General features: G+C 37.2%; 7 protein-coding genes, 1 long non-coding RNA gene and 1 other non-coding gene across 10 annotated transcripts; 2 read left to right on the top strand and 7 right to left on the bottom strand.

Annotated features, from left to right (window-relative positions):
• Positions 1 to 33602: 33602 nt before the first annotated feature.
• On the bottom strand, positions 33603 to 34934 carry LOC110777552 (uncharacterized). Its single transcript, XM_021982155.2, has one exon. The coding sequence runs from the start codon at positions 34784 to 34786 to the stop codon at positions 33863 to 33865; it is 924 nt and encodes a 307-aa protein (XP_021837847.2). The 5' UTR covers positions 34787 to 34934; the 3' UTR covers positions 33603 to 33862.
• A 7125-nt stretch (positions 34935 to 42059) lies between these two features.
• On the bottom strand, positions 42060 to 42132 carry TRNAK-CUU (transfer RNA lysine (anticodon CUU)). The gene has a single exon. It is a non-coding gene; the product is annotated as a tRNA-Lys (tRNA).
• A 1460-nt stretch (positions 42133 to 43592) lies between these two features.
• Positions 43593 to 53311, bottom strand: LOC110777554 (protein ROS1A). Of its 2 annotated transcripts, XM_056833945.1 has the most exons (21): positions 52736 to 53311; positions 52079 to 52132; positions 50393 to 51209; positions 49945 to 50304; positions 49552 to 49827; positions 48644 to 48734; positions 48010 to 48469; positions 47833 to 47912; positions 47658 to 47742; positions 47059 to 47150; positions 46904 to 46972; positions 46774 to 46810; positions 46443 to 46525; positions 45231 to 45737; positions 45082 to 45118; positions 44887 to 44941; positions 44544 to 44629; positions 44389 to 44454; positions 44149 to 44263; positions 44019 to 44057; positions 43593 to 43926 (listed from the first exon to the last, which is right to left on the bottom strand). In XM_056833945.1, the coding sequence occupies exons 3-21, from the start codon at positions 51180 to 51182 to the stop codon at positions 43811 to 43813; spliced, it is 3444 nt and encodes a 1147-aa protein (XP_056689923.1). In that variant the 5' UTR covers positions 51183 to 51209; positions 52079 to 52132; positions 52736 to 53311; the 3' UTR covers positions 43593 to 43810. The 2 variants fall into 2 exon arrangements, with proteins under 2 accessions (XP_056689923.1, XP_021837848.2); XM_021982156.2 differs by lacking the exon at positions 52079 to 52132 and having other exon boundaries at positions 52736 to 53267.
• Positions 53312 to 53764: 453 nt separating this feature from the next.
• Positions 53765 to 59529, bottom strand: LOC110777555 (EH domain-containing protein 1). The gene is made up of 16 exons (XM_021982159.2): positions 59193 to 59529; positions 59009 to 59088; positions 58104 to 58172; positions 57933 to 57990; positions 57009 to 57061; positions 56881 to 56926; positions 56738 to 56796; positions 55925 to 56038; positions 55696 to 55798; positions 55550 to 55599; positions 55301 to 55429; positions 54954 to 55205; positions 54767 to 54846; positions 54547 to 54673; positions 54316 to 54459; positions 53765 to 54223 (listed from the first exon to the last, which is right to left on the bottom strand). Exons 1-16 carry the CDS (start codon positions 59275 to 59277, stop codon positions 54038 to 54040), a joined length of 1635 nt encoding a protein of 544 aa, XP_021837851.1. The 5' UTR covers positions 59278 to 59529; the 3' UTR covers positions 53765 to 54037.
• A 484-nt stretch (positions 59530 to 60013) lies between these two features.
• On the bottom strand, positions 60014 to 73995 carry LOC110777553 (uncharacterized). The gene is made up of 2 exons (XR_002530471.2): positions 73711 to 73995; positions 60014 to 60649 (listed from the first exon to the last, which is right to left on the bottom strand). It is a non-coding gene; the product is annotated as an uncharacterized lncRNA (long non-coding RNA).
• Positions 73996 to 74487: 492 nt separating this feature from the next.
• On the bottom strand, positions 74488 to 78806 carry LOC110777558 (mitochondrial pyruvate carrier 1). Its single transcript, XM_021982162.2, has 5 exons — positions 78625 to 78806; positions 76655 to 76757; positions 76508 to 76562; positions 76277 to 76412; positions 74488 to 74786 (listed from the first exon to the last, which is right to left on the bottom strand). Exons 2-5 carry the CDS (start codon positions 76748 to 76750, stop codon positions 74744 to 74746), a joined length of 330 nt encoding a protein of 109 aa, XP_021837854.1. The 5' UTR covers positions 76751 to 76757; positions 78625 to 78806; the 3' UTR covers positions 74488 to 74743.
• A 1859-nt stretch (positions 78807 to 80665) lies between these two features.
• LOC110779582 (uncharacterized) lies at positions 80666 to 84108 on the bottom strand. The gene is made up of 4 exons (XM_021984071.2): positions 83581 to 84108; positions 81914 to 82363; positions 81117 to 81432; positions 80666 to 81014 (listed from the first exon to the last, which is right to left on the bottom strand). The coding sequence occupies exons 1-4, from the start codon at positions 84016 to 84018 to the stop codon at positions 80878 to 80880; spliced, it is 1341 nt and encodes a 446-aa protein (XP_021839763.1). The 5' UTR covers positions 84019 to 84108; the 3' UTR covers positions 80666 to 80877.
• Positions 84109 to 87979: 3871 nt separating this feature from the next.
• LOC110779581 (protein FAR1-RELATED SEQUENCE 5-like) lies at positions 87980 to 89394 on the top strand. Its single transcript, XM_021984070.2, has 2 exons — positions 87980 to 88103; positions 88547 to 89394. Exons 1-2 carry the CDS (start codon positions 87980 to 87982, stop codon positions 89392 to 89394), a joined length of 972 nt encoding a protein of 323 aa, XP_021839762.2.
• Positions 89395 to 118500: 29106 nt separating this feature from the next.
• On the top strand, positions 118501 to 120507 carry LOC130462509 (protein FAR1-RELATED SEQUENCE 5-like). The gene is made up of 6 exons (XM_056830896.1): positions 118501 to 118730; positions 118820 to 119747; positions 119930 to 120013; positions 120092 to 120133; positions 120219 to 120281; positions 120370 to 120507. The coding sequence occupies exons 1-6, from the start codon at positions 118501 to 118503 to the stop codon at positions 120505 to 120507; spliced, it is 1485 nt and encodes a 494-aa protein (XP_056686874.1).
• Positions 120508 to 144179: the final 23672 nt, after the last annotated feature.

The raw sequence follows: 144179 nt of genomic DNA, 5'->3' as shown, positions 1-144179 counted from the left end.
AAATTTAAGATGTTAAATTAAATATTTGCGATTCTTGTTGATAAATCTTGAATTTTTGATTGACCTACTGTATATGTTTAACAAGTTTGAATGCCTAGCCTTGTTAATTATGCAATCTAATTTGTAATTATGATTAATTTGTTGAAAATTGGAATAATTTAGAATTAATTTGATTTTCATAATTAATTAATAATTTAATTAGATACCTATGATTAAAAACCACCATAAAAATTGTAAATTTGTGTTAAGTTTTAAATTTTTATGACCTAGACTTGAATCCATGTTAATCGGAAATCAATTAATTAATAAATTTTCGATTTTTCGCCCTAAAATTATGAAATTAAAATGATTTATTAATTTGTCATTAATTTTGAAAATAAAATTTTTAATTTTTTTGCAATTCGCTCATAAAACTTGCACGCACAAAGCAATGGACGCTACGTGTTACCCTTAAGGGGTGTTGTATAGTGCAGGCATGCAACGACGAGCAAGGGAGCTCGTCGCCCATGCGGTACGAATGCAGCGAGCAAGGCGAGTAGCACGCGAGCACAAGGCAGCAGCCCTGCCTTGCGTCGAGTGCTGCGATGATGCATGGGCGGATGGGCGAAGAAGCAAGGCGAGCGAGAAGGCAGGCGCGCGCGCGGGCAGCGAGCAGTGCCTCGCAACACGAGGGCTGCCTCGCCCAGCCTCGCCAAGCAGCTGCTGCGCTACGAAGCAACGAGCGATGCTGCGCGCAAGTGTGGCTCGGCTTGCTGCGTTTGCGCGTGGCAGCTGCTCGAGCCTTGCCGTGCGATCACTCGTGGGGCGATGCTGCCTCGAGGACTCGACGGGTCATGGACGCAAGCCCATGTCCTCGTCTTGGCTCGATTGATGCGCTTTGAATTTAATTTTAATTTTCAGTTCGGAAACGATTTTAATTAATTTTAAAATTCGTAATTTAAATTGTTTTCTTGGATTTTAATTTTGAATATTATAATTATTATAAATTTTATTTATACTAATTATTTTACTAAAATTAAATCTTGAATTAATTTAAATTCGTTTAATTAAACTGAAATAAATTAAATTAATGGATTCGATTATAAATTTATATGAGCTTTAAATTTTAATTAAATTTGTATTTTTCCGGTTAGACTAGAAATACATTTTTATGTTTAAAATTAGTAAAGCATATGAATTTATTGGTTTAAGTGGGAGAATTTTTAGTCATAAACTCTTGATTAGGTCTACAAATCCTTTAAGGTTAAACAACTTGATTAGAATTAATAAGGACTGAATAATTGGTAGATTATTGGTGCCCTTAATTAATTGCTGCAAATATTTATGTGATGCATAACGTGTTTTACTAACCAGCTATGTGGGCCATTCATGATAATGAATGGATGAATGGTATATATTGTATATGTACTATTTTGCAGGTTATGAAGTGACTAGTATGGCCCAAATAGGATAGAAAATATGGTATGCGTATCATTAATTTGAATGTAATTGGTCTAAAGTACCAAAACTGTTTTTCAATTCAAATATGGTCTGCGTACCATCAAATAGTTGTAATTAGTTTAATTATAGCTTATCCGATTTGAAGAAAATGGCGCCTCCCACGGAGATTTTCAAGACGGACTTTAAAGTTGAAGCTTCAAGTTGAAATCGGGCCATACTAGATCACATTTATCTTATGCATGTTTTAAGTTATTTATTACTTTTAAATATGTCTTAAATATGCATGAGATCAAAGCTTGCTTATGTTGCATGATTAAGGATTTTAGTTCACTTAAAATCTAACCAACATAGTAAGAGCCTTAAGTTCCAAACTTAAAAATTGAGTTAAAAGGTGCCATGCCAAAATAACACTTACTTGGATATCCTTTACATCGATCTTAGTAATAGTTTTCCGCCATAGCGAGGTGTTACTTATCGATACTAAAGGGGTAAGGTACACAAATAATTGAGTACATGTTAGTTTTGGTGAAACTCAACGATATAAGTAAGGAGTCCTTTTATGTCGTGGCAAAATCGATAGGTTTACCTAATAAGTTCTTAGACGTACCTATCAACCAAGAGTAGTTTCTAGACTATTAGCAAAAGGCTTTTGCTTACCTAGAATATTTTAGAATTGAGTCAAAATACATAATGTGCTTAATTCTTCAATGATTTTAGGGTCTTGGAATCATTTTATTCACACCTGCCGGAACAATAAATTCGAATAAAATGCCAATAACTTGTTAAAATTGCATGATTGCTTTAATTTTCAAGTTATTACTCATGATAAATGTTTAGACTTTGCATGCTTCAATGTATGTTTTAATTATTTAAATATCTTGCACTGCAGTAAATCCTTTTAGAAAGGTAACAGTAAATTTCCTCGATTGGTAGTGAATCCAAGAACGATTCACGGAAAAGAGAGAAAGTGAGCAATTTAAAATGCACGTTTCTTATATCGACTTTTATGGTTTTTTCGAATATCAAAATCGAATGGCGAACCGATTGGTGCTTGTGGATTCAAAATACAATGTAGTTTTGAGATCATAAAGCATTGATTTTAAACGCTCAGCTTTACCAATGGTTAACAACCTAATATCTTTGTCCATTTCATTCTCGAATGAGTCTAGTACTTAGACATTCGAATAGATCGATGCTTAGAGAACTTTAGAAGCTTCTGGTAAGATCATCTAGTTGAAACAGAATATTCAACATAAATGGTAAGAACTTTGTTGGGGTGACATTGGACATGTCTAAACAAAGTATAAAAGTCAACACTAGGAATTCAATTCTTAAGACTATAAGAAAGGGTACAAGAAATAGGAAAACAAAGGAACAAATGAAAGAAATTTTACGATTTCGTTTCTACCTATAAGTTTATGTTTAAAGAATAGTGTCCTAGCAATCATACTTCCTTGGTATCATATACCGCTTGTGGTTCTTACTTCGGTAATAACTCAAACAATGGAAACTAGGCTACAATAATGACCTACAAGTGGGAAATGAAGCATGGAAATGCTACATTAGTTGTAGGATCATTTGGTTGCTTTTAAGTCCTTTTAGAGGCTGGAACTTAATGGCTATTTTGTTACATAATCAACATACCTAAATTTCTGCTTCGAACACAGAAAGACTCACATTCAAGAAAAACAAAAACAATGTTTGTTTGTTTATTTGAATGAAATGGTCAATTACGGGTTGAGTCAATATGCTTGATTAAAACAAAAAAATCTTTAACAATAAGAACTTTACTAGGTTCAAATCAACCCCTTGATTTGAGTTCCACTAATCTTTGGCATTGTTGCTTAGACCATATCAACAAGTTAACATTCAAAAGCTCTATTTTGATGGACTTTTGAAAGTTGATTGATTTCTAGATCAATTCAAGACAAGCTAGTCTTACTTGTTAAAAGTAACAAAAGATATGAACTATTGTTAGAACGCCTAGACATAGAGTTCAAAGCTAAAGAAAGGTTTTATGACTTTATTATTTCACATAGATTTGAGTGAATATAGGTTTATTTACTCAAATGTGATATAAGTTTGAATCTGTTTGGCTAGTTCAAAGATTCAGAAGTATAAAATCCACTTGGCAAGAAATCATAAAGATCTAAGTTAGATCATGTCGATGATTACTTTAAGACCAAATATGATCATCAATGATTGTGTGTTGTAATTTCACGATCTAGCTCCATAAGATATGGCATATCTAAGTTGGAATGATCGAAGTCAATTAGTACTTGATTCGATCAATGATGAATCATAAAGAACTTTCCTATAATTTCTAAAAACAAAATGCTCAACTACCACCAAACTAAACCAAATTCGTCAAAGCTATTGAAAAGTAATTTCAGTATATATTTTCATAATATATCTAAAGAGTTCTTAAACTCAGTGGGAGCTTAGTGTTTGTTATTCAACAAACTAAGTCCCAAGTATAGTATATGTTTCATTGTGATGAGACACAAGGGTATTGTTTCTACCACAAATTTTTGAGAACATAATGTTTGTTTGCTCGAAATAATGTCCTTTTGGGGATTTGTTTCCAAAATGACAAGTGGGAGAAAATAGACCTCGAAAGTTTTCGAGGCGAACAACAAACATAAACGGACATTCCGGAGGCTTTTCGAAGTGCTTCAGAAAATCCGAACTTATTCTTTAAGGACTTTAGAAGTGGCTTTAAAGAATAGACATCTCTTAGAAGACTTTACAAGTGCTTCAAGGAGAACAGAATATTCAAAGGACTTTCAAGTGGCTATTGATATTCTATTGTTTGATGTTCTATACCCAAGTAGGCATAGAGTTCAAATCACTGAAACTATGAGATTCTTCTATTAGATAGTGAAGAAACATGGAGTTCAGGTCACTGAAACTATGCAATTCTTCTATTAGATAGTGAAGAAACCTACAACTTGCAGTCAAACTATTATTATGTAGATTAATGAGTTTGTGACCTGTAAGAAAGCTATGACGAAACCCAGATTCCCTAAAATGGTTAGAGGCCATATATAGACTCAAATGTTTTAAATGGTTAGAGGCCATAAAACATACTCAGTGTTTTGATGACAAAATTGAAATTTTGTTGATTTGCAAGAATAGTTTCACACCTATTGGTTGCAAGTTTGTTTTAAGGATAAAAACCATGAAACATGAAATTGTGTTCACACACAAAGCTAGATTAGTTGCTAAAGGTTACAAGCAAATTCACGGCGTGGATTGTGTTGAAACCTCATGCATAATCGTAATGCTCAAGTCTATAAATCAAGCAATGATTGCATATTGGTACATATGGCAATTGGATGACAAAATAATTCCTCAATAAAATGTTGGAATAAACTATGTACATGGTATGTCATAGGATTTGTGGATCCAAATAAATGCTTGAAAAGGAAAGCTGGCTTATAAAATCTAAGTACAGATTTAAGCAAGCAATTGGGAATTAGAAATGTATTTTAGTGAAGCTAATAAGTACTTTAGTTTCATAAAATGTACATGATTCTTATAGATATATAAGAAGTTTAGTGGGAGTACATAAAACTTAATTGGTCCTATGTGTATCACACACATATCTCTCTATTGTGAAATAACATTCAAATGCTAATGACTTAGATTTGAAATTATTCATCAATGATGGACCAAGGCGAAACTTAGTACATACTGGGTATTAAGATCTATTTACAAAGTGTTAGGTTATGATTCATATGACAGTTCATAAATCATGCGGAAAAACCATAAAGCCAGGAAACATATTATTTACACATAATCATTTAGCATAGTTTAGATGCATACTCTTTGTTGCGTGCCTTCCCTAGCTGCGCCCGAACCGAACAAGAACAAGTCTTTAGGACTCCAAGTGTCGTCCCTCCGTAGATAGTCCACAGCACGTCCGGATCCGCCTTAAGATTGACCAACTAGAATCGCCCTTAAGGTTCTAATATTTTCGGTTAGGTAGGCAAGAATATTGGCTGATTTTTCTGCTTAAAAATCTTAGTTTTGAATACTTAAAACTTGTGTATAAATAATGACCCCTAGGCCTTTATTTATAGAGTTATGGAAAAGGAATCGTAATCCTAGTAGGATACGAATTAATTGAAATTAGAATCCTACATGAATTCTATTTAATTAATTTATCCAATTAGGAATAGGAATTTAATCATACACTAACTCTTGTAGATTTAGGAATCACGCATGAGCACAAACTCACACACACACGGCAACCACAAGGGCTGCCCATGCGCGTGCGAGCAGCAGCCCACGCAGCGCGGCCCACGCATCCGTGGCCTTGGCGCGCGCTGGGCCTGCCTTGCGGTAGGCCTGGGCGCTGCCTTGGCTGGGCTTGTGGCGCGCGTGCTTGCTGGGCGATGGCCCGGCTTCGTGCTGGGCCTTCGTCCGGCAGGCCTCGTCCGATGCTAATTCGTACGATACGCTTCCTATTAAATTCCCGGTTCCGGAATTCATTTCCGATACGAACAATATTTAATATTTCCGATTCCGGAATCAATTTCCGTTTCGAACAAATATTTAATATTTCCGTTTCCGGAATTATTTTCCGATTCCGATAATATTTCCGATTCTGACAATATTTCCGTTTCCGGCAATATTTCCGATTCTGGTAATATTTCCATTTCCGATAATATTTTCCGATACGTACCATGTTTCCGTTTCCGGCAACATCTACGACTTGGATAATATTCATATTTCCGATACGATCCATATTTCCGTTTCCGGCAATATCATCGTTTCCGGAGTATTCATTTCTTGCCTGTGACGATCTTAGCTCCCACTGAAACCAAGATCCGTCGGTTCCGAATATTCATAGATGGAGTATTTAATGCCATTAAATACTTGATCCGTTTACGTACTATTTGTGTGACCCTACGGGTTCAGTCAAGAGTAAGCTGTGGATTAATATCATTAATTCCACTTGAACTGAAGCGGCCTCTAGCTAGGCATTCAGCTCACTTGATCTCACTGAATTATTAACTTGTTAATTAATACTGAACCGCATTTATTAGACTTAACATAGAATGCATACTTGGACCAAGGGCATTATTTCCTTCAGTCTCCCACTTGTCCTTAGGGACAAGTGTGCATTTCCTAATTCCTTTGTCGCTCGATGCTTGCTCTTGAACATAAGGTAAGAGTTGTCATCCTTATTATGTCCAGAGGCGTTCCTCGGTTTCAGAGTTCAACTGATCAAATAAACAGATAATCATAGCCTATGATTCATCCGAGCACGGCCATGCATTTCACAGTTTCTAGCTCTCCGAGTGGCCTTGTACAACTTTTAAGCATCTCATCCCGATTTATGGGAGGACAATCCCAATCTTGCGATCTTGAGATTAGACTTCGTTTGATAGGTGATTACCTGAGCGTTGCCTTTACAGCCTCCTTTTACGGTGCGACGGTTGGTCAACGTCAAAGCAACCAGTTCTCAAACAAGTAATCTCAAATCACTCAGGTATTGAGGATTTAGTGTCTAATAATTTAATGAAATTTACTTATGACAGACTTTCATCTCTTACAGTAAAGTTTCATAGGTCTTGTCCGATACTAGTCTTCCCAAAGTAAGTATCTATGCAAATGATTATGACATTGCCATGTCCACATAGTTCAAGAAACAGAACTACTAGTCATCTTGCATTCTAATCGTCTAACGTTTTCTATGCGTCCAATTTTATAGAAAACTCCGATTAGGGACCATTTTCAACCTTTGACATTCAAGTTCACTTGATAGACATTTCTTAGTCACAGGACTGGTCCTGACAGTCTATCTTGAATATATCGTCAAGTTGAAGGGACTCATCATTTAATAAACCACAAATTAAATGGAAAAATGAATTCCTTTCATTTATTGTGAATGATTAACCAATAATGTTTTACAAAGATTTAAACTCTAAAACTTTAAAACATTAAACAGAGACATCAAAGCCATTCTCCAATATGCTTGATTCCCATAGCTGCAGTGTGCGAGTTGTGCTTCGCTTGCGGCAGAGGTTTAGTTAATGGATCTGATATGTTGTCATCAGTTCCAATTTTGCTTATCTCGACTTCTTTTCTTTCAACGAACTCTCGTAGAAGGTGAAATCTACGAAGTACATGCTTGACTCTCTGGTGGTGTCTAGGCTCTTTTGCCTGTGCAATAGCTCCGTTATTATCACAATACAGGGATATTGGTCCTTTAATGGAGGGGACTACACCTAGTTCTCCTATGAACTTCCTTAGCCATATAGCTTCCTTTGCTGCTTCATGTGCAGCAATGTACTCCGCTTCAGTTGTAGAATCCGCAATGGTGCTTTGCTTAGCACTTTTCCAGCTTACTGCTCCTCCGTTGAGGCAGAAGACAAACCCAGACTGTGATCTGAAATCATCTTTGTCGGTTTGGAAACTTGCGTCCGTATAGCCTTTAACAATTAATTCATCATCTCCACCATAGACCAGGAAGTCATCTTTGTGCCTTTTCAGGTACTTCAGAATGTTCTTGGCAGCAGTCCAATGCGCCTCTCCTGGGTCTGACTGGTATCTGCTCGTAGCACTGAGTGCGTACGCAACATCCGGGCGTGTACATATCATAGCATACATTATTGAACCAATCAATGATGCATATGGAATCCCATTCATTCGTCTACGATCATCAAGTGTTTTTGGGCACTGAGTCTTGCTTAGAGTCATTCCATGAGACATGGGTAGGTAGCCTCGCTTGGAGTCCGCCATCTTGAACCTATCAAGCACCTTATTGATATAAGTGCTTTGACTAAGTCCAATCATCTTTTTAGATCTATCTCTGTAAATCTTGATGCCCAATATGTACTGTGCTTCTCCTAGATCCTTCATCGAAAAACATTTCCCAAGCCAAATCTTGACAGAGTTCAACATAGGAATGTCATTTCCGATAAGCAATATGTCGTCGACATATAATACTAGGAAAGCAATTTTGCTCCCACTGACCTTCTTGTATACACAAGATTCGTCCGCGTTCTTGATGAAACCAAAGTCACTGACTGCTTCATCAAAACGTATATTCCAGCTCCTGGATGCCTGCTTCAATCCGTAGATTGACTTCTTTAGCTTGCATACCTTTTTAGCATTCTTTGGATCCTCAAAACCTTCAGGCTGTGTCATAAACACAGTTTCTGTTAAAACGCCGTTTAAGAAAGCAGTTTTGACATCCATCTGCCATATTTCGTAATCGTAATATGCAGCGATTGCTATCATTATTCGAATAGACTTTAGCATTGCAACTGGTGAAAAGGTTTCATCGTAATCCACACCGTGGACTTGCCTGTAACCTTTTGCAACCAATCTAGCTTTGAAAACTTCAAGTTTCCCATCCTTGTCCTTTTTCAGTTTGAAAACCCATTTGCTTCCAATGGCTTGGTAGCCATCTGGCAAATCGACCAAATCCCATACTTGGTTTTCAGACATGGAGTCTAATTCAGATTGCATGGCTTCTTGCCATTCCTTGGAGCTAGGGCTCGTCATAGCTTGCTTGTAAGTCGCAGGTTCATCACTTTCAAGTAATAGAACGTCATAGCTCTCGTTCGTCAAAATACCCAAGTACCTTTCCGGTTGAGATCTATATCTTTGCGATCTACGCGGGGTAACATTTCTAGATTGACCATGATTCTCACCAGATTCTTCTAAAGATCTCTGAGTTTCATCTTGAATGTCATCTTGAGCATTCTCTAGAGTTTGTTGTTCGACTCGAATTTCTTCGAGGTCTACTTTTCTCCCACTTGTCATTTTGGAAATGTGATCCTTCTCCAAAAAGACACCATCTCGAGCAACAAGCACTTTGTTCTCAGATGTATTGTAGAAGTAATACCCCTTTGTTTCCTTTGGATAGCCCACAAGGATACATTTGTCAGATTTTGGATGAAGTTTGTCTGAAATTAATCGTTTGACGTATACTTCACATCCCCAAATCTTAAGAAAAGACACATTTGGAGGCTTTCCAAACCATAATTCGTATGGAGTCTTTTCGACAGCTTTAGACGGAGCTCTATTTATAGTGAGTGCAGCTGTATTTAGTGCATGTCCCCAAAATTCTAATGGAAGTTCGGCCTGACCCATCATTGACCTGACCATGTCTAGCAAGGTTCTGTTCCTCCGTTCTGACACACCGTTCCATTGTGGTGTTCCAGGAGGAGTCAATTCTGATAGAATTCCACATTCTTTCAGATGGTCATCAAATTCATAGCTCAGATATTCACCGCCTCTATCAGACCGCAGTGCCTTGATCTTCTTGCCTAATTGATTCTCTACTTCACTCTGAAATTCCTTGAATTTGTCAAAGGATTCAGACTTATGCTTCATTAGGTAGACATAACCATACCTACTGAAGTCATCAGTGAAAGTGATAAAGTAGCTGAAACCACCTCTAGCATTTGTACTCATTGGTCCACATACATCTGTATGGATTAAACCCAATAGTTCATTTGCTCTTTCTCCAACTTTAGAGAAAGGTTGCTTTGTCATTTTGCCAAGTAAACATGATTCGCATTTACCATAATCCTCTAAGTCAAATGGTTCTAGAATTCCTTCCCTTTGAAGTCTTTCTAAGCGTTTCAAGTTTATATGGCCTAATCGACAATGCCACAGATAGGTGAGATCTGAATCATCCTTTTTGGCCTTTTTGGTATTTATGTTATATACTTGTTTGTCGTGATCTAATAAATAAAGTCCATTGACTAATCTAGCAGATCCATAAAACATCTCTTTAAAATAAAACGAACAACTATTGTCTTTTATTATAAAGGAAAATCCCTTAGCATCTAAGCAAGAAACTGAAATGATGTTTTTAGTAAGACTTGGAACATGGAAACATTCTTCCAGTTCCAAAACTAGCCCGGAGGGCAACGACAAATAGTAAGTTCCTACAGCTAATGCAGCAATCCGTGCTCCATTTCCCACTCGTAGGTCGACTTCACCCTTGCTTAACTTTCTACTTCTTCTTAGTCCCTGTGGATTGGAACATAAGTGTGAGCCACAACCTGTATCTAATACCCAAGAAGTTGAATTAGCAAGTATACAGTCTATAACGAAAATACCTGAAGATGGAACGACTGTTCCGTTCTTCTGATCTTCCTTTAGCTTTGGACATTCTCTTTTGTAATGGCCTATTCCATCACAATAAAGACAGCTTGATGTGGACTTGTCCTGCTTTGATTTAGCATTGCCCTTGGACTTTCCACCTTTCTTGAATGGTCTCTTTCTAGCCTTGAGTAAATCTTTGGCTTCACAGTCCAGTACTATTTCAGCCTTTCTGACAAGGTGAATAAATTCTGCAACTGTTTCTTCTCTTGGTTCACTTAGGTATAGTTGCTTGAAGCGACCAAACCCACTGTGTTGTGAATTGAGCAAGACAGAGACTGCCATCCTTTCGCTTATTGGTGTTCCTAGTAGACTTAGGCGATCAAAATATGAACACATAAGATCCACATGGAACCTCAGTGGGACGCCTACCCTCTGTTTAGTGCGAAGGAGCTGAACATGTGTTTCTTGGACCTCCATCCTATAACACCTGTTGGGAGAACTAACCTTTAGACCAGACATTGATTCAATCAACTCATGGACGTTCAGGTCCCTGTCCTCCGTACTTCCACGACAGATATCCCTCAGATTCTTGATGAGCGTAAAAGGTTCATAGGCTACAAACCTTCTAGCCCAATCATCAGGGATATTGTTCAGCATGAGACTCATAACCTTTTTGAGATCCGCATCCCAGGCGTAAAATCTCTCAGGGGTCATGTCTCTGGCATAGTAGCTTGGCATGGGATGTGACAGTACATACTCAAGTCCATTGAGTTTGACTATTTCAACTAGCTTAGCTTCCCATTCAAGAAAATTTGTCAGGTTCAGCTTGACCATAAGCTCAGAACCCATGATGATGTTTTGATTGTTGTTTGCCATATTAAAAACTACAATTGAAAAGAATAAACAAATAAATAACTATTCACAGTTTCTCTTAATAAACTTAAATTCTAGCATACATGCATAATTCAGTGTTTATTAAGCATTTTATTCAAATTATGTGTTCCGGCAGGTGTGAATAAAATGATTCCAAGATCCTAAAATCATTGAAGAACTAAGCACAGTTTGTCGACTTAATCCTAGAACATCTTAGGTAAGCAAAAGCCTTTTGCTAATAGTCTAGAAACTATTCTTGGTTGATAGGTACGTCTAAGAACTTATTAGGTAAACCTATCGAATTTGCCACGACATAAAAGGACTCCTTACTTATATCGTTGAGTTTCACCAAAACTAACATGTACTCACAATTATTTGTGTACCTTGCCCCTTTAGGACCAATAAGTAACACCTCGCTGAGCGAAAACTATTACTAGATTGATGTAAAGGATATCCAAGCAAGTGTATATTTTGGCATGGCACCTTTTAACTCAATTTTTAAGTTTGGAACTTAAGGCTCTTACTATGTTGGTTAGATTTTAAGTGAACTAAAATCCTTAATCATGCAACATAATCAAGCTTTTGATCTCATGCATTTTAAGACATATTTAAAACAATAAATAACTTAAAACATGCATAAGATATTTGTGATCTAGTATGGCCCGACTTCATCTTGAAGCTTTGACTTCAAAGTCCGTCTTGAAAATCTCCGTGGGAGGCACCATTTTCTTCAAATAGGATAAGCTATAACTAATTACAACTATTTGATGGTTCGCAGACCATATTTGAATTGAAAAATAACTTTGGTACTTTAGACCAATTACATTCAAATTAATGGTACGCAGACCATATTTTCTATCCTATTTGGGCCATACTAGTCACTTCATAACCTGCAAAACAGTACATATACAATATATACCATTCACCCATTCATTATCATGAATGGCCCACGTAGCTGGTTAGTAAAACACATTATGCATCACGTAAACATTTGCAGCAATTAATCAAGGGCACCAATAATCTACCAATTATTCAGTCCTTATTAATTCTAATCAAGTTGTTTTAACCTTAAGGATTTGTAGACCTAATCAAGAGTTTATGACTAAAAAGCGCTCCCACTTAAACCAATAAATTCATATGCTTTACCAATTTTAAACATAAAAATGTATTTCTAGTCTAACCGGAAACATACAAATTTAATTAAAATTTAAAGCTCATATCAATTTATAATTGAATCCAAAAATTTAATTTAATTTCAGTCGTATTTAAATTAATTCATGATTTTAATTTTAGTAAAATAATTAGAATAAATAACATTTATTATAATTATAATATTCAAAATTAAAATCCAAGAAAATAATTCAAATTATTAATTTTAAAATTAATTAAAATTACGTGAACTGAAATTTTCAAATTAAACATTCAAAACGATCTAATCGTAACGCAAACACCCTACGCGTTGCACGCCCATGGACCGTACGCACACAGCCATTGCTGGCCATGTGCGCGCAGCCCATGCGCTCGTCGCATAGCGGCCGCTTCCCTATCGCAAGCCTCCGCACGCATTGGTGCTCGCTGCGCGCGCCAGCGCTCATCGCACGCGAGCTATCGCTCGCAGTGCGCGCGCGCGACATCGCTCGCTGGGCGCGCGACATCGCTCGCTTGGCGCGCGAGCCATCGCTCGCTGGGCGCGCGACATCGCTCGCTGGGCGCGCGACATCGCTCGCTGTGCGCGCGAGCCATCGCTCGCTGGGGCGCGAAATCGCTCGCTGGGCGGGCGACATCGCGCGCTGTGCGCGCGAGTAATGCTGGGCGCAGCGCTCGTGGCACGCGAGCTTGCGCTCGCTGCGCGCGAGGCTGCGCGCTCTTGTGCGAGGCAGCGCGCGTTGTGGCGCAGCTCGCTTGCTGCCCACACGCGACTGCCTTGGCTCGCCCTTCGCCCATGCCCATTCGTTCATTGCTCGTGGCACACGACACAAGGCAGGGCTGCTGCCTTGTGCTCGTGCACTACGCCCTTGCTCATTGCATTCGTGCCGCACGGGCGACGAGCTCCCTTGCTCGTCGTCGCATGCCCGCATTATACAACACCCCTTAAGGGTAACACGAAGCGTCCATTGCTTCGTGCGTGCAAGTTTTATGAACGAATCGCATAAAATTTAAAATTTATATTTAAAATTAATGACAAATTAATAAATAATATTAATTTCATAATTTTAGGGCGAAAAAATCGAAAATTTATTATCCAATTGATTTCCGATTGATATGGATTCAAGTTTAGGTCATAAAAATTTAAAATTTATCGTAAATTTACAATTTTTATGGTGGTTTTTAATCATAGGTTTCTAATTAAATTACAATTAATTATGAAAATCAAATTAATTCTAAATTATTCTAATTTTCAACAAATTAATCATAATTAATAATTAGATTGCATAATTAACAAGACTAGGCATTCAAACTTGTTAAACATATGCAGTAGGTCAATCAAAAATTCAAGATTTATCAACAAGAATCGCAAATATTTAATTTAACATCTTAAATTTACGAAATTTTGCATTCGAAAAACTAAAACCTTCGAAAAGTCATAGTTAGGCTTCGAATTTGAGAATTCTGGGTTCGGCAAAAAAATACTTTTTTTGTCAAAATTTTAGAATGCCTTTTACATGCGGAATTGACACAAAAATCACTCGATTTGGATGAGTAACGAAGAAACTGCCGAAAAACTGCGTACGTATAATTAAATAAACGCAATTTGCAATTAATTAACAATTACGAAAATTAATCACCCCTTTTAATTCTTGCAAATTTGTAATATTTAACCATGTTCATGCAATTAAGATTATGAAAATAATAAGGGGCTCGTGATACCACTGTTAGGTTATGATTCATATGACAGTTCATAAATCATGCGGAAAAACCATAAAGCCAGGAAACATATTATTTACACATAATCATTTAGCATAGTTTAGATGCATACTCTTTGTTGCGTGCCTTCCCTAGCTGCGCCCGAACCGAACAAGAACAAGTCTTTAGGACTCCAAGTGTCGTCCCTCCGTAGATAGTCCACAGCACGTCCGGATCCGCCTTAAGATTGACCAACTAGAATCGCCCTTAAGGTTCTAATATTTTCGGTTAGGTAGGCAAGAATATTGGCTGATTTTTCTGCTTAAAAATCTTAGTTTTGAATACTTAAAACTTGTGTATAAATAATGACCCCTAGGCCTTTATTTATAGAGTTATGGAAAAGGAATCGTAATCCTAGTAGGATACGAATTAATTGAAATTAGAATCCTACATGAATTCTATTTAATTAATTTATCCAATTAGGAATAGGAATTTAATCATACACTAACTCTTGTAGATTTAGGAATCACGCATGAGCACAAACTCACACACACACGGCAGCCACAAGGGCTGCCCATGCGCGTGCGAGCAGCAGCCCACGCAGCGCGGCCCACGCATCCGTGGCCTTGGCGCGCGCTGGGCCTGCCTTGCGGTAGGCCTGGGCGCTGCCTTGGCTGGGCTTGTGGCGCGCGTGCTTGCTGGGCGATGGCCCGGCTTCGTGCTGGGCCTTCGTCCGGCAGGCCTCGTCCGATGCTAATTCGTACGATACGCTTCCGATTAAATTCCCGGTTCCGGAATTCATTTCCGATACGAACAATATTTAATATTTCCGATTCCGGAATCAATTTCCGTTTCGAACAAATATTTAATATTTCCGTTTCCGGAATTATTTTCCGATTCCGATAATATTTCCGATTCTGACAATATTTCCGTTTCCGGCAATATTTCCGATTCTGGTAATATTTCCATTTCCGATAATATTTTCCGATACGTACCATGTTTCCGTTTCCGGCAACATCTACGACTTGGATAATATTCATATTTCCGATACGATCCATATTTCCGTTTCCGGCAATATCATCGTTTCCGGAGTATTCATTTCTTGCCTGTGACGATCTTAGCTCCCACTGAAACCAAGATCCGTCGGTTCCGAATATTCATAGATGGAGTATTTAATGCCATTAAATACTTGATCCGTTTACGTACTATTTGTGTGACCCTACGGGTTCAGTCAAGAGTAAGCTGTGGATTAATATCATTAATTCCACTTGAACTGAAGCGGCCTCTAGCTAGGCATTCAGCTCACTTGATCTCACTGAATTATTAACTTGTTAATTAATACTGAACCGCATTTATTAGACTTAACATAGAATGCATACTTGGACCAAGGGCATTATTTCCTTCACAAAGATCTTATGATATTGTTTTGGATTAAGTAATGGCATTTACTAAATCAAACACGAAAGTCTCCATTGGAGACATTTGACCCATATGAATAAATCTAAGTAAAGGATGTTTGAACTATGTATAAGCATTTACTAAGTTAAACATCAAAAGATCTAAATAAGATTCTTAACCTATATTATATGTCAAAGAATTTAGCTGGATTTAGTATCTACTGAAACTAGATGAGCTAAAATTACATGAATAGAATTCAATTGGGAATTATTCTGCAAAAGAATTTATCATGTATGATATAATATGAGGATCGCCAAAAACGTATCGTATGGCTTTAGGCATGACGAACATATACCAGTCTCTATTGATCTAAGTGAAGATCAACTAGATTGAGATCAAGAAAAACCTATGGTACTTGAAAAGGTACATAGGAACAGTTCTTGATTCAAGGAAATAAAGATATGCTATATATTGATGCTACACGCATAAACACTGGCAAAGGATCAATCAAGATTCCCTTGGAGTTAACCATTGGCAAGGACGAGCTATAGAGCATCGTATTTTGAAAATGGCAACATGGATTGGAGACCATGAGTTGTTGCGTGGGAAATTAAAATAATAATTTCTATGTTCTAAGATACAGATGGAAAGTCTTCCACATATCTATGGACTGCTTGGATAAGCAAATCCAAACAAAGCATCACTAGCAACCTATACAGTTGAAGTAAAATTACTTATTGCCTAAGAAGCAATAAAACAGAGTTGTTTATATTAATGAGTTCTTCATTGAACTTGGGAAGATCACATGTCTGTTGACTTAATGGTTCTTCATTGCAAAATGCGTAGAACCACTAATGTAGCAAAAAAGACTAGATCACAAAATAAACATACTCAAAAGATCTTATCATCTATCTCGAAGAACATTCGATGAAAAGGATATTAAGATTGGCAAAGCATGATAACTAAACATATGCGACAAGTGAGAAACAACACTCACATTGTGGCACTGGAAATCAAAGCATAGTTTTGAATTCCACTAGTTGTTTTAAAGATGGGTTCGAGGCCCATGGTTGTAAAACATTAGGGGTTGAACATTTATCATATATGAAATGTATTTTCATATTCCATTTAATCTTGGTTTATTATTAAATGATGAGTCCCTTCAATTTGACGATATATTCAAGATAGACTGTCAAGACCAGTCATGTGACTAAGAAATGTCTATCAAGTGAACTTGAATGTCAAAAGTTGAAAATGGTCCCTGGTCGGAGTTTTCTATAAAGATGGACGTATAGAAAACGTTAGACGACTGAAATGCAAGATGACTAGTAGTTCTGTTTCTTGAACTATGTGGACATGGCAATGTCATAATCATTTGAATAGATACTTACTTTGGGAAGACTAGTATTGGACAGACCTATGAAACTTTAGTGTAAGAGATGAAAATATGTCATAAGTAAATTTCATTAAAATTATTAAACACTAAGTCCTCAATACCTGAGTGATTTGAGATTACTTGTTTGAGAACTGGTTGCTTTGACGTTGACCAACCGCCGCACCGTAAAAGGAGACAATAAAGGCAACGCTCAGGTAATCACCTATCAAACGAAGTCTAATCTCAAGATCGCAAGATTGGGATTGTCCTCCCATAAATCGGGATGAGATGCTAAAAGTTGTACAAGGCCACTCGGAGAGCTAGAAACTGTAAAATGCATGGCCGTGCTCAGATGAATCATAGGCTATGATTATCTGATTATTTGATCAGTTGAACTCTGAAACCGAGAAACACCTCTGGACATAATAAGGATGACAACTCTTACCTTATGTTCAAGAGCAAGCATCGAGCGACAAAGGAATTAGGTAATGCACACTTGTCCCTAAGGACAAGTGGGAGACTGAAGGAAATAATGCCCTTGGTCCAAATATGCATTCAATGATAAGTCTAATAAATGCGGTTCAGTATTAATTAACAAGTTAATAATTCAGTGAGATCAGGTGAGCTGAATGCCTAGCTAGAGGCCGCTTCAGTTCAAGTGGAATTAATGATATTAATCCACAGCTTACTCTTGACTGAACCCGTAGGGTCACACAAATAGTACGTAAACGGATCAAGTATTTAATGGCATTAAATACTCTATCTATGGATATTCGGAATCGACGGATCTTGGTTTCAGTGGGAGCTGAGATCGTCACAAGCAAGTGAATACTCCGGAAACGATGATATTGCCGGAAACGGAAATATGGATCGCATCGGAAATATAAATATTATCCAAGTCGTAGATGTTGCCGGAAACGGAAACATGGTACGTATCGAAAAATATTATCGGAAATGAAAATATTGCCGGAATCGGAAATATTGCCGGAAACGGAAATATTGTCAGAATCGGAAATATTATCGGAATCGGAAAATAATTCCGGAAACGGAAATATTAAATATTTGTTCGAAACGGAAATTAATTCCGGAATCGGAAATATTAAATATTGTTCGTATCGGAAATGAATTCCGGAACCGGGAATTTAATCGGAAGCGTATCGTACGAATTAGCATCGGACGAGGCCTGCCGGACGAAGGCCCAGCACGAAGCCAGGCCATCGCCCAGCAAGCAAGACGCACGCCAACACGCACAGCCCATGGCAGCGCCAGGCCCACCGCAAGGCAGGCCCAGCGCGCCAAGGCGTGGCTGCGTAGCGTGGGCTGCGTAGCGTGGGCCAAGCGCACGCACGCGTGGGCGCCCTCGTGGCTTCGTGCGTGTGTGTGTTTGTGTCCATGCACAATTCCTAAATCTATTAGGATTTGGTGTATGATTAAATTCCTATTCCTAAAAGGATTATTTAATTAATTAGAGTCCTTGTAGGATTCTAAGTTTAATTAAATCGTATCCTACTAGGATTCCAATTCCCTTTCCAAACCTCTATAAATAAGGGCCTAGGGTCATAATTTATGGACATGGGATTGAAGTATTCTAAGGGTAAGTTTTGAAAGAAAAATAAGCCAAACACTTGCAAACACTTAACCGAATTTCCTAGTAACCTTAAGGGCGATTCTAGTTGGTCTAACTTGAGGCGGATCCGGACGTACTGTGGACTATCTACGGAGGGACGACATTTGGAGTCCTAAAGGCTTGTTCTTGTTCGGTTCGGGCGCAGCTAGGGAGGGCACGCTACAAAGTGTATGCTCCTAAATTATGCTAAATGATTATGTGTAAATAATATGTTTCCTGGCATTAAGGTTTTTCCGCATGATTTATGTTTTGTCATATGTATCATAACCTATCAGATGTAATGTTAGTTATGTGTAGCGAAATATATGATTGTGTGCGACAAACTATCCTAGAAAAACCAACGACCTTAAAAATCGCCCAAACATTCATAAACCAATTTGCCAAAGAGTTATACCGAAATACGTGTTCCGCAAACCCGAACGATCGCCACAAAAATAAGCGACGCTAGGGATGGCCTGTAACGAATCCCACAAACGCTGCACAACGCGTAAAGGACGTTATTGGGCAAGAACGCAAAATCGAAGTCGCATAAACAAAAGTAGACGCAAACAGAAAACGAGAACCAGCCAGGGACGCATTTTCAACGCCCCTGGCTGGGCGCCAGAATTTCTCACGCCCTACGATGGGCGCTGAAGTTGCTGCTTGGCCTTCTGGTCAGGCGCAGCAGCCTCTGTGCCCGCGAAAAAGAAAACACGTAGCAAAAAAACCGTTCGTAAAAAAAATTGCCGCGAGGGCGTAAGAAAAGCACTCGATTCTAAAAGCGACTCATAAAAAGAATAACTCTTTGCGTCGTTGTTAGGCCTCCTACGACGACAATTCTCGGCACCAAAGCCGAACATGCTAATAATTATGAATGTCACACGGGCAAGTGTTTCGAAAATCCAAAGAATGACCAAAAGAAAGAACTAAAAGTGTACCAACAAAAGAAAGAGTGAAAAACCAATAGAGAGAGTCGAAGTCTAGAATAAGTAATACTCGAAACTTTGGGGCCTAAACTTTAGCTTATCTTATGCATAGGACTGGTCCTGCCACTTGGTGCCGATCAGGAAATCAACGGTTAGTGCGTCTTGAAGATACATCGCCAACACCAGGTTTAGTGACTCCAAGCTCCGTCCGTCATCCCTCGTTTCAAGGATCTCCGCTTCCCCAACCTCGATTTGCACCCTCAAACATGTCCATCGAAGAATTGCGAGACCAGATGGCTCAAATGACCCAACTCATGGGCCAACTGAAAATGGAAAACGAAGCCTTAGCGGCTGCACAAGCCAAAAATCACCTCGATAACGAGAAGAGGATTGAAAAAATGGTCCTACAGCAAACCATGGGGAGAAAGTACTTCTCCCTCGATCCTGAACCTTTTCCTGGCAAACTACCAGAAAAGTTTATTTCATCTGACTTACCAAAGTTTAAAGCCACGGACAATCCCCGTGATCATCTATTGAGCTTTGTGAATGCCATGAACTTGAAAGGCGTGGACAAGTCCATGTATTTAACTACCTTTCCTTTGTCCTTGGAACCTGTGCCGCTCAAATGGTACTATCACCAGGACCCTAAGCTCTTCCCCACTTGGGAAGACTTTGTCAATGTCTTCATCAAGCAATACTCGTCGAACATGGATTTTCAAGTCACCATGCGCGAGCTGGAAGTTCTCTTCCAAAAGAAAAATGAGGGTTTCACAACCTACTTTGCTAGATGGAGGGATCAGGCGGCCCAACTAATCAATAGGCCTCCCGAAACAGAATTGGTCCAAAAATTCATTGACAACCTGGACCCGGCTTACAGACAACACCTTAGGTACCTGGGACTTGACACTTTCAAAAGAGTTTATGATGTGGGAATAAAGATCGAGGAAGATCTCGCAAAAACAATACAAAGTAAACCCGCATACAAAAGCAACACCTACAAAAGGGGCAACACATCCCAAGCCCAAGAAGTCCATGCCGTAGAGGAGACTCCCGCCCAAAGAAGCCCTGGAAGATGGGTCCGAGACCGAAAGTTTGCCCCACTCGGGTCGACTTTGGTACAAGCCTTCGAAAGACTAACCAATCAAGGAAAGTTGAGACCTATAGGCCCCACCCGTGACCCTCCTGTCAAGAGAAAATATTGGGTCGAAGGTACTTATTGCAAATTCCATCAAGGAAATGGACATGACACTGAAAACTGCTGGAACCTAAAAAATACAATCCAGGACATGATAGAGGATGAAGTGATACCTCTCCCTAACGTTGGCAAACCCAACAACAACAAGAGCCCACTCGTCTCTTGTCACATCTCTCTCGACCAACCAGAAAATGAGAACTTTGACCCTACGGTGTACATTACACCACAAGGTGCACCACTCGCTGTGGTCCATGTGGATCGAATCGAGAGAGAAGTGTGCGGTGTGTGGGATGATGAGGCTGAAGATATTTACCTATCTCATGTGTCGGGCCAGGACCTCTTTACTGAAACTTGGCCCGGGTATGCTCTTATTGACACCACCCCTCAGGAGCCCGAGGTCGACAACCTCACCCAATCCGGAAGAATATACCAATCGGATATTCGCCCACCTCCTATGGACGATATCCCAGTTAGGCAAACTCCTGAGAATGGACGGCACACCACCGTCGCGGAAGTCATTGAAAATCCTCTCTTGAAACAACTAAAAAGAACCAAAGCCGAAATTACCATCTGGGATCTCATGTGTACTTCAAAGGAACATCGCGAAAAGCTTATTCGCTCACTCGACCTCATCTCAGTACCTACAGATATCACACCTGACTCGTTGGTTAGCCATGTCACGAGAGATGCCGGAGAAAAGGCAATAGTTTTCACTGACAAAGACTTGCCCAAAGAGGGGGGTGCTCACAATAAAGCCCTCTATCTAAGTAGTTGGATGCAAAGGACAAAACATCCCCCTAGCGCTCGTAGATAACGGTTCGGCGGTTAATGTTTGCCCATTGCGAACCGCCCATTGCTTGGGGCTAGGAAACGATGACTTCCAAACCTCCACGCAAGGGGTACGAGCTTATGATAACTCCCGAAGGCCTGTGTTGGGAAAAATCAATCTTACCATACAAACCGGGCCTGTGGCACGCACCACGGAGTTTCAAATAATCGACATCAAGCCTACTTTCAACCTCCTCTTGGGGCGACCTTGGCTCCATGACTTAGGAGGTGTGGCTTCTACCTTGCACCAAATGGTTAAACTTAACCATAACGGGGTAATACTAGAAATCCGCGCCCCTCCTCTCGACGTCAGTTGTACTATGGTTGGAACGGCCGAAACTGCAGACGACCTTTACGGGTTTCAAATGGAAGAAGCAATCCAGTTCATCGAAAACTATGATCCAGCATTCCTAGACCTGCACGCATCCCGAGACATCCCTAGAATGATGTTAGCTCAAGGTTATTTCCCTGGAACCCCATTGGGCATAAGGAAGAAGGAATGCACATTCCATCCTTTACCCAACAAATCTACTCCCTTTGGCTTAGGCTATGAACCAACGGAGGAAGATATTGCTGACCGCCTGTCTAGGCTACGCCTTAACAAGGCCAAACAAACCACCCTCCTTCCCCTGTATCAAAGAACCCTTAACGGAATGTTCGTTCGGGAAGGAGAAGGACACCCATGCTGTGATTTCCCTGAACCCTTCGTTCAGGATGGCTTGCTAAAACCAGGATTTGGTATCTTCCATGACTGCCACACCTTGGATGAGGCACCCCACCTCACCAAGACTAAAACAGCTGAAATATTGGACGACCAGGCTCTATGGACATTGTTTAACGAATCGAGGCCTATGGAGGACGAGACTGTGATGACTAACCTAGCTTTACAAGATGAAGGTTTCGATCCAACCCGGTTAATTTCTCCTGCATCAACACTAGAAGAGATCGAGAACGGATGGGTGAAGACATATCAGTGGGTCAATGCAAAAGGAATAGAATTCAAGATGAGTACCGGTGAAGGACCAAAGTTTTACGAGACTAGACCCAAGGCTTAAGCCACATAGAGCACCGTAGTAAGAAGCGCCTAGTAGTTCTTTAGATTGGTAAAAAAAAAATAAAAAAAAAGACTTTAGATGGTCCTAAGACCCCTTAGAATATAGGTCAATTTGATCTCAGTGTGTTTTCCTTACTTTCCAAATTAATAAAGGCGTAATATTTCTCCTAAAAATTTTATTCTAACACTAAGTAAGCACCAAATGTACTTGCAAAATACAAAAATAAAGAGGCGGCCCACTCTAGGCCCAACAAACAAGGCCCACTCGGTCTTGAAATAGTGCCATGGGAACCAATTCCCGAAACCCACAAAATAAACCGCACCATCCCCTTCATATCCCCAAAACATAAAGGTCAACCAGTGTCATCATAAAAGTCAATCCATGCAACCCAAAGAAATCGAAGGAAATCAAAATCTAAAACAAATGCAAATGTTGCTTAAAAAGGGAATTAATAAAATGTAACCCCACCATACCCTTCAAAAACGACACGCACCTCAACCCACCTCAAAAGCCTACACAAAGATCTTCATAACTCCCGCACCCTAACCCCATTTTCAAAATCGTTTCGAGTCACGAATAGAAAAAATTAATCCGGACAAAAATGCGTCTCACGCTAACAGTCAAAAAGCCTCCGAAATAGCCTTAAAATCAATTTTTATACAAGTAAAAAGTAAAGCACTAAAACGAAGAAAAGGAAATAAATGCAAGAACACGTGAAGCAAAGCGTCAAAAACGACCGCCAGAAATCATTTTCAGCGCCCAGGGCTGGGCGCCGAAATCTTTGACGCCCCAGCCTGGGCGTTGAAACTCTCTGCCTGCCTAAATTTTTTTAGAAGTGCTCGTCATTTTATCCGCACATAACGGAAAAATAACGAACACTTGGGGGGTACAACACGTATCCAAATAGGCTCACCAAAAATTAGTAGTCGAATTTCATTTTTTATGCGACTCACAGCAAAAAAACGGCAGACGAAAATAATGATAATACTTCACTTATTTGACCGGTTAAGTAATATGCTTCCACCTCAGGGCATATCTATTAAAATCCGGCATCATAGAATTTATTCTAGCTAGAACTACGCGCGACCTGATTCTGACAAGATACGTAGGCAATCTTTACCAAGGATTCGGTCCAATAAAAAAAAACATATATAAATTGTGCAAAAAGTGTTAGACATATGAAAATATAAAAAAGAGGAGAAACAAAAAATGAAAATGAAAAATAAAATACGCCTTTATTGAAAAATAATAAGAAGGAAAACAAAGTGCTAAGAAATGAAAAAACAAACACAACTGAAATAAATAAAGGGCACCTACACCCTAGCAAGAACTACACTGCTCTAGTTCTTCCAGATCATCAAATAAAGTCTTGTAGAGGGCAATTTCGCAGGATCCACCCCCACAGTCTTCTGCGCCGCCCCTATATCAATTACCATAAGAACCGGCTCCTGGACACTAACTTCCAAAGATGCCAAGGCTTCAGAAACATTCTCGGTTATAGCCCGCTCAGCCTCAAGGGCACAGACAATGGTGGGAGAAGAATTATTATCATCAACTAGACTAGCCACTGTTTCTACAGGCGGCTGAGCCTTCCTAACCCATACATTGTTCCGGCGACGATCTCCGCGAGAGCCTGCACTTCTTTTAACAACAGCAGGCCCCTTCATGTTAGGCACCTTTTTAGGCCTAGAACTGGAACAGGGAGGAACTTCCTTCCGTTTTCGATCAGGACGAGCTTTCACAGTCTTAATACCATGGGTGCGAGGATTGGCAGAATCACGGCCCTCATATCTGACCCAAATGCGAGGTATCAAAAGCTCAGCCGGCTCCCCATTTCGAGCCTCGGTCCTCACAGCCTTATCATCGGAGCTCATCCACAACTTGTAGTTTTCAGAAAGACCCACAAAGACATTTGTAGCTACGGCCCAATGCGGGAGACCATCATAATACTTAGCCCACGCTTGAACCCGTGCTTGTGAAAAGGCCGCTACTTTAGGTGGTACCGTATCAGAAAAGGGGATAGTCTGCCTTAAACCGTATTGACGCATGACTCGGTAAGGGAAAATATAAGTGGGCCGAGATAGCCCCAACAAGGAAACATAAACCGATACATCAGAACCCCCCGTCATAGTAGTCAAACCCCACCACGGTACCACCCACTTAATAGAACAGATACCATGAGTAAAAAAGGAGGCCCACTCGGCCTCGTCCTGGCCTCGGTGCAAATATTTTCGGTTACCCAAGGCTATAGGGCGATAATGTTTAGGATCGGCAGGAGTTTCCAAGAGCCTAAGCCGTTCCACGAGCCAAATCTTCAAAAAACGGGTACGATAAAAAATAAAAAAATAAAACGGTTCCTGGGGCGCAGTTTCAACGCCCAGGACCAGGCGCCGATAATTCTAGCGCCCAGCCCTAGGCGCTGAAACTCAGCCCCAAGGCAGGACGAATAAAAAATATATATGCAAAAAAAAAACGTATACGTGCGCAAAGAAAAAAAATCGATTACCTGCAGTAATAGGGGGCTTCCCTTAAAATATTCAGATTTGGCGTCCTTCTTCAGCTCATCCGCACTCAGCAAAGTCTCGGCAACAACCAACGGCATAATAGAATAGCAGCTTTCCATCTGGCTAATCAAGGGGATCAACCTTATGTCACCGAACTCACCATTGTTATTCGACAGCAAATAATGATTCAACAAGCAAAATACAAGGGCTCGAATATTCAATTTCTGTTCGGTCATATTCTTACTAGGCCTAAAGTGGTGTTTTACAAGTTTTGCCAAATTAACCTCATCACCTACGACAATTTCAGCAAGCATGTTAGCATCTAGTCCTAGGAAAGCCCCTATGGTTGTTTTACTCTCTTCAATAGTGCCAGGAGTGGCAGGGGTAGCATTAGTAGGATAACCAAGGATCGCAGCAAATTCATCTGGCAAAGGACATATTTCGTTGCCCCGAAAGACAAAAACATGATGATCGGAATCCCAAAAGCTTAGGGCTGCGTGCAGAAAATTATACTCAATGTTAATTTGTTGTAAGCCTAAAAGTGCCTCTAAGTGGTATTCTTTCAACAAAGCCTTTTCTGTAGGAGTAAGGGCCCGTAGCCAACGCCTAACAGCCCGTTGGAGTGAGAAAGTGGGAATCGACATGACGAAAGCAAGGAGTAACTAAAACGCGGCAAAGAAAAAGGAAATTGAGAGTGATGGAAAATAGGGACGTATCTAGCCCCTATATATAGCTAAACGCATCAAGTGACACCCTGATCCCATTCGGAAACGCGTTAAGAAATCCGAAAGTCAAAATTCGCCAGGAAAGGACTTTTAGCGCCCGAAGCTGGGCGCTGAAATAATTAACGCCCAGTCTTGGGCGCCGAAAATGCAGCCCAAGGCCCAGATTTCACAAAACGCGGAACAGGAAAAGACTTAAAACCGTGTTGCTAGACACGAGGCCCTATTGCAATTAAGATCAAGCCCAAAAGCACCTTTAAGCTCCCAAATAGCAATGGTAAAACTTGGTCGAAACTTAGACTTGTCTCAAGGAACATATATGTACACTTTTCAAAACAAATATGAAATATCAAGGTCATTCTTCGAAACACCAAAAAATGTTGTTAAGTCGTTGGTTTCTCAAATAAAAATGTTTGTCTGTCAAAAGATTAATCCAGGCCAGGCTAAACCGGATGATATTAAACCTTGTCGCCCCAAGACTGAAGTCGCACCCCATGACTTCGCCAAAATAACACACCACTATGAAAGGTCGCTCGCACATACGAGCACGACCCCAAACATGATAAAAAGACGTTATGAAGTATGCGAAAAATGACCAACAAAAGCCCAAGTGCTTAAGGGCTCGCGAAAAGTATACTCCAACAAAGAGTGCGCAATCGAAATCACATTCCCGGACTACGCTATACGCCGTCCCATGTTTGGATGATCTCAAAAGAACAGGTTCGACCTCAGAAAAGGGTCGTCATTGACACTTGTACATGGTCCTCTGATCAAAGACCAAGTGGTGGCAAAAATCGAGCCATAAAGACTAGCTCAAAACCACGAAAGCAGACGGTCGCAAGACAAAGGTCCGTCTAAACTCATTGTCAACCCACGTTCAGGTTACAACTAAATTCGAGCATCCCTCGAAAGAATTCGCTCTTGCAAGAATGAACAAAAGAAATACTCAAAAAAAAAGAAATCACGATGAAAAAATAGGAAACTTGCCCATCTCAATTGGTAAGATCACGTCACGAACCACGCGAGTTCCAAAACGAAAAACGAATTCAGGGACGTCCACCCTCAGCGGACAGGGTTCGCCCACCCTCAGCGGGCGGGGTCTGCGTCACTAGCCGCGCAGATCCTCAGTTTTCCAAAAATAAAATTTTCAAAATTCAAAATGAAACAGGCTCGCCATCTTCAGCCGGCGGGGTCTACGGCGCAAACCACGTAGGTCCTCATTTTCAAAAAATAAACACAAAACAAATTTCAAAATAGATTCATCCACTTCTATCGGACGGGGTGTCCACCCTTAGCGGACAGGTTCGCCATCTTTAGCCGGCGGGGTCTACGTCACAAAACCGCGTAGGTCCTTATTTTCAAATTTCAAAAACAGATTCGTCCACTTCTATCGGACGGGGTGTCCACCCTTAGCGGACAGGCTCGCCATCTTTAGCCGGCGGGGTCTGCGTCACTAACCGCGCAGGTCCTTAATCACTGCAGCGATAACTTTTTCTGGTTTTCCGTTTTTTCCAAAAAAGAACGATGTGAGTAGCTTCCCCTTTTTCCAAAGATTGGTTTTCCGTTTTTTCCAAAAAAAGAACGATGTGAGTAGCTTCCCTTTTTTTCCAAAGATTGGTTTTCCGTTTTTCCTAAAAAAGAACGATGTGAGTAGCTTCCCCTTTTTCCAAAGATTGGTTTTCCGTTTTTCCAAAAAAGAACGATGTGAGTAGCTTTCCCTTTTTTCCAAAATTTAAAAGAATGGTTTTCCGTTTTTTCCAAAAAAGAACGATGTGAGTAGCTTTCCCTTTTTTCCAAAATTTAAAAGAATGGTTTTCCGTTTTTTCCAAAAAGAACGATGTGCTGGATTTTCCTTCGTTTTACGTCCCATAAAAACAAGGGGGTTTTCTCGTTTAGCTAACCCTGAAAATGAGAATCTTTAAAAACATTTTTACCTCGTGATTGGGCTTGGCCAGGCCCAATTACACTATATAGCTTTGATTTCGAAAACATCTGTAGCTACTCCCAATGACAAAGTGAGGGAGTTTCTACGCTGAAGGAAATAATGCCCTTGGTCCAAGTATGCATTCTATGTTAAGTCTAATAAATGCGGTTCAGTATTAATTAACAAGTTAATAATTCAGTGAGATCAAGTGAGCTGAATGCCTAGCTAGAGGCCGCTTCAGTTCAAGTGGAATTAATGATATTAATCCACAGCTTACTCTTAACTGAACCCGTAGGGTCACACAAATAGTACGTAAACGGATCAAGTATTTAATGGCATTAAATACTCCATCTATGGATATTCGGAATCGACGGATCTTGGTTTCAGTGGGAGCTGAGATCGTCACAGGCAAGAAATGAATACTCCGGAAACGATGATATTGCCGGAAACAGAAATATGGATCGTATCGGAAATATAAACATTATCCAAGTCGTAGATGTTGCCGGAAACGGAAACATGGTACGTATCGGAAAATATTATCGGAAATGGAAATATTGCCAGAATCGGAAATATTGCCGGAAACGGAAATATTGTCAGAATCGGAAATATTATCGGAATCGGAAAATAATTCCGGAAACGGAAATATTAAATATTTGTTCGAAACGGAAATTGATTCCGGAATCGGAAATATTAAATATTGTTCGTATCGGAAATGAATTCCGGAATCGGGAATTTAATCGGAAGCGTATCGTACGAATTAGCATCGGACGAGGCCCGCTAGACGAAGGCCCAGCACGAAGCCAGACCGTCACCCAGCGAGCCAACGCGCACCATCGCACGCCAAGCCTCGACCAGGCCCAGCGCAAGGCCAGGCCCAGCCAAGGCCTTGGGCGCGCGCGCAAGGGCACAACAATGGGCCGAGCGCTGTGCGCCTAGTGAAGGAAATAATGCCCTTGGTCCAAGTATGCATTCTATGATAAGTCTAATAAATGCGGTTCAGTATTAATTAACAAGTTAATAATTCAGTGAGATCAAGTGAGCTGAATGCCTAGCTAGAGGCCGCTTCAGTTCAAGTGGAATTAATGATATTAATCCACAGCTTACTCTTGACTGAACCCGTAGGGTCACACAAATAGTACGTAAACGGATCAATTATTTAATGGCATTAAATACTCTATCTATGGATATTCGGAATCGACGGATCTTGGTTTCAGTGGGAGCTGAGATCGTCACAGGCAAGAAATGAATACTCCGGAAACGATGATATTACCGGAAACGGAAATATGGATCGTATCGGAAATATAAATATTATCCAAGTCGTAGATGTTGCCGGAAACGGAAACATGGTACGTATCGGAAAATATTATCGGAAATGGAAATATTACCAGAATCGGAAATATTGCCGGAAACGAAAATATTGTCAGAATCGGAAATATTACCGGAATCGGAAAATAATTCCGGAAACGGAAATATTAAATATTTGTTCGAAACGGAAATTAATTCCGGAATCGGAAATGTTAAATATTGTTCGTATCGGAAATGAATTCCGGAATCGGAAATTTAATCGGAAGCGCATCGTACGAATAAGCATCAGACGAGGCCTGCCGGACGTGGGCCCAGCACGAAGCCAGGCCATCGCCCAGCAAGCCAAGCGCGCCACACAAACAGCCACGCCAGGCCCAGCGCAAGGCCAGGCCCAGCAGGCCGTGGCAGCGCGCACAGCGCGCGCAGCGCGCGCGGGTGCTTGCGTGGGCTTGTGGCTCGCGCAGGCCTCGCTGCGTGGGCTGCTGCTTGCACGCACGCATGGGCGGCCCATCGTGGCTGCCGTGTGTGTGTGCGTAAGTGTTTGTGTTCGTGCACGTTTCCTAAAACGTGCAGAGTTCGGTTAATGATTAAATTCCTAATTCTATTTGATAAATTAATTAAATTAGAGTTCTTGTAGGATTCTAGGTTTAACTAATTTGTATCTAAATAGGATTCCAATTCCCTTTCCATAACCCTATAAATATGTGGCCTGGGTTCACAATTTATAACGAGTTTCAAAGTATTCAAAGTGAGTTTTTGAGAGAAAAATTCAGTCACACATCTTGCTCAAAAGTGCCGAAAATTCTAGTACCTTAAGGGAGATTCTAGTTGGTCAATCTTAAGGCGGATCCGGACGTGCTGTGGACTATCTACGGAGGGACGACACTTGGAGTCCTAAAGACTTGTTCTTGTTCGGTTCGGGCGCAGCTAGGGAGGGCACGCAACAAAGAGTATGCATCTAAATTATGCTATATGATTATGTGTAAATAATATGTATTCCTGGGTTAATGGTTGTTTCCGCATGATTTATGTAATATCATATGTATCATAACCTAACACCTAGCGTGGGCCGCAAGGCTTGCGCGGGTGTACGGTGCTCGTACAATGCTTGTGCGGGAATCCTGAAGCAATCGGGATTCGAAGTGTGATTAAATCCTAAAACTATTAGATAATGATTATTTAATTAGAGTCCTAGTAGGGTTATAATTAAATAAATTAGTATCCTAATAGGATTCCAAAACCCTTTCCATAACTCTATAAATAGGTGCCTAGGGTCACATATTTTCATAGATTATTCAAGTATTCAAAGTGAGTTTTTGAGAGAAAATTCAGACACATTCCTTGCCTAAAAGTGCCGAAAATCTTTAGTACCTTAAGGGCGATTCTAGTTGGTCAATCTTAAGGCGGATCCGGACGTGCTGTGGACTATCTACGGAGGGACGACACTTGGAGTCCTAAAGACTTGTTCTTGTTCGGTTCGGGCGCAGCTAGGGAAGGCACGCAACAAAGAGTATGCATCTAAATTATGCTATATGATTATGTGTAAATAATATGTATTCCTGGCTTAATGGTTTTTTCCGCATGATTTATGAATTGTCATATGTATCATAACCTAACATACGCCTCTTTAGATACTTCCAATGACAAAGTGAGGGAGTTTCTATACTATCCGTTGACAAATCCCAATGACACGTGAGGGATATGTCGACACTTCAAGTGATGACCCTTAAGTCAAATGTTATCACTCGGGGGCTCGTGAGACCCTCGCAAAAGCAGGTCACCATGACTTGTGTGGTGCACTCCGTCTAATACTTTGACCATCGTCTTACTCCAAGACTCAGTCAAAGTGGGGGCTAACTGTAGACACCTACTTTTGTCCCCATTCCCGAAAGGGAAGGTTCGATGATGAAAGCATAAATCTCCACTTGACAACGCATCTCCTATAAAATAACGAATCTCAATTCCCCTTTTCATTTCACCCGAAACCTGCTATTTATGGAAACATGCTAAAAATAGTAACTGTCGTAATGGGTAGTTGTTAAAAGTGGCAAGTCATAAAAGACAGAAACCTGTCAGAATTAGGTGTTGCACTCCAACATAAATCCTAAATGAGATAGAGATTATGAGAGAATCCTATTCCTAATATGATTCGAAAATAAGAGTCACGTATTAATTAAAATCCTAACGAGCCTAGAGTTCGTAACGGGCCCAGACGCATTCCGTCACAAGGTTAATAAGCACTAAAAGAGTCGATTAAGTCTCAAAAACTCCGGATTCTAGGAATCCGAATCTGGCTGAGAAAACAGCCCAGATCCTATTTTCAACGCCTGGCTCTGGGCGCCGAAATCTTCGGCGCCCAAGCCTGGGCGCTGAAATTACCTGGGACGTATTCTTTCCTAATTCCTCGTGGATTAGAGTTCTACAATTCTATCTTTCCACGAACTCTTTTCTATAAATAGGGCCTTAAGTTCGACGTGAAAGGAGAACACACAATTATTATTCTGAGTATTGACTCTAAACCCCTAAGCCTAAGGCTCACGCTGCAAAAACTGATCGCGCGTTCTGTCGCAATCGATCCATAAATCGAACAGAACGTATTCTGTCCCATAACTTGAGATTCGTTAAATAAAAGGAGAAATAGCAAAGTCAAAGTGGTTAGTTTTCTGAGAACCGTGACGCACCTCTCCAGGGTGCGTCGTAATGTGTCCCTTTTCCATGGTTTAATTGCTTTCCTCGCCCTTTCATGAACTGTTAAACTAATTAAATCTGATTGTTCTATCACGCCTAATAAATATGATATTTTTGGAAAATTGGATTATCATGCTAGGTCCCTTATTACAATCTAAATCAGATAATCGCGCTCGATCTAGTACTATATGTTGCATATTGTTAAAATCAACTCAGATTAGTTTAATAGTTAACACATGTCCCTTCAATTATTTATGCTGAGCTAGTAAGGATATCCTGCCTCTGGAGTTATCGAAGAGCGAGTACTCCTCTCGGTAGTTACAGTCCCCCGAACCCTCAATCTCTACCTTGCGGGTGTATGTTGAGAGATCCCCACACCAGGGATCACAAGGGAACCTACGGCCGTCGTGGTCAAACATAATTGCACTCCCTTTATGTCACGTTAACCGGGTTTTGACAGTTTTTCTCATTGTCGTTAAAAACTGAATGGCGACTCCTATATTACTAGTCAATTGGGTGTAAACTCACAGGAAATCCAATTACACTTGATTTGACAAAAAGAAACGTCACACCCACGAGGGACAAGGTCACGCATTAGCCTCGTGCTTTTTCAACCCCTCACAAATAGCCAAACCATTTCGGAGTTGTGTCCACAAGGACCACATCACCAACTACAAGTCTACAACCATGAATGCTACGAGTAGTAAATTTAAATTTTCATTTTTTGTGTCATTATGTACATGCAAGGTTAATTAGTTTTAGTCCACAAATATAATTTTAACAATATACTAAAGCTAAACCGACGCAAAGGACCAAAGGTATGTTTTTCATTCTCCTTATTAATGCTATGTTTGGATCTCATATTTTGTGGACCCTCATTAATTATTAGTGAAGAAAAATGATCATCGATAATTCGATAAGTGACCCATATATGTTAAATTTGAATAATAATAGTAAATATTTTACTGTGTATACTTGTAGTGGCTATAGTCAATAACTCAATACTCAATAGTCACAAACATTAGAGACAACTTCGTTGAAAAGCTAGTTAAAAGTACAACGGAATATTAATAACTTAAGGAACTTCAAACTAAATACTCTTTCTTAGCTTATCATTTTAATTAGCTTGTGTCAAACACACTTCTAGAATCCCTAGTCAATCAAAGAAATGAGTTTTTACAAAGTCAAAGGATATCTTGTTCTTAACAAAGTCAAGCAAAATCCCGTTTGAATAAAGTCAAGCAAAAACTTGAGAGTTACTAATGATATACGAAGTATTATTTAAACTAATGTTAAAATTATCGTTTAACTAGAACGACTACAAATATTCTCACTTATGTGACTATACAAATCAATAATTGATTATGATCTAATTTGAAACTCAAACAATCAAACATACCAAGTACTCCCTCCATTTCTTTTTGATGTATCCATTTGAAATCTGGTGTTGTTTTTAAGAAAATTGGAATATTGGTTTGTATGGATATAAGTGTAATGATAGGGTGTAAGATATTATAATAAATAAAGGAGTGAAAAAATAATAAAGAAATAAGGTAAGAGAGAGGAGTGATAATGATGGGTGATAAAGGAGGTGAGAGGGTGGGTACATGGGGAAGGAAAAAGAATTAAATATTATGGGTGGGGAAAATTAGGTGGGAATATGGGTAGAATCTTTAGGTATTTTGGTAATTAGATAGAAATGTAAGGGTATTTTAGAATAAAATGTATGTCCAAAAAGAGAATAGATTCTAAATGGATACAACAATATAAAACGTTTAAAATGGAAACGGATACAACAAAAAGAAACTGAGGGAGTATTATGCAATATGAGAAGAACAATCAACTATTCCATAGTAATAATAATTAAATAATTAATAAAAATGGCATAGTAATTTTTTTGGGGTACAAAGTTGTACTCGTACATATAATTAACCTCTATATTCAACAACAATAAATCGTACGCGTAATAATATTTACAAAAGTAAAAAAATAAAAATCTTAATCCAATAAGCTGTACTCCCCTGACCTCGCTGACCTAGTACTCTAGCACTGTAAAAAGCTATGGATTTACTAGGTAAAAAAACAGTTAAAATGGTAGTTAAATTTAAACCGTTAAAACGGTACTTTTCTTACTAAACAACCCACGCAAACTAAACAAATTACCACCACTACCACCGCCACCACCACTTACGAGACCATTTCCGCCACCGTCGCCGCCACTTTCATCGCTTCGACAACTCAAATTCTGTCGATACGGGATACAAACCGGAACGTTCAGCTTTAAAACCCGGCCTTTACTTGAACTGCCACCATTGGGCGCTCTGTTTACTGAACCCGTTTTTCTAACTTGCCAAACGGGGCTGGTTCGGCCCAAATGAACCCCAGCCCGACCCGGACTACTCACGGGCCAAGATTTCCGTGATTTGGACTCACCTGAAGAATTGCTTCTGGAACAAGGCGCACTGCTCACTTTCCGATTAGATTGAGCCACCGGTCTAGACCGTCCTGAGTTATTCCCCGCTGACCGGCTTCTTGAAAACGGCCAAATGTTAATATTTAGCTCGGCTGAACTATTTCCATGACCACTGAAACCGTTCTTCTTCTCTTTCTCTCTCCTCTTCTCAAGCTTTTCCGGTTTATCTTCTGAATTGATTTCCGGTTTTTTATCAGCTCGTTTGAAGATCTCTCTCCACCGCTTCGAAGCGCTTAATATCGAGTTACTGGAGGATGAGGAAGTGATCAAAGCCGAGGGTTCAGATGGACCGGTTTCCGGCTCATTTTGAGCGATATCCGGTTCAACTTCTGGTAATCGGTGAGGATGAAGGTGGTGAAGGGGGAGGAGGAAGCCATCAGAGAAGAGCTCATCAGCGGAAAGAAGAGTGGTTTGTGGATCGCAACCGATATTGGAGAACTCGAACTCGGGTGAGTTCGCTGAGTCACTGCTGCTGCGGCGGCGCCTGTAGGTGGTGGAGGACGACGGAGAATGAGGTGGTGGTAAGAGAGTAAGAGTTCTTGAAGGAGACTCCATTTGGGTTTTAGAGAGAGAATGAAAATGTTTGAAAAAGTGGGTTGAAGTATAAATGCAAATGCAAATGCAATAAAAGAGTGGAAGGAAAAGAGGAGTTAAATGAGGGAATGGAGAGAAAGTGAAAGGTGGAGTAAATGAGGTGGGTGTAGTATAGGATCATACAACCATATGCATATCTTATGTAAGTCAATGGAACTATGGACCATATACTGGTGGAGTATTACTTATTTACTCCATTCTGTTTCGCTATAAATGTATCATTTTGACTTTTTATTTTACTACTTCATCCTATTTGTCCATGAGGGCGGAGAATTCCATATCAGATATGTGCCTCTAAACACATATCGGAAAGCATAATGGTAATTGCACCATTATTTTGAAAACTTTTTAGTATCATATTTGATAAATGAACACTATTTTTTAACTACTGAATACCATTTTTGAGTTTATGAGTATCATTTTTGAACTTACGAGAACATTTTTGAACTTACGAAAACATTTTTGAACTTACGAGTAACATTTTTAAACTTATTTTGGCCTGAGATTGGAATATAGTTTCTCACTCGTTCAGTAGTAAATTCGGTTTCATTTAATTGTTAGTCCCTAATATGTAAAAATAAATGTTATCACGTGAATCGTTGTTCGGTAAATCTCAATTTATATCTTCACTGTAATACATAATAATAACAATGCTCAAAATTACGCATAGAAAAAATATTTAGTTAGAATAATGTATGTATTGAATAATAGAGGAAACATATGGTACAAATTGCTCCGAGTAATAATAAATTGGTAACATTTTAATTTATACTACTCCGTATTACATACCCATTATTACGAAGGAAGAGGTTTTAGTTTCCATCTCAATTTTAAATCAATCCGTTTGGACAAGTGATGTTAAGGTGAGGTATTTCTCGTTTTGAAGTCAAGTAATTTTTATTTTTTTTGAGATCCATCAATTGTCAATTAATATAACATAGAAAAATAAAATCATTTTACTTATTATGTATTTTAAAGTTTAATTTGAAATGATGTGCAATTCCATGAAATGAGCAAATATTTTATCTCAGTTTGTGGTGCAAATATTATGTGTAAGTGTGTAAAATTTGAAACTTTATTGGTTTAGAAATCTGCAAATCTAAGGATGTCTCCCACTACTTCAAGTTAGCCTTGTCTTCCTTGCACTTTGGGAATGAAACAAACATGCTACACCGGCCTCTATCTTTTTGCTTTATTTACATCAGATTCATATAAGGAGTAGTATAGTGGTATTAATATTGCTCAATTATAAGTTTTAAGTAAACCAAAGGGGCTTAATTGGTAGAGATGACAAGTTTGAGTCTCACCATCTACACGATCATAAGTTATTTCGGCGTTTGGAGTACCTATGTTTTGTTTTCTTGTCCTGTTATTGCATTGATTTTGTTTTTACAAACGTTGCTTTATAACATCGCATTTTCTTGGAGAACTACCCAATTTGCAGTTTAAAGAATGACAGTGAGCACTGAGCAACAAGGTACATAATAATGTGAGGATGAGTGAGAACCTAATTAATTTCAATGGTTACCAAGTTAACACCTAATTAGTTTCAACTTGAGCTAGTGGATGAGAAGATATTTATATAAAACATTATGTTAACACGCCTAATATCAAAAGGATAACACCTTTAGCTCCAATCAGGATGTTGAGATTCTCCAAAATCATATATTGTGTATATCTATATAATTAATTATAAGAGTCGTTTTTTTTTGTTTCAAGCTATCAAAATCGAGTTATTCAAATGTTTGCTACAAACAAAAGGAACGTGCCATTACATAAACTACGTTATCAATGTCACCAATAATTTATAAACTAGTATCATTTCGCAAGTCTTTCTTTCTTTTTTCTTTTTTTTTGAGGGATTTCGCAAGTCTTTTTTTACGTCAATTTCAACGTAACTTGTCTCTCATTATATAGTCAAATGATGGATACTAATCAAGTACAAAGGTACAATAATACACTTACTTTATAATTGCATTCATTTAACTAGAGGTATTTGACCAAATATGAATAACATACAATTAACCAATTGAAGTATGTAGGATCACAAGTTTTGTGTATGTACATTGTTGTGTACATTATTGACTTGTTAGTACTCATGGAAGTGACTAGACTGTCAAGTGTCAATTAATAATGCAATTGATAAGATGAATTTTCAATACAATGATCAGGAAAGTATAGAATTTTTTTTTTTTTTTTTTTTTTAACTCAGGTGATCAATCGGTATACAATATACAACTTATGCATGTATAAAGGTTCAAGTAATATTAAGACAGAAGTAAAAAAGTTGGTTGAATATAATAAAATATGGATAAGGTAACAAAAATCCACGTGAGAACAAAAGTCTCGAATTCACTATTTTCTTCTTTTCTTAATCTCTATATCCATACTAACGTTATACATATTAGAGAACGGATGTAGTACTCCCTCCATCCCTTAATACTCGACCCGTTTTGACTTTTTGCACTATTCACATAATTCACTTTGACCCTATTTTATTTCTAATATATGAAAACAAATGTTAGTATATAATATATTGTTGGCTTCATCTTAATATATATTTTCAAAATATTAATATTTTTATAAGTTTTTATAATATGTAGGTAAAGAAATTGGTGGTCAAAGTTGTGCATTGACAAGCATGTCCGATCAAAACAGGTCAAGTATTAAGGGACGGAGGGAGTATAAGTTATCATCCATGATCCCTGTATAGATAACCACATGATATCATAACTCATAAGATGGGAAAATAATGACTCAACTTAAAATTATGATAGCCAATCACATGTAGGAAGTTTCAATTAAAATAGGTCCTTAGCTAATGATCCAAGTATATGAAGCCAATTTCCCATTAATAAAAATCAGTAAAAACCAAACAATACAATACGAATGTCATCACTGTCGTTGTTACACATACGTGCTTGATCATAAAACTTTACTATTATTATTGCCATAAATTGCTAATTTAAAGGTCCAACCTTGGAAATTAAAATATATATTATTATGGAAAAAGAATAATCCCACCTAATAATAATTTAGCTGTCTCGTCTCGAATCCTCAATGTATACTTGTATAATGTAAAAGCAAAACTTGCACGGTTGGATTCATCAAAATTAAATAAAATAATTCAATAATTAAATTATCCTAAAAATTGCACGAAAGATGCCAAAAATGACAGATTGTATTTAGATTTACGAGGAAAATGAGAAAATTTAAAGCGTATCTTCTCGTATTCACAGAGCATATGAGGGGAAAATGTGATAAGATTTATTAATAAGTGCACACGTATAACATATTAGCTAGGTGTGCCCTGATACACGTAAAATCGATAAATGAGACTACTTAAGGAGTTATAAATAAAAATATCAAAGTATGGGTTACAAGATAATTGGAGAATTTTAAAAACAAGAAAAAAACAAGATTGGTGTGTACTCGTGGGGACGAGGAAATAGGAAGTGATGAAGAGAAATTGATTAAAAGTTGTGATTTTTGTCAATTTGGAATTTGTTTGGTGGCAAAATGATGAGCCATGTGTTGGCTAAAACCAACATTTTATGCCATTACTATATTGGGACCCACCTCCAAATTCCTTTGCAAAAGAAAACTTTCATCTTGTTCCTCGTTATTTTTGGAGGTTGACATTGATTTACAACATTTATCAACTGTGCGGAGAGAAATATAAATGTACAAATGGCAAAAAAATTCAAACCATTCATTTTCGAGTAAATGAGAGTGATATTCTGAATAGGTGTACACTGTGCTTGCCTTGGACGAGTACCCATATTGCTTAGACTTATACTTCTAAAAGAGTAAATTAACATGGCTTATTTTGATATTGATTCACTAACACACTAATTGGAGTATTCTATTGCATTCTCTGGTAATATAAGGTACATAGTGATAAACAACTTTCTACAGGAAAACAGTTCATACCATATTAAGAAATAGATTATTGGTTCACACCTTCACATATGTTATTATAAACTATTGGTTCACAACTTCACATATGTTTGCTCCGATTCTATTTGGAAACGAGTCAGATAATCTTGTTAGTGGTCTTGTCTTGGGTGTTCATACTACCTCTAGTGGTAGGGTGCCAGGTTATAATTAAGATGAAAGGAGATGGTATGGGTGATTGTGGAAGGGGGGTGTTGGTGTCCACAAAATTGGGTGGTTTGGTTTAGGTTTGCGACGAGAGGTGTTCCCATTGCATTCAAAATTTCTTATCCGAATACTGCTCCACAGTTTTTTGGGGATTCATAGCATGTCAATTAGGTTGAGTTTCTCCCGTTCTAGGAGAAACTCCATGTACCTTTTCATGAAGGTATTCCGTCACTGTCTCATGTTGTTTGTGAGCATTTCACCCTGCTTACAACGTTGGTTCATCCAATTAGTGGATTATCTATCCTTTTGTGCATTTCTTTGTCGTTCAAGTATCACAAGTTTTTTAAGGGTTTTCAATAGACTACAAGCTTGCTTCGAGCCAAATGAAAATGAGAATGTGGAAAGTATATGTGTAGAATATTTTGACGCACAGAGTATTGCGCGTTGCAGTAATCAAAGGGACGTCATCAGTGAAGGGCCAACAATTAAAGCATTCACTACCTTTGCTGTTTTAAAAGTTTTCTATTTAATATGGTCTGTAAGAGCTAGTAAAGCTCTCGTAGTAGTTTATTATATGGTGTAAACCACTTTCATTAATGTATATTTAGCCTATATAAATAAAAAACTAAAAAACAAAAAAGCTTCACATATGTTACTATAAATTATTGGTTCACAACTTCACATATGTTACTATAGATTATTGGTTAACAACTTCATATATGTTACAAATCTTACAATAGATTATTGGTTCACAACTTCACATATGTTACTATAGATTATTGGTTCACAACTTTACATATATTAATATAGATTATTGATTCACAACTTCACATAAATTATTGATTCACAACTTCACATAAATTATTCACTTTCTAATCCCCATTTTCACATTGACTAAATACAAATTTTAAGGGGAAAATTTACATGATACTCCATACTCTCTAATGTCTATGCATAGTATGGACTAATAGTTTCATGATAAGGCGCTAATTTTAATGGTGACATTACTATTTAAAAGTCTATGGAAAAGAGTCAAACTAAAAGTGTAGAGTATGTCCAAACCAATAGAGGCTAATCAAATAGTACAAAAATGTGTGAAAAGAAGAAAAGGAAGTTGCATTCTTCTGATAGATAATATTAACTTTTTTCAGTAGACTATAATCTATATTATATATAATCTTCTTTGAACTTTGTGTTTTCCTATTTTTGTTTCAATTATATTTTTATGGAAGATGAAATGTATGTTCTTATTGGATTCGATGAACAACGACCCATCAAGTTGCTTTAACACGCAAAGGACTTCCTAGATTATTGTCTCAAGGATGGAGAATGGATCCCAAGTAAAAATGTACGAGGCCACAGACAAAGTTCTTTAATTTCTCATTTCATTAAAAACTACTTTCGGTGACAAAACGAACTCAAATAAGAAAAGCTATTGACCACATGTAAGTATGACGAAGTTTCATCATAAAAGTAAAATCTATTGTTGATACGTGGAGTAAGCCACTTATCTAATATGTTATTTAAGGATCTTTTACCAAACTAGCTACTTCTACAATTTTATTTACCAAAATGGCTATTTTTTAATTCTATTTCCCAAACTAGCTACTATTTTGACTTTGAAGTAAAAATCAATGAACCGGTTTGAGTTTTTATTTATTTTAGTGAACCGGTTTTGTTTGAATTATTTTTTTAAATAGTGAACTGATGTGGTTTTTTTAGGGGGCCAAATTTTTATATATAAAGTTTGGGTTCTTTTTATCGTTCTAATATTTAATTTGATATCACTGGAGCCTGGCGTTTTTCAATTTCCTCAACTGATTTATTTTTCATGCATATTTGAGACTCAATTATATTTCATTATCTTCAATGTTCTGTAATTTTGGTTTCAATCTAATAAGAAATCGAAACTCTTAAGTACTCCGTACAATATAAGGAACTTTTAATTGAATGTATTTTGTTTCAGATGTTATATTCTACTTCAAATGCATGTTAATTTTGTTTCCTTATGTTTGTACTATAGTTTTTTCTAATGTAAAATATGGAGTATAAGTTATTATTTCTTTAAAAATAAAGTACGAAGTAATTGTTCTTTGGTTTGTGATTTATGTTTTGGATTGATTATATTTGAGTATACTTTGCGGCTATTAGCAAAGTAAATGGTTCATTTTTGTTTTTTGATAAAAAGGGGAATGGTTCATCTAAAAAATAAATTCAAGAAAATACAAATTACTTACATTTTAGTAAAAAAAAATAACAAATAAATATAAAAAAAAACAAAAACATTGGTTCACTATATATTACGGAGTAAAAAAAAAACCCAAACCAAACTAGTTTAATGTTTTTTTTACTCAAAATCAAAATAGTCACTTTGGTAAATAAATAGTACTCCATCCGTCTCTTTTTATTTTTTACGTTTTCCTTTTTGGGTATTTCAAAATGTTCTTTACATTTCATTTTATGTTATCACATAAATAACTTAATATTCTATCAAAATTTGTGTCCAATCATTATTTTAACCAATCAAATTCATTGGGTCATTTAATATCTCACACTTTTCCATTGGGACATTAAATTTTTCTCATTTCCCAATATCAGAATTTTGATAAAAGTGAAAACATTATAAATAAACGTAATTTATCTCGTTTAAATAAAAAAAATTGAGGGATTTCAATGCAAATTAATTATTCGTTAAAACGCGTGAAAAATACCAAACGTAAAAAACAAAAAGAGACGGAGGGAGTAGCTAGTTTGGGAAATAGAATTCAAAAGTAGCCATTTTAGTAAATATAATTGTAAAAGTAGTCAGTTTGGTAAAAAGTCCGTTATTCAATCTCTCTCTATTTCTTTAATACGAAATAAGAGATAACTAATCTAATACGGAGTACTTACATGTAGATTACACTCTTAACAATATGTGTAAAAAAGTAGGAGATGATGCGGTGTGTTATAAGTTATAACTTATACTTTGGAATCTCAAATCCACATAATATCCTTTAACTAACACAAAATGCTTGGAAGTGGGTCAAGCGTTTTTGACATACGTAATACGTAGCTGTCTAACATGAAATAGATGTTGGTTTAGTAGGTTCCTTCTATTTTACTCCAAAAAAAAATTAAAAAAATAAATCACAAACCGTGGGGCTCGAACCCACGACCACAAGGTTAAGAGCCTTGCGCTCTACCAACTGAGCTAGACGGGCTTATACTTTGTTTTGTAGAATCTAAATACTTAACAATATACACTTCTTGCTTTTGGTATATTTTGATAAATTATCGTGGTGTGGATTGATGATTACATTTACCAACTTTACATAAATGCCATTTTGCGTCTCTTTTTAAAATGATTTGCACCCAACCGACTATGTGAACTAGTTTAGTTAGTAAAGTCTTGAAGATGGTACCTAAGACCTGAGATTAAATCACGTCTATATCATTTATCTCATTGCCCTTTGCGACTCTCTCTACACCCAAAAAACAAGAACACACGAGGTACTGTACAAATTAACTCAAGCCAGGGACTTGAGTTAAAAGGAGTCTCGCATAATAAGAGTTTACATCTTTTCTACATTGCTTAACCAAAAGGTCTAGTATAACTAGAGTTACAAGCTCAAACGAGGTGATTGTTATTTTTCATAGCTAGATATGTCTTGAAGCTAACACCCACACGGCCACACACGCACCGGCCATGGGTCATACGCATGCGCGCTGTAGCGATTGAACCAAGGTATGACACCCTAAGCCCAAAGGAATCTCAATCAGCCCACACAAATGTGGCCCAAGAAGGATCCACCAAGTCTTATTTATATTGATAGAATAAAGGAGTTGATGGTAAATTCATCTTGGGATCAATTTCCTAATTGGGATTGGGATTGGGATTGGGATTGGGATGAGGATTGGAAGCAACAAAACTAGTGATGAAGAAGATACTATTTCTAGCAATAGTGGCGTTGTTAAGCAAGCATTGATCCTCAAGGTAAACCCCAAGAGGAGAAGCTAAAGTGAAATAGTCGCATAACCAAAGCAATGCCACTCGATCAAAAACACTCGTTTTTGTTTTTTGTTTTTTGTTTTAATGACGTCCGGTATTAGATATGGGATTGAAATCTCAACTTTTTGGGTGGAAGGTACAATCCTTTCCACTAAGCCAAGATATTGTTACGTTGCTTGCTAAAAATATAGGCAGTTGCCTTGGAATAAAGGATTTGAGTTTAATGAGTGATACTCTACTGTCTACAAGACTACACGTACCAAGAGTAGAAAAGGGCGGTGTGAGGAAAGGAATTCAAGAAAGGGAAGTATGAAGCATTTAACTTCTGAAAATTATGTGATACATACATACATACAGGTTTGAAGGTCAACTCTGGAGGTTAAAATCAGGCAATCTGAAAACTGATTGCAGGCTTGAAAACTGCCCTTATCCTTCATACTTGCAATGCTGAAATAACTACTACTACGTATTTATTAGAGAATTACCCTAGAAAAATATCTAGAAATATATTAGACATGTGATGTGAAAATAGGTAATACGAAGTATTAGACAAGTATAGAGAAATCTAGAAACTATGATACAACAACTATAAATATGTTGTATGTGCATAAGTTGGGAGTTGGACTCTCTCAAATGTAGTTAGTAAGAACAACTATTGTATCAATCGAAGAATTATAGAAGATCATATTTTTTTCCTATAAATCAAAATTCCCTTCCTCTCATTCCAAAATTAATACAAAAATCAATCTTTTATACAACAAAGAATAGAACACTAATAAATTGGAGTACTCTGTAAAAGGAAAAAAAATGCAACCAATAACGTTGAATATGAACATAACAAGCTCTAAAAAAAATACACCATCAATCATCATGCCAATCCAAACGCATATCTATTCTTCCTCTTCCTCTTGCGATTTCCCCTTCACCTTAGGACGGTTATGGAATCTAGACGACAGTGGCTTTGGTGCACGGCTTTTACGATCGAAAGCCCTTGTACATACATAACCTAAATCATACCATGTAAAAGCAAAAAATATGTAAAACCAATACAATATCGTTATTATAAATAATTATATATAAAACAAAATAATAACATACCTTGCCAACAACAACGTTGAATTTCCGCCGTTGTTAAACCTAATTTTACACATAATACAAACTTTTATTACAATACCGTTACATTCTACGTATAAAATATTTTTTCAGACAGTACAACTATTTTCCTTACCTTTACATATTGACGATGTGCTATACCCACAGTATAAAGTTCGTTTCGGTAGCATCCATATAGAACTTGTAAGCACATCAACTGGACATTCACTAGTTTGATAATCAGCAAAAACCTGTAATAAACCCTTGATGAATAACTATTACAAAAACAAAAACCCGCTAAAATAATTAAACACAACTTCTGTGCTAAGTCTGCTAACCTAGTACGCACTCTTAATTATTTTTATATTTTACTTACCTCATTAACTTGAAAATAGGTACCATTGAGTGGAAAAGATTCCTTCATGGCGGTTCGAACGGGTATCTGTAAAACAAATTTAATTTGCAAATTTTAATTATTTTACAAAAATAAGATAATTTTTTTTTTTTTCTTTTTCCGTTTAGAATACTTACCAAAAATGTTCCTTTGACGGTCAAAGATTCACCTGGAACTTTTTCAGAACATCCTTCCAAACTATCACCATTCCTTTCATCTGAATCTGTTAAATGATGAGGTTGGATAAATAAATCTAATTCTTAGATAGCAAATCTAAGTTATATTATTAAAAATAACACACTTCGTATGACCATCGTTTTGCCTCTTATCAATAACGCATGTAACGTTATACGGAGTATAGATGATATAATTCACAATGAATTGGAAAATAAATTAATATAACACATTTCATCATAACTTCACAATTCTTAATACGTAGCTCCTAAGAAAACACGGAGGGAGTACTATGTAATTTATTACCTGGTGTCGTCCATATGGCGAGAAGATAGGGTATTATCCCTCGTTGTGGCTCAAACTGCAACAATAATATAAATCAATACAATAAATATATAACAATACGAAGTACTTCGTAATTATTAATGAGTCTCTTATTAAAGTCTTTTCCAAGTTAGGAATGGTGTTATAAGATAATGGACTAGTAAAGAAATTACATACATCTTTTAAGAGAGGATGATTATGAGGCAACTCATACCTGCAGCAGAGTATAAATACAAATTATCGATCTTCAATAATAATTACAAATCATTTTATTAACTAGCTTAATTTTATATTATTGTAGTCATAAATAAAAGGATGAAACTTACACTTGATGTTCCGTCCTCAATCGAATAGGATTAATGTGCTTTGGTAGAGGAATATAATCGTCTTCAGATGTGATAGCTAAAGCTAGCCTTGAGAGATCATCACTATGAGGTGGTGTCACACTTTCCCTTTCAATTTGATCCCTCACTGTTTGCTTGAACTCTTGAGTACAAATATCAACTTCTATAATTTCCTCATCGGCCTCATTAGTATTGTTTAACAAATCTTCAATGTCAAGTAGCTCGGGTTCTTCAACCCTCTTTGGAGAGGCCGGAAACTCAACGATAGGGCTACGATCACGTTTTTGAGAGAAGGTCCGATTTAACACCGGGAAAGATATTGACATATCCGGCGATGAATTAGAACTAGATGCTAGAAACAAAGGTCTAGAAGACTCTTTCTTGACGTCAAATGGATTTTGGATGTTCTTATTGTTTTTAGAACCCTTCTTCAACCTTAAAGTCTCTTTATTTTGAGTCCACGTCAACCGAGGATGTTTCATTCTTGCACTGCATTCATAAAATAAATAAATAAATAAAACAATGTTAAATACAGACAACATATAATGCTAATTTTAAGACTACTTTATAAACGAGACATATAAACCCCATTTCTTGAGGAAGAATACAATGCAACTGATAACATTAACGATGATAAAAATTATTAAAGCTACTGACACAGATGATACTGCTCTCCTATCCCCGTCACACAAATCACCGTGACCACACCTATAACCGCCGTCTGCGCCATTACTACTGCACTCTACATCATCATCATCATCACCATTATCATTTTTATTTTATCAGTGGTTATATTAAACTATGTGGGATTTCATCATGTTTTCTTATTCATCATTCATTATCATTACCCCATTGCCTAAAAGAGGCTCCCGCAAGAAGCGGGGTAAGGGGGGGTCGGGTGTACGCAACCTTACCCCTGCAATTGCAAAGAGGTTGTTTCCAATTGACCCAAAAGCGATAACGGGACGACAATGGGACGACCATCTTCTACTTCATGGAAAGGAAGCGAAATAGGTTTTAAGAGCCATTTTGATTTAGTCCATTACATCCCACAGCCAAAAGAACAAATGAATCTTTGGCTCCATCGGGAATGGACCGTCATCATGTTTTCTTATCTAAAAAAATAGATTTATAAGCAAAAAAATTCACATAAAGGAAAAAGTTCTACGGGGTAGTATTAGGCATGCCACTAACCTCTCTTCAACACTTTGATAGTATTTGCATTCGTTCTTGAATGGACATGCTCTACAATTGGGATTTTTCTTCGTGCAAAAAATCTAAAACACAGTAACATTTTGTAATTATATGGTTAATACAGTAAAAAATTCAAACTCAAAGTTTTCAGAAATTTATTAATAGAAATGTCTAAATATAAAGAGTCCCCCACCCCCCCCAACACACACACACAAAAAGGGTAATTTTCTAGCAACCAACATTATTTCTTTGTACATGTGCTTGTAACTTGCAAACAATAAAAAAAATATCATTGGTTGTACGGTAAAAATATAATTCCGAAAGAAAGTACCTTTCCGAATGTGATCAATTGATAATGAATTTTATACCTGTAACCAAATAAACATCGGAGTTATTGCATAAGATATATAAAATCAATTATTTGATAAGTACTGACAATTAGATATAAGTTGAGACTATACAATTTTTTCCGCTCCATATTGCATATTCTTGACCAAAGAAACTCCTGAATAGCGTCTTCTAACGGGTACCTACACGAATTGACTATCAAAGTTAGGAAATCTTCAGCTAGTCCTTCCATCCAAATTATGAAACACAATGGTTGAGTATACATTACTTTTCAAGAAGATGAAAGGGAATATCTTTAGGCAATGTTCCGAGGGGAATCCAACCTAAACGTACCGCAACTCGACTGATATTTACATCAACCTGGTATGTAAAAGTTAGAATAGGTGAGAAGGATTAGAATCAATGATGCAATTGATATTGAAATTATAAGGTTATTAAACTAGATGATTTTTTTAACTTTTTTTTCCCATAAAGATCTCAACTTTAAAACATTCTTTGAAAAAAATGTACCTTAATACTCGAAAATATATGTTGAAACCTACTTGCTAGAAATAAAATAGTGCTAATCAAGCAAAGGTACAGGGATGCTGATATTATTTTTAATGAAATTGTGTTTAAAGTCTCATGTAGAAGCTCTGAAAACGTGGGAAGCTGTATAATTTAGTGCTCAGTGTCATTTCTAGCTTGTGCTAGTTGGTTTTTCTTTTGCTGCTCTAGCTTGTGCTAGCTTTGTTTTTCTTTTGCTGCTCTGCTTTGTTAGCAGTAGCTTTGCCCTGGTGGTCTGCTCTGTTGAGCTTGTATTCCTCTCTTTTTGGTTTAATAATACCTTATTTGCCACAAAAAAAAGGTGCAAATCTAGAATCTTACGGGGAAGGCATCATGGCCAAGTGTTAAGAGTCGCAAGCATTCAACGCTTTTCATGCCAAGTCCATAGAAGCTTAGTAAATATGCCCTGAAAATCAAAGGAAATTAAAATTTTAATCTTAAAAAAAAATGTATAGAATTGCAAAAAGAAAAAATTAAGGGGATATTCTAAACTTACTTTGCTACTTCAAATGGGGCTTGACGTAGCCATTCAAGATCCATAGTTCCATGTTTATCGACTAGTCGATTCAGAGTTCTCTGTATTTATCAACAATCATCAGATTTTTTGCTGAAGCGGAATCAAAATTTTCCAAACAATAAAATATTTCATACTTGTACAAAATATGGTTCGTACCTGTATTTTTGCAGCAATAATCCGATGTTGGCCCCTTTGCTCAATGGCTTTAGCAATGTCCTTAACTGGTGCTTTCCTTACTGCTTCCCAATCTACAGAATCTTGGGTGTCTGGACTCCTTTCAGTATTCTTCCCTAGAAAATAAAGTCGTATGGGTTCCCAATCGAACTCTTTTACATCTTCGCCTTTCTTTTCTTTTCCCGGTCCCTGTAAATTAGGCAAGGATGCTATCATATCCTTTAAAGCAGTATCATATTCTTTCTCTCTTGCTTTAGTTTCTTCATCTTTTTCTTCTACTTCTTCTTCCTCAGGATACTCGATGATTGGGCCATTCGTACTGCATGAAGTGCTCACAGTACTCCCTTGGCTGCTTGAGATATCTGAATCTATACCACAATCCTCATTTTCATTGGTTTGTGGTTTAATAGGATATCGAGATGCCACTTCCATGTACGCGTTACTGCACAAATCATAAAATTAAATATGCAATGAGACAAACTCAAATGCAAATTGGCCTCCCAAGATTTCAAAACCGTCTGGACTACTTTGATACAATGTGAAAGAACTCAACTATAGTGCCGAGTAAATTATTTACTTGAAACTAAAATTTTAAAGTTTTGAACTTAAAACATACCTAGAGAGGACATCTGACACATTCTGCGTAAGAAAGACTCCAACGACCGAGTCTAAAACAGAACCATTCCACTTGACAAAATCCTTAGGCCCTGCAATATTGGCGATTTAGAGGTTAAGACCTAATCAGGTGCACATATACAAAACATTACACCTAATTAGGGAAAACCGATAATATAATTCCGAAAGGTTAAGACCTACAAGTAACCACAACCATAGAAATCATTCAAACAAAACTCAACTGAAGAATCAAAACTTGGAGTTGGAGCTAAGTTTTTCTTTGTAAAATTTCATTTACCCAGCTCTTGTTTCCTCGAATTTCTCCTACATCAACAATTCAACATGCATAGTACTAAATAACTGTAAAGTTTCAATTAAGCTAAACTATAATACCGTAACAAGGCCCATCTTTACAGTTGCCTGTTAGATCATCAAGTCAATTTACAACTGAGACACTAGCATGCTTAGAGACAGAGGATCAAGATGTTTCAATAATGCCAAATTACAATAATCAACTAAACATAAAATGTATCTGCACTTTAATACCAACTTGTTAAAATATTAATCTAGAAAAATCTAGATAATATGCTTGTAAAATCTAGTAGTGAAATGTATTAATGTAGAAAAATCAAGAAATATATGATTATCAATTATTATCTAGAATAATCTAGATAAATGAGAGCAGTAGAAGAATCTAGAGCACATAACATTTATATATACCGTATTCCGCACATAAATTTCTAAGACAACTCTGGACAACTTTTATAGTGGATTTTTATCTACTGATGGAACAATATACAATGAGTTAGTGTTCTAATGAACCCGAATAATGAAAGGATAACTGTACATAGTCGGGGAGGGCTGGGTACGTACTACATAGAAAAGACTATAAAAAGCAAATGAAAATACCTTGTAAATTGGTCATTATCATATAGAATCTATTCATCTTTGCTTGTAGAATTTCCCTTTCTTCACAAAATTCTTCGGTCTCTTCAAATGGTTTTTCAGCATCACCTTCTTCATTTGGTCTTTGAGCAACAAGGGCTAAATTATTTTCTCCCCTTACCATTATACTCAGTCTTTCAATCGAATCTAGGTCTTCATAGAATGACAAATATTTAAAGTATTCAACAATGTGATCCATAATCTGCTCCATTGATTCCTTATTCCCATTACCATTCCAAGCTACATAAAAATGTTTAAATTATAATCACTATAGTAATATAACATATTAACAACCAAACTATCGTGGTCCGTGTTTTTATACCATTTTGACAAACTTATACAAATTCACAACATTACCTTTAAGCTTCTTCAAACAACTCTTAAGCTTTTGCTTTTCCTGGCGTATCTTTTGCTTCTCCTTGCGTTTAGTAGGACCCTTTGGCAACTTCTCTTTTGCTAACTTTGAAGTCGAGCAAGAAGAATTTGTTTCACTTTCTTTACTTTCTAAAACCGAACAGAGAGCAAGCTGTAAACTTCTATCACTCCCACTTTCACTTTGGTTTGGCAGCTTCTCTTTCGCTAACTTTGAAGTCGAGCTAGAAGAATTTGTTTCACTTTCTTTACTTTCTAAAACCGAACAAAGAGCAAGCGGTAAACTTCTATCACTTCCAATTTCACCTTGGTCCAAATTTACACGCACCTCATTTCTCTCTAAACCTGTAATAAAATATGCGTATAAACCTAATCATTAATTAAATAAGAAAAAAATTTATCGTTCTATAAAAAAATATTAAATTAAACTTACATGTCTTTGATAAAGATATTGTTTCTAAGTCACCCGTTTGTTTCGCAACATCTCTAACCGATGCCAATTTCTTTGCCGATCTCTTTTTCTTCTTGATGAACTTCATTCGTGAAAACAATAAACTAAATATACAATCGAATGAATCTCCATCGATCTTCAGTTGCATTGGTAATAACATCATTCTACTACCTTTGGTGAATAAGTTATTCACCCCTTTTCTTTTCTTCTTAAACCTTTCAAGAAAATTAATCCCGATTTTTCTACATTCATCCAAACATTTACTATTATGCCTCCTTCGATAGACTTTCCAAGTTCGTTGATCTTTCCCAGACTTTTCGATCTGATTACCAACATCACAAGATGAATCATTTAAACTTTTCTTTTCAACATCTTTGATACCTACATTCTCAAACTCACCAACACTAATGTTCACAAAATTTAATGCCCTTTTGCAGCTTGAAACTTCAGGAATATTTTCAAGTATTTCAGATACGTTAGCCTCTTCTGTTTCTTTTTCAGGAAGAATACATTCAAGTATTTTAGATAATTCAATATCTTTCTTAGTCACTCTTTTCCTTACCGGCTTAGGAGTTTTAGGCTTAGGAGTTTTAGGCTTAGGAGTCTTAGGCTTAGGAGTTTTAGGCTTAGGAGTTTTAGGCTTAGGAGTTTTAGGCTTAGGAGTTTTAGGCTTAGGAGTTTTAGGCTTAGGAGTCTGCGCCCATGGATCTTTAATTTTTGGCCAAAAGTATTTGGGTTTCTTTTTCTCCTCAGGCTTCTTCTTCAAAACCATTGCGTCTTTTTTTTATGTTCTCCACACCTACGAACAAATATAAGCAAAATATAATAGAAACTTTAATGGAAGGTAGAAGACCAGCATATAAAACTAAAATATAGGTTAATTTCAACTCTTTCACACTAACTTAGGAGAAAACAAAAACGATAAAGAAAGGACCCTTAATAACCCGTTAAGAAAATAAAAGATATGACAAATACATAAAATACTTTTCATAAATGCTTCAAATTTCTGCTTGTCTTTTAGTTTGGGTATTTAGTACTCCCACAAGTCCCATTTTTCATTCTGACTTCCACCAAACTAATGTAGCATGATTTCCCATATTTCCTTTTATGCGAATAAGTAATATTTCCTTTTATCTATTTTACTTACTTTTTTTTTTGTTTACCCAACCATTTACATATTTCCTTTTATGCGAATAAGTAAATGGTTGGGTAAACACAGTGCAAGGTATTCAATTGGTTGGTAGATGTTTGTTTCAAAGAAACAAATTATGACAAAGCGCTTGATAAAGTAAGAAGATAACTAACATAGTTAACACTTAATGTGTTGTAAAACACACATAAAACAGAGTTATAAAAGATACATTTCTTTTCACTTGTAAGGATGAATAGATCATCCTATTTGTTTTTAATTAATGATCCTGGTAGATTGGTGTCCATGATACAAAATTTGATGGTCAAAATATGGCTTGAGGTCCTTAGAGTACCACAAGGAATTGGCTCAAGGTCCTCAGGTACCGCATAAGAACTAGCTAAAAATCCTCAAGGTACCGCGAAAGATAAGTAGGTACACCTAACAACTGTGAACCACGTAATCATTTAAATTGCTACGACAAGAGTTCAGACAAGAAAAAGAAAGGATTTCACGAGGTGAGACAGATTGACAAATACCTGCAGCTGAGGCTGAAGTGCCTAAAGAGGTCCTTTAGGCTTGTCTAAGACTTGCTGTTACATAGAAACAAAAAAAAAAAGAATATTGTCTGAAGTTAAAACTATTCTGTCTCCTAGTCACTATTCTGATATACGACACCAGGAAAATCTATCAGAAAGACCCTCTTGGTAAGCTTAATATACTGCCAAAGTTTGGTCTCAATACAGACTTAAAAGTATAGTAGGTGTTGAAAGATGGTTCTTATCCAGAATTTTCCTGTTTCTTTACATGTGATGTACCAATGTATAGTTAATTTCCATGAACTATCCAGATTCTCACAGAACTTCCAAGCTATTTTCATTCTCAATTCAATGAAATGTGATTTCTAATACTTAGGTTAGAGGGCCAATATGTCATGCAACAACCTTAGCAATAAGTATCAACAAGTCCTCCATTCACTAGTGGCTTACAAGAAACTTAATTAGCATACTCATACAGTAGTTATACCTAGATTATAAATAGATGTAATGAAATGTAATGACAATTTAATGACAGTTTAACAGTTTACTTTTTAAACAGAAATTGAAATTAGAAAAAAAACTAAAAGCAGAAATTACAAATTGAAACCGAAAATCGGAAAAAAGCCACAAAAACAAGAGAGTGATGAGAACAAAAACCTAAATTTGTAGTTCGCTAGCGGTGGTAGTGAGGTCGCCGGTGATAATACAGTACAGTCGCCGGTGGTAGTGTAGTTCTCCGGTAGTAGTATAATTCGCCGGTGGTGGTGAGAAAAGTAGGGTTTAATTATTATGAAATTATATTGATCGTAAAAGCTGAGTAGGCTGGAGAATTTGATCATAAAGCTCCTACAAGGTATAAACATAGTAGGACTCCTCAAGAAATATATCCAATTTGTTGATTCAAAGTTGCCCATAACTCTAAAATTCTGTTTCACATGTGTTTGAGTTTGAGCGAACTACCAAACCGAGTTTCGTATTGTTTATAGTGGGATGTTCTATCTAACGCTATGCTTTTGGCCGGTAGAGATGATCATAAGCGGACAGTCAAGTGAATGCGCAGTGGGTCAGGGGTAAAGCTTAATTTTTGTTCAATGGCCTAAAATGAAAAAAAATCAAACTCTTTTTTGCGGGCTTCATTTTTTGTTAGGTTTGCCCTATCAAGGGGGTTACTGGGTTAGCCTAATTTTTTACCTTATCAAAAAAAGATAAAAAAAAATATATATATCTCCAGGACCTCTAACGTCTTCGATTTCTGAGTATGTCCAAATTTGCCAAAATTAGAGACTTGGAAATTTTTGGAAACCGAAAACATTAGAGGTTCGCGCGGTTATCACATACCCCATGAGTCCCCGAAGGTCTACTGGGTGCTTAGAACCATCCCCTTGGCCTCTTAAATGTCATTTCAGCCAACATTCCAAAACACACTTCAAATCAAGGTCATTCCGGGGCCTTAAGCCCAATAAGTTGGTTATTTTTTAGCAAACTTCGTTTATATGACTACAAGGAACATTCCCCAAAGTTTGAGGATATTATTACCTGCTAAATAGGATCGAATGTGATTAAGTGAATAGCTAGCAATATGCTTTGACAAAGTACTATATACATCGAGCATTGTCTCCTTCCGGCAGATTAAGTTCTTGCATAATGCTAGACTTTGTAAAATGATTACTAAGTACTAACTAATCCTGAAATAATAACCTCCTCTATGTATAAGCATTGAAGTCCAAAGTCAAGTATTCCCATATGGATAAGACAAATAACTTCATCAAAATCACCAAGCATTTTGTTCATCAATCTCAATAGAATAGCAGTGGATTTCCAACCTTTTTTTTTGAGGGAAAAATTAGGTAGGGATTTCCACCTCACAAAGACCAAAAATGGCGATTTAAGCATACCACAAAACTATCTACCAAAGCTCATGAAGTTTGTTTCTCTGAGATTGTGCGATTTTATTCATATTCACTCATACGGGTTTCTGAAATTCTTGAGTAACTCTGGAATATCATAGCCGAGCATATCATCGACAGCCTGGATCATCTTAGGTTTCAACTTCTCAAATTTATCAATACTATAACCACCTAGAACTTCCCTAAAATGCTCCACATATGGAAAATCACCTGCCGGTAAATGGAATTCCCTTTGAACCTGTTTCGCAAAGTTGATCATACATATAACATATGTGAGAGGATTGAAACGGACAACGGTGAAAAAAAGGACAGGCAGGTGAGAACACGAACCTTAAGAAATTCATCTTCAAGGTTATCAATTAATCGTTGTTGAGCTTTACTCTTCCCCATCATTGAAGGCATCTCCTTCTTCAGGTGACTAATTATGTAAGCGTGAATCTTAGCTGCTCTGGCCCGTTTCACAAATTCATTTATCTGTGTAATGTTTGACAGTAAAATTAGTCTCCAATCAAGAGAGGGGAAAAAGGTAAGCGCGAATAATAAAGAAAATGAGGTGCGTACTCGTCTATCACAAGCTTTCTTTGGGATATCCTTCAGATCATTAAGAAGATCATTCTGTTCTTTCTCAAAAAGATCTCTTCCCATGGGACCAATTACTTCTGTGTCGATAGGCTTGTCGTTAAATGAACTGCAAAGAATGAATACCATGACTCATATGGTAATATAAACACGCAAATCTATTTAGCCAATAAGTTAAACATCACCATAAAGCAATACCTACCCAATATAAACACGAGAAACCTCAGGGGTATTTAGGACTTTCCCAAGAGACCACATTAACGCACCATATACTCTCATTAACTGCAATAAATACATTAGGCCAGGTAATCATTAAATTCTGTTTGAAACTTCCTTCAAGACTTAAGTATTGATGTTTCCTTCTATGTGTTTGTAAATCAAGACATTACCTGCTGGGTATCAACTTGATCAGATTTATTCAGAACAACACGGATCTTGTCATCATGACCGCGCAGAGATGAAATGACACGTTTGAATTCATCACTGATGTCAAGTTTGTGAGGATCAAACAAAAGAAGGATGAGGTCACACTTTGCAGCAAACCATGATATAACTCCAGTAAAGTCGTAGCTTCTTTGAGTTCTCTGCTTCTCCCCAGACAGAACTCCAGGTGTGTCAACAAAAGTAATGTGCTCCAACAGCTGATGAAAAGACCAACATTTGTTGAAATTAGCGAGATGAAAACAAACAGGTTGAATGCCTGACAATGAAAAAGGAAATACGAGTAGTTTCTTACAGGATGTGGCATTTGTGAACACTGGAATTTTGATAAGAATGCCCCGCCAAAGTTTGTGAGGCCACTGAATGGCATGTCCGCTTGGACAGCAATTGTGTTCCCAGGAATGCTCCTCTCATCAGGTCCGGACTAAGAAAACAACAGAACTTACTAATCCAAAAGGAAGAAGAAATAATGAACCAAAATGGATAAATTTTTTTCCAGCAAGATCCAGGGTCAAGTAAAAATACAGTACAAACTGAATTATACCATGACGACAACAAAGCGATCTGTTGTAGGCTCCGGTCCAATATGAGCTCCTGTTGGATGTCACACCGCAAAAGGAACCAGTTAACCAAAATAGTCAAAAATAGACCTGTACCCAACAGGATATACATGTAAGCAACGTAAACGACCTGGATATTCACATTTCAGCAAATGCTTTATAAATGTCGTTTTCCCAGTGGAATATTGTCCCAACAGCATAACCATCGGTTTGGCATCAAAGTCACTGTTTGCCTGCAAAATAGAGAAAATTACAGCTTATATCACGACACTAGCAAACGTAGTATGCCAGCTTAAAAAATTAATAAAAAGTATAATACTTCAATAAAGTTAAAACAAAAAAACTTAGTTGAGGCTCACCAGTGCAGGTGATACAAAGTCATGAAAGCGATAGGTAGTCTCCAGTGGCTTCAACTTTTCTAGGTACAACCTTTTCAAACCATCAACTATAGAAGTCACAGCACTAAGGGGTATCTAGGCACACACCAATGAAACAATCAAGATATATACTTTAGCTTATACAGAATATGTATGTAATAAATAAATAGAAGGCAAAAATACAACTGCATTGCATACCAAACAACAGATAACCAACACGAAAAATATCAAGAGAAAAAACCTATTACTCCCTCCGTTCTCGAATGTTGGTCCTGTTAGAATCTTGGAAGAGAATATTCTAATCTTTCAAACATATGTTTCAAAACATATTCATATGGGACATTGTTTTATTCGTCTTGATGTATAGTTTCACATTTAATACTTTTTTGACATACGTATTTGGAGATATTTACGTTTAAAAATTGAGTTGAAACTATGGAAAACTAGGACTATCATTTGAGAATGGAGGGAGTACAAAAAATCATTTCTGACCATTCCACTGAATATGTAACAAAGAATATCCAGGAAACAATTGTATAAAAAAGTTAATATCCTGGAAATGTAAAAAAAAATCCTAAGTGATACTGAGAACACTAGGCAAAACAAAACTTGTGGGTAATCTGAGGAAAATAAGAGTAAAGAGCAACAAAACAGAAAACTATAACTAGAAAACAAAATATTCCTGGTAGAAATTGCAAAATTTGACAAGCAATTTTATTACAAGACTTAAGCAACTGAAGGGGGTAAACAGAGAGGGACAAGTGAATTTTTTACTACAAGCAAGCATGCCATTACCTTCTTTGAAGACTTTGAACTAAACCAACTTGATGTAGGCGGTGACTGTTGAGGAGATCCTTCAGCATTCACAATAAATTGATTAGTAATAACGAAGATGGCCAGATACTTTTTACAACTTGTGCCAAATGAACAGTGCTAACCGTTTATTTCAGGTTCGACATATGTTGCCATGGTCTTCTTCTTCTTCTAAAAGGACAAGTATATAGTTATATTCTAATTAATAGTAGAAAGATTTAAATCAGCCATAACTTTAAGAGATAATACTCACAGCTAGTAACACATCGAGCCCTTCCATTACAGGGAGTTGAATGTCCTCCATAACTAAAACATACCACCCAAAAAATAAAATAGTTAAATAGTCATATAGTAGGAAAATAAATTATGATAGAAGAGCATACAAGTTTGCAATTTATTAAGCAAACATTGTTACAAAAGAAGTGCAAAGGTTGTTCTCTTCATAATGCCTTGTTTTTATACGAGAGCAATGGGTGACTATATCGTGAATAAACTAAGTTCCTACTGCAAGCAACATGCCCTTAATATTTCATGCATAATTCTTTTATAAGTAAATAGGAAAAGTGAACAGGCCCGCTACTAATCTACTACCAATGAACAATAGAGTTGTGAGAGGACCCTTCTTATCTATAATAGTTGCACATATCATGTTCCCGAAACCGTTGAGCATTTTTTTCAAAGGGCAGCTAACCCATCCAGGTGTGGGGCTCTGGGTGATAGTTTTGAACAAGAAATGCACTAAACATAGATGGTTCCTTAGCAGTCAAGAAGCGATTAAAATCCATGTATATAGTTCTGTTACTTCTGTAATTTTAAGGTTTCATTGTCTGCTACTCTTTTATGTCTACAACTCTAATAAAAATTATATGTTGCAACAAGAAAGTGAAAACTATTTAAAAAAAATATTAATGCCAACCAATCTGTAAATACATATAGACATGGTTTAATAAGTGACATGATGCAACAAAATCAGGCTTGTAATGGTATTTGCAATTCCGTCAATTCCTAAAGCCATTAACTTTCTCACAGAAATAAGCCAAAATGCATAACATCTTGATCAAGAAAAGGGAGGGGGCAAAGAAAACAAGTCCTAGGTAGAAAAGAGTGATAATATTTTGTCATGCCATGGCTTGTAGGATAAATCTACAATTGAATGGGAAAAAAACAAAAGATTTACCTGCATTACTAAGAAGATCAGAAGTCAGCTCATTTCCAGCTTGAGCCAAAGAAATAAGCTGTAAAGATGAAATAAAAATTAATAATCTATGTGGCATCTTCTATGAATTGCATCTATGACTTAAATCACATACCACAAAATAACCAATGACTTCAACCAATATATACCAACCTGCATCGCAGCAACAAACTCTTTAAAGCCCAAATAACCTTGTCTCTTGGTATCTGCAAATGCCCATACCTTAAAAAGAATATTTTTTAAACCATGTCAATAAGTACTTGCTTGCTAATTATGAAGTGATTGATGAAGGAGTTGAACACAAAGATTTTCAAAATCTAAAAGAATGACTTGCTTGATTCTTAAAATTTAGACAATAATTTGATCAACACAATGTCACAATAAGACCTAATGTATTATAACTTGATAATCATACACTATTGCGGGTGAGAGTTTTGAGCATTAGGAAAAAGATGATCAGAAAAGTGGAAATCCTTGTAAAGATGCCACAACATGAGAGTTTACACCACATAATATTATGAGATTAAAATATCCAATCACATGAACACTCATTAAGCTTCATCTAGCTGATTTTCCTAACTTAATACCCTTTGATCATTAGAATGTTCACCAGTCAAAACGAGAGAAAGAATGTTGAGTACATGCACAACAAAACAGCAACACCAATACGCAACGTCGAGATTGGAACGATCTCTCTCCCACCAACGGAATGAACTAACGGACAGTATAACATTGGGTGTCTCCAAGTTTCAATCATCAAATAAAGTTTAACCAATATGTTCATATTTTATGAATTTAGCTTTGCATTGAAAAATTCCACTTGTTGTAAGAACTAGAAATACTACACTAATTCCAACAAATAAAGCATTAAGCCATATCCCGAAATACCCAATTTGTCGTAAATATGTTCTTTATTTATACTGTACTGCGTATATAGTGTTGCCACTTGCCAGTGTATAAAAGTTCAATTTAAAAATTCAACTGAAATAACTAATAAGAACCCTAGAAATGGAGAAAACAAAAGAAACATAAAAGAGTGAGCCAAAGCGTAAATTAACCTGTTTAAGGTCAGATCGAGATAAATTGGACATAGAAAAGAACTTTGTTGCATCATTTCCAGTAATCCGACCATCTCCATCTACTCATAAAAGACGAAATAATCACAGTAAATTACTAGTAATATTGCAAAACAATAAAACCCAAATTCAAAGTTCTGAAAAATAAAAATAAATAAAAACATACCTGAATCTGCAACTGGAAACCATTGCTGATAAATTTTCTGGTGTTCTTTCGAACATGAAGAAATCGGGCCAGTAGATATCTCCATTTTTTTTTTTGTTTATTTTGCTTTTAAAAAATCTGCAACGATTTTTTTTGTTTTACCGGAGTATTTATATTCTGCAAAAATGAAGTGAGAAGAATTGAATAAATGGAAAACGTAAGCGAAAGACAAACAATTTTTTTTGCAGATTTGAGGAATTTCCAGATTTCCAGTGTGATTCAAAATTTTGAAATGAGAAAGTGACAAAGAGGAGACGCGGAAATTAAATTTAGGGGCATTATTATGGAAAAGTGCCGCTGTTTACTTCAATTTCACTGTATTTGCCCCATTTTACTGTTTTAATTGCCCTATTTTACTATTTAGGGTGTCCCTTTTGATATTGCTGCATACCTTAAATGGTAAAATTTCCTCTCTTTATCTTTCTCCTTGTATACCCACTCTTCTATCAACCCATCTGCAAATCGTACACCCAATTCTTAATAAAGTGTGAATTTTAACTGTAGGGCAAACAAGAAGGGATGGAGAGAGTAGTCTGTGAGCCGAGTAAAATGCTTTGTACTCGTTCATTTTAAAAAAACAAAAACTAAAAAACATACTCCGTACGAAGCATTATGTAGCCCATGATTCACATGTGCCGATCTTCGATCCACGTCGAAGGAGCAAAAACTCCAGCATCTGAAATAGCTTCCATTGTCTCTATCATGGAACCACGAGTGTTCAACAAAGTCGACGCCCAAAAATTGGTGAACTGAAGAAGAAAAAGTATCTTAAGCACCAAGACTTAATTGCATGATCCATCATTTTTAACGCAGAAAAAGATAAGTTAATGCATAATCAAAATCTTATGTTAATACATCAATCTGGAAATACTTTAGCTTCTGCTAGTAATTGAACTAAGCTGATGTACATAATTCTGATATCCATTCATTACAATATTGCTTCCACAAGAACACATGTATCTGACAAAGTATGGATCAATCAGGTCTTAACAAAAGCTTCAAAGAGATCTGTAACTGAGCAATATAACCAACAAAATTGGGAGCTCCAAACATTGAGGTGGCTGCAGAAGACGTACTAAGGCTTTCTCTGCGGGAGAGGCAAAAGTTTAGGGTCTAGACGAGTCTTGGAAAACACTTGGACTTCCATTTGACCACCAAACATACGATGACGTTTTAACCAAAACAACTTCTGACGCAACTCATGTCTCTCCGCTTTAATATCCAGTACGCATTTCTGGGTCCTCGTCTCGAATTGTTCTCTAGACTTTTTGTCAATGTGAGGTGATCGAAGAACAGTGTATAATACTCTTGTTTCAGGCATTGTAATCTTCCGTGTATGAGCTGGAAGGCTTTCCAAAAATGGCCGACCAAAAGAGGTAACCACCACACGAATCTTCGTACTCATGCCTTAGCCTAGCCTGCTTAACAAACAAATTGCAGAATATTTTGCACATTAAGTATAAGCACATCATATAAGCTAAAAGGAATTAAATTTCCACATATATATGACTAACAACAAATTATACTACGTACTACATACTACATACTATAAGGTATGGCTTAAAAACTCGTGAACTGTGTACAAAACCAATTCTCAGAAACTCCACAACCTTCACAGAACACCAAACTAGTACGGAGTATATTGCAGATCAATTATCATAGAAACACTTTCCCAAATTACCAATCTATACCTAGTATTTAAAAAAGGAAACCAAACCTATTGCCACGTGTCCATCCTACCACTTCCTAATTAGTGCCATTTAGAAAAAAAACAAACAAAACCCACCATCCTTCCCCAACTTCCCGTCTTCCACAACTTCCCCCATTGACATCCCCATTTACTAAATTTCTATGACAATCACTTCTCCATTTATCATCCTTCAATTTCATTAGCAGTTACAAGATATAAATCTCTCTATTAATTCTTTTATGATCTTTAATCTCATCCATTTCCTATTTCATCTTCAATTGGAATGAGAATCTCTTGATCTTGCCATAAATTGTAAAAACTCTTCAATTGATCCACCATCTTCTTTATGAGCTTCCATTTATAGATCAATTCCTCCCAAAATCATTAATAATTGAGTAAATTATGTCGGTTACACTATGTAAACACAAACGGTCGCTGATATTTCGGCTCTCATCTCTAAATCCAATTCTTACCCTATTTAACATAGTAGGTACGACGACAGTTTTGCTATGAACGTGAGCTAGACCGATACAGGTACCTTTTTTGGGCTCCTAGCTTTTTCCTATTTAGGTTTACCAGTTCAGTTGATTAGTGTTGATGTATTTGTTTCTGAATAATAGTAGTATGCTAATATTTAGTTTGTTTTGTGTGTGGAAGTTTTGTTTCATTGCGCTTGATTGAGGTTGAATGTGCACCAAGACCAGAATAGGGAAGCCAAATCAAATGTTCTGAAATTGTGTTTCATGCGTTGAGTTGTGCCCTGGTTTTTTCCCCCATTTAGTTTTAGTACAAAGTATTTGAGAATTTAAATTTACGGATTTTTCATGAAATACCCCCGAATTATGGCGTAATTCACCAAATGCCCCTCGACTTTCAGAAATTCACCAAATGCCCCTCACAAATGACTTAATACCCAAAATACTCTTACTAATGACGCGCCGTTAGTCCTCCGTTAGCCTAATTTTTAAATTCACCAAATACCCCTATTTTATAACTTATTTCATATAATACCCCTATTCTGAAACTTAATTCACCAAATACACATAACTTAAAATTACCCATTTTGATGCTCAGCGGCTAGTTTTTATGTTTGAAAATTAGCCGTTGCTTATTGTTTGCTTATAAAAACCCCTTTTCTGACTATTTATTGTAGTTTTTCTATTGTTTTGTTAATTTCATATCATTTTTGTCATGAGTTTTCTTTCAAAATCATCATCCACACCCATGAATCCACATATGTAAGAGTCCCAAACAATTTCTAATATTATGGGAGGAAATTTCCATCTGAGGCTCCGATACAACACTCAGTAAGTTTCAATTATGATCCAATAAGTTCAGGCCTCATCCAGTAAAGACAATGCACTTTAGCTGAGCAAAAGGCCAAAAAACCCCATTTTCAAAGGGATCTTATGTAAGTGAAGCTGAAGTAATTCAATCTAAAGCTAACACCTTAATTTTCTTATTGTCCGAATGGTAAAGAAACTAAGAAATCAAGTTCAATAACACATACATTTTTATCACAACCTCGATTTCAACTTGGATTCATGATGTGAAAATCTTGAGTTTGGAGGCAAATCTTTGTGCCAAGATTCATGTTTTTTCACTGGTTCATGAGCTTTGGAACATACCTTAGTTTTATTTTTTTTTTCTTGTTCCCTCAAATCCAAAAATAGACATTTGTCCATAAATCTGACCATGTCAATAGGACCTAGCTCAAAAGAAAAGTGGGAAAACCTTTATGCCTCGACTGTAAGGTTGAGAGAAAGTTAGGAGATTGAAGAAAGATGTTTGGAGGCAGTAGAGACAGGAGACAAAAGGGAGTTAACGTTAAATATGTGGCATGGAAGCAATAGAAGCCGAGGTAGCTGGAACATATGCGTTAGAATCAAATTAATAAGAGCTTTATTTTTAATCTGTTTGCATATGTTAAAGATATTTCCCATATTGAAAAAGGAATACCTTCCGATTGCATGGTAAATATAATTAATTGGTCACATAAAGAATAAGGTACAAAAGAAGTAGCTATTTTCTTGAAGAGTTGCGACGTTTTGAGGTGTTTTTAGGAGTGTTTTATGTTTTAGTGTTGTACCGGAGCTTCAGATTGAGTGTTGTATCAGATATTCGGATGTCAAATTTTCTCCCATGATAACAAAATTTATTTGGGACTCTTACATATGTGGACTCATTGGGTGTGGATGATGATTTTGAAAGAAAACTCATGACAAAAATGATATGAAATTAACAAAATAATAGGAAAACTACAATAAACCGTCAGAAAAAGAGTATTTATAAGCAAACAATAAGCAACGGCTAATTTTCAAACACAAAAACTAGCCGTTGAGCATCAAAATGAGTAATTTTAAGTTATTGGTATTTGGTGAATTAAGTTTCTGAATAAGGGTATTTGGTGAAATAAGTATTAAAATAGGGGTATTTGGTGAATTTGAAAATTAGGTTAACGGAGGACTAACGGCGCATCATTAGTAAGGGTATTTTGGGTATTAAGTCATTTGTGAGGGGCATTTGGTGAATTTCTGAAAGTCGAGGGGCATTTGGTGAATTACGCCAAAATTCGGGGGTATTTCATGAAAAATCCGTTAAATTTAACTTAATTTTATTGTTGATAGTGAAGAGAAGTGTGACAGGTTGGGTGGCAAATGAGTCAAACGTTAAGGAAGGATTATTGTAGTTGAGATTTGTCACCAGTACTACTGTCATTTTGCTGAGGAAAAGGTTTTGATATCCGGAAAAGTTAAAATCAACTATCCATCAAAGATAAGTTATGTGTTTTTACTCATGTTATATAGTTGGACTTCCTATGATTAAATTAGTGGCCAGTCAAGAGTGATTAAGACTTGGTTTTGTTTGTGTTTGATTGTTGGGCATTTTTTACGACCATATTCCATCGATCCTATCTATTTCTCTTGCAACCTCCGTCATGGTAGGGCGATCTTCCCATTTCAATTCAAAACACCTCTTAGCAAGATACGCAACTTGCTTAAGCTGCACGATTGCTCTATCACTCACTATTTTGTCATCAGGAATTTCAAACAAACGGGTTTCCTTAAGCTTTCCTAGAAAGCATACAACAAGGTTTCTCTCATTCTCGGGCTTTGCATATGAAATAGCCTTCAATGTAAAGTAGTGATTATATTTCTTCTTTGACATATTAATAGTTTAGAAGAGGCTATTAGCATTATCAATGAATACAGGTTACAATTTTCCATTGGGTATGATTAGCAATATACGTTCTTGAAAAATGATATTCAACAAGATCACTGTTTGAGAAGTTGAATTTCTTGATAGTTCTGGGGGAATTGACGAACAAAGATCACATTTACTTGGTGTCATTCACTCATTCCTTTCAATATGAGTTTGTTCAAATAAAGTCCTGATAATTCATTTACAGTTTTGGGGGAATTGACGAACAAAAGTCTTGATACTTCATTCTTGGTGTCGTAGTTTCCATGTTACAATTTTCCGTTGGCTATGCTAAATGAAAGGATATATGTTCTAGCAAATGCTCATTAGTGTTTGTATTTCTGGAGCTTGGTATTTTGTCTAAATTATTGCTTGAATTCCTTTATGTACTTGCATTAGTTACCTAATCATTTCTTAAGTTCATGGAAAACCTAATGACAATGTTCAACTACACAATTGTATACACACAATACTACCACGTAATACAAAAATATCCGGCAACCATTCTTTTCCATTCATTACTTATTCACCAACAACTACACACTTTTACCAAGACTGGGCATAAAAAACATCAGAAAAACAACACTAATTACTACCGATGCACTCTAAACAAATTGGCTACGTCCAATACCAATCAACATCCCAATACGATAAAACAACAAATAAAAGACCCGTTCGTAGAACGGGCACAAGAACTAGTTTTGATAAAAAAAAGACTCAAATATCTAGCTCGATTATCCTTAAGTTGAAAAATTCATAACAAGAGTTTTGCAACAACTTCCAAGATAAGCATTTTTCCATCAACGACCATTGGTGTAGTTTGGGAAGGGGCCTTGAATATATAGGCCCTTTCTGCTCAACCAATATGAATATTCATTATACGACCAAAGTCCCAGACAACTGGATATTGATATGAATCTTTATACTGTCCAGACACGACCCTAAGACAATTCTGATCATCTAGGTTATCCAACAAATGAAATCACTATCTATTCTAGTAATACAAGATACAACAAACCATAGACCACTTACCTCATGCATTTTCTTGACCTAGCACATTGAAAGCCTTGTAGGCAGAAAGAAATCATAAATTCGTATGTAACCAGTGGGAGAGCAATGAATCTTTATACTGTCCAGACACGACCCTAAGACAATTCTGATCATCTAGGTTATCCAACAAATGAAATCACTATCTATTCTAGTAATACAAGATACAACAAACCATAGACCACTTACCTCATGCATTTTCTTGACCTAGCACATTGAAAGCCTTGTAGGCAGAAAGAAATCATAAATTCGTATGTAACCAGTGGGAGAGCAATGACTAAGCATCCAATCACATCTTGGACCCAAAAGATAACTTCCACTAAATTTTCTATTTTAAATTTCTGTAATGAATCAGCCTGAGCCACCACCCGTTCCCATTGTGTACTGCAGAAGGCCCAAGCCCAACAGCAAGAGCAGAACAGCAGCAGACAAGCACCGCAGAGTAGCAGGCATGTGCAAAGAGGTGGTGTTGGTGGACAAAAGTGCTGCTACAGCTACAGGACAAAAGGCATTAATTAAGTGTACCAAGCAGTAGGGTTGTGTGCTTATATAGGAAGAGAGGAAGAGAGAAAAGACATGAAAATTGTATTGTCATTTTGGAGATTAGTAACCTCAAGTTCATTGTTTGGAGAGTGATAGCCTAAATCTATATGTTTTGTAACTGTCCGTACTCTTTGAGAATTATGTGAAATCAAAGCTTCCACTTTCCTCTATTTCTTTTGGTGCATTGTTGTGATAATCCGTTGCAGGATCAGCAAGGGCATTGCAGTTGGTATCAGAGCGGTATGATCCCAAGGAGAAGAAGAACAGCAGACACCATGGTATTGTCCAACTCACAGAGATTTTAGGCGCTAGAAACAGGGATGACTGAAATCACCCAGCGAATTGAAGGGATGGAAGGGACAATCCAGCAAATGCTTTCAGAAGGAATGGCCGTTTTCAGAAGACCATTGCAGAAAACTTCAGGTCTAAGTGCGAGGAAGATGCGAAGAAGAATGAGGAGGCCATGGGTGAAGCCACCACTCGATTACAGGGAAGACTAAATTGGTTCAGGGAAGACCAATACAGCCAGTTGGAGCTGCTGAAACAGAATCAAGAGCGATTCCAGGAAGAGATAAAAACTCCACTGGCGACGCAAAAGGAGGCTGTAGAGCAACAACAGATTTGAGGGGAGAATGAGATGGCGTCCTAAGAAAAGACAGAGTATTTGAGAGAGGTGGTCACTGGAAATATAGAAAGTTGGAGATGCCATTGTTCAAAGGCAACGACCCAGATGGATGGATACTTAAGGGAGAGAAGTATTTTGACTTCTGTCCACTCTCAGAGAATGAAAGCTTGATGTATCAGTGGTTTCCATGGACGGGGATGCCCTAAAGTGGTTACTTTTGAAGCTAGTAGGAGGCCCATGACCACTTGGGCAGAACTCAAAGCGCGTGTCTTAGCCAAGTACCACGCCACTAACGCCAGCTCACTACGCGAGCAATGGATAGCTACTGCCCAGACCACCACGGTTATTGACTATCAACGAAGGTTCATTGAATTAGCGTCTCCACTAGACGACGTCCCGAACAGTATTATGTTGGGCCAGTTCGTTAATGGGCTAAAATATGAGATCAAGGCAGAAATTAGGTTACTCAACCCATATACACTTGAGGAAACCATGGATCTCGCTATTCGGGTCGAGGAGAGGAATAGGATAAATGGACTAAGAAGAGGAGGAGCTGGGCCAACGCGAACTAGGTAATTTTCGTACTTCAGCAGAAGCCCCATTACAATTTCCAACCAGTCCAAGAACTCCAATCCAACAGGTCAGCAAACACTGTCCCACAACAGTTGGCAAAAGGGTCGGGTTTTTGCCTAACCGGATCAGTTACTGGGTCAGTGGGGTCAAATGGGACTACCCACACAGCCAGGCCACTGTGTCGCGAATTCCAGGAGAGGTGAAGCGCTTGACGGAGAAAGAATCGCCAACAAGAAAGCAAAAAGGTTGTGTTTCCGTTGTGACGAGCGTTAGGGACTTAGGGGATTGGCCACCACTATAAATGCAAGGAGGTGAGTGTTATGTTGGTAGATGAAGAGGAGAATGACGGAGATGGGGAGAGGGAATTTCAGACGATGGAGCTGCCGGAGGAGGAGGAAATTCCGGCCACTATTAACTCCATAGTTGGGCTCACAAATCCCAAAACTCTCAAGTTAATAGGGTGAATTTTCGGTTGGCGAGGTTGTGGTCAAGACGGATCCAGGGGCTAAACACAACTTCATCTCTTTGAAGCCGGTGGAGAAATTGAAGGTCCAAGTGTCTAGTTCAGGCAGATTCGTTGTGTCTCTTGGGAACGGGGAGGCGGTGCGAGGTATTGGGTTATGTAAACAGGTGAAGCTGATTTTAATGAAGCTTTGGAAATGGGAGGATTTCTTACATCAGGAATTAGGAAATTCAGATGTAATTTTAGATATCCAGTGGCTGGAGAAGTTGGGGTCTGTAGTGACAAATTTGAAAACTCAGGTGTTGCTATTTTATTTCACAGAGAGGAGGAAACAGTGACTCTTCGTGGTGACCCATCCTTGGCCCGTTCCAAAGTTTCCCTTAAGGTCATGATCAGAGTGTTAAGGAAGGAGGGAGGGGGTGTTTTGGTTGAACTCAATAGGTTGGAGCAACGTGAGGAACACAAGTCATACCCACCCGCCTTCTTGAAGGAGCTGTTATAGGAGTCTGGGGAGGTATTTGATCAACCAAAAGGGCTGCCCCCAAAGTGTGACCATGAGCACGCTATCATCTTTGAGGAGGGGAGTAATCCAGTAGGAGTGCGGCCATAGCGGTACCTGCATATACAAAAGGAAGAGATTGAGGGACTTATTGGAGATATGTTAGAAGCAGGCATAATTCGCCCTTCCACCAGCCCTTTTCCAAGTACAGTACTTTTTGTCAGGAAGGACGGCCCATGGCGTTTCTGCGTGGATTTTCGGGCCCTGAACAAAGAAATAGTGCGCTATAAGTACCCTATTCTAGTGATCAATGAGTTGCTAGATGAACTCCACGGGGCCAAGATTTTCGCCAAACTCGACCTCAAGGCCGGAAATCATCAAATTCTTGTAAGGCCTGAAGAAACCCACAAGACAACTTTTTGTACTAACGAAAGCCATTATGAGTTTCTAGTAATGCCATTCGGGCTCACCAATGCCCCGACCACTTTCCAGTCTCTCATGAACGAGGTATTCCGCCCTTACTTTGAAATTTGTGCTTGTGTTTTTTTGATGATATACTTGTGTACACCTTACAGGCTTACACATATGCGCTTGGTTCTGACTAAGCTCAAAGAGCACCTGTTGTACGCAAATCATAAGAAATGTGAGTTTGGTAAGCGTGAAGTAGCTTACTTGTTTGTGTTATCTCCCACCAAGGAGTTGATGTTGATCAAGATAAAATAAAAGTTATCCTAGAATGGGCAGTACCTAGGAACCTACTAGAGTTAAGAAGGTTCTTGGGGATAACCGGCTACTATCGAAAGTTTGTAGCTAGTTATGCAAACATTGCACAACCCCTCATCAATCAATTACGGAAGGACTGTTTTGGGTGCAATGATGAGGCAAAAACCGCTTTTGATCGATTGAAGAAAGCCATCTCAACGGCACTGGTGTTGGCCATGCCGGATTTTGGTAAGTCATTCATAATCGAGACGGATGCTTCTAAGTTATGGATTGGGGGCTGTTATGATGCAGGACAACCAATTTCTATAAGCCAACCTATTGTCTCTTATAGCAGAGTACTTGGACTGGGAGCTCGAAGCAAATAAATATACGAGAAGGAACTTATGGCCTTCTGTTTAGCGGTGCCAAAGGGGAAGCATTATTTGCTTGGTAGACACTTTCTGATTATAAGTTTATAACGATTCAACAAAGTTTACATTATATCACGCAACAAAGAGAAGTGGGGGTTGATTATCAACAGTGGTTAAGAAAACTTATTGGTTTCGACTTCGAAATTCAGTATAAAACGGGCAAGGCCAATCGAGTGGTCGCGGAAGGTAGATGGCGAGCTGGAAATGGGAGGTATGGAGTTCGGGTCCTTAAGTTCATCACAAGAAATGAAGTGGGACGAGTTAAAGAGGGGATTTGAGGGGGATAAGTAGCTGCAGCATATTAAACACGAGGTGTTAGCAAGGAAGGGAGCTGGGGGTTTCCACGTAGGAGAAGTCCAACTGATGTACAAGGGCCGAAACATCAGCTTTCACCACGGTGTTGTTGAGGGGATATCATGATACACCCATAGGAGGTCATTCCGGGGAAGTAAAGACCTATATACGTTTGGCTTCGGAATGGTATTGGCAAGGTATGCGCAAGGACGTGTCAAAGTATGTGCAACAATGTGTGGCTTGCTAAAGGAACAAGCATTCCCAGCGGAGCCAACTGCCGTACTTCAACCCCGCCCTATACCCACGGTCGTGTGGGAAGATATCAAGATGGATTTTGTGGAAGGTTTTCCCTTGTCGGAAGGTGTGGACACCATCTTAGTAGTTGTGGATAGGCTGTCCAAGAGTGTTCACTTTTTGGGTTTAAAGCACCTCTTCACAACATTCTTTGTAGCTAAATGTTTTGTGAAGGAAATCGTACGACTTCATGGGTTTCCCTTGTCCACTAGGATCGTGTGTTCTTGAGTAATTTTTGGAGGGAGATGTTTCGACTCCAAGGTCCTGATTTGAGAAGGAGCACATCCTACCGCCCCCAAACGGATGGGCAATCCAAAAACGTGAACAAAGGGCTGGAAACGTATCTCAGGTGCTTCGTGGGTGATAACAAAAGGATTGGGCGAGATGGCTTCCTTGGGCTGAATATTCATACAACACCTCCCCACATTTATCCGCCGGGATGACTCCTTTCAAGATCCTCTATGGAAGAGAACCGCCAAAACTTTGTAGAATTGGAGTGTTGAAGAGATGCTCAAGGAGAGGGATTTCGTATTGGATGACCCGAGGCTCAACTCACTGAAGGCCCAACAAATCATGAAGAGAAATGCTGGCAATAGAAGAAGAGAAGAGAAATTTGATAAAGGTGATGTTGTGTTCCTAAAATTACAACCATATAGGCAAAGGTCTTTTAGCCAAAAGATCATGTGAGAAACTAGTTGCAAGGTTCTATGGACCATATGAGATCATACGAAAAAAATCAGGAAGGTGGCTTACAAGTAAAAACTGCCCCCTACCTGGAATCATGTCTTTCACGTGTCACAATTGAGGTGGGCAGTGGGTAATCAGGAAACTTCACCTTCCATTCCTACTCAGCACACAGAGGAGTTGGAGATGGTAGTAGAGCATGAAGAGCTGCTGAAGGTGCGCACTTCACACCGAGGAGAGGAAGCTTTAACTGAAGTTTTCATCAAGTGGCAAAGGCTTCCCAGATTTGAAGCTACATGGGAAGAAGCATCCCTTCTGCATAATCGCTTTCCGGATTTCCACCTTGAGGACAAGGTGAATCCTTGGGGGAGGGGTATTGTAATGAATCAGCCTGAGCCACCACCCGTTCCCACTATGTATTGCAGAAGGCCCAAGCCAAGGCCAAGCCCAACAGCAAGAGCAGAACAGCAGCAGACAAGCAGAGCAGAGTAGCAGGCAGGTGCAAAGAGGTGGTGTTGGTGCACAAAGGTGACTGGACAAAAGGCATTAATTAAGTGTACCAAGCAGTAGGCTTGCGTGCTTAAATAGGAAGAAAGGAAGAGAGAGAAGGCATGTGAAAATTGTGGAGATTAGTAACCTCAAGTTACTTGTTTGGAGAGTGATACTCTAAAGCTATTTGTTTTGTAAATGTCCGTTCTCTTTGAGAATTATGTGAATCGAAGCTTCCACTTTCCTCAATTTCTTTTGGTGCATTGTTGTGATAATCTCGCAAGAGCCTAAGAGGTGCTTTTAGGATATACTAGTGTAAATATCATAAAAAATGAGTTGAAAGAAGAATGAGCAAATATTTGTCTCCTTTTCATACGCTAGCGGAGAAGATTAACAACCTCCGAACCCATATTCAACCTCAGCAATGAAAGGGTAGCACATCCAAAGTCAGATTTTAAAGTGGCAAAGAAATTAAGTTGGGACTTGGCATATTCGATCACTTTTACATTAACCAGCTTGTGCACAAAGATATTGCTACTAAAGATCCAACAGACCTAATATCAATCATGGTTCTTTCCTAGAAACCCATGATTTTTCTGATCCAAAAACAAAGCAGAATACTGCATAAGACTGGAGTAAATTTACCACATCATTTGACATTACTGAAGAAAATCATTCTACAACACAGTATCTTTTCTGAACTCTAAATACTTGTATAAAACAGTGTCCCTGATCCTACGGCTGCCATGTCATCTATAAAGAATAAAATAGGTAATAAAAAGGAAACGCATTGCAGCATATAGGAAGTACAGTAATACCTGAATTGGGTTTTATTTTATTCAGATTTGCTACGATATCATTCAAGCACAAAGCCCTACTGTCTAATGATTTGGTTTAAGAAGGTTTGACATGCTAATGATACTTTGCATCTTAACTCTATGATGTAGTTCTGTCACACTAAATTACAGGCTTTTAAAGGTTTTCCAACATAGGCACATCTGCAACCAAGTTACACAGGAAGCCATTACATTTTAACATCTAATATTTGGCTCATGTATTTAACTATCAGTACTCAGGTTAATGAAAGTAACATGTTGAGACTTGGTTCAAAGTTCACTGAGATTTTCATTCTGGATAAGAAAGTGTATTCTTATTTACTAATGATGACCACAACTTGTTTAATAACAAAGGTTGAAGTTGAATTATTTTGTAAAGAGGATTAGGGGGTTAATTACAAATACAAGGCGATCAAAGCATGAGTGACAGAACTACAACATAGAGTTAAGATGCAAAGTATCATTCGCCTACATAAGTAACACAATACTTTAGTTCGAAAGGGCTTCGAAACCATGTTTATTCTATATCTAAAGACTAGAGACCGTCCTTCCTATTATTGTCCCACTGCCAAGATTTTTTTAACATAACCCTCATATCGATAACCAATGCCAAAAAAGGAAACAACTACCACTTCAAAAATATGGAGTTAAACATAAATGACGGAAACAGTAACAAACAAATTAAAAAGTGGCTGAAAAGATGGGATGTAGCTTGGAAGATGAGAGCAGTGCCAAAACAGGTGTAGAACAAACCAGGAAACAACTAAGTGATGAGGAAGGGAAAGCAGTATACAACAGTCTCATTATTTAATTGTGTAGTGTATCTTCAAATAAAATTTATGGTTGCACTTTGGTTCTTGGTTTAGGAATGGCTCCAATAGCTTCTAAGTTATACCCAGATTTAGTAGTAGCAAAACCAAATTGTAAGGTAGACATATTTAATGCCAGGACAAACTGCTGAATACAAGCTGGGAGATGTTTAGTGAACTGATGCAAGAATCTTAACAAAACCCGGGTAGAATGACAAGAAATAAGAATTTAGAATTCACCAAAAAAATAGAACCTTATGCCTTCAAGAACGAAACAGATCAAATCATCTCTGGACCCAGTTCTACCCCAGGAATTATTAAAACTATCTATCCGGCTGATGAGGGTGGTGACAATGAGATTGGGGATCTGGACTAACATCAGAGATTGGAACAAATATTTTGAAAACTTTGAAATAAAATGACGACTTCATAATAAAAAAACTTTGGTTTTTTGGAGGAATATGCTAGTTTATGGGCCTCAACATCTACCTAAATGGACAAATGGTCCCTTCGACATGATGGCTCATTACCCGTGCATATAATCAGGTCCGCAACCCCTCGTAACAAAGACAACAACAAAACCAAAGCCTTATTATCAAAAGAAATAGATTCGGGTACATGAGACAAGAGTCATTCAGTTTGCATTGAAGATACATTCTTAAACCAGCAGCATTCTTAAACCAAATCATATTGGTATATTCAGTTTGCATTGAAGATGCATTCAGTTTCTGTTACAGACACATTTGAGGGCATACTTGAAGGAAAAAAACCCAAATTTTCAACCAAAAATTGTTGCTTAGGACCTGTTCTAGGTACAATAGCTGTTGTATGAGTTATATATTAGCTCATTCGCATTTACAACTCTACATATAGTGGATCACGCCCCACAACTTCATATATCTTACTCAAAACCTCCGACAAATTCAAACCAGGATCAAAGAACAAAAACTTATTTTCCCCGCCTAAATATGACACACCACCTTCTTTTTCCACAATTTTAGAGCTCCATATTCTAATTAGTTAAATCCAAGATAAGAATTATACTTTTATACACAAGTTTACAATTGAAAAACAGAAACACTTAACTTCAAAATTTACAAAAAAAAATTACTTCATCACAGTACATACATCACTCACATGAGGGGAAAACCAAAGTACTAAAACAGGGACTAAAAAAAAACAATAACTCAAAAGAATAAAGCATGTAATTGAACTCCCATTAAAACATGAAATTAAGAGCATGAAATCTAGAACTACAAGCCCATAAATTCACCGCAGTTAGAAGAAATTAGGGCTAACCTCACAAATGAAGGTTGTAGAAAAACGAGTGAAGAATAATTAAGCTGCGATCGTAACTGACGACGCGCGAGAACCGCCAGAGATAGCCGGCGACCACCGTCACAGGGGTGTTTACCTTCGCTGCGGTCTTTGATTTCTTTTACTGACTTAACTGGAGGTCGAGAAAAAGGGAAGAAAAGAAAGGCAAATGTTTAATAATGCATTTTATTATTATTATTATTATTATTATTATTAAATTAGAACCGGTATCTTTATTAGGGGGGTTTTAACATTATTATTATTATTTTTTTTTTTTTTTTTTTTTTTTTTTTTTTTTTTTTTTTTTGGCATGATACAATACTTTTAACTGAAGTTATCTGATATTATTTTATCTGAAAAATTTATTTTGTCGACTCAATTTATTTGTGTAAACAAATGTCTTAAAAAAAAATTACTTTTTCTGAACTTATATGAAATGAAGTAAATTTATTCGATCTTATTTTTTTTGAAATAAGTCAAAATAAGTCCGGTAAAACATAGCCTGCGTATATCCGTAAATCAATAATGTAGGGCAACTAACTCCATACCATTTAATCGTTTTCTCTCCTCTGACGGGTTTGCTTAATGGTAGTAGTTGATCCTGGCAAATACACCAATTTAATGTGCAACTTGGAATAAAAGCAAACCCATGTTTACCTGTGGAAGAGTACCATGGTAGTATTGATTTGATTTAATGTGATTTGCTTAGTTTAGTTAAGGAATTCTCGCATTATACAAATAAAGCAAGGCAAGACCGTATAACCAAAACGTTCTGAACATCATAACGATATCAAGTGTTAGAAATGTTTAGCAGCAACCAGCAAGTATATGTTGCCATAACTGAAAATTTGATCATGGAAAAGAAAGTAACACCATAAGAATTCAGGTAAACTTAAATTTTCTTGCACAATCTTCTTAAATTCATGGTGTGGTGAGGTGGCGTACAAATGTATAATTCAATCGCTGATACAAAATGCAACAGAAGTGCCAACTGAAGATCAGTAAATCCAATGAATCATTGTGATGATGTATCTTCGTCTTTCTTTTGAGACAAGTACCTGCATAATAGATCAATAATATTTGTTATAGAAGCCACAGCACTTGCAGTGAACACAAAACAGTAAGTCCACAACTGCATTAACATTTAAATCCATCAATGTCCAACTGAAACAATGAAACATCCATTCATCTGCACTTTAACTATATAAAATGATCCACCAAAAATTTAAGGCACATAAATCTAAATCATAAACCTGTAAAAGAGCAATAGATAACATGTAAGTGTAACTATCCTAGATCGGTAAGTGTTGTGTGTTTTGTATTTGTAAGCTAAAAATAATGACCAAATTCTTTCTAGTATTCTCAGTCACTCGTTAGCCATGACTGTTGGTGCTTTAGTTTTCCCTGTCAGGGTATCTTTAGATTGAGATATTTTTCAGTTTAGAAACAAGTTATCAACCAATTTCAGGCTGTATCTCATTTATTCTCTCCTTTCTTCTGATCTGGACTCTTGAGGTTACTCAATACTTTAAAAGTTCAGTTTGGTCAAGACACAGACATACACCACAAATTTTGGTCTATCTGAATGGGTTGGATATGGTTTCAAGTTTAGTTTGTTTTTTCTACGATTAAACTAATGCAAATTATGATATCCCACCACACCTTGGATTAGAACTTACAAAACAAAGGGGCTGAGTTCCGTTGACTTGTCAAAATGGACCTTCAATTCTAGATATCTTGGTGTAAAATAATAGCTTTTGAAATGTTGCTACTTCCATGTTCCATGGCTCCCTAGACTGAGAGCTAAATACTATGAGATCCAATCTGTTAATAACTATACTATGGAGTACTCTGCAAGACCGTATGTATTCAACTAGCCTTCCAACTTCTAAGCTATTAAAGAAATAATGGGTTTGGCTAGCTGATATCCCTTAAATAGGTCCAACCAGCTCAGCTCCACTGCCAAAATCTAGGAAATTAAATGTTTCAAGCATACTCCTGTTTCACAGACATTATACCTAAGTCACTAACTAAATCATAATCTATCCCTACAAACTATTACCTTTTCTTAACATGAGAAAGCACCAACTTCATAAAAGTTTCAAAGTGGAAACTGAGAAGGAAAGTTGGAAAGCCCGTCCTTGATTCCATCAAAACGGAAGAACAAAAAAGTGTGGGATATGCCTTGATAGTTGATATGTTTCTCTTTTAGAGTGACCCAGCACAATATTTTTTATGTTGGCCTACAGTTTTTTGTTTAGGTCTATTTGGTGCCTATTGGCTATTTTGGAGGTAATAAATAAACTTCCTAGGTCATTAACCAAGTCTGAATCTGTAATCTATTCTCCTCAAGATCAATAAAACTTCCTCTCCTCTGCGTGTAGACATAGTTATCACATTGTTAGTAAATCACGTTAAACCTGGGTGTTCTTGTTTGTCGTTCTTTGTTAATCTTTATTGCATTCATTACAACAAACGGAAAACATGCAGCCAAAATTAAGTAGCAAACGTGGAATGTCTGAACAAGGAAATACTTCTAAAACCTTACCCATTAGCCCTTGCCCACCGGGAAAGTTGGTATAGTTGAACAGTCTCATTTGAAGCATGGCATGCTAGAAGTAAGTAATTACGAGGCTGAACCATCCACGCAAACCTCATGAATAATCCTGAATAAACACACATCGCTGAAACACCAAAAACAAGGGCATAAAATCAGATAACTATCACAATATGCATAATGAAAGTATACTTTCTTTGTAAAATCAGCAGCAATGTAAACCTGCACTCATGTTGCCAGATATCTTTTCAGGAGGTTTATTCATGTCCACAAGCCCCTGTCAGTTCCATAGAAAACACAGACAATAAGTTGCAAAGCTCAATTAACAAAAGTTATTTATATGTTTTCAATTAGAGTAAAGAAGCATACAGCAGCAACGAATCCCCAGTTGGCAACAGGGCCCCAAAAATGAGTTGTTTTAGGGCCAACAGGACTGTTCAAAAATGCACGGAAAGTAGAAGCCATATATCGCCTGTAAGGAGAAAAAACAAGAATAAAAAGTTAGATACTGGAAAATAGCTATCTCCCTTTCCTCTGTAAGCAAGCTATGAGTATTGGCAAATCCTCAGTAGCAAAAACATTTTTGCACTTAACTCCCAGATAAACACCTACACCAACAGCTTAGACATCACATAATACTAAAACATTTCCAACCTAGTAAAGGAACAAGCCAAGAAAAAGTTGATCCTTCAGCAGAACTTCTTAACTACAATACAAAACTTCTACATTACAAATATTCATTGTTTTTGCAACTTGTCATCTTCTCAAGCCAAGTTGGTGTCACAATGAACTGATGAAGTGACTTAAAGAAAGGCCAACAACATTCCCAGGAAAAATAATGTGAAGATGACAAACGAACATGATCGTTATACTCTCGATCCGGATCTTATGACTCTACGATCGAAAAACACGCCAACGATCCGGATCTTAGGTAGGATCTTAATATTGGTGATCCTACTTCGATAAAATGTTGGAGTGGTAGGATCTTAATACGATCCGATTCAACGATCCGATCCAACATACAATGTTTCAAGATAATAAATCATTTTTCTAATACCAAATAGTTCCCAATCACATATCATTAGAAATTTCATATTTTTCTATCAATGAAATAATTTGTTATAAAATAAAAGAAGTATCATTTTTACTAAAAGTCAAAGAAATTCATAGAATTTTATCAATTAAGACTTGAAGTTAATCATAACTAAAATCTTAGTTTCAACAACCTAGCACACATCTTATCAATTTCACTTGAATCTACACAAGTATTAATAGCCTATATTTTCTATATATTGATCTACCCATTTCCAATATCTCAAACAATTCATCATAGGGACATTCAAACAGCACCAAGATTGTCAGCATGGAAACATGTAAAGAACACATATGAAATGCAAAATACAAACGTACAAGTTGATACTTTTTCCATTCAACATTGCGTCTAAGAGTTGTGTAAATTGAGAAGGGTTAATCCTATCTCATAATTGTATAAAACCATCCACTTCCATAAGATCTTCCCCCAAAAATGGTCCCTCCTCTAGAGTGAAAATCCAAACGTGACCTCCTATTAGACTATTAGTTCATACTTCAGAATAATAAACCAACAACACTCCCCCCGCCCCCTACTCTTTAATCATTCCAAGTCTTTGTATAATCGTTATCCACATAAGAAACCAATAGCACTAGGAAGATTACTACTCTTCACATATCTCAAAGTATTCCTACACCGTACCAAACGCGTCGTACTAAGAAGTAGTTTCATTTAGTTGATGCTCACTTCCTTAGAGAAGTTGGACTTAAAGGAAGTACTGATTGGTTCACTTTTGAGCTTTAGGAAAGGTAATGAACTTTTGACAAAGTAAGAATATAAGGTTAACAACAAGTATTTAACGAGATCAGACAGAACAAGACCATTCAAATGACACAACATTTTGCATAAATATACTAAATTCAACTATAAACCAAGTATCCAATACGTGGATACATACAACAGATTCCAAGATTAAACTCTGCAAAAAATAATGCTTTAAAATAAGAAATATGAACAACTAATCTAATTTTGCAGCTTGAATTGAGGTTAAAAACAATGTAAACTTTCGAAAATTGGATATGAGCCCAATAAACGACATTGTTTACTTGCAATCCCTAAATTTAGAAGGCAAAAATAAGGTATATAGAAGCTATACATGTTAATTTAATCAAAACTGAAAGCAAAAAAAATAGATCAAGAAGCATAGCCGTGGAATTTAGGAGTGTTTTTTTATGAATTCATCGCAATGAAGTTGTAGGGATTGGTAAAATCATAATCGCAATTAACGAAGATTTGCGAAAAACAATACCTAGAAATTGGGATGAAACGCAGAATTGGATGTGAGTCGTCGATCAACAACCTCCCAGCCGTCGGTTAATGGTGGAATGTCTCAGGCGGGACTCCCTTCTCTTCAGCTCGAATAAACTTGACTACTTGATAATAGATGAAAGATCCCAAATTTGACCTTTTGGCTTTCAATTTGGGTTGCTTTCTGTTTTCTTTAAAAAAATGGTTCAATTTGGATTAAATGTGGGTTCATTTTATTAAAAATGGTATGTTAAGCACGCGATGTGTGAGTATATCATAGGATGCATGTAAAACAATATTAATAAAAATAATATTAATTATTATTCTAGCCTCTTTATTTTTCTTCATAAAGTATTTTAACCAAAGGTTTAATACCTATTGGAAGATTTCATCACAAATACATGATCAAAAGTTAAGAAAATTGTCAAAAGTATCTATACAATCCAATTTATACGTGATTTTTGTTGTTGAATAAAAGTTATACGTGCTATTCATCACGATTTTGGTTTAAAATTAATTTTCTTATGAAAAACGTAATTGCTTTGGTTATACTTTTCTGATTTTATAGATGATTGATTGGGCACTATCAAAAAAATGGAAAGGACATATTGTCAATATCTTTTGAAAGGTGTTTCTTGTAATAATAAGTCATAAATATGAGTGGCAATGGATTGGGTTTGGATCGGGTGAGGCTCAACCCGCATTCATCCACGATATGGCATCCATCATCCAACTCACCCATCACCCGTAAAATACTTCATTCACGTCCGATCCATCCTCATCCACAGGGTGATTCGCGTCGATCGGGTGTGAATGAGGTGAAATATATTTGAAATATGTAAAAACAACTCAAAGTGACGCATATTGCAATTAGGAATCATTAGTTCACATATAGGACACATGGCTATTTTACTTTTTGAACATTTCTACCACATACGATATTCTATCATTAACTACGTTATCCTCAATACCCTCCCGTAATCGAAAGGACAGTTTCAGAACGTTGCAATTGGAGAAATAAATAAAAAATGCCATATGGCATGTCCTGTCGTGTCAAAGAGTCATGTCGTTTCGTACAAGGAAAACCAATATTTTTCCTGTCGTTTCAAGGAGTCATGTCGTTTCGTACAACAATAAAAAAAGTCATATCCTTGTCCTGTCATATGCTCGTCCTATCGTTTCCAGGAGTCATGCCGTTTCATTCTAGGAAAACCAATATGCTTCGTGTCATTTCGTACTAGGAAAACCAATATGCTTCCTGTCATTTCAAGGAGTCATGTCGTTTCATACAGGGAAAACCAAGTGCGCTTGTCTTGTCGTTTCAAGGGAATGTCCTGACGTTTCAAGGTACACGTAAAAAAACACCAATATAAATCTTGTCTCACGGTAAAAGGAGAACTGAATTAACTCTCACGACACAAGGAGAACCAAACCCTGTGTGACGACACAAGGAGAGCCGAAACATATCTCACCGGCACGACACAAGGAGAACCGTCCATATTTTACGACACAGGAAAACCGTTTATGTCTCACGACACGTGGAAAACCGTCTATGTCTTACGACACATGAAGAATCGATTTGCCATTATATATCACGAAAAACTCAAGCATAATCACATATTAATCATACTCGAACAAACACCAACTTTAAAATAAATAAAAAAGCATACTTGACGTACACGCGTCAACCAAATGTACAGATATGTGAATAAACCTTTAACACATCAAACCTGAATACTCCAAACCCACACGAATCAAACAGAAATCACTTTTTTTAATGATCTTTAAACAAACATTATTTTCGGTAAAAGATGTGTAAATTCAAGAGAGAAAGTCCACTTTATATAACCAAATGAGGTTCCACCTTAAAATCATATGACAATAAGGAGAGTAGTCCCTTAGTCTTATTAAGTGATTAACGTAACTCTCTCATTTTTTATCAATGTAGGATACTCACATGGTGTTTGGGAAGACTTGTTTCTGACATATACAGATACATTTCTCGTAAAGTTGTATATGGACTAATATTGTCTCGAACAAAATTTGCACTTACAAAGATTTTCCATTTCCTTAATAATACATGAATATGAAAATTTTCTATATTATGTACCATACTACCATTTCATAATGCTATATATAGCCTATAAGACACACGAATTTTTTTTATTTTTTTTTACAAGGAACATAAATGAAATTAAATAAGACCGGGCGGCCAATGAATTGCAATGACTTAATTTTTTTGGCAAGGAAGAAATTAAGAAATGCCAACAGTCTTGCTAAGCAACCAAAGTACCAAGGATAATTCAACTCCAAAAATAGTATGGAGATATGATCTATCCAACATGAAGCCATATATTGTGATCCCAGCTCTATTATTCTCGAGATATGTCACTGCAAAATAATACAATAAAATAAATAATTATTTTTTGAATTATAATACAGAACGTATTACAGAGTCATTTCTGGTGTGTCTTTTAGTATATAGTTACGTACCTAAAGCTTGCCTCTTCTGGTAGGAAATAGTGTGCGCGAAAACAGGAACCATCTTAGTGTTATCAAGGTCGTCATCACCGTCACCTTCTTCTTCATCGGAATCAGAGTGTGTATTATAAGGGAAGGCAAGAGGCGAGAATGATGTAGTAGTAGTGATTGGAACTTCAAGACCAGTATCAATGGCATCCAAAGAGTCAACTGTAGCACAAACATGCCATTTTGCAGCCAACGAAGTAATTGCCTGCGCCTTATGTGTGATCTTTGCTGCACTTCTTAGGCATATACACACTCCAGTTACTAGGGTCACGGAGCAAAGCTACATTTTTATTCATGTAAAAACCACAATTAACTCCATATATAATAAATTTATATGTAAACTGTCTAGATTGTTGGTAATAAATAAAAGACAAATTTGTCAAAAACTACCTTATAACATTTGATTTTCGTAAAAAAGTATCTTATATATGAAAAACAAAATATTGTAATTAACTACCTAATAAAAATTTACCTGGTAAGATACTACTTATGGTCGGATTTTAAGCACAGATTAAATATTTCGAGATTGACTTTAGTAGGTGCATCTCACGTGACATCTCACGGGAAATAGGTAATTAAATGATACGTGAGATACATATGATAAAGTCAATCCCCAAATTTGATTCAACCTTCATAATTCGAAGAAAATATAATTAATTACAACATTTTATTTTTAAAAGGTAGTTTTTTACCAAAAAAAAAAAAAAAAACAAATTTATAAGGTAGTTTTTGACAAATTTACCTAAATAAAATAAACTTACCGCGAGTTCTCCAGTAGTGTAGACATCAATGTTACTAACAGACTTGGTAGTGACAAGCAAGGAAGCAAACTGGCTAGCAGTAACAAGTAATAAGGTAAACAAAAGGAAAGTTCGAAAACGATGACTGATAATCCTAAGAGTCTTTCGAATCCTAAGATGCTCCATTAAAACCAAAGCAACATCTGTTTCGAGTTGAAATACTTGAGCAAAATCATCGAGTCTAAGTATCTGAAGATGACAGCAAACACGGTAGAGTACACAAGCCAAGAAGAAGATCGATGTTCGATATAGCCAAGAACATTGTTCCAAGAAGCAAGCAATAGTGTGGCTTACTATTACGTTCCCAAAGTGTGGGATTTTATTTCCTCCTGTTGTGTACCACCATATTTTGTATGCCGTATCACCGATGAAACATGGTACCACAAACATACATAGGATTTTTATTGATCTCTGCAAAACCCCAACATTCATTAATTTAACACAATTAGTTAAACCTCAAGTTTTATATGTGATCAGCCACTTGATGGTGTGGCGTGTTCACACTTATGAATAAGTCCAACGCGTTTAAATCCTGACGCATTGGTTAATAGGAACTAAAAGTAACACCAACATAAAATAAAAATAAAGTAACACCAGTTTATATAAGGAACCTCTAACATGACATGAAAGAAATTGCAATGAAACAAGAAAAGTAACAACGAATACAACGCATAAGTAATACCATTGTAGAAAGTCAAGTAACATTATCATGAAACTGCAATAAAACAATAAAAGTATAAGTAACACCAGCATAGAAAGTCAAGTAACATCAGTCTATATAAGGAACATCTAACATGAAATTCAAGAAACTGTAGTAAAACAAGATAATTAAGTAACAATGAATCTTATGTAAAAGTAACACCAGCATAACTTGTTACTCCGTATACCTTGTCACACCTGATTGTAAGATAATAAACGTAGAGAACTTAATTACAAGACTTGAACATAACTTATCGGTTCCTAGCTAATATAATCTGATTGAAACGTATCTGACTTTATTGGATTTGAAACTTAAAAACACACCCTTTTAATCAACCATATTGTTACTGATATGAGTACGGGCATATTGTGGAAGCATAAAGACGTACCCAACTAAAAGTATAATATATGATCAAGAATAACAAGTTGATGATAAAATTAAAATTTGCCAAGATATTTTGTTTATAAGTTGATTTTTTAAAACTTTTTTTCTTCTTTAAGATGCTTTATTCTCAATATTTTACATATTGCTTTGCTTTTGCTAAAACTCCTTACTTTAATGCGCCAAAGTTGCCGAAAACTACTATATACCCATGATCCTAGCTTCTACCACCAAGCCAAATTCATGATCTCAACCCAAATTCTTACATGCTTACCAACCTATAATAAGCTGCAGAGTTCCCGTTATTTACTATAGCATTTTCCACCGACCCCCGCATAGCAAATGTAAACATACATAATTATAATCACGCAATAAAACAGAGAAACTATCAACATATATATATATATATATATATATATATATATATCGTTAATTAATTAATTATAATTATATAAGATTAAAACTATACATCAAATTATGTATTAATTATTATTGTTTTGATCATAAAATAAATGATTAGAGGAATAAAATGACAATATATAGATACCTGAAGTTGAATTGAATAGCCGAAGCGAACGCGTTCGCTCTGTTCGTAAAGTTTATCAAGGAAAAGGAACCTCCTAATACCAAGTTTCCTAGCAAAATTGGTAAGGCTAAAGAAAGAAATAAGAGAGATTGAAGAAAGGGAAAGCTCCACAACAGAGTCGAAAGGTTGAAGATGATCTTCATCATCACAAGTTGAACAAAGCAATACAAAATGGGATAAAATTGGAACCCCAATACTAAACAAGAACAATACAGACCATGATAGGCTCGTTTTCCAAGGGTTTGATTGATCAACACATGCCCAACTCAGAAACACTCTTAGATTCTTTAATTCATCATCTTCATATTGTAGGATGTACTTTTGTGAGAATTGGGACGACTTTGATGAAAGAAGAAGATGTTCATTATGATCATTATTTTCTCTCTCCTCATCTTCCATTTTAGCAAAGGGAAAAAACCGTATTAGAAACCCATCCTATTTTTGAATTGATTCTATTAGCCCACCTTAAGAGTCTTAGTCTCTTAGACCAAGGATTTGTATATATATACTCTTATTATTATACGGAGTACGGAGTACGGAGTACGGAGTACTACAAACAACGTCATAATATCATAATATTTTTTTTCACGGGATAATATCATAATATGAACTCCCTTTATACCCTCTAATTATTTTATTTTATTAAAATTATAAAGCAAATTATCTACTTTGCTAACCATAAACTGATATTGAATAGAGGTGATCAAAATACGGGTCGAGTCCAGCTTTAACACAAAAATTAATACCAAAATTCATAAACTTGGTCGGGTTTTTCGGCCCAAAATGAACGTTTACGAGCCTTTCGGTCCGGACTTGGGTTTTAGTCTAAAATTGCATATTTGAGACTGCCCAATTTTTTTGGATTGGGTCAGCGGGCTGGACTATAGTTAATCAGGTCTAGTATTGAACAACTTATATGATGGGATTTTGCTAATTATATAATTTATTTATTTTAATGTTGGTTTACGTGCATTCTAAAACCATATACGCATTGTGTGCATAAAAAGGAGTGTCTATATAAAAAGGCTAGTGTTACATGATTAGAGGTGGTTAAAAGAACTTACAATAAGGAAAAGGCTTAAACTACTACGTATTAGCGAGCTAGCTAGATTAGATCACATGTACGCACGGATATCTAAAATTATAATTTGACTATTTTTTTATAAAGTGTTTAACGGGTATATATATTTCTCCTTATAAAAGCAAATGCATAATTAATGAATCTTGTACATACTCAGAATAATATGTATTTTCGTCGTATCACATATTTTATATGCTTAATATGATAATTTTTCCATTTGATATATCTATTTGATTAAAATATTACCAAAATTATTTTAACCATATTATTTATGTGATATCGAGTAGTAATTGTCATATTTTACATTCCAATATTTTTTACCATACATAATCAATTTATAAAAAACTATATAAAATAAAAAAGAAATAAAGTTGATATATTTTTAGAAAAATATTTTTGACGGAAAAAAATTACACCAAAAAGTAGCACGTGTCATTTTAGTGTCTGTTTTAATATAATATAATAAATAGATATAATTACATATCCGAGTTTCACCCGAAGAAGCAGGGGCTGCAGTAGCTGCTGAATCTTCTACTGGTACATGGACAACTGTATGGACCGCATACTCGAATAGCCATTGATTCTAGGTCACTTTCACTTTTGAGATTGTTTTTGTTACGGATTATAATTTCCTGGTTTTGTGTAATTTTTTTTTTTTTTTTTGACATAAGCTAATACAAGCAATTAAGGGAAATTACAAAACAAGTTGGGACGTACATGTTTCAAAAATATTGGACTTCAATATTCTTAATTATTTACTTTTTATTTTAATATTATGATTCACAGGCTCACAGCCCATGAGCCCAATCATTTATTTTACCAATTAGTCAACGAAAGAGGCCATTTTCTGAAAAACATACGTCGTCAGCTCAAAATTCATACGAGTAGCTAATTCGCCAATTAGTAAGTCATTAATGGAGGTAAAGGAAGATTTTTCTAATTTAAACACAAAGTGATTACATTTATGTTCTAGAAATCGTGTTTTGGGTGATCTCAATCTATAGATAATTATTGATAAAATTACAAATAAGTGAAAAAATCTTATGCCAAGTATTAGGGCGTGTTCGGCAGTAACATTTGAGGTGCTAGCCTCATGCTACAGGCTTCAATACGAAAGGAAAGAAAAGTATGGTTCTGCTGAAATTGGGTATTGTGCTTTTATTTGAAACCAAAAGGTAATTCATATTCCATTTTGACAAGTAAAGATTGTGAAATAGCTTAGCTGGATTATAGGGGCGGTAACATTTTCACCTAGTTAATATGTTACTTGTAAAATTTGTAATTGTTTGACAATGTAGCGGTTTAGGTAGTTGTTAATGGTAGAAGCAGTGATTGGATAGCTTTTGTTGAAAAGTTAAAATTAGTAGCGTTCAAAGGTAGCGGATAGCGTTTGATAAATTTAAAGTAAAGTTTAAACAATAAGTTCAATTCTTTTTTTCCGATTTTTTCGCTTCAATTCTTATGTGGTAATCGTACAGCTTTAAAACAAGCAAGGGTTAAAGCGAGTTGGGCTAGGTCTAACTATATAAGTTCTCACTAACGAGTGATAGTTTTCTTGATGTGAAATTATGGTTTCCCAATTGAACAGTCAACTAGTGGATGAGACATAGCAGCCAAATGGCCCAAATCATGTGATATATTCAGCTTAATAAAACTTTCGGTGAGTAAACATAAACACCTTGGCACCTAAAAAAGGTCCAAATTGAAGATGACAATATATTTATTAATTTTGTATAAAGACTATTCTTCCAACTATATTTGGTAAATAACTCGTGAAATTCCAATAAATTAGGGTTGATCCTTTGAGACATACATTATTCATTGATATGTGGGTGATCTAGCTTGGTACAACGAGATTCGGGTTCTGGATGAATTGAAGTTACTTACAGGTGGCTTCATTCATACCTTAATTAATAAAGTTGTTAATTACTTTAATTGCTACTTCAATTGGAAGTTGCTCTACCTAAAACAAAAAGGGAAACATCATGGTTAACTATAGTATAATGATGTTGATGTCTACTCCAAGTATGTATTTTAAGTCAAAATTGTTAAAAAAATACCTTGTTTTTATGTTAGTTTGTGAACTAGTACCTCATTGGTTTGATTTTGTTAAAAATTACCTTGAATTAAACAGTTGTACTAAAAACGAGACCTTTGGCTAACATTCCAGCCAAAAAGTCAACATTCGGGCTAACATTCCGGCCAAAAAGCACTCAGATTTTGGAAAAAAATATTCAAAACTTTTGGATACAATTTTTTTGCGTGGGTGTTGTTACCTCCAACGTCTGAAAAGTTTAATCCAAAACATTTCTATAATGTTAGTTCTGTGCAACAAATTGATTTGAAGGAAGAGTGCATGTGGTTAGCAAATACGAAGTACATTGCAAGCAAAACAAACAAGTAAAGCACTATTATGTTTAATTTCTTTACTTTGGTACTACCCTAGATAATTTAGACTTTTTTTACTATTATGTAAGGAAACGAGTATCTATTTAGATGTTTTTAATGGACATAATTAATGTCTAATTTTTATTTTGACGAACTCTGCGAATAATTTTTCTTGCCTATTATTTGTGGTAATTAGGTAATAACACGATTTTAATTTTTATACTCTCGTACTCATCGCGTGCAAATAAGATTATACATATTCAGCTATGTCATGTACATCTTATTCTTAGTTATTTTAGGAAATATAAGTTCACAAGTACAATTTATAAGTAAAATATATTTGGATAAATTTAATGAGTTCAGATAAGTTTAGATAATATAAGTAAAAATCAGGTAATTACAACGCAACGTTAAATAAATTAGAGAGGAACAAAATAACGGACTAATATTTTTCCGTTATGCTATCTCTGAATAGGGCTGTCGAAAACTGACCCGATCCAACCGATTTCTAACAAAAATCGAAGTGATCACTCGAAAAAAAAATCACACATTCAATTCGCATACGCACAATGACCCCGTACAACTATATCATCAGATTATATCCGGTTCGTAACTGACCGATGACCCGATTTGACACCCGTGGTTCACTCTGAATCCCAAATTTTTGGCTGGATACCTATGCACGCATCTCAGCGTGCATAGGACTTTCAACGACGTCGTTTTGGCGTTTTTTGCATCAATCTCACCTTCCTTTCTTAGCGCCAGATTTGTTTCCTATTTTCCTTCTTTCCTTTTGCTTTGTAATCACGTTGATCAATTCAAAATTTTCTCTCTCCTCTTCTAAAGCCATTACGCAGTTTTTCTCTTTCAATTTTGCTGATTTCAATCTCCATGGCTTCCTCTGTTTCAACATTATGCTCTATGAATGATTTTACTAGCAAAGCTTCCATTGATGCTATACTTGCTGAAATTAATGCTGATAATTCCTCAATACTCTCTGCGTTGATGAAGGAATGTGAGTTTGATTCAATTATTTTTTTTGTTTTTTTTTTGTTTTGCGATTTTGATTTTGCGATTCTGATTTTGCGATTTTGATTTTCAATTGTGATTAGATTCAATTGTGATTAAAATTCTTTTTATATTTGTTTTTTTTACGTTTATAGTTGTATTAGGTTTTAGTTTGATGAACTTTGTATCGTTTTTTAATATTTTGAATATTTTTCAGATTTTTCAATTTTCTGGAAAATTTACACTTGTTGTTTTTGATGATTTTGAACATTATTCACCTATATTATGAACATGACTTTGGTATTTACTTTTGTCAATGTTTTTTTCGTTGTGATTATGTTATTATCGCAACACATTTATTGAAGTTTATGATTATGAACATTTGGTTTTAATATATGAACATCGTACAAACTAAATTGAACATCATCTTTTCCCTCTATTTTTTAACAGTGTCTAAAGAAGTAGTAGTGGTTGAAGAAGCATCTGCATCAGAATTAATGTTAAAAGAAGTTAGGAGTGATGATGAAGCTTATGAAATGTATAATGATTATGCATTTAGGAAGGGTTTCAGTATTCGTAAGGGATTAATTAGGACTAGTCGTAGAACTGGTTTGTGGATTATGCGCAGATTTCTTTGTTCTAATTCTAGCTTTAAAGATGTTAAGAAGGAAACGTTGAGGAAGTATGAGAGGTCTAAATTGCGTACAGGTTGTACTGCTTTTGTTCAGTTTTCTATTACCAATGAAGGTGTTTGGACTGTGGTGAGGCATAACATGACTCACAATCATCATATGATTCCCGCTGACAAGAGATACTTGCTTAGGTCTCAAAGAGATATTACAGGGGAGCAGCTCAAGTATCTTAGTTCAATGAAAGCCAGTGGTTGTAGAGTGTCTGATTTGCTTCGTGCAATGAGAAAAGAAGTCGGAGGATCTCCTAATTTAGGGTTTATTACTGCTGATGCATACAACGCTTTGGCTGCTGAAAAGGCAATGAAACTTGATGGTAAAGATTGTAATCAGTTAATTAGGTACTTTGCTCAAAGACAATCATCTGAGAGTGATTTTTATTATGATTTTGAGTTAGATGAACATGGACATTTAATTAGTTTCTTTTGGAGGGATGGAAGGATGAAAAGGGATTATGAATATTTTGGTGATTTATTGGTGTTTGATACGACATACCGGACAAATCGGTATGATATGATATGTGCACCATTTGTTGGAATGAATCATCATTGCAATAATGTAGTTTTTGGTTTGGGGTTCCTGGTTACACTAGAGGAAAAAACCTTATAGGTGGCTCATCAAAGGTTGCCCTTATACAACAAGAGCAACTTTTGAGAAAAAATTAATTAATTTCTATTTTTTTTTAAAACGAAAATTTTCCTAAAGTTTCAAAAGCGCAGCCTTTAAGGTAATTAAACACAAACTCTCATTTTATCCGTGTTCAGCTCGATCTGGCACCCCATTGTCATCTCCCTCCTCCTTCTCCACCGGCGAGCTCTCATCTCCATCCTCTTTCTCATACCGGCGAGCTCTCATCTCCCTCCTCCTTCTCCACCGGCGAGCACGCCCACTTTCTTTAAAACCTTGAATCAAACGGTTTTTTATTCTTGAGTTTTTCCCCTAAATTTTAGGGTTCTTGAAGATTGTTCTTCGATTTCTTGCACCTGGTAATGGTAGAAAAATCGCAGATGAGTTTGGTGGTTTTGGTTCATATTCTTGAAGTCAATGGAGGTTTATCCAAGCAACTGGACATTCTTCTTGAGATTTCCAAAATTAAACTTCTACCGAATTTTGGTATAATTATCTTGTTCTTAATCCTTGTTTGGTGTGGATTGTTGTTTGGATGTTGCAATGTGGTGTTATAATTGTTTGATTACAAATTTTAAGTGTTGTTGTTTGTTGAACTTGGGGACTTCGAATATTTTGATTTGTTGGATGTTATGCCTGAAGGAAATAATGCCCTTGGTCCAAGTATGCATTCTATGTTAAGTCTAATAAATGCGGTTCAGTATTAATTAACAAGTTAATAATTCAGTGAGATCAAGTGAGCTGAATGCCTAGCTAGAGGCCGCTTCAGTTCAAGTGGAATTAATGATATTAATCCACAGCTTACTCTTGACTGAACCCGTAGGGTCACACAAATAGTACGTAAACGGATCAAGTATTTAATGGCATTAAATACTCCATCTATGAATATTCGGAATCGACGGATCTTGGTTTCAGTGGGAGCTGAGATCGTCACAAGCAAGAAATGAATACTCCGGAAACGATGATATTGCCGGAAACGGAAATATGGATCGTATCGGAAATATAAATATTATCCAAGTCGTAGATGTTGCTGGAAACGGAAACATGGTACGTATCGGAAAATATTATCGGAAATGGAAATATTGCCAGAATCGGAAATATTGCCGGAAACGGAAATATTGTCAGAATCGGAAATATTATCGGAATCGGAAAATAATTCCGGAAACGGAAATATTAAATATTTGTTCGAAACGGAAATTAATTCCGGAATCGGAAATGTTAAATATTGTTCGTATCGGAAATGAATTCCGGAATCGGAAATTTAATCGGAAGCGTATCGTACGAATAAGCATCGGACGAGGCCTGCCGGACGAGGGCCCAGCTCGAAGCCAGGCCATCGCCCAGCAAGCCAGACGCGCGCCACAAGCCCAGCCAAGGCAGCGCCCAGGCCTACCGCAAGGCAGGCCCAGCGCGCGCCAAGGCCGCGGCTGCGTGGGCCTCGCTGCGTGGGCTGCTGCTCGCACGCACGCGCATGGGCGGCCCATCGTGGCTGCCGTGTGTGTGTGTGTGAGTTTGTGTTCATGCACGATTCCTGAAACGTGCAGAGTTCGTTTAATGATTAAATTCCTAATTCTATTTGATAAATTAATTAAATAAGAGTTTTATTATAATTCTAATTTAATTAATTCGTATCCTAATAGGATTCCAATTCTCTTTCCATACCCCTATAAATATGTGGCCTGGGTTCACAATTTATAACGAGTTTTAAAGTATTCAAAGTGAGTTTTTGAGAGAAAAATTCAGCCACACATCTTGCTCAAAAGTGCCGAAAATTCTAGTACCTTAAGGGCGATTCTAGTTGGTCAATCTTAAGGCGGATCCGGACGTGCTGTGGACTATCTACGGAGGGACGACACTTGGAGTCCTAAAGACTTGTTCTTGCTCGGTTCGGGCGCAGCTAGGGAGGGCACGCAACAAAGAGTATGCATCTAAATTATGCTATATGATTATGTGTAAATAATATGTATTCCTGGGTTAATGGTTGTTTCCGCATGATTTATGTAATATCATATGTATCATAACCTAACAGTGGTATCACGAGCCCCTTATTATTTTCATAATCTAAATTGCATGAACATGGTTAAATATTACAAATTTGCAAGAATTAAAAGGGGTGATTAATTTTCGTAATTGTTAATTAATTGCAAATTGCGTTTATTTAATTATACGTACGCAGTTTTTCGGCAGTTTCTTCGTTACTCATCCAAATCGAGTGATTTTTGTGTCAATTCCGCATGTAAAAGGCATTCTAAAATTTTGACAAAATTAGTATTTTTCTGCCGAACCCAGAATTCTCAAATTCGAAGCCTAACTATGACTTTTCGAAGGTTTTAGTTTTTCGAATGCAAAATTTCGTAAATTTAAGATGTTAAATTAAATATTTGCGATTCTTGTTGATAAATCTTGAATTTTTGATTGACCTACTGTATATGTTTAACAAGTTTGAATGCCTAGCCTTGTTAATTATGCAATCTAATTTGTAATTATGATTAATTTGTTGAAAATTAGAATAATTTAGAATTAATTTGATTTTCATAATTAATTATAATTTAATTAGAAACCTATGATTAAAAACCACCATAAAAATTGTAAATTTATGATAAATTTTAAATTTTTATGACCTAAACTTGAATCCATAACAATCGGAAATCAATTGAATAATAAATTTTCGATTTTTCGCCCTAAAATTATGAAATTAATATTATTTATTAATTTGTCATTAATTTTAAATATAAATTTTAAATTTTTATGCGATTCGTTCATATAACTTGCACGCACAAAGCAATGGACGCTTCGTGTTACCCTTAAGGGGTGTTGTATAGTGCGGGCATGCGACGACGAGCAAGGGAGCTCGTCGCCCGTGCGGCACAAATGCAATGAGCAAGGGCGTAGTGCACGGGCACAAGGCAACAGCCCTGCCTTGTGTCGTGGGCCACGAGCTATGAACAAATGGGCATGGGCGAAAGGCAAGCCAAGGCAGTCGCGTGTGGACAGCAAGCGAGCTGCGCCACAACGCGCACTGCCTCGCGCAAGAGCGCGCAGCCTCGCGCGCAGCGAGCGCAAGCTCGCGTGCCACGAGCGCTGCGCCCAGCGTTGCTCGCGCGCACAGCGAGCGATGTCGCGCGCCCAGTGAGCGATGTCGCGCGCACAGCGAGCGATGGCTCGCGCGCACAGCGAGCAATGGCTCGCGCGCACAGCGAGCTATGGAGCGCGCGCAGCGAGCGCTGGCGAGCGCGCACTGCGAGCGATGGCTCGCGCAGCGAGCACCACAACGTGCGGAGGCTTGCGATGGTGATGCAGCAGCTATGCGACGAGCGCATGGGCTGCGCGCACATGGCCATCGATGGCTGTGTGCGTGCGGCCCATGGGCGTGCAATGCGTAGGGTGTTTGCGTTACGATTAGATCGTTTTGAATGTTTAATTTGAAAATTTCAGTTCACGTAATTTTAATTAATTTTAAAATTAATAATTTAAATTATTTTCTTGGATTTTAATTTTGAATATTGTAATTATAATAAATGTTAGGAAAAATTACTTTTAATAATCCAAGCTTTTGACGATTTTCCGTTAATAATCCAACCTTTTGATTAATGTCTAATAATCCAACCTTTACACCCCATTAACTTTTATTGATCCTAACTGACGGGAGACCGGCTAAAAAGGTCACGTTTTTATTTTATTTTTATTTTTATTTTTTTTTTAAATCCATGAAAAGGAAGTAAATGTTGATATTTTAATTTATGTCTACAGTAAATCGGTAATGAGTTTCAACTTTCAAAACCCGTACTTGGTGAGGCACGAAACAAAGGAGGAGTAGAAAATTAAATGGCATGGGCTTGTGCGAGATGAGATGGGTTGGACCAAAAGGGGCGGGGTTTAATTGGGTGGTTGGAGGCACGCTGATAGGGTGGTGCAAAGGTGGTGGAGTCAAGGTGGTGTACTGGTGTTGCGGTGGACCATAGGAGAGTGAAAATAGGTAATGTGCGTGAGTTTGTGTTACGGTTATTGGCTACTGAGTGTTTTAATTAGCTTTGTGTTTATGGGTAAAGGTCGTATGGATTCAGATGGTGGAATTCGAAAGGTTTTGAGGGAAACAATAGGTTAGGCGACAGTGGAGTCGCGGTGGTAAGGATGGGTGCTCCCCTCAATCTCCTCTTTCTCTCCCTCCTCTCGATCTCCTTTTTATGGATGCTTCACTGAATTTAGTTTATGGACGAAGCAGCCAATGATGTAGGGCAAATGGCGAGGAATTGCGGGGTGCGTAAGTGATAGTGAGAGGAGAAAGTGAACGGTGAGTTACGGGGTGGAGGAAAGGAGAAAGGAGATGAGCGTGGCGGTAGTGGAGGGAGGTGGTGGTGAAGGAAATAATGCCCTTGGTCCAAGTATGCATTCTATGTTAAGTCTAATAAATGCGGTTCAGTATTAATTGACAAGTTAATAATTCAGTGAGATCAAGTGAGCTGAATGCCTAGCTAGAGGCCGCTTCAGTTCAAGTGGAATTAATGATATTAATCCACAGCTTACTCTTGACTGAACCCGTAGGGTCACACAAATAGTACGTAAACGGATCAAGTATCTAATGGCATTAGATACTCTATCTATGAATATTCGGAACCGACGGATCTTGGTTTCAGTGGGAGCTAAGATCGTCACAGGCAAGAAATGAATACTCCGGAAACGATGATATTACCGGAAACGGAAATATGGATCGTATCGGAAATATAAATATTATCCAAGTCGTAGATGTTGCCGGAAACGGAAACATGGTACGTGTCGGAAAATATTATCGGAAATGGAAATATTGCCAGAATCGGAAATATTGCCGGAAACGGAAATATTGTCAGAATCGGAAATATTACCGGAATCGGAAAATAATTCCGGAAACGGAAATATTAAATATTTGTTCGAAACGGAAATTAATTCCGGAATCGGAAATATTAAATATTGTTCGTATCGGAAATGAATTCCGGAATCGGAAAATTTAATCGGAAGCGCATCGTACGAATAAGCATCGGACGAGGCCTGCCGGATGAGGCCCAGCACGAAGCCAGGCCATCGCCCAGCAAGCCAAGCGCGCCGCACAAACAGCAAGGCCAGGCCCAGCAGGCTGCGCGCAGCGCGCACAGCGCGCACAGCACGCGCAGCGCACAGCGCGCACAGCGCGCGCGGGCGCTGAGTGGGCTGCTGCTCGCGCGCACGCATGAGGCCCATCGTGGCTGTCGTGCGTGTGTGTGCAAGTGTTTGTGTTCGTGCACGTTTCCTAAAACATGCAGAGTTCGGTTAATGATTAAATTCCTAATTCTAATTGATAAATTAATTAAATTAGAGTTCTTGTAGGATTCTAGGTTTGATTAATTTGTATCTGAATAGGATTTCGATTCCCTTTCCATACCGCTATAAATATGAGGCTAGGGCTCACAATTTATAACAGAAGTTTCAAAGTATTCAAAAAGTGAGTTTTTGAGAGAAAACTAAAACACACATCTTGCTCATAAAAGTGCCGAAAATTCTAGTACCTTAAGGGCGATTCTAGTTGGTCAATCTTAAGGCGGATCCGGACGTGCTGTGGACTATCTACGGAGGGACGACACTTGGAGTCCTAAAGACTTGTTCTTGTTCGGTTCGGGCGCAGCTAGGGAAGGCACGCAACAAAGAGTATGCATCTATTCTATGCTAAATGATTATGTGTAAATAATATGTTTTCCTGGGTTTATGGTTTTTCCGCATGATTTATGAATTGTCATATGTATCATAACCTAACAGTGGTATCACGAGCCCCTTATTATTTTCATAATCTAAATTGCATGAACATGGTTAAATATTACAAATTTGCAAGAATTAAAAGGGGTGATTAATTTTCGTAATTGTTAATTAATTGCAAATTGCGTTTATTTAATTATACGTACGCAGTTTTTCGGCAGTTTCTTCGTTACTCATCCGAATTGAGTGATTTTTGTGTCAATTCCGCATGTAAAAGGCATTCTAAAATTTTGACAAAATTAGTATTTTTCTGCCGAACCCAGAATTCTCAAATTCGAAGCCTAACTATGACTTTTCGAAGGTTTTAGTTTTTCGAATGCAAAATTTCGTAAATTTAAGATGTTAAATTAAATATTTGCGATTCTTGTTGATAAATCTTGAATTTTTGATTGACCTACTGCATATGTTTAACAAGTTTGAATGCCTAGTCTTGTTAATTATGCAATCTAATTTGTAATTATGATTAATTTGTTGAAAATTAGAATAATTTAGAATTAATTTGATTTTCATAATTAATTGTAATTTAATTAGAAACCTATGATTAAAAACCACCATAAAAATTGTAAATTTATGATAAATTTTAAATTTTTATGACCTAGACTTGAATCCATAACAATCGGAAATCAATTGGATAATAAATTTTCGATTTTTTCGCCCTAAAATTATGAAATTAATATTATTTATTAATTTGTCATTAATTTTAAATATAAATTTTAAATTTTATGCGATTCGTTCATAAAACTTGCACGCACGAAGCAATGGACGCTTCGTGTTACCCTTAAGGGGTGTTGTATAATGCGGGCATGCGACGACGAGCAAGGGAGCTCGTCGCCCGTGCGGCACGAATGCAATGAGCAAGGGCGTAGTGCACGAGCACAAGGCAGCAGCCCTGCCTTGTGTCGTGTGCCACGAGCAATGAACGAATGGGCATGGGCGAACAGCGAGCCAAGGCAGTCGCGTGTGGGCAGCAAGCGAGCTGCGCCACAACGCGCGCTGCCTCGCACAAGAGCGCGCAGCCTCGCGCGCAGCGAGCGCAAGCTCGCGTGCCACGAGCGCTGCGCCCAGCATTACTCGCGCGCACAGCGAGCGATGTCGCCCGCCCAGCGAGCGATGTCGCGCGCCCAGCGAGCGATGTCGCGCGCCCAGCGAGCGATGTCGCGCGCCCAGCGAGCGATGGCTCGCGCGCCCAGCGAGCGATGTCGCGCGCCCAGCGAGCGATGTCGCGCGCGCGCACTGCGAGCGATAGCTCGCGTGCGATGAGCGCTGGCGCGCGCAGCGAGCACCAATGCGTGCGGAGGCTTGCGATAGGGAAGCAGCAGCTATGCGACGAGCGCATGGGCTGCGCGCACATGGCCAGCAATGGCTGTGTGCGTACGGCCCATGGGCGTGCAACGCGTAGGGTGTTTGCGTTACGATTAGATCGTTTTGAATGTTTAATTTGAAAATTTCAGTTCACGTAATTTTAATTAATTTTAAAATTAATAATTTGAATTATTTTCTTGGATTTTAATTTTGAATATTATAATTATAATAAATGTTATTTATTCTAATTATTTTACTAAAATTAAAATCATGAATTAATTTAAATACGACTGAAATTAAATTAAATTTTTGGATTCAATTATAAATTGATATGAGCTTTAAATTTTAATTAAATTTGTATGTTTCCGATTGGACTAGAAATACATTTTTATGTTTAAAATTGGTAAAGCATATGAATTTATTGGTTTAAGTGGGAGCGCTTTTTAGTCATAAACTCTTGATTAGGTCTACAAATCCTTAAGGTTAAAACAACTTGATTAGAATTAATAAGGACTGAATAATTGGTAGATTATTGGTGCCCTTGATTAATTGCTGCAAATGTTTACGTGATGCATAATGTGTTTTACTAACCAGCTATGTGGGCCATTCATGATAATGAATGGGTGAATGGTATATATTGTATATGTACTGTTTTGCAGGTTATGAAGTGACTAGTATGGCCCAAATAGGATAGAAAATATGGTCTGCGTACCATTAATTTGAATGTAATTGGTCTAAAGTACCAAAGTTATTTTTTAATTCAAATATGGTCTGCGAACCATCAAATAGTTGTAATTAGTTATAGCTTATCCTATTTGAAGAAAATGGTGCCTCCCACGGAGATTTTCAAGACGGACTTTGAAGTCAAAGCTTCAAGATGAAGTCGGGCCATACTAGATCACAAATATCTTATGCATGTTTTAAGTTATTTATTGTTTTAAATATGTCTTAAAATGCATGAGATCAAAAGCTTGATTATGTTGCATGATTAAGGATTTTAGTTCACTTAAAATCTAACCAACATAGTAAGAGCCTTAAGTTCCAAACTTAAAAATTGAGTTAAAAGGTGCCATGCCAAAATATACACTTGCTTGGATATCCTTTACATCAATCTAGTAATAGTTTTCGCTCAGCGAGGTGTTACTTATTGGTCCTAAAGGGGCAAGGTACACAAATAATTGTGAGTACATGTTAGTTTTGGTGAAACTCAACGATATAAGTAAGGAGTCCTTTTATGTCGTGGCAAATTCGATAGGTTTACCTAATAAGTTCTTAGACGTACCTATCAACCAAGAATAGTTTCTAGACTATTAGCAAAAGGCTTTTGCTTACCTAAGATGTTCTAGGATTAAGTCGACAAACTGTGCTTAGTTCTTCAATGATTTTAGGATCTTGGAATCATTTTATTCACACCTGCCGGAACACATAACTTGAATAAAATGCTTAATAAACATTGAATTATGCATGTATGCTAGAATTTAAGTTTATTAAGAGAAACTGTGAATGGTTATTTATTTGTTTATTCTTTTCAATTGTAGTTTTAATATGGCAAACAACAATCAAAACATCATCATGGGTTCTGAGCTTATGGTCAAGCTGAACCTGACAAATTTTCTTGAATGGGAAGCTAAGCTAGTTGAAATAGTCAAACTCAATGGACTTGAGTATGTACTGTCACATCCCATGCCAAGCTACTATGCCAGAGACATGACCCCTGAGAGGTTTTACGCCTGGGATGCGGATCTCAAAAAGGTTATGAGTCTCATGCTGAACAATATCCCTGATGATTGGGCTAGAAGGTTTGTAGCCTATGAACCTTTTACGCTCATCAAGAATCTGAGGGATATCTGTCGTGGAAGTACGGAGGACAGGGACCTGAACGTCCATGAGTTGATTGAATCAATGTCTGGTCTAAAGGTTAGTTCTCCCAACAGGTGTTATAGGATGGAGGTCCAAGAAACACATGTTCAGCTCCTTCGCACTAAACAAAGGGTAGGCGTCCCACTGAGGTTCCATGTGGATCTTATGTGTTCATATTTTGATCGCCTAAGTCTACTAGGAACACCAATAAGCGAAAGGATGGCAGTCTCTGTCTTGCTCAATTCACTACACAGTGGGTTTGGTCGCTTCAAGCAACTATACCTAAGTGAACCAAGAGAAGAAACAGTTGCAGAATTTATTCACCTTGTCAGAAAGGCTGAAATAGTACTGGACTGTGAAGCCAAAGATTTACTCAAGGCTAGAAAGAGACCATTCAAGAAAGGTGGAAAGTCCAAGGGCAATGCTAAATCAAAGCAGGACAAATCCACATCAAGCTGTCTTTATTGTGATGGAATAGGCCATTACAAAAGAGAATGTCCAAAGCTAAAGGAAGATCAGAAGAACGGAACAGTCGTTCCATCTTCAGGTATTTTCGTTATAGACTGTATACTTGCTAATTCAACTTCTTGGGTATTAGATACAGGTTGTGGCTCACACTTATGTTCCAATCCACAGGGACTAAGAAGAAGTAGAAAGTTAAGCAAGGGTGAAGTCGACCTACGAGTGGGAAATGGAGCACGGATTGCTGCATTAGCTGTAGGAACTTACTATTTGTCGTTGCCCTCCGGGCTAGTTTTGGAACTGGAAGAATGTTTCCATGTTCCAAGTCTTACTAAAAACATCATTTCAGTTTCTTGCTTAGATGCTAAGGGATTTTCCTTTATAATAAAAGACAATAGTTGTTCGTTTTATTTTAAAGAGATGTTTTATGGATCTGCTAGATTAGTCAATGGACTTTATTTATTAGATCACGGCAAACAAGTATATAACATAAATACCAAAAAGGCCAAAAAGGATGATTCAGATCTCACCTATCTGTGGCATTGTCGATTAGGCCATATAAACTTGAAACGCTTAGAAAGACTTCAAAGGGAAGGAATTCTAGAACCATTTAACTTAGAGGATTATGGTAAATGCGAATCATGTTTACTTGGCAAAATGACAAAGCAACCTTTCTCTAAAGTTGGAGAAAGAGCAAATGAACTATTGGGTTTAATCCATACAGATGTATGTGGACCAATGAGTACAAATGCTAGAGGTGGTTTCAGCTACTTTATCACTTTCACTGATGACTTCAGTAGGTATGGTTATGTCTACCTAATGAAGCATAAGTCTGAATCCTTTGACAAATTCAAGGAATTTCAGAGTGAAGTAGAGAATCAATTAGGCAAGAAGATTAAGGCACTGCGGTCTGATAGTGGCGGTGAATATCTGAGCTATGAATTTGATGACCATCTGAAAGAATGTGGAATTCTATCAGAATTGACTCCTCCTGGAACACCACAATGGAACGGTGTGTCAGAACGGAGGAACAGAACCTTGCTAGACATGGTCAGGTCAATGATGGGTCAGGCCGAACTTCCATTAGAATTTTGGGGACATGCACTAAATACAGCTGCACTCACTATAAATAGAGCTCCGTCTAAAGCTGTCGAAAAGACTCCATACGAATTATGGTTTGGAAAGCCTCCAAATGTGTCTTTTCTTAAGATTTGGGGATGTGAAGTATACGTCAAACGATTAATTTCAGACAAACTTCATCCAAAATCTGACAAATGTATCCTTGTGGGCTATCCAAAGGAAACAAAGGGGTATTACTTCTACAATACATCTGAGAACAAAGTGTTTGTTGCTCGAGATGGTGTCTTTTTGGAGAAGGATCACATTTCCAAAATGACAAGTGGGAGAAAAGTAGACCTCGAAGAAATTCGAGTCGAACAACAAACTCTAGAGAATGCTCAAGATGACATTCAAGATGAAACTCAGAGATCTTTAGAAGAATCTGGTGAGAATCATGGTCAATCTAGAAATGTTACCCCGCGTAGATCGCAAAGATATAGATCTCAACCGGAAAGGTACTTAGGTATTTTGACGAACGAGAGCTATGACGTTCTATTACTTGAAAGTGATGAACCTGCGACTTACAAGCAAGCTATGACGAGCCCTAGCTCCAAGCAATGGCAAGAAGCCATGCAATCTGAATTAGACTCCATGTCTGAAAACCAAGTATGGGATTTGGTCGATTTGCCAGATAGCTACCAAGCCATTGGAAGCAAATGGGTTTTCAAACTGAAAAAGGACAAGGATGGGTAACTTGAAGTTTTCAAAGCTAGATTGGTTGCAAAAGGTTACAGGCAAGTCCACGGTGTGGATTACGATGAAACCTTTTCACCAGTTGCAATGCTAAAGTCTATTCGAATAATGTTAGCAATCGCTGCATATTACGATTACGAAATATGGCAGATGGATGTCAAAACTGCTTTCTTAAACGGCGTTTTAACAGAAACTGTGTTTATGACACAGCCTGAAGGTTTTGAGGATCCAAAGAATGCTAAAAAGGTATGCAAGCTAAAGAAATCAATCTACGGATTGAAGCAGGCATCCAGGAGCTGGAATATACGTTTTGATGAAGCAGTCAGTGACTTTGGTTTCATCAAGAACGCGGACGAATCTTGTGTATACAAGAAGGTCAGTGGGAGCAAAATTGCTTTCCTAGTATTATATGTCGACGACATATTGCTTATCGGAAATGACATTCCTATGTTGAACTCTGTCAAGATTTGGCTTGGGAAATGTTTTTCGATGAAGGATCTAGGAGAAGCACAGTACATATTGGGCATCAAGATTTACAGAGATAGATCTAAAAAGATGATTGGACTTAGTCAAAGCACTTATATCAATAAGGTGCTTGATAGGTTCAAGATGGCGGACTCCAAGCGAGGCTACCTACCCATGTCTCATGGAATGACTCTAAGCAAGACTCAGTACCCAAAAACACTTGATGAGCGTAGACGAATGAATGGGATTCCATATGCATCATTGATTGGTTCAATAATGTATGCTATGATATGTACACGCCCGGATGTTGCGTACGCACTCAGTGCTACGAGCAGATACCAGTCAGACCCAGGAGAGGCGCATTGGACTGCTGCCAAGAACATTCTGAAGTACCTGAAAAGGCACAAAGATGACTTCCTGGTCTATGGTGGAGATGATGAATTAATTGTTAAAGGCTATACGGACGCAAGTTTCCAAACCGACAAAGATGATTTCAGATCACAGTCTGGGTTTGTCTTCTGCCTCAACGGAGGAGCAGTAAGCTGGAAAAGTGCTAAGCAAAGCACCATTGCGGATTCTACAACTGAAGCGGAGTACATTGCTGCACATGAAGCAGCAAAGGAAGCTATATGGCTAAGGAAGTTCATAGGAGAACTTGGTGTAGTCCCCTCCATTAAAGGACCAATAGCCCTGTATTGTGATAATAACGGAGCTATTGCACAGGCAAAAGAGCCTAGACACCACCAGAGAGTCAAGCATGTACTTCGTAGATTTCACCTTCTACGAGAGTTCGTCGAAAGAAAAGAAGTCGAGATAAGCAAAATTGGAACTGATGACAACATATCAGATCCATTAACTAAACCTCTGCCGCAAGCGAAGCACAACTCGCACACTGCAGCTATGGGAATCAAGCATATTGGAGAATGGCTTTGATGTCTCTGTTTAATGTTTTAAAGTTTTAGAGTTTAAATCTTTGTAAAACATTATTGGTTAATCATTCACAATAAATGAAAGGAATTCATTTTTCCATTTAATTTGTGGTTTATTAAATGATGAGTCCCTTCAACTTGACGATATATTCAAGATAGACTGTCAGGACCAGTCCTGTGACTAAGAAATGTCTATCAAGTGAACTTGAATGTCAAAAGTTGAAAATGGTCCCTAATCGGAGTTTTCTATAAAATTAGACGCATAGAAAACGTTAGACGATTAGAATGCAAGATGACTAGTAGTTCTGTTTCTTGAACTATGTGGACATGGCAATGTCTTAATCATTTGCATAGATACTTACTTTGGGAAGACTAGTATCGGACAAGACCTATGAAACTTTACTGTAAGAGATGAAAGTCTGTCATAAGTAAATTTCATTAAATTATTAGACACTAAATCCTCAATACCTGAGTGATTTGAGATTACTTGTTTGAGAACTGGTTGCTTTGACGTTGACCAACCGTCGCACCGTAAAAGGAGGCTATAAAGGCAACGCTCAGGTAATCACCTATCAAACGAAGTCTAATCTCAAGATCGCAAGATTGGGATTGTCCTCCCATAAATCGGGATGAGATGCTTAAAAGTTGTACAAGGCCACTTGGAGAGCTAGAAACTGTGAAATGCATGGCCGTGCTCGGATGAATCATAGGCTATGATTATCTGTTTATTTGATCAGTTGAACTCTGAAACCGAGGAACACCTCTGGACATAATAAGGATGACAACTCTTACCTTATGTTCAAGAGCAAGCATCGAGCGACAAAGGAATTAGGAAATGCACACTTGTCCCTAAGGACAAGTGGGAGACTGAAGGAAATAATGCCCTTGGTCCAAGTATGCATTCTATGTTAAGTCTAATAAATGCGGTTCAGTATTAATTGACAAGTTAATAATTCAGTGAGATCAAGTGAGCTGAATGCCTAGCTAGAGGCCGCTTCAGTTCAAGTGGAATTAATGATATTAATCCACAGCTTACTCTTGACTGAACCCGTAGGGTCACACAAATAGTACGTAAACGGATCAAGTATCTAATGGCATTAGATACTCTATCTATGAATATTCGGAACCGACGGATCTTGGTTTCAGTGGGAGCTAAGATCGTCACAGGCAAGAAATGAATACTCCGGAAACGATGATATTACCGGAAACGGAAATATGGATCGTATCGGAAATATAAATATTATCCAAGTCGTAGATGTTGCCGGAAACGGAAACATGGTACGTGTCGGAAAATATTATCGGAAATGAAAATATTGCCAGAATCGGAAATATTGCCGGAAACGGAAATATTGTCAGAATCGGAAATATTACCGGAATCGGAAAATAATTCCGGAAACGGAAATATTAAATATTTGTTCGAAACGGAAATTAATTCCGGAATCGGAAATATTAAATATTGTTCGTATCGGAAATGAATTCCGGAATCGGAAAATTTAATCGGAAGCGCATCGTACGAATAAGCATCGGACGAGGCCTGCCGGACGAGGCCCAGCACGAAGCCAGGCCATCGCCCAGCAAGCCAAGCGCGCCGCACAAACAGCAAGGCCAGGCCCAGCAGGCTGCGCGCAGCGCGCAGCGCGCACAGCGCGCACAGCACGCGCAGCGCACAGCGCGCGCAGCGCGCAGCGCGCGCGGGCGCTGAGTGGGCTGCTGCTCGCGCGCATGCATGAGGCCCATCGTGGCTGTCGTGCGTGTGTGTGCAAGTGTTTGTGTTCGTGCACGTTTCCTAAAACATGCAGAGTTCGGTTAATGATTAAATTCCTAATTCTAATTGATAAATTAATTAAATTAGAGTTCTTGTAGGATTCTAGGTTTGATTAATTTGTATCTGAATAGGATTTCGATTCCCTTTCCATACCGCTATAAATATGAGGCTAGGGCTCACAATTTATAACAGAAGTTTCAAAGTATTCAAAAAGTGAGTTTTTGAGAGAAAACTAAAACACACATCTTGCTCATAAAAGTGCCGAAAATTCTAGTACCTTAAGGGCGATTCTAGTTGGTCAATCTTAAGGCGGATCCGGACGTGCTGTGGACTATCTACGGAGGGACGACACTTGGAGTCCTAAAGACTTGTTCTTGTTCGGTTCGGGCGCAGCTAGGGAAGGCACGCAACAAAGAGTATGCATCTATTCTATGCTAAATGATTATGTGTAAATAATATGTTTTCCTGGGTTTATGGTTTTTCCGCATGATTTATGAATTGTCATATGTATCATAACCTAACAGGTGGAACTGTGGAAGAGCAGAGGAAGGCGGTGGTTTTATATGGTGGTGGTGTAGAGAGAGAGAGAGTGAGTGGGGAGGAGGGCTAACTCTGACTCTCACTATAACAAAAATTACAGGCATGAGTGAAGGAGGAAGAAAGAAGAAAGAAAGAAAAGTCAGAAAAAATGAAAGAAAAAAAGTAATTAATTTTTTAATAAATTATAGCGAATGTATGCATGACACGTGTTCATATTACCTGCTATAGTGGGTTGATGACCGGTTAGGAGCAATAAAAGTTAATGGGGTGCAAAGGTTGGATTATTAGATATTAATCGAAAGGTTGGATTATTAACGGAAAATCGTCAAAAGGTTGGATTATTAAATGGAATTTTTCCTAAATGTTATTTATTCTAATTATTTTACTAAAATTAAAATCATGAATTAATTTAAATAACGACTGAAATTAAATTAAACTTTTTGGATTCAATTATAAATTTATATGAGCTTTAAATTTTAATTAAATTTGTATGTTTCCGGTTAGACTAGAAATACATTTTTATGTTTAAAATTAGTAAAGCATATGAATTTATTGGTTTAAGTGGGAGCGCTTTTTAGTCATAAACTCTTGATTAGATCTACAAATCCTTAAGGTTAAAACAACTTGATTAGAATTAATAAGGACTGAATAATTGGTAGATTATTGGTGCCCTTGATTAATTGCTGCAAATGTTTACGTGATGCATAATGTGTTTTACTAACCAGCTATGTGGGCCATTCATGATAATGAATGGGTGAATGGTATATATTGTATATGTACTGTTTTGCAGGTTATGAAGTGACTAGTATGGCCCAAATAGGATAGAAAATATGGTCTGCGTACCATTAATTTGAATGTAATTGGTCTAAAGTACCAAAGTTATTTTTCAATTCAAATATGGTCTGCGAACCATCAAATAGTTGTAATTAGTTATAGCTTATCCTATTTGAAGAAAATGGTGCCTCCCACGGAGATTTTCAAGACGGACTTTGAAGTCAAAGCTTCAAGATGAAGTCGGGCCATACTAGATCACATTTATCTTATGCATGTTTTAAGTTATTTATTGCTTTTAAATATGTCTTAAAATGCATGAGATCAAAAGCTTGATTATGTTGCATGATTAAGGATTTTAGTTCACTTAAAATCTAACCAACATAGTAAGAGCCTTAAGTTCCAAACTTAAAAATTGAGTTAAAAGGTGCCATGCCAAAATATACACTTGCTTGGATATCCTTTACATCAATCTAGTAATAGTTTTCGCTCAGCGAGGTGTTACTTATTGGTCCTAAAGGGGCAAGGTACACAAACAATTGTGAGTACATGTTAGTTTTGGTGAAACTCAACGATATAAGTAAGGAGTCCTTTTATGTCGTGGCAAAATCGATAGGTTTACCTAATAAGTTCTTAGACGTACCTATCAACCAAGAATAGTTTCTAGACTATTAGCAAAAGGCTTTTGCTTACCTAAGATATTCTAGGATTAAGTCGACAAACTGTGCTTAGTTCTTCAATGATTTTAGGATCTTGGAATCATTTTATTCACACCTGCCGGAACACATAACTTGAATAAAATGCTTAATAAACATTGAATTATGCATGTATGCTAGAATTTAAGTTTATTAAGAGAAACTGTGAATGGTTATTTATTTGTTTATTCCTTTCAATTGTAGTTTTAATATGGCAAACAACAATCAAAACATCATCATGGGTTCTGAGCTTATGGTCAAGCTGAACCTGACAAATTTTCTTGAATGGGAAGCTAAGCTAGTTGAAATAGTCAAACTCAATGGACTTGAGTATGTACTGTCACATCCCATGCCAAGCTACTATGCCAGAGACATGACCCCTGAGAGATTTTACGCCTGGGATGCGGATCTCAAAAAGGTTATGAGTCTCATGCTGAACAATATCCCTGATAATTGGGCTAAAAGGTTTGTAGCCTATGAACCTTTTACGCTCATCAAGAATCTGAGGGATATCTGTCGTGGAAGTACGGAGGACAGGGACCTGAACGTCCATGAGTTGATTGAATCAATGTCTGGTCTAAAGGTTAGTTCTCCCAACAGGTGTTATAGGATGGAGGTCCAAGAAACACATGTTCAGCTCCTTCGCACTAAACAGAGGGTAGGCGTCCCACTGAGGTTCCATGTGGATCTTATGTGTTCATACTTTGATCGCCTAAGTCTACTAGGAACACCAATAAGCGAAAGGATGGCAGTCTCTGTCTTGCTCAATTCACTACACAGTGGGTTTGGTCGCTTCAAGCAACTATACCTAAGTGAACCAAGAGAAGAAACAGTTGCAGAATTTGTTCACCTTGTCAGAAAGGCTGAAATAATACTGGACTGTGAAGCCAAAGATTTACTCAAGGCTAGAAAGAGACCGTTCAAGAAAGGTGGAAAGTCTAAGGGCAATGCTAAATCAAAGCAGGACAAGTCCACATCAAGCTTTCTTTATTGTGATGGAATAGGCCATTACAAAAGAGAATGTCCAAAGCTAAAGGAAGATCAGAAGAACGGAACAGTCGTTCCATCTTCAGGTATTTTCGTTATAGACTGTATACTTGCTAATTCAACTTCTTGGGTATTAGATACAGGTTGTGGCTCACACTTATGTTCCAATCCACAGGGACTAAGAAGAAGTAGAAAGTTAAGCAAGGGTGAAGTCGACCTACGAGTGGGAAATGGAGCACGGATTGCTGCATTAGCTGTAGGAACTTACTATTTGTCGTTGCCCTCCGGGCTAGTTTTGGAACTGGAAGAATGTTTCCATGTTCCAAGTCTTACTAAAAACATCATTTCAGTTTCTTGCTTAGATGCTAAGGGATTTTCCTTTTTAATAAAAGACAATAGTTGTTCGTTTTATTTTAAAGAGATGTTTTATGGATCTGCTAGATTAGTCAATGGACTTTATTTATTAGATCACGACAAACAAGTATATAACATAAATACCAAAAAGGCCAAAAAGGATGATTCAGATCTCACCTATCTGTGGCATTGTCGATTAGGCCATATAAACTTGAAACGCTTAGAAAGACTTCAAAAGGAAGGAATTCTAGAAACATTTGACTTAGAGGATTATGGTAAATGCGAATCATGTTTACTTGGCAAAATGACAAAGCAACCTTTCTCTAAAGTTGGAGAAAGAGCAAATGAACTATTGGGTTTAATCCATACAGATGTATGTGGACCAATGAGTACAAATGCTAGAGGTGGTTTCAACTACTTTATCACTTTCACTGATGACTTCAGTAGGTATGGTTATGTCTACCTAATGAAGCATAAGTCTGAATCCTTTGACAAATTCAAGGAATTTCAGAGTGAAGTAGAGAATCAATTAGGCAAGAAGATTAAGGCACTGCGGTCTGATAGAGGCGGTGAATATCTGAGCTATGAATTTGATGACCATCTGAAAGAATGTGGAATTCTATCAGAATTGACTCCTCCTGGAACACCACAATGGAATGGTGTGTCGGAACGGAGGAACAGAACCTTGTTAGACATGGTCAGGTCAATGATGGGTCAGGCCGAACTTCCATTAGAATTTTGGGGACATGCACTAAATACAACTGCACTCACTATAAATAGAGCTCCGTCTAAAGCTGTCGGAAAGACTCCATACGAATTATGGTTTGGAAAGCCTCCAAATGTGTCTTTTCTTAAGATTTGGGGATGTGAAGTATACGTCAAACGATTAATTTCAGACAAACTTCATCCAAAATCTGACAAATGTATCCTTGTGGGCTATCCAAAGGAAACAAAGGGGTATTACTTCTACAATACATCTGAGAACAAGGTGTTTGTTGCTCGAGATGGTGTCTTTTTGGAGAAAGATCACATTTCCAAAATGACAAGTGGGAGAAAAGTAGACCTCGAAGAAATTCGAGTCGAACAACAAACTCTAGAGAATGCTCAAGATGACATTCAGGATGAAACTCAGAGATCTTTAGAAGAATCTGGTGAGAATCATGGTCAATCTAGAAATGTTACCCCGCGTAGATCGCAAAGATATAGATCTCAACCGGAAAGGTACTTAGGTATTTTGACGAACGAGAGCTATGACGTTCTATTACTTGAAAGTGATGAACCTGCGACTTACAAACAAGCTATGACGAGCCCTAGCTCCAAGCAATGGCAAGAAGCCATGCAATCTGAATTAGACTCCATGTCTGAAAACCAAGTATGGGATTTGGTCGATTTACCAGATGGCTACCAAGCCATTGGAAGCAAATGGGTTTTCAAACTGAAAAAGGACAAGGATGGGAAACTTGAAGTTTTCAAAGCTAGATTGGTTGCAAAAGGTTACAGGCAAGTCCACGGTGTGGATTACGATGAAACCTTTTCACCAGTTGCAATGCTAAAGTCAATTCGGATAATGTTAGCAATCGCTGCATATTACGATTACGAAATATGGCAGATGGATGTCAAAACTGCTTTCTTAAACGGCGTTTTAACAGAAACTGTGTTTATGACACAGCCTGAAGGTTTTGAGGATCCAAAGAATGCTAAAAAGGTATGCAAGCTAAAGAAATCAATCTACGGATTGAAGCAGGCATCCAGGAGCTGGAATATACGTTTTGATGAAGCAGTCAGTGACTTTGGTTTCATCAAGAACGCGGACGAATCTTGTGTATACAAGAAGGTCAGTGGGAGCAAAATTGCCTTCCTAATATTATATGTCGACGACATATTACTTATCGGAAATGACATTCCTATGTTGAATTCTGTCAAGATTTGGCTTGGGAAATGTTTTTCGATGAAGGATCTAGGAGAAGCAAAGTACATATTGGGCATCAAGATTTACAGAGATTGATCTAAAAGGATGATTAGACTTAATCAAAGCACTTATATCAATAAGGTGCTTGATAGGTTCAAGATGGCGGACTCCAAGCGAGGCTACCTACCCATGTCTCATGGAATGACTCTAAGCAAGACTCAGTGCCCAAAAACACTTGATGAGCGTAGACGAATGAGTGGGATTCCATATGCATCATTGATTGGTTCAATAATGTATGCTATGATATGTACACGCCCGGATGTTGCGTACGCACTCAGTGCTACGAGCAGATACCAGTCAGACCCAGGAGAGGCGCATTGGACTGCTGCCAAGAACATTCTGAAGTACCTAAAAAGGCACAAAGATGACTTCCTGGTCTATGGTGGAGATGATGAATTAATTGTTAAAGGCTATACGGACGCAAGTTTCCAAACCGACAAAGATGATTTCAGATCACAGTCTGGGTTTGTCTTCTGCCTCAACGGAGGAGCAGTAAGCTGGAAAAGTGCTAAGCAAAGCACCATTGCGGATTCTACAACTGAAGCGGAGTACATTGCTGCACATGAAGCAGCAAAGGAAGCTATATGGCTAAGGAAGTTCATAGGTGAACTTGGTGTAGTCCCCTCCATTAAAGGACCAATAGCCCTGTATTGTGACAATAACGGAGCTATTGCACAGGCAAAAGAGCCTAGACACCACCAGAGAGTCAAGCATGTACTTCGTAGATTTCACCTTCTACGAGAGTTCGTTGAAAGAAAAAAAGTCGAGATAAGCAAGATTGGAACTGATGACAACATATCAGATCCATTAACTAAACCTCTGCCGCAAGCGAAGCACAACTCGCACACTGCAGCTATGGGAATCAAGCATATTGGAGAATGGCTTTGATGTCTCTATTTAATGTTTTAAAGTTTTAGAGTTTAAATCTTTGTAAAACATTATTGGTTAATCATTCACAATAAATGAAAAGAATTCATTTTTCCATTTAATTTGTGGTTTATTAAATGATGAGTCCCTTCAATTTGACGATATATTCAAGATAGACTGTCAGGACCAGTCCTGTGACTAAGAAATGTCTATCAAGTGAACTTGAATGTCAAAGGTTGAAAATGGTCCCTAATCGGAGTTTTCTATAAAATTGGACGCATAGAAAACGTTAGACGATTAGAATGCAAGATGACTAGTAGTTCTGTTTCTTGAACTATGTGGACATGGCAATGTCATAATCATTTGCATAGATACTTACTTTGGGAAGATTAGTATCGGACAAGACCTATGAAACTTTACTGTAAGAGATGAAAATCTGTCATAAGTAAATTTCATTAAATTATTAGACACTAAATCCTCAATACCTGAGTGATTTGAGATTACTTGTTTGAGAACTGGTTGCTTTGACGTTGACCAACCGTCGCACCGTAAAAGGAGGCTATAAAGGCAACGCTCAGGTAATCACCTATCAAACGAAGTCTAATCTCAAGATCACAAGATTGGGATTGTCCTCCCATAAATCGGGATGAGATGCTTAAAAGTTGTACAAGGCCACTCGGAGAGCTAGAAACTGTGAAATGCATGGCCGTGCTCGGATGAATCATAGGCTATGATTATCTGTTTATTTGATCAGTTGAACTCTGAAACCGAGGAACACCTCTGGACATAATAAGGATGACAACTCTTACCTTATGTTCAAGAGCAAGCATCGAGCGACAAAGGAATTAGGAAATGCACACTTGTCCCTAAGGACAAGTGGGAGACTGAAGGAAATAATGCCCTTGGTCCAAGTATGCATTCTATGTTAAGTCTAATAAATGCGGTTCAGTATTAATTAACAAGTTAATAATTCAGTGAGATCAAGTGAGCTGAATGCCTAGCTAGAGGCCGCTTCAGTTCAAGTGGAATTAATGATATTAATCCACAGCTTACTCTTGACTGAACCCGTAGGGTCACACAAATAGTACGTAAACGGATCAAGTATTTAATGGCATTAAATACTCCATCTATGAATATTCGGAATCGACAGATCTTGGTTTCAGTGGGAGCTGAGATCGTCACAAGCAAGAAATGAATACTCCGGAAACGATGATATTGCCGGAAACGGAAATATGGATCGTATCGGAAATATAAATATTATCCAAGTCGTAGATGTTGCCGGAAACGGAAACATGGTACGTATCGGAAAATATTATCGGAAATGGAAATATTGCCAGAATCGGAAATATTGCCGGAAACGGAAATATTGTCAGAATCGGAAATATTATCGGAATCGGAAAATAATTCCGGAAACGGAAATATTAAATATTTGTTCGAAACGGAAATTAATTCCGGAATCGGAAATGTTAAATATTGTTCGTATCGGAAATGAATTCCGGAATCGGAAATTTAATCGGAAGCGTATCGTACGAATAAGCATCGGACGAGGCCTGCCGGACGAGGGCCCAGCTCGAAGCCAGGCCATCGCCCAGCAAGCCAGACGCGCGCCACAAGCCCAGCCAAGGCAGCGCCCAGGCCTACCGCAAGGCAGGCCCAGCGCGCGCCAAGGCCGCGGCTGCGTGGGCCTCGCTGCGTGGGCTGCTGCTCGCACGCACGCGCATGGGCGGCCCATCGTGGCTGCCGTGTGTGTGTGTGTGAGTTTGTGTTCATGCACGATTCCTGAAACGTGCAGAGTTCGGTTAATGATTAAATTCCTAATTCTATTTGATAAATTAATTAAATAAGAGTTTTATTATAATTCTAATTTAATTAATTCGTATCCTAATAGGATTCCAATTCTCTTTCCATACCCCTATAAATATGTGGCCTGGGTTCACAATTTATAACGAGTTTTAAAGTATTCAAAGTGAGTTTTTGAGAGAAAAATTCAGCCACAAATCTTGCTCAAAAGTGCCGAAAATTCTAGTACCTTAAGGGCGATTCTAGTTGGTCAATCTTAAGGCGGATCCGGACGTGCTGTGGACTATCTACGGAGGGACGACACTTGGAGTCCTAAAGACTTGTTCTTGCTCGGTTCGGGCGCAGCTAGGGAGGGCACGCAACAAAGAGTATGCATCTAAATTATGCTATATGATTATGTGTAAATAATATGTATTCCTGGGTTAATGGTTGTTTCCGCATGATTTATGTAATATCATATGTATCATAACCTAACAATGCCCTGCTCTATTTCATTATTCTTAGTTTACCTGTATGATAAGTGATGAGATTGGATATGTGATTGTCGATGTTTCGTGGACTATAGGATTTATGATTATGATTACGATTTAGTTTAGCGTGGTTCTTCTTACCATGATTTAAAGCTTGGTGTCAGTGTTCTAAGTTGCACTCTAGAAACTATAACCAGAAACTGTAAATCTTCTTTGAGCGAGTTCATAATATCAACGGAATAAGTGATCATGACAGCGGAAATAGAAATTGTAGAGATCAGATGTAGTAAAAAGCTAAGTGTCAGCTGCAAGCAACATTTTCTCATGAATAATAGACTAAATTATCTTGGCAACAGAGGCATGTATAGCAGTATAGGACTCTTCGACCAAAACCACAGTGAAGAAATTCTCTTACAATAAATTCAACGACAAAAGTATTTGGTTTCCTTGTATTATGAGACAGAGTGGCAACAGTTCTGAGGCTGTGGAGGTTTATATGCTAGCAACCCTTTCCAACCAGTCAAAGGTTATTAAAAAAGATTGTTTCTAAAAGATATCTGTGGGAGTAAAATCTCCTTATCAACTCATCCACGGCATTGAAGTCTGTTGGAATCATGATTCAGCAGAGAAGTCAACATGGAACCATATTAAGGCCTTCGTTATCAAACAAGCATAACCTATTTACATTACAAGGATCTAGCGAGATTTCAGGTCAATAACATATCCAACAACTTTAGCTTTAATAAGCTAGTTTAAACATATCTAGTATTTTTTTAATTAAGCTGTAATCATACGTAAGTATATGTATCACAAAGAAGAAAATATATAAGTGTCTCACCACTTTCAACTTTAGGAGTCCGTATTGATTCCCTTCCATTTTCATTTGACTAAAGTGTTTCACATGATGTATTTAAGTTCTCAATATATTTTAGCTACCTTCTTTTAAACTTTGTGTATTTCTTACAGTTGAATATGCTTATCATTATGGTCGGTCTCCTCTGTCTCAAATTCGTTTGCTGCATGCTTTTCATTCAGTGTTGGCTGGAAAAAGTGCTATCAGTGTCAGTCACCTCATCTTGGGTAGTTGGGTGACACCAATGTTTTCTGACAAGTCATGTAATTTCCCTTTGTTCCTGCAGATAAAGGGTGATGATTATCTATTATACTTTCCAGCAGAACTTTACACAGCTGTTCCTAGTCGTGGAGTCTTCCCGCGGGGATTTTTGTGGGATGAAGGTTTTCATCAGTTGCTGATCTGGTAAGTCCCATGATTCCTTTTGTTACACAATCCAAGTTCAAGATCTTCTCTAATTTTGTCCTCAGCTGTGAATGATGTGACGGTAGTACTGCATTTTTCATTTTGATCTATGTATGATAATAGGCGTTGGGAAGTCCGTATTAGCTTGGACATCATTTGCCACTGGTTAGATCTATTGAATATTGATGGTTGGATTCCTCGAGAACAGATTTTGGGCGCTGAAGCTTTAAGGTGACTGGAACATTTTTGTTTGACTACTGTCTTTATTGTTTTCATTTGAATTTTATAATTCACCTTGGCGGTTTTTTCTGCAGCAAATTCCCCGAGGAATGGGTTCCCCAACACCCAACAAATGGCAATCCCCCTACATTGTTTCTGGTTTTACATGGTACTTTTCTCTTTTGACTCAGCTTGTATTTTTAACTACTGTGGGTTTCTGCCTGCCACTGACAGTTAATGTAGTGAGTAGTGACTCGATTTGCCGAGTTAATCCGGAGGTCAAATATTTAGTTAATGTAGCTGACCCCATCCTTTTGAGATTAAGGCTTTGACATTAAGATTTTGGTTACTGATTTGCATATAATTTATGAAATTAGGATTTTTATATACCCTTAAACCTTTATTTTGGTGGAATAAGTAAATGAAGTTGAGAGTAGATTATTAGATTATATTGAAATGTGTGTAGGGGGTTGGGGTAGCATGCACATCTTTCTTTTATACTTGTAATGGGTTGCTTTTGTTTAGCGAATATGGAGTAAGAAAGGAGGGGGAAATTAAGAAAATTAGCTTGCTGGAACACAACGTCGGATTAGGAAGAAGCACTTTTACAATATTTCCGTAGAAGTCCTTTGGTACTCTATATAGTATATACTATACGAAGTAATCCTTACCTGTTTAGATGACTTATTAATGTTTTGTAAGAGATAAAAAAGTAGGACTCCCACCATACGCACACACCCTCCCTTCCTTTCACTTCTCCTGCTACCAGTTTGTTGGTGTTCAGAGCATGTAGAATATTTATAGGTAATTACTGAATTTTATGTCTGTATTTATTCTGTCTTTGGTTTGTTATTGTAATTAGTTAATGTTGATCCCTTTTTTGCTGATCCCTTTTTTGTCCTGTGCGTGGTTTTGTAGAAGCCAGGGCAAATGAGAATCAATTCAGGTGGGATCCTGGGGAAAAAGCAGGGAGGTGGAAAAGCTGTTGAAGTTGATAAGAGTAATATCTCTGTGTTATTCTGGATGAAGGTGCAAAGATCCACTCAACTTGGAGTTCGAAGCAAAGATGGATTGTACCATAAGTTTACAGGTTTCCGGGATACGGTGTGTTGCTTTTCTCCTGCACATTCTTTATTTCATTGGTTTACATCTGATAAAGTCATTTTGAATGTCTTTAATGTTAGTATTGTCTTGTTTCCTTTTTCTTGCCTATGCAAGTCCAACCAAATTTCCAGTTTTGAGTTTACCTCATATGTTAGCATGAGCAAAGTTAAAGTAGAATATGGAAAAAAAATCAAGAATTATACTCTAATTGATATCAGATTGGATTCATAGATACACAAAAACTGCATCCATTTCACGTCAATAAGAAAAGCAAATAGTTGATTGGTCTATTTTAATCTGGTGAATTTTTATTTATTTACGATTGATAAATTTATCTGAGAGGAAATGTCAGCTTTAACAGAAAATCAGAAGTTATAAATAGGGGTTGGCTGTTCATTTGGATTTTGCTAGTATATTGCCTTTTGTCATCGCCTCCTATGGAACTGCGAGTTAAACAACGTTCGATACATGGTTTTATGAGCCTGGGAATGCTGCTAGTGGTTAGTCCTGTGGCTGATTTTTATATTCTTCTGCATGATCAAGTTTACATTTTCAGTATAAAGACTGAGAGAGCGAGAACCCTTAAATCTTCTGGGTATCTATTGCCCTATTGGTAGATATTTGGATGTTTTTAAAGTGTACATCTACATCTCTTGAGTCTCGACTGCTGATTGCTTATGCTATTCTCTTCCTTGAAATTTTCTTTGAGTGAATACTTAGTACATTGCAGTGGTTCCTTTGTTACAAATGCTTGAAAGTCATATGAATCTCTAGTCGTTCTATTACTGTTTAAGATCTTTTGAGGGGAAACTTCTTGGAAGCTGATTAATTCTTCTGCTTTAATAGGATGTTGCCACTCTGACCACTTTCTTCCGAAGAAGCTTTGGAATAACCCCAGAAGATAGACAAGTGTCAGTCAGTGGGCATAATTGGGGAGAAGTTGACTTCAATGGTAACATGCTTCAGATATTTGAAATGTCAATCAGGAGTTCCATTATTGATGGATTAAGTTCGTAATATATCTCCATATTTGGAATCAGAATTTCTCTCTTGAGGTACTTATCTATTCTTTCAAGTTCAGGTTTTTTGGGTAATTGTTTTGAGTTTTAACACTTAGGTAAGTGGTAACTACAAAACCTAATATTTTGCAAAGAAACCTTAGGCAGTGTGTCATTAGGTTAATTTCTTGATATTTGGGATCGAAAAATGCCATTTTGGCCATATATGACCTATATCGACCTTAATGACCCATAAGCGTGCATAACGAATTTGAAATGAGTCTTATAAACATATAACTAATCATATGAATCATTAAAAACGTGTAGAATTTAAATATAAGTTCGTTTGTTGATAGTTGGGATCGAAAATGCCATTTTTGGCCATATATGACCTATATCGACCCAAATGACCCATAGGCGTGCATAACGAACTTGAAATGAGTCTTATAAACATATGACTAATCATATGAATCATGAAAAAGGTTTAGAATTTGAATATAAGTTCGTTTGTTGATAGTTGGGATCGAAAATGCCATTTTCGGCCATAAATGACCTATATCGACCCAAATGACCCATAGGCGTGCATAACGAACTTGAAATGAGTCTTATAAACATATAACTAATCATACGAATCAGGAAAAAGGTTTAGAATTTGAATATAAGTTCGTTTGTTGATAGTTGGGATCGAAAATGCCATTTTTGGCCATAAATGGCCTATATCGACCCAAATGAACCATAGGCGTGCATAACGAACTTGAATTGAGTTTCATAATCATATGACTAATCATATAAATCATGAAAAACGTTTAGAATATGGAAATAGGTTCGTTTGTTTGTAGTTGGGTTCAAAAATGCCATTTTTTGCCGTAAATGAACTATATCGACCCAAATGACCCATAGGCGTGCATAACGAACTTAAAATGAGTCTTATAAACATATAACTAATCATATGAATCATGAAAAACGTTTAGAATATGGAAATAGGTTCGTTTGTTGGTAGTTGGGATCGAAAATGCCATTTTTGGCCATAAATGACCTAATCGACCCAAATGACCCTTAGGCGTGCATAATGAACTTGAAATGAGTCTTATAAACATTTAACTAATCATATGAATCATGAAAAACGGTTAGAATGTGGAAAGAGGTTTGTTTGTTGGTAGTTGGGCTCGAAAATTTCATTTTTGGCCATAAATGACCTATAACGACCCAAATGACCCATAGGCGTGCATAACGAACTTAAAATAAGTTTTATAAACATATAACTAATCATATGAATCATGAAAAAGGTTTAGAATGTGGATATAGGTTCGTTTGTTAGTAGTTGGGATCGAAAATGCCATTTTTGGCCATATATGACCTATATCGACCCAAATGACCCTTAGGCTTGCATAACGAACTTGAAATGAGTTTCATAAACATATAACTAATCATATGAATCATGAAAAAGGGTTAGAATGTGGAAATAGGTTTGTTTGTTGGTAGTTGGTATCGAAAATGACATTTTTGGCCATAAATGGCCTATATCGACCCAAATGACCTTTAGGCTTGCATAACGAACTTGAAATGAGTATCATAAACATATAACTAATCATACGAATCATGAAAAAGGGTTAGAATGTGGAAATAGGTTCGTTTATTGGTAGTTGGGATCGAAAATGCCAATTTTGGCCATAAATGACCTATATCGACCCAAATGACCTATAAGCGTGCATAACGAACTTGAAATGAGTCTTATAAACATATAACTAATCATATGAATCATGAAAAAGATTTAGAAAGTGTATTTAGGTTCATTTATTGATAATTGGGATCGAAAATGCCATTTTTTGCCAAATATGATCTATATCGAGCTAAGTGAGCCTTAGATGTGCATAAAGAACTTGAAATGAATCTTAGTACACTCAGAAAGTTTTTTTCGCGACCAATATAATTTCTGTTTTCGCATATGAAACTTAATTTAATTTATTGGTTTGCATGTACGTTGTTCTTTTAAAGGTTTTTACAACTCAAAGGGAGGAGCCCTTTACCAAAGAGGAGTTGGATGAAGTTCGAGACAAGTGGACTACTTACTTCAACGATTGTGAACTACCCTCAGTGTAATAAATAGAGCAGGCTTGTAGTTATCCGCGACTCTTACTTTATTTTGTTATTCATCGATTTAATTAATTACATTTGAATTAATTCGGTAATATTATTGGAAATTTGATATTTATATCATTTTTGAGGAATGACAAGCTGATGTTTGGTGAAACAGTATTCTATAAATTATAATGTAGAATTTTATATTGCAAAATATCAGGAATTATATTGCAGATTTTTTTTTTTTTTTTAAAAAAAAAAAAAACTCAAAAGTTGCCCTTGTTTGCAACAAGAGCAACTTATGTGAAGCTTATAAGTTGCCCTTGTTTCAAACAAGAGCAACTTATGTGAAACTTATAAGTTGCCCTTGTTGCATAACAAGGGCAACTTATAAGTTTCACATAAGTTGCCCTTGTTGCAAACAAGGGCAACTTATAAGATTATAAGTTGCCCTTGTTAAGGGCAACTTTTGATAATTTCACAAAAGTGACCTCCCCATATGTTGCCCTTATAATTGGCAACTTATAAGCCTATTTTAAGGGCAACTTATGATGTTTTTTCCTCTAGTGTTAATGAGCGTATTCCTTCTTTTATTTGGTTGTTTGAATCTTTTTTGCGATCAATGGGTGGTGGAATACCTCAAACTATAATGACAGATCAAGCTCCTGCCATTGCTGCTGCTATTAGGGATGTGTTTCCGGGTGCTAGTCACCGTTTGTGTACATGGCATCTTGGAGAGAATTCAAAGAAGAATATTGCTACGCAGAGAGCTATGAAAGGTTTTACTGAGTTGTTTAGTTATCTTCTGAAGTACTGTGATACTGTTGCTGAGTTTGAACATTATTGGCCAAGGTATATTTCCTTTTTATTCTCATGTTCAATTCTTTATAGGTGTTGTTCAATTATAAAAACGTAATATTCATATTCATTTTAACTTTCAGGTTCATTAAGCACTATAAGCGTGAGAAGAATGTATGGTTGAATAATTTGTATGTGATTAGAGAGCATTGGTGCCGTGCGTATTCTAAGGATACATTCTCTGGTGGAGCTTTGTCTTCTCAAAGGAGTGAATCGACTAATAATTCTATTAAAGATAGGTTGAGGAAAACAGATGGTTTATGTGATTTTTACCACTTGTTTTTAGATGTTATATCTGCATGGCGTAGCAAAGAAAATCACCATGATTATCGTGTATTGAGGGGCAATCGGCATATGGTTGCTGCCAATGTTAGTATACTTGTGCATGCAAGGAAGGTGTACACTGGTTATCTATATGTGAAGTTTGAGGAGCAGTTTCTGAGAGGAATTTCATTGAATCAGGAACGTACATTTGAAGATGCAGAAAAAGTTGTTTATCTGATATGGAAGCCTGTTACTGCTGATTTGATAAGGCATGAGGTTACGTTTAACAAAATTACATTTGAGTCCAATTGTACATGCAAGCATTTTTCTGAAGTGGGTTTATTGTGTTCTCATATTCTTCGTATATATAGTATACATTGTGTTTCTATGTTACCCGAACAATACATTTTGAAGAGGTGGATGAAAGCAGCTATGTGCAGCGCTATTGTTGATGAACAATCCTCCAAAGTAAATGTTGTTCCTGCTTCTGTTTGGAGATTTCAAACTATGAGGAAGTTTGTTCGTTTGGTTACATCTTGTCAAGATTTCCTTGAAGCTAGAGTAGAAATTGATACCGCATTTGATTTGTTAAGGCAAAAGGTTGAGAGTGTTAGGGGTGCTATTGATTTTGCAGAGCCGGTTGAGGGCATTGATGTTCCTGGTCACGATGGAAAGGATGGTCCATCCATTAAAGATCCAAAAAAGCGTAGGAAAAAGGGTGAGACAAACGAGAGGCCTAAGGGTATTGTTTAGAAGGAGTGTAACAAAAAGAAGGCTTGGAGGAAACGTGCTGAAAAACATGCTGAAAATGTTAAAGCTAAAGCGCAAGCTTCTGTTCAGGTTATTTGTTTTACATGAATTTTATATGTTGTAAATTTATATTTAAATGTTGAACATTGTTAATGAAAAGTTGAATATCAATTTTTTAGGAGTTTGATGCTTTGGGAAATCCTCTCCTTTATTCTCATCCAAGTTCTGGCTCAGAGTTGCGTGTAATAGGTTCATCCCTTGAGGTTAGTGTGTTAATATGAATAAAAAAATAGTTTGAGAATATGCTTTCAAAACTAAATATATTTCTTTATAATGTGTAGAAAGGTATTTCAGAAAAGAGTGTAGTACCTGATTCTGTGCAGGTATTATCTTATTTATGAACATTGTTCTTCTAACTTTGAATATTACATTTGATTAATTGAATATACGAATTTGATGCATATGTAGGAGGATATTTGTGGTAAGAAAGCAATACCAGATGTTGTGGACTCTTTGAAATGTTTTGTTCAGGTATTTGAACATATATGTCTTACTTATGAACATTATTAGTCATATATTGTACATTGTTTTCTAATATTTTTTGTTTTTGGTAATGTAGGGTGGTTTTGGTTCACGATCTAAGAAAAGGAAAGGAATATATTCGGAATGCGCTCCAATTTCTGCTAACACGGAATTGAATTCTCCTGCTGCTCGTGTATCGCTTTATGATGAGATTATGGCCAATTTTGATAAATAATTTTCGTGATATGTAATTTCCGATATTTTCTATTTTTTGAATTTCATATGTGATACGTTTGATTAACTCGTTTTTCGATTCATGTTAAACTTTGGTTTAAGATAATTTTTGATGTTTCTTACATTATTGTTACTGTATCATGTTTTATTTGAACATTTGGTGTTTATCATTGAACATTTTAAATGCGAATTTGAATAAATGAAATTATAACCCACAAATAGCCTTTAACTATATGTACTTAATTCGCAAATTGTTTCAAACCAAACATTTCACAATCAAACATCTCAACCAGAATGTCATATCAAATCTACATAAACTATAAACAAACAACGAACTATAATTCCAAGGCAATCCACCTGACTTCCGCTACCTTCCGCTTTGCATCCAGTTCTCCTCGTTTTTTCTTTTAGCAGCAGTCTGGATCCGGTACTTATGTCTGTTTCCATTGTCCAATAGAATTTCAGCACAATTATGCATCCTTAATTTCCTTATCTGATCAAGTTGCAACCACCCAGAAGAAAATTAAAGAAAATATTGAATATTTATAATAATATATTGAACATTCGCTTTCAAAAAATGAACATTATACAAAAGACTTACATTGTTTGCTTTTAACCCAGGATTCCATTCTAATTCAGGGTCTGCTGTGTACGTATGTTTCCATATGTTTCAACAGGTATACTCCACAGTTTATTGCATCCTCATTGCTTCGCCATTTCATCTTAATCAGTTCCTCTTTGAACTTTGACAATCCTTGTCGTACCTTGTAATCATTATATTTGTAAAAATATTCTAGAGCTTCGACCTATATTTTCGATTTTTTAAGAGCAGGTAAGTATTTTTAATGTACATATATATATATATATATATATATATATATATATATATATATATATATATATATATATATATATATATTCATTTAATGAACATTGGATGTTAACTTACCATTTTTGTTGGGTGTCCTTCGTATTTTGTGCCCGCCTTGACATGTTGCGGCAGCTTCCGGTTGTCTATAATATCTATTGAGCAATCATAGAAGTTAACGCACAACACATAAAAATGCGCACTTACACATACCGGAAAATATATCTCCTTATACGTCTTAAGGCTATGAACACTAGCATTCCTCATTTCAGTTGTCAATCTGTTGTTGAATTTATGAAGCCTTGTGTCCCAGCTATCTGTTTCTGGACTGATTTTGAAGGTGTTGATGATCAACTGCATTTAACAGATATGAACATAAGACATAACCTTCTGAACATAATAGATAAAATTCAGATCATTCTGTGAACATTGATTTTAACTTTCTGAACATAAGACATAACAATATGAACATAAGGGATACCAGTCTGAACATAAGACATACAATTCTGCACATTGAAATCAATAATAATATCCAGAACTGTACACCACAAGTATTATACTTACAAAGGGGACTGTGGAGAAGTAGAACTTAGTCTTGGAACATTTCCCGTTTAAGATTGCAGACCATGTATCAACGATAGCGCTGTCTATGTATCCATCACGACCCAATGTTTTCATCTCATCTCTGTCTATCGAGTTTTCTCCATCAAAATATAATACTTCCCTACAATATTGATTCAACGATGTTATGAAAAATCATCCCAAAAGATAAAAATAATAAAATGAATGTTATTTTAATTATGAATGTTATTTTAATTATGTACTTGTCGTCTCCATCATCAAACGCATAGTTTGTAATTATTGCTCTCATGTTCTCCACAGTCTTGAATAAATCTTTGTACTTGACCATGAACGGTGATTTGAAGCAAGCAGGTACGTCTCGGAGTTCCCGCTGAGGCCGTTTTTGGGGCTCTGGTATTCTGCATTGAACATATAAACATTTTCCAGAAGAATTTTGAACATTAAACATATAACAGTGAACATATAAAAGTAATTTGAACATATAACAGTAAAAGTTGAACATATAACAGTGAAAGTTGAACATTTACACAAAACCATTATATAAGTAATTACTTCAAAATATATGATTTGAATATATGACATTAAAAGTTGAACATTTAATAGTAAAAGTTGAACATTTATCAAAAACCACTTTATCATTCATAACTTCAAAATACTTGTTTAAAATTACATATTTTTATAATATTCAGTGTTCCACATTCAAATTCATATCACTTGAATCCTACCCTTCTGTGACATCGGTAACCGCAGCCACTTTTTCACCAGCCACTGCTGCTGTGTGTTCCTGAACATTCTCAGTCTGTGGTGCCCCTGTAACACCCTAATAATTCCTTGCTTTTATAAAACCATTTCCCAACTTAAAATAAAGGAATTACTAAAGTATTACCTGAAGGAAATAATGCCCTTGGTCCAAGTATGCATTCTATGTTAAGTCTAATAAGTGCGGTTCAGTATTAATTAACAAGTTAATAATTCAGTGAGATCAAGTGAGCTGAATGCCTAGCTAGAGGCCGCTTCAGTTCAAGTGGAATTAATGATATTAATCCACAACTTACTCTTGACTGAACCCGTAGGGTCACACAAATAGTACGTAAACGGATCAAGTATTTAATGGCATTAAATACTCTATCTATGGATATTCGGAATCGACGGATCTTGGTTTCAGTGGGAGCTGAGATCGTCACAAGCAAGAAATGAATACTCCGGAAACGATGATATTGCCGGAAACGGAAATATGGATCGTATCGGAAATATAAATATTATCCAAGTCGTAGATGTTGCCGGAAACGGAAACATGGTACGTATCGGAAAATATTATCGGAAATGGAAATATTGCCGGAATCGGAAATATTGCCGGAAACGGAAATATTATCAGAATCGGAAATATTATCGGAATCGGAAAATAATTCCGAAAACGGAAATATTAAATATTTGTTCGAAAAGGAAATTGATTCCGGAATCGGAAATATTAAATATTGTTCGTATCGGAAATGAATTCCGGAACCGGGAATTTAATCGGAAGCGTATCGTACGAATAAGCATCGGACGAGGCCTGCCGGACGAGGGCCCAGCACGAAGCCAGGCCATCGCCCAGCAAGCCAAGCGCGCCACACGAACAGCCAAGGCCATGCCAGGCCTAGCGCAAGGCCAGGCCCAGCAGGCCATGGCAGCGCGCAGTGCGCGCAGCAATGGGCTGCGAGCTGTGCTGCTGCTCGCGTCGGCTTGCGGCTCGCGTGGGCTGAGCGGCCGTGTGGGCTGTGCGCGGGCATGGCCTGCACGCTCGTGGGTCATGCTCGTGTAGAGTTTGTGTTCACATACGAAACCTAAATTGTGTAGGATTTGTTTGATGATTAAATTCCTAATCCTAAAAGGATAAAATTAATTAGTTAGAGTCCTACTAGGATTCTAGTTTAACTAATTAGTATCCTAATAGGATTCCAGTTCCTTTTCCATACCTCTATAAATAAGGGCCTAGGGTCATTATTTGGAGGTACGATTGAAGTATTCAAAGGGTAAGTTTTTGAAATAAAAATCAGCCATACACTTGCAAACACTAGCCGAAATTCCTAGTAACCTTAAGGGCGATTCTAGTTGGTCTAACTTGAGGCGGATCCGGACGTACTGTGGACTATCTACGGAGGGACGACATTTGGAGTCCTAAAGACTTGTTCTTGTTCGGTTCGGGCACAGCTAGGGAAGGCACGCTACAACATGTATGCATCAATTCTATGCTAAATGATTATGTGAATATAATATGCTTTCCTGGCTTTATGGTTTTTCCGCATGATTTATGAATTGTCATATGTATCATAACCTAACATTACCGCCACCGTGATAACGGTTAAGGCTATTACTAGAATTACGCAGCGGAATTAAATGTCAACTAACTTTTAAAAACCATAATTAATAAAATATCGAGGCCTCCTACAATTTGGAACCATAATGGCCCAAAACCCAAAATATAAATAATTCAAATATTTCAAACATAATTAAAATAAAGTTAAATAAAATAGTTTCAAAGAACGAAAGCATGCAACTCTCTCAATCATCCCAAGCCACATGATTTCGATCGTACTTGATCTACCAACCTGCTATATTATTCTATTCCCCAACAATGCAAGTGCAAATGATGGATCATCATAGGGTCATTAAGGCAAAGGCCATGACCGGAAACACACAAAGCACGTAGTCAGCAAAAGCTGAGTACTTACAAGCATAGAGTAATGAAACTAAGCATGCATCACTCACTAAATACTAATCAACATGCAAAAGCCATATGATAACAAATCAAACAATCACGAGATACAAGACTCGACTCTTGACTCGACTCTTGACTCACAATTTAATTAGAATAAGCTTCGAACGGGCCAAAAGAATAATCCACAAAGGGAAAAGGTGATGGGAGCCAACCAAACACCAAATATAATAATAATAATAAAATCGGGCCATACCGAGTGTCGGGCCATACCGACGGAATTCCTGCGCATAATATAAATGAAACAACGTCTTGTATCATTAGTAGGAGTACGAGCTTTCCGGCAAGACTCCCCCCATTGTTCATACTCAAGGTATATACGTTCCAAGAGTTTTGAAGCTTGTTCCGGTTGCACTTTACGTTTATTAATATTTTAATAAAGGCGAACTCAAGACTCGACAACATGCACACATACAATTAATAAACGACAACCAAAACAATCTTATTTTAATGCCTTAGAACTTGTGATCAACCCAGCAAGACACTTGTGATATTACTACCATGTTCCTCCTCACCAAGGTGAGACTCCACATCATGCATATTAACATGAGGGTTGTGCCCTTGCACGACAAATCCTAATTCATTTCATAGATAATATTCCCAACTGAACCCTACATGTGCGGTGGCTTACGTGAGCTAACCCTTCACATGTGGTAAAATAAATAGTACAACGAGGTACAATTAAATGGCTCAAAGTATGCTAGACATCCCGTACAATAGCATACAAATAATTAATCCATCCCTTGCATGTGAATTGAACCATACATGCATAAATATTGAACAACATGATTGACAATGAAATCCATACTCATAATAATTCCAACATGCTTGTTCAACAATTAATTCAATAAATCCAACATCACACAACAATGCTCGTTCACCAAAATAAACATGATTTCACATAATGTAATTCACATCATCAACAATCATGTAATGTCATTGACAAAAAGGTGTGGTCGCCCTAGACTTGTACGTACCTTGAATACCTAAGCGTAGGGGCCACTTTGCAATAACGAGCACTCAACTAGAAATCACCTCCTATCATCAAAATAATGAAACTTAAATTATTTCCATGTTCATTAAATTTCCAGCAACTTTATAAAAATTAAAACTTCCTTTAGACTTTCGAATTCAATCGTTTTTCAATAATAAAGTCGTCTCAATTTGCAAAATCAATCCCTAGTACAAAAACATACTTTTTCCGCCTTTAAAATCAATAAAAATCGACACTTTAAACCTTTATTCAAATCTGAAAATATAATTGATTATCATAATTAAAATCATCACCTAATTATGCTAACCAATTGACCCATTAGGTCTAGGTTAAAACCCTAATTTGAAAATCCCAATAACACTAGTTTAATATCATAAAAATCCATGCTTTATTAAATAAACAAATCTGAAAATTCATCCTTTAATAATTAAAACAAACCTAATGAATCACAACACACAAATCCTCAAACCACGGTATTCATAACCGGTTCCCAGCATTTTAATTACTCAAAACAATATTAATATAATAATTTAAAATACGGAATTTAAATAGAATAGGTAAGGAAGAAGAGAATTATACCAATCCGGCCTATAGCACGGAACAATCACGAATTAGGGTGATTGGGCGAAAAGAGATTGGAAAACGAACACGAACAACAACACACACACACACGCAATCGTGTGTGTGCGCGCAGCAGCGAAGGGATGAGGCAAGGGGCGCGCTGTGCGCGAGGACGAGGGCAGCAGGGGCGCGCGAAGTGCGCGAGGGCGAGGGCAGCAGGGGCGCGCTGTGCGCGAGGAGAGAGCGATAGAAGGTGAGCGTGTGGATGGGCGATGTGCGCGCGGGCACGAGCGAGAGAGCGAGGGAGTGCGAGCGTTGTGCGCGAGGGCACGAGCGAGAGAGTGAGGGAGGTGTGGGCGCTGTGCGCGAGGGCACGAGCGAGAGAGTGCAGCGCTGGGCTTGAGGCCGAGCAGCACGAGAGCACAGCAGCACGAGCATGGGGTTGTGTGCGTGCGTGCGGTGTGCCGAGCAAAGAGAGGAGAGGAGTGTTGGGCAAGAAATCAAAAAGGGGCTTTATAAAATTTTAGGGGTTTATTTAATGATGGGGAGTCCTATTTATAGGCTCCCTAATCCCTTGATGGGCTAGGCTTAGGATATTTAAGTTGGGCTTAGGAATTAAATGAATTGGGCTAGCTTAGGACTTGAATTAAATACTTTTGATTGGGCTCGTTTAATAAAACGAATTGGACTTTTTATTTAAAACCCGAAGCTTTAAAAATCATTTGCAACTCATTTAATTTCCCGACTCAAGAATTAAATTCGTTTCAGAATTAATCAAAATAATAAATATTCTAACTAATTAAAATACATTAAATACATTTAAATATTATTTAAATGCTAATAAATCGTAAAATTATTTATAAATATAATAAAATATATTTATAAATATTATAAAAATACGAGGTATTACAGCCCCCACTAGTTCACCAGCCACTGCTGTTGTGCCATCCCTGACATTCCCAGTCTGTGGTGTTTCCAAAACATGATCAGCAGTTTGTTTTGATGATCCCAGATTTAGATCGAGGTTCAGGTGCTCGTCTTTATTTTGTCCCGGGGATTTTGAAGTTGATGCTCCATCCTTATCATTGGGTATTTCTGGGGTTAGGCCAATTCCTAGACTAAAGGGGCGATTTGGATTAAACTGGACGTATTCGTCTTCCTCATTTGCAATCCTTATGTTCTCCTTAGCAACTCCCTCTGCAATACTCCTTTCAATTTCTTCTACAGCCATCAAGAATTCATCAGTCCCATACAATTCTTCTTCTTGACTAAGAATTGATGGTTCTCTTGCCATTTTCCCCATGAACTCTTCAACATTCTTCACCAAATTGTTGTTCGGGAAGAGTTCTTGAGCCCTTTTCAGTTTCGTGCTCACCATAGACAAGTTAGCCCCTAAATTGTTCATTAACATAATGAAATCCATCATGAAATCCTGTAAAAAAAACATGTAAATATTTCAAATATGAACATCCAAATTCTGAACATAAGACATGAATTTCTGAACATAAGACATACAATTCTGAACATTATATGAACTTTGAAAATAACTATCTGAACATAGGACATCATTCTGAACACAACATTCTGAACATTGAAAATAACTTTCTGAACATAAGACATAACTTAATGAACATAGGACATAAAATTCTGAACATTTTATGAACATTGAAAATTACTTTCTGAACATGACATAATTCTTAAACCAACATTCTGAACAAAAAACATAAAATGCTGAACATTGAATATAAAATTCTGAACATTAAAAAAAAAAAAATATTTACCTTCGGGTTTTCTTGATGTTGAACATTATGTGCTTCTCCTTGCACATTTTGTTGCACAGGTTGTTGCACAAGTTGTTGCACAGCTTCTCCTTGCACATTATGAGGCACATTTTCCTGAGGCACATTTTCTTGAGGCACTTCTGGTTCCGGCAATTCTATTTTGTCAAGAATTCGGCCAAGCCCATACCCTTTCCTTTCCTCTATTATTCTATCTTTGACCATTTTCTTTGTCCAAGTTGATATCAGGGGAAATGTTCTTGGTTGTTCTACCCTTTTCTTCATGACGCGGTCGAAGTAGAATAGCTATGCATTAAAATTAAAAAGCGTATTAATAGTAAAAAACATTTGAACATAACTAGTTAAAAATTGAATATTTGTTAATGACAATGAGTTATATTAAACGTATTAAACGTATTAATCAGACATGACTGTGTATTCAGCATGATGTATTTAAAGTTGAGCTGAAGGAAATAGTGCCCTTGGTCCAAGTATGCATATAATATTAAGTCTAATAAATGCGGTTCAGTATTAATTAACAAGTTAATAATTCAGTGAGATCAAGTGAGCTGAATGCCTGACTAGAGGCCGCTTCAGTTCAAGTGGAATTAATTATATTAATCCACAGCTTACTCTTGACTGAACCCGTAGGGTCACACAAATAGTACGTAAACGGATCAAGTATTAAATGGCATTAAATACTCCATCTATGGATATTCGGAATCGACGGATCTTGGTTTCAGTGGGAGCTGAGATCGTCACAGGCAAGAAATGAATACTCCGGAAACGATGATATTGCCGGAAATGGAAATATGGATCGTATCGGAAATATAAATATTATCCAAGTCGTAGATGTTGCCGGAAACGGAAACATGGTATGTATCGGAAAATATTATCGGAAATGGAAATATTGCCGGAATCGGAAATATTGCCGGAAACGGAAATATTGTCAGAATCGGAAATATTATCGGAATCGGAAAATAATTCCGGAAACGGAAATATTAAATATTTGTTCGAAACAGAAATTAATTCCGGAATCGGAAATATTAAATGTTGTTCGTATCGGAAATGAATTCCGGAATCAGGAATTTAATCGGAAGCGTATCGTACGAATTAGCATCGGACGAGGCTCGCTAGACGAAGGCCCAGCACGAAGCCAGGCCATCGCCCAGCGAGCCGCATGCAGCAACACACGCCTCGACCAGGCCCAGCGCAAGGCCAGGCCCAGCCAAGGGCGCGCGGGCGCGCAGCACCGCACATGGGCTGTGCGCTTGTCGTGGGCCGCAAGGCCTGCGCGGGTGCACGGCTTGTACGATGCGTGTGCGGGAAATCCTAATCCTATTAGGATTCGTGCGAAGATTAAAATCCTAATCCTATTAGATTTGCTTTGTTATTTAGAGTCCTAATAAAGTTCTAATTAACAAATCCACATCCTAGTAGGATTACAATTCCTTTTCCATACCTCTATAAATAAGGGCCTAGGGTCATTTTTTTGTATATACGATTCAAGTATTCAAAGTGATTTTTGAGAGCAAAAATTCAGTCATATAATTGCCTACAATAGCCGAAAATTCTAAGTACCTTAAGGGCGATCCTAGTTGGTCAAGCTTAAGGCGGATCCGGACGTGCTGTGGAGTATCTACGGAGGGACGACATTTGGAGTCCTAAAGACTTGTTCTTGTTCGGTTCGGGCGCAGCTAGGGAAGGCACGCAACAAAGAGTATGCATCTAAACTATGCTAAATGATTATGTGTAAATAATATGATTTCTTGGCTTTATGGTTTTTCCGCATGATTTATGAATTGTCATATGTATCATAACCTAACAGTGGTATCAGAGCCTCTTATGATTTTCATAATCTAAATTGCATAAACATGGTTAAATATTACAAATTTGCAAGAATTAAAAGGGGTGATTAATTTTCGTAATTGTTAATTAATTGCAAATTGCGTTTATTTAATTATACGTACGCAGTTTTTCGGCAGTTTCTTCGTTACTCATCCAAATCGAGTGATTTTTGTGTCAATTCCGCATGTAAAAGGCATTCTAAAATTTTGACAAAAGTAGTATTTTTCGGCCGAACCCAGAATTCTCAAATTCAAAGCCTAACTATGACTTTTCGGAGGTTTTAGTTTTTCGAATGCAAAATTTCGTAAATTTAAGATGTTAAATTAAATATTTGCGATTCTTGTTGATAAATCTTGAATTTTTGATTGACCTACTGTATATGTTTAACAAGTTTGAATGCCTAGCCTTGTTAATTATGCAATCTAATTTGTAATTATGATTAATTTGTTGAAAATTGGAATAATTTAGAATTAATTTGATTTTCATAATTAGTTATAATTTAATTAGATACCTATGATTAAAAACCACCATAAAAATTGTAAATTTAATGGCTTACATACTGTTGAAACCAGGAAGGCTTTGTGGTCATCCCTTTCTGGTATCTCTGCTATGGTTACTTCTTCTCCATGGATAGTACTTGGAGACTTCAATGCTGTTCTTTCAAGTAATGACAGGGTTAATGGAGCATGTGTTACCACTTATGAAACTCAAGATTTTGAGAACTTTCTGCTTAACTCTAGAGTGAATGAATTGAGAAGCACTGGCCATTTTTTTTCTTGGAGTAATAAGAGTTTGGGGGATGCTAGGGTGACTAGTAGAATAGACAGAGCTTTGGGAAATAGATGCTGGATGATGAAATTTGGGCATTTAGCTGTGGACTATCTTAACCCTTCAATCTCAGACCATTCCCCTCTTTTGTTAAAATTTGGTGATGATCATAAAGATGGGGGGAGGCCCTTTAAGTTTTTTAACTTTCTGGCAAATCATTCTCAGTTTGCAGAAGTTGTTGCTCAAGATTGGGATATTCCTATTAAGGGTACTCCTTTAAGCAAAGTTTGGTTTAAGCTGAAAAGGCTAAAACACAAACTGAAGTCCCTTCACAAAGAGGAGTTTGCAAATATCACTGTGAGAATTCAAAAAGCTCAACAAGAGTTGGAAGAAGTTCAAAATCAGTTATGTTCTGATCCTGCAGATTTGTTAATGCAAGTTGAAGAGAAGAGGTGTACTGGAAATCTTAGAAAGTGGCTATCTGTGGAAGAATCTGCTTTGAAGCAGAAATCTAGAATTCAATGGCTAGCTGATGGGGATTCTAACTCTAAGTTCTTTTATGCTTCTGTCAAGCAAAGAAAAAACATGAATAGAATCTCTTTGCTGTACACTCCTCAAGGGAATAAAATTGTGGATCCTGGGGAAACACTGTGGAAATTCAGAAATTCTATATGGCTCTTCTTGGTACAGCTGCTACTCACATTTCTAAGCCTGATCTCCCCTCTCTCAGATCAGGCCCAAGATTGTCTAGAACTGCAGCTCTATCTCTATGTGTGCCAGTTACCACTGATGAGATTGACTTGGCTCTCAAGTCCATTGATGACAGTAAAGCTCCAGGGTTGGATGGATACAATGCTGTGTTTTTTAAGAAAGCATGGCCTTGGATTAAAGAAAATGTGTATGAAGCTGTCAAGTTCTTCTTTCAGAAAGGGGAAATGTATCCTGGTATGAACTGCACCTCTGTTACTCTGGTACCTAAGGTACCTAATGCTTCCTATGTTAAAGATTTTCGTCCTATTGCTTGTTGTTCCACTCTTTACAAAATCATATCTAAGATTCTTACTGCAAGGCTGCAAAAAGTTATTGCTGAAGTGGTTAGTGAATGCCAATCAGGGTTTATTCCTGGGAGGTTCATTGCTGACAACATTTTGATGGCAACTGAATTAATCAAGGGGTATGGTAGAGCTCATATTTCCCCTAGATGTGTCCTAAAAGTTGATCTAAAAAAAGCTTATGACTCAGTTGACTGGAACTTTCTTCAGACTGTTCTGCAAGAGCTAGGGTTCCCTCAAGTGTTTGTGAAGTGGATCATGACTTGTATTACAACCGTTTCCTACTCTATTCTCATCAATGGCTTTCCTAGCAAACCATTCCAAGCAAAAAAAGGGCTGAGACAGGGGGATCCTCTCTCCCCTTTCCTTTTTGCTATTGGTATGGAATACTTGACAAGATGTATGAACCAATTGAAGCAAAATCCTGATTTTAACTTCCATCCTAGATGTGAGAAGCTCAATATTACTCATCTGATGTTTGCAGATGACTTATTATTGTTTGCAAGAGCTGACAAGATCTCTGTACAATTACTCCTTGAAGCCTTTTCCAAGTTTTCTTCTGCTTCAGGCCTTGAAGCTAATATGGATAAAAGTAATATTTACTTTGCTGGTGTTTCAATGTGTGACAAAACAGATATTTTATCTGCTCAGAAAATCTCAGAAGCTTGCCTTCCTTTTAGATACCTTGGGGTGCCACTTTCCTCCAAGAAACTTTCCTATCCTCAATGCAAGCCTCTAGTGGACAAGATTCTGGCTAGAACTAAGGTGTGGTCAGCTAAGTTTTTGTCTTATGCTGGCAGGTTGTTACTTATCAAAACCATCTTGTTTGGCATGCAGACTTTCTGGTGTCAAATTTTCATTTTACCTAAAAGAATCATTAAGGAGGTTGAAGCTTATTGTAGGTGTTTCCTATGGTCTGGTGACACTGCAGCATCAAAGAAAGCTCTAGTAGCATGGGATAAACTGTATCAACCTAGAAATTCTGGTGGCTGGAATGTGAAGAATATTGCTGCTTGGAACAAAGTGGCCATTGGGAAATTGCTGTGGGCTTTGGCTTTTAAAAAAGATAAGCTGTGGGTGCAGTGGGTTGATAGCTTCTATATGAAAGGCCAAAATCCTCTTCAAATGTCCACTCCTGGATCTTGTTCATGGGCTCTTAAGAAGATTTTTAATAGCAGAGAGATTATTCTGCAAATTGGTGGTTGGGACAAAACCACTGCAAATGGTAAATACTGTATCAGCAAGGTGTATAAATGCTTGCAGGGTGTTGCTCCTAAGGTTACTTGGTGGAGAGTAATGTGCTATAACAAAGCTAGTCCAAAAAGCTTGTTTATTACTTGGTTGGCTATCCTTAATAGGCTTTATACTACTGATAGACTTCAAGCTTGGGGGATTCAGTGTTCTGATCAATGTGTGATGTGCACAGATGGGAAAGAAATAGTTGAACATCTGTTTTTTGAGTGCAAGTTTTCTTCTGCAGTCTGGTCTAAACTGTTGTTGCAGATTGGTGTTCATAGAAGAGCTACTGGTTTTGCTTCTGAGTTGCAGCAAGCTATGAAGAGGAGCAGAAAAGTTGGTGTTGCTGATCAGTTGTATGTTATGTGCTTCACTGAAGCCATCTATAGTGTGTGGCTTGCTAGAAATGCTGTAATTTTTAAAAGGCCTACTAAGAGAATAGACAGTATTGTTAGGGAAATTTTGTTTAAAGTTTGTTGTAGAGGTTCTGAGGAACTTAGGAGTAGGATACTACACATTTGATTTTGTGTAGAGTTGTTTTGGTGGTCTGGTTTCCCTGTTCCCTTGGGTGTTTTGCTCAAGGCTTTGGTTATTAATACAATTATTAATTGCCAAAAAAAAAAAAAAAAAAAAATTGTAAATTTATGTTAAATTTTAAATTTTTATGACCTAGACTTGAATGCATGTTATTCGGAAATCAATTAAAGAATAAATTTTCGATTTTTCGCCCTAAAATTATGAAATTAATATTATTTATTAATTTGTCATTAATTTTGAATATAAATTTTTAATTTTATGCGACTCGCTCATATAACTGGCACGCACAAAGCAATGGACGCTACGTGTTACCCTTAAGGGGTGTTGTATAGTGCGGGCATGCGACGACAAGCAAGGGAGCTCGTCGCCCATGCGGTACGAATGCAGCGAGCAAGGGCATGGTGCACGAGCACAAGGCAGCAGCCCTGCCTTGTGTCGTGGGCTATGAGCCATGGGCGTGTGGGCAGGGGCGAGAGCAAGGCACGAGCAGTCGCGTGTGGGCAGCAAGCGTGCTGCGCCACAGCGCGCACTGCCTCGCGCAAGCATGCGGAGCCTCGCGCGCAGCGAGCGCAAGCTCGCGTGCCACGAGCGCTACGCACAGCGTCGATGGCTCGGGCGCAGCGAGCACCAGCTGGCATACTGCTGCCTCGTGCGATGAGCGCAAGCTCGCGTGCGGGAAAGGCAGGCGCGCAGCGAGCGATGGCTCGCATGGATCGAGCGTTGGCGAGCGAGCGCAGCGAGCGATGGCTCGCGTGCATCGAGCGCTGGCGCGCACAACGAGCACCAGCTCGCGTGTTCGATTGATGCCTTGCGATGGGGAGCAGCAGCGATGCGACGCAGCGCATGGGCTGCGCGCACATGGCCAGCGATGGCTGTGTGCGTGTGGCCCATGGGCGTGCGTTGCGTGGGGTTGTTGCGTTGCGATTAGATCGTTTTGAAATTTTAATTTGAGATTTTTAGTTTACGTAATTTTAATTAATTTTAAAATTAATAATTTAAATTATTTTCTTGGATTTTAATTTTGAATATTGTAATTATAATAAATTTTATTTATTCTAATTATTTTACTAAAATTAAAATCATGAATTAATTTAAATACGACTGAAATTAAATTAAATTTATGGATTCAATTATAAATTTATATGAGCTTTAAATTTTAATTAAATTTGTATGTTTCCGGTTAGACTAGAAATACATTTTTATGTTTAAAATTAGTAAAGCATATGAATTTATTGGTTTAAGTGGGAGCCCTTTTTAGTCATAAACTCTTGATTAGGTCTACAAATCCTTAAGGTTAAAACAACTTGATTAGAATTAATAAGGACTGAATAATTTGTAGATTATTGGTGCCCTTGATTAATTGCTGCAAATGTTTATGTGATGCATAATGTGTTTTACTAACCAGCTATGTGGGCCATTCATGATAATGAATGGGTGAATGGTATATATTGTATATGTACTGTTTTGCAGGTTATGAAGTGACTAGTATGGCCCAAATAGGATAGAAAATATGGTCTGCGTACCATTAATTTAAATGTAATTGGTCTAAAGTACCAAAGTTGTTTTTCAATTCAAAAATGGTCTGCGTACCATCAAATAGTTGTAATTAGTTTTAATTATAGCTTATCCTATTTGAAGAAAATGGTGCCTCCCACGGAGATTTTCAAGACGGACTTTGAAGTTAAAGCTTCAAGATGAAGTCGGGCCATACTAGATCACATTTATCTTATGCATGTTTTAAGTTATTTATTGCTTTTAAATATGTCTTAAAATGCATGAGATCAAAGCTTGATTATGTTGCATGATTAAGGATTTTAGTTCACTTAAAATCTAACCAACATAGTAAGAGCCTTAAGTTCCAAACTTAAAAATTGAGTTAAAAGGTGCCATGCCAAAATATACACTTGCTTGGATATCCTTTACATCAATCTAGTAATAGTTTTCGCTCAGCGAGGTGTTACTTATTGGTCCTAAAGGGGCAAGGTACACAAATAATTGTGAGTACATGTTAGTTTTGGTGAAACTCAACGATATAAGTAAGGAGTCCTTTTATGTCGTGGCAAAATCGATAGGTTTACCTAATAAGTTCTTAGACGTACCTATCAACCAAGAGTAGTTTCTAGACTATTAGCAAAAGGCTTTTGCTTACCTAAAATGTTTTAGAATTGAGTCGACAAACTGTGCTTAATTCTTCAATGGTTTTAGGGTCTTGGAATCATTTTATTCACACCTGCCGGAACACATAATTCGAATAAAATGCTAATGACTTGTTTAAATTGCATGATTGCTTTAATTTTCAAGTTATTACTCATGATAAATGTTTAGACTTTGCATGCTTCAATATATGTTTTAATTATTGTTTATAATTAAATATCTTGCACTGCAGTAAATCCTTTTAGAAAGGTAACAGTAAACTTCCTCGATTGGTAGTGAATTCAAGAACGATTCACGGAAATAAGAGAAAATGAGCAATTTAAAATGTACGTTTCTTTTAGCGACTTTTATGGTTGTTTTCGAGTATCAAAGTCGAATGGCAAACCGATTGGTGCTTGTGAATTCAAAATACAATGTAGTTTTGAGATCATAAAGCATTGAGTTTAAACGCTCAGCTTTACCAATGGTTAACAACCTAAAATCTTTGTCCATTTAATTCTCGAATGAGTCTAGTCCCTAGACATTCGAATAGATAGATGCTTAGAGAACTTTAGAAGCTTCTGGTAAGATCATCTAGTTGAAACTTAATATTCAACATAAAATGGTAAGAACCTTGTTGGTGACATTGGACATGTCTAACAAAGTATAAAAGTCAACACTAAAGAATTCAATTCTTAAGACTATAAGAAAGGGTACAAGAAATAGGAAAACAAGGAACAAATGAAAGGAATTTACAATTCCGTTTCTACCTGTAAGTTTATGTTTAAAGAAAAGTGACCTAGCAATCAAACTTCCTTGGTATCATATACCCCTTGAGGTTCTTACTTCGGTAATAACTCAAACAATGGAAGCTAGGCTACACTAATGGCCTACAAGTGGGAAATGAAGCATGGCAATGCTACATTAGTTGTAGGGTCATCTAGTTTGTTTTAAGTCCTTTCAAAGGCTGGAACTTAATGGCTATTTTGTTCCATAATCAGCATACCTAAATTTCTGTTTCAAACACAGAAAGACTCACATTCAAGAAAAACAAAAACAATGTTTGTTTGTTTATTTGAATGAAATGGTCATTTACGGGTTGAGTCAATATGCTTGATTAAAACAAACAACTCTTTAACAATAAAAACTTTACTGGGTTCAAATCAACCCCTTGATTTGAGTTCCACTAATCTTTGGCATTGTTGCTTAGACCATATCAACAAGTTAATATTAAAAAGCTCTATTTTGAGGGACTTTTGAAAGTTGATTGATTTCTAGATCAATTTAAGACAACTAGTCTTACTTGTTGAAAGTAACAATAGATTTGAACTATTGTTAAAACGCCTAGATAATAGAGTTCAAAGCTAAAGAAAGATTTTATGACTTTATTATTTCACATGGATTTGAGTAAATATAGGTTTATTTACTCAAATGTGATATAAGTTGAATCTGTTTGGCTAGTTCAAAGATTCAGAAGTATAAAATCCACTTGGCAAGAAATCATAAAGATCTAGGTTATATCATGTTGATGATTACTTGAGACCAAATATGATCATCAATGATTGTGTGTTGTAATTTCACAATCTAGGTCCATAAGATATGGCATATCTTAGTTGGAATAATCGAAGTCAATTAGTACTTGATTCGATTAATGATGAATCATAAAGACTTTTCCTATAATTTCTAAACAAAATGCTCAACTACCACCAAACTAAACCAAATTCGTCAAAGCTATTGAAAAGTAACTTCAGAATAACTTTTCATAAAATATATCTAGAGAGTTGCAAAACTCAGTGGGAGCTTAGTGTTTGTCATTCAACAAACTAAGGCCCAAGTATAGATATATGCTTCATTGTGATTTATTCAAATGAGACACAAGGGTATTGTTTCTACCACGAATTTTTGAGAACATAATGTTTGTTTGCTCGAAATAATGTCCTTTTGGAGATTCGTTTCCAAAATGACAAGTGGGAGAAAATAGACCTCGAAAGTCTTCGAGGCGAACAACAAACATAAACGGACAATCTGGAGGCTTTTCGAAGTCCTTTAGAAAATCCGAACACGTATTCTTTAAGGACTTTAGAAGTGGCTTTTAAAGAATAGACATCTCTTAGAAGACTTTACAAGTGCTTCAAGGAGAACAGAATATTCAAAGGACTTTCAAGTGGCTATTGATATTCTATTGTTTGATGTTCTATACCCAAGTAGGCATAGAGTTCAAATCACTGAAACTATGAGATTCTTCTATTAGATAGTGAAGAAACATGGAGTTCGGGTCACTGAAACTATGCAATTCTTCTATTAGATAGTGAAGAAACCTACAACTTGCAGTCAAACTATTATCATGTAGATTAATGAGTTTGTGACCTGTAAGAAAGCTATGACGAAACCTAGATTCCCTAAAATGGTTAGAGGCCATATATAGACTCAAATGTTTTAAATGGTTAGAGGCCATAAAACATACTCAATGATTTGATGACAAAATTGAAATTTTGTTGATTTGGAAGAATAGTTTCACACCTATTGGTTGCAAGTTTGTTTTAAGGATAAAAACCATCAAACATGGAATTGTGTTCACACACAAAGCTAGATTAGTTGCTAAAGGTTACAAGAAAATTCATGGCATGGATTGTGTTGAAACCTCATGCATAATCGTAATGCTCAAGTCTATAATTCAAGCAATGATTGCATATTGGTACATATAGCAATTGGATGACAAAACGTATTCCTCAATCAAATGTTGGAATAAACTATGTACATGGTATGTCATAGGATTTGTGGATCCAAATAAATGCTTGAAAAGGAATGCTAACTTATGAAATCTAAGTACAGATTTAAGCAAGCAATTGGGAATTGAAACTGTATTTTAGTGAAGCTAATAAGCATTTTAGTTTCATAAAATATACATGATTCTTATAGATATATAAGAAGTTTAGTGGGAGTACGTAAAACTTATTTGGTCCTATGTGTATCACACATATCTCTCTATTGTGAAATAACATTCAAATGCTAATGACTTAGATTTGAGATTATTCATCAATGATGGACCATGGCGAAACTTAGTACATACTGGGTATTAAGATCTATTTACAAAGATCTTATGATATTGTTTTGGATTAAGTAATGGCATTTACTAAATCAAACACGAAAGTCTCCATTGGAGATATTCGACCCATGTGAATAAATCTAAGTAAAGGATGTTTGAACTATGTATAAGCATTTACTAAGTTAAACATCAAAGAGTCTAAATGAGATTCTTAACCTATATTATATGTCAAAGAATTTAGCTGAATTTAGTATCTACTGAAACTAGATAAGCTAAATGTTATTCCAGTAGGAACACGCACAAGAGGGGGGGGGGTGAATTGTAATTAGAACTTTGATAAAGTTTCTTGCGGAACTTAAGAAACAATCAAGGAACTGAGAATAGAGAAGACAATAACAACAATTGTGAAAACTTCTTGACACTAATCAAGAAGAGAATTCTTTTATTATAGTAATGCCTCGATTACAATAATCTCTCCAACACAAGTTCCTCTCAAACTTGTGTTCCTCACAGTAATCTACTCTGATTACAGCTCTTTCACTTCTCTCTCTCAAACTTAAACTCTAAGTCTCAACAAGATAACTCTATCCTTACTAATACCAAATACAATTCGTGTTTGGATAACTCTAGATATTAATGATGCTTTGGTGTATATATGTCACTTAGGAACTTAGGATTAACTAGGACACAAACTGTTTTTAGAAAAATCTTTGACAATGCGTTTTTAGGAAAGCAAGAACTCTTAGAAAGTTTGTGTATTTTTTTCAGAAAACTTCTTGGCCTTATATAGAGTTTTGTCCTTAGGGTTTGTTCCCTTCAAAAACTCAACTGCCAACAACTGACACTTTGATTTTCACGTCCCTAGACTTGAGGAACAAGGGGAGACCACTTCCCACACAACTTCCTCAACTGCTGGACGTGTTTAAGACTATGTCAATCACTGAAAAATGTTTATTTATTTTGTCAAAATATTTAGGAGAAGTTTTAGGAAGATAAAAACTGTTTTTATTTAAGTAACAGAATGTGATGAAAATCTTATTTTTATTAAACAGGAAAAGATATTTTATTTAAAGTATTTTCCTTAAAACTGTGTTGCTTGATATTTTGACAAAAACACACGAGTAATCCAAGTTCCTCTAGTTCCTTATATACTACTTAACATATTAACATATTACATATAATCTAAGCAAGATAAACTACCTAGACATATATGTCTTTCCTTTGGTGAGGCATTCAACTCTGAAGCTTCACTTGTTCCAGCTCAGGAACATTAATGAGTTCCTCTTATGTTTAAATAGGAACTCGTGGCCATGAGTCTGTAATAGTTCTTGTGAATATTCGGAACTCTTGTTATGTAACTGTGTTGCTCCTCTTGTAACTTCAAACTGGAACAAATACAACTTCCAGCTCTGGAACTCCAGTGACTGTTCCAAGTGTACATCAGGAACTTCACCATCTGATTCAAGTTCCTATCCTAATAGAAACTTGGGCATTTACCTGTTCAAAGTCATTTAGCAACCATAATCAGGAAGTTTGCAATATGTGTGTGTCATCAACCAAAACTTAGGAACAACAATATTCCCCCTTTTTGGTGATGACAAAACTTGCAAACTTTTTACAAAGAGAGTAAGTACAAACAGGAACTTATACAGACTATTGTGAAACAGAACATAAAAATTGAAAAACAAAAGAGAAAGATTAAAGAAAAGAAAGAAAGAAAGAAAAATAAACTTACAGAGAGATTCAGAGAGATTGATGCAGGAACTGGGATTGAGTGTGCCTTGGAAGTTTGCACCCTTGACTTCCCCCTGTTGACATCAACAAAAAGCATAGCACGAAATATAGCCATTCCAAACACAGTGCCCCACGATCAACGTTTGGCAAGTTAAGCTAGCCTCAAAGTATTAAACCAACTCATACAATAAATTGAAAGCAAGCAGTAATGATCAAAACTAGAAAGCACAGATAGGTGTAACCAAGCAAGTCAAAATAAGATGGAACAAATACCCAAGTTTGAAAATTTTACAAACCAAAAGCAAATTAAAAAGATTGTTCCATGGCAAAAGATAAAAGAAACATGGGATAGGGTGATTAGGCTTGGGATGGGGAACCAGAACCAGCAGTTTCTTCTATCACAGTCTCCTCAAAAGATTCCAGATTGTTGATCTTGGTGAGGATTGTGGCACGAGTTGCATTGGCTTGTTCTGAGTAGTGGTGAAGAGTGGTTTGGAGAGTCTTGACACTGGTAACCAATGCACCTATGTGGGCCTGCATTGAGCTAATCCTGTGATCTGTTCCCTCCTGCAGTTCCACCAGACGAGCAACTGTTGCCTTCAGCTCCAATATCTAATCATCCTTTGTGTTCCAGGCACCCCCATGATCTTGAACATGTTCCTGTTCAGATGGAACACGACGAGCTTTGGACTTTTTGGAGGATCTGGGTGTCCTTTTTCTTGGCCCAACAGTTTCAGGCAGTTCCTCTTGATTCAGTGGAACAGCATCCTCCTCTATGGGCATCTCCTTGACATCCCCTTCCTCATTTATTTCCATGAAGACAGGCCCTCTTTTCTTGTTCTCCTTCATTGCCACCCTCAAGCTCTTTCTTTTTCCTTGGGATCCTACACTCTTCCTGTTCCCTCGAGATAAAGGGACCTCTATTTGTTCGAGTTCCTCCTCCTCCTCCACTTCTTCTTTAACTACAGTTCCTTCCTGATCTTCCTCATCTTGTTTCTCATCCTTTCCAGCCCTAATGACTTTACCCTGAACCACTTTAAGATTTAATAGATGGAGCATTTCAAGTTGAAGGATTTGGGTGGATTTTAAGGGAATCACAAAGTATGGGCTAAGGTCAACTGAGAAGCTTTTGAAGATTTCTGTAAGAAGGGAGGAGTATGGAATTTTGAATTTGGGGATACAGGTGGATAAGTGTTTGATCATGATTGCAGGAAAGTTTATGGGAATTTTCCTTTCAAGACAATACATGAGACATGCATCAAACAGACTTGCTATGTTCCTTTTCTGAGTTCGAGGAACTACACCTCTCCACACAATATTAAACAGTAATTTTTGAAGAGGTGAAAAGCAGTTGTGTGAGGTGGAGGTGGATACTTTAGAATCTCCTCCAATGGAACCAACTATATCTTTCTCATCTACATTATCTATGGTCACTGTGATTTGACCTTTGAGCCACATATCAAAACCCCTATTGGGTGTACCAAACAGCTGTTCCAGATAAGAGGCATCAAATTCGATGCGAGTTCCATTCACTTTACTTGAACATACATTATCAACACATGCAAAGTTCTTGCAGAATTCTTTCATAGCTTCAGGAATTAAGGGGGATTTGGCATAGGTACTCAACAGACTTACCCATTTTTGTTGTTCAAGGATTTCCATCAACTCTTTAAATTTCGTGGCTTCACACCATGTTGAGTTGATTGCGAACCCCTCGACCAGGTTGTTTTCCTTTGCAGTGAGTTTCTTGGACCCTTTTGCTTCCCCCTGAGTTTGAGCATTCTCCTCTGTTTCCTCGATGTTTTCACCAGAAGCTTCCACTCGTCGTTTTTTGGATTTTCTTGTGGAGGATCTAGGGTTTGAGATTGGGGATTTCATTTCGATGTCAGTGTCGGTTTGTTCCCCCTGAGTGATTGCGAGCATTGGATTGTGGGATCGAAGAGGAATTGGCGATTGAATGGGTGAGGTATCCATGGGAACTGGAGATGAAGGGTTTCTCTTTCGTTTGAGGGAAGTGAGATCAGTGTTGTTGCTTGTGAGAACCATGGTGAAGGTTTTTATAGGTGAAAGGAGAGGTGATGTCAGTGGAGAAGGCGTGTGGGAGAGAGAGAAAGGGGGTTGCATGGATTGAATGTGGAAAGGGAAGAGTTTCTCCTATTTATTGCCAATGGAACCGTTCCAAACATTCTTTGAATATGGGTATTCGGTTTTGAATTTTAAAAAATAAATAAATAAAAATAAAAGGAAAATGTAGAAAAAAAATTGTGTTTGACTTTGACTTGCTTAATTTCGTATCTCTGACTTAACTAGTTTGAAAGGAACTGCTTACCTTGCTCATTTGGAGTGTGAGTGAATTTGCCACGATGGTAAGCTTCAACTATGTTTGCACACAAGATTTTGTGTTTGTAATAGTCTATATGTACCATGATTTTTGCTTTTGCCTTAGAGGAACTTCAATTTAGCAATTACCTTAGCTTGATCATTCCGAGTTCCATTCTCATTTTCTCATGTTTCTCTCTGTTCAAAGGCTTAGTTAAAATATCAGCAATTTGGTGATCAGTTTGGCAAAAATCTAATTTGATCAAACCTTTCTCAACATTATCTTTAAGGAAATGGTGTCTAATGTGGATGTGTTTGACCCGGGAATGATGAACCGGATCTTTTGAAATACAAATAGCACTAGTGTTATCACAATAGATAGGAACACAATCATAGATAATACCAAAATCTCTTAGCTGTTGTTTTATCCATAGAATTTGTGAGCAACAAGCTGCAGCAGCTACATACTCAGCTTCAGCTGTGGATAGAGCAACAGTGTTCTGTTTCTTGGAACCCCAAGAAACCATGCATGGACCTAGGAACTGTACCATACCTGATGTGCTTTTTCTATTCACTAAGTCACCTGCATAATCAGCATCCGCATATCCTCTTAGCTCGAAAGATCCACTTCTTGGATAGTATAGGCATAGGTCATCAGTTCCTTTGAGATATCTTAGTATTCTTTTCACCGCAGTTAGATGGGACTCCTTTGGATTTGATTGAAATCTTGCACATAGTCCTACACTAAAAGAAATGTCAGGTCTACTGGCTGTTAAATACAATAGTGATCCAATCATACCTCTGTATTTCGTTTGATTCACACTTTTCCCATTTGGATCAGTGTCTAATCTGGTAGCAGTTCCCATGGGAGTGTGATTTACTTTGGCTGATTCTAGCTCATATTTCTTTAGGAGTTCCTTCACATACTTTTGTTGGTGTATCATGATTCCTTCCTCGGTTTGCTTGATTTGTAAACCAAGGAAGAAATTGAGTTCCCCCATCATACTCATTTCAAATTCACTGCTCATCAAGCTTGCAAAATCCTTGCACAAATTTTCATTTGTTGCTCCAAATAATATATCATCAACATAAATTTGAACTACTAACAAGTCAGTTCCTCTAGATTTTAAGAATAAGGTTTTGTCTATTCTACCTCTTTTAAAATCATTTTGAAGGAGGAACTTTGATAATCTCTCGTACCAAGATCTAGGGGCTTGTTTTAGTCCATAGAGAGCCTTATCTAATTTGTAAATATGATTTGGAAATTCGGGATTTTCAAATCCAGGGGGCTGTTCCACATAAACATCTTCCTCTAAGAAACCGTTTAAGAAAGAACATTTAACATCCATTTGATAAAGTTTAAAGCCCATGAAAGCAGCAAAAGCAATTAAGATTCTAATGGCTTCTAATCTAGCAACAGGTGCAAATGTTTCTTCAAAGTCAATACCTTCCTGTTGGTTAT

Source organism: Spinacia oleracea, chromosome 6 (assembly GCF_020520425.1).
Source record: "Spinacia oleracea cultivar Varoflay chromosome 6, BTI_SOV_V1, whole genome shotgun sequence".
NCBI classification, from domain to species: domain Eukaryota; kingdom Viridiplantae; phylum Streptophyta; class Magnoliopsida; order Caryophyllales; family Amaranthaceae; genus Spinacia; species Spinacia oleracea.
This window is presented reverse-complemented; position numbering and strand designations above follow the sequence as displayed.

What these genes read in the sequence shown, in the direction of transcription:
- LOC110777558 (XM_021982162.2), bottom strand. Translation starts at nt 76,750, where the DNA reads ATGGCTTCTACTTTCCGTGCATTTTTGAACAGTCCTGTTGGCCCTAAA. An exon ending in ACTGGGGATTCGTTGCTGCT is followed by an intron (nt 76,563 to 76,654) that starts GTATGCTTCTTT and finishes TGGAACTGACAG; the next exon opens with GGGCTTGTGGACATGAATAA. An exon ending in CGGTGGGCAAGGGCTAATGG is followed by an intron (nt 74,787 to 76,276) that starts GTAAGGTTTTAG and finishes TCTATTATGCAG; the next exon opens with GTACTTGTCTCAAAAGAAAG.
- LOC110777552 (XM_021982155.2), bottom strand. Translation starts at nt 34,786, where the DNA reads ATGGAGTCTCCTTCAAGAACTCTTACTCTCTTACCACCACCTCATTCT.
- LOC110779581 (XM_021984070.2), top strand. Translation starts at nt 87,980, where the DNA reads ATGGCTTCCTCTGTTTCAACATTATGCTCTATGAATGATTTTACTAGC. An exon ending in CTCTGCGTTGATGAAGGAAT is followed by an intron (nt 88,104 to 88,546) that starts GTGAGTTTGATT and finishes ATTTTTTAACAG; the next exon opens with TGTCTAAAGAAGTAGTAGTG.
- LOC130462509 (XM_056830896.1), top strand. Translation starts at nt 118,501, where the DNA reads ATGGGTGGTGGAATACCTCAAACTATAATGACAGATCAAGCTCCTGCC. An exon ending in TAATAGGTTCATCCCTTGAG is followed by an intron (nt 120,014 to 120,091) that starts GTTAGTGTGTTA and finishes TATAATGTGTAG; the next exon opens with AAAGGTATTTCAGAAAAGAG. An exon ending in CTTTGAAATGTTTTGTTCAG is followed by an intron (nt 120,282 to 120,369) that starts GTATTTGAACAT and finishes TTGGTAATGTAG; the next exon opens with GGTGGTTTTGGTTCACGATC.
- LOC110779582 (XM_021984071.2), bottom strand. Translation starts at nt 84,018, where the DNA reads ATGGAAGATGAGGAGAGAGAAAATAATGATCATAATGAACATCTTCTT. An exon ending in ACACTACTGGAGAACTCGCG is followed by an intron (nt 81,433 to 81,913) that starts GTAAGTTTATTT and finishes ATAAAAATGTAG; the next exon opens with CTTTGCTCCGTGACCCTAGT. An exon ending in CCAGAAGAGGCAAGCTTTAG is followed by an intron (nt 81,015 to 81,116) that starts GTACGTAACTAT and finishes ATTATTTTGCAG; the next exon opens with TGACATATCTCGAGAATAAT.
- LOC110777555 (XM_021982159.2), bottom strand. Translation starts at nt 59,277, where the DNA reads ATGGAGATATCTACTGGCCCGATTTCTTCATGTTCGAAAGAACACCAG. An exon ending in ATCAAGTTGATACCCAGCAG is followed by an intron (nt 54,847 to 54,953) that starts GTAATGTCTTGA and finishes TATTTATTGCAG; the next exon opens with TTAATGAGAGTATATGGTGC. An exon ending in AGAAAGCTTGTGATAGACGA is followed by an intron (nt 54,460 to 54,546) that starts GTACGCACCTCA and finishes AACATTACACAG; the next exon opens with ATAAATGAATTTGTGAAACG.
- LOC110777554 (XM_056833945.1), bottom strand. Translation starts at nt 51,182, where the DNA reads ATGGTTTTGAAGAAGAAGCCTGAGGAGAAAAAGAAACCCAAATACTTT. An exon ending in GTGTCAGATGTCCTCTCTAG is followed by an intron (nt 48,470 to 48,643) that starts GTATGTTTTAAG and finishes TGATTTGTGCAG; the next exon opens with TAACGCGTACATGGAAGTGG. An exon ending in TCAACGTTGTTGTTGGCAAG is followed by an intron (nt 43,927 to 44,018) that starts GTATGTTATTAT and finishes GGTATGATTTAG; the next exon opens with GTTATGTATGTACAAGGGCT.